Raw genomic sequence first — 144,179 nt, forward strand, 5'->3', positions numbered from 1 at the left:
ATGCCTCCTTCTTATAATTTTATTCTTCCTATTTCAAAGGTGATACACGTTAATTGTAGAATTTTTAATCTAGAGAGTTTAAAGAAAAAAAATCACCTGTGATCCCCTCAGTAGTTTTCATTGATAGTGTATTTTCCTTTGGGCCTTTAGGTTTCTCATATGCAGTGAAAATTCCTTTCTGTGTAAGATGTGCATTCATTTAAAAAAAATTGCAGAAACATCCTACATCTTCATATGATTTGACTTTATAAATTGTGACTGTCCTTGTTGGTAGGAGAGTACATTAAAAAGATGAATATGCTATTTTCCCTCCAAAATTCCATGAATTTAGCTAGCTTAAATAGAAAATTAACTTATGATGTATTTTACCATTTTTAGTCCTTGTTTTAAAAATAACTATAAAATGTTAGCCTTATGTTTTATAGTCGAATGGAAGACAAACCTCAGCAAAATCCTTTTTAAAAGGAAAGGCAATTTTTTTTTTTATTTTTTAAAGTTAATTTCAAAAGTAATATATGTTAATATTAAAATTCAAACAGAAAGATATAAAATGGATTCCATTATTCAAGCTATAAGTAATATAAATTGCCTCTTGAGCATCCTTCTAGAATTTTCTATACATTTAGAAGCTTTTTTATTAATTAAGCACTTCTATGTTCTTATAAGTTACCTGCAACTTGTTCTTTTCAGATAACAGGGTATTTTATTTTAACTATATCTACATATTAGTGTGTATAGATAGGTAGATAGATTGATTGATTGATAGATGATAGATGTCTTCTTTTTAATCCCTGTAGAGTATTCCGTGGTATGCCTGGGCTGAAATATATTTAACCTGACATGTAGGTTGTTTCCAAGATTTTTATATTTTAATAATATGGATTATTTGATTGTTTTTATTGTAGTTTGTTTTAAATCTAAGTTAAAAGTCCTTTTTTCTTTTAAAAAATAATTTTATTCTATTATAGACAACATATAACAAGTAATTGGGTCTTAAAACTATTTATATGCCATATGTATTTTTAAAATTTCTTGGTTATCTACTTTGCTTTTGATTTTATTCTTTCCTATGATAATTTTCTTAGTGATTATATTTACAATTTAATATTAAGTACTAAAGTTCTGTGTCTTGATTTTTTCAATGTTAGGCAGTATTTATGCTACATAATATTTCCAGCTATGGAATATAAGGAGATTTCACCACCTATATTTTCTTCCACCTCTCCTTTCCTACCTTGTCAGATATTTATGTACCATATTTCAATTTTACATTGTCAAGGTTTTATTTTTTTTTTTTTACATTCAGTTTGTTATTGTAATCCCACTGTTGTTCAAGCTAAGGCCCATATTTAAACTGAATCTGTGTTTATTGACAATTCTTAAAAGACATAGCTTCCCTTTTTCTTTAGTTGATGTATCTCTTCAGAGTCTGAATTTTAGCAAGGAAGTTTCTCTTTTTTTGGTTGTTTTTTGTTTTTTGTTTTTTGTAATCCAGGGAGGATTCATGAGTCCCTGCATGCTTGAGAATACCATTCACGGCATTTATACAAAACCAATCTCTTTACTAGGCACAGAATTATTGCATCATACATATATTTGTTGTCTCAGAACTCTGTTAAGGCAATGAGAAAGCTCTGAGACTAGATCACATTTTAAGTCAAACTGCCCTTTCTCTTTCTGTGTCTGCGGGGTTGATCTCTTACCCCCTCACCCTGGAAATCCTTGTCTTCCTTTATTTGTGGAGATTTTTGTTTCGTGTTTGACTATATTTCCATTTCTGTATGTTCTATACCTCAGATAAACTAATTACATGATTCTTTGATCTCCTTTAGCTTCCATATCTATCAGTTCTTTAATTATATTTTCTTTTGTGAAATTCCAAAGCCTAAACATCATGTCACTGACATGATATTTTTGAGTTTTGAAGTATTAGTACCATCAATTTTATTTTTTGCTGCTGCCTTTAATGTAGCTTCTATTTATGTAACTGTTATTTTTTTCTTCTTTTTTGAGCTTTGTCAGTGCCCCTTCTATCTCCTAATACTGTCTTATCTCTTTTTATTATTTTTATATCATTAATTTTTTTCCCAAATATCTCTGTGTCTCTCCAATTCTTTGAGGGTATAAAGAGTATTTGGCTAAAGTTTCCTTCTACTTCCTAGGAAGTTTATGATGTCCTAAAATGTACTTTCATCTGCCCTTTAATATCAATTCTATATCTTTCATCTTTTTGTTTTGTAGCGTTTATGCTGAGGTCCTATTTTGGATCCCTTCCACTTATTGCTCATTTTTGAGTATTAGCAGTTCTAACCTGGCCTACTTTCTCCTAAAAGAATAGTGTGGGAATGGGGAGGTGTTTGACCTGAGCCAACTGGTTTGTCATTTCTGCACTTTTTTTTTTTTTTAACCAGATTTGCTGTGTCTTCTGCTCTGGGGAACCAGATCTTTATGCAGCAGATCTCTCAGGTAAGTCTATGTGACTTACACTTATCACAAAGGCCTTCTATTTGATGATTTAGTGTTTATCTTTGGTCAGCAGTACATGTCCGACACTCATGTTCTTCACTTTTCCCATGACCCTTCACACCCGTACTCCTTATTGTTCCAAGTAACAAAATCATTAGACGGACACATCAGGACCCTTACTTACTTTGAGAGAAATCTACATTCTGCTTAAGGCTCAGAGAGGTGTATACTGGCTTTCAGTATCCTCCTTCTGTTTGTTCAAGTCCTACTATATTTGATGGGTGATTACGATTCATAGACTGTAATTGGGAATTTCAGTCATTTCCAAGCTTTAATACAAATAAGACTTTACATTTCCAATTTTAAGCTTTTGTGTTCATTAGGTTTCTGGCATGGGAAGTGGTAGGAATTAGAATAAATGTCTTTACTCCCCCACATTTTTTGCAGGAAATCCTCTTTCCTTTTTAAACTGTGTGACAGCAGTCTGTTCTAGGGAATTAATTCTCACATATGTCAATCACAAAGCTATTACTGAATTTAATTCAGAAAATGAGAATAGTACAAGTTACACTGATACTTACCATCTACATTATATATCTATATTCTGGGTTGTTAGGATGTTCTAAATATTTTCAGCAGTTAAAAAAAATTAACTTTTTTCAGCATAAAAGTAATAGTGTCAATTGCTGACATTTTAGAAAGATGCATATATTATAAAAAACAGAATTTAAACCATGTATAATTTCACTACCCTATAACTAGTAAATTTCATTCATTATAAGATGGACATTCTCTCACATTTTAACTTTTCTGAAATGGGGGTTGGTGGCATGTTCTAATTTAATTAGTGGTTTATTTTATTCCTTATTGGTGTATGAAATAATGCTGGATCATATTGCTGATGCCATCTTATATGTACTGTTTTAAATCAAAGTTCGGATCATATTTATGTAATTTTGTGGCCATCTTTGAATGAAATGCAACAATTTGAGCCTTTATAGGATAAAATAAAGCAATACTGTGATCCTCTAAAAATGTTACACAATTTTATAACTGGGTGATCTAAACACCTACATAATTTAAAATAAAGAGAAGAATGGTATCTGTTTCAAAATCCAAAGGTCACTTAACTTCTCTAAGTCTCAGTTTTACTTATCAATAAAATGAACTTACTAATAATATCTACCACCTAGAGAAGCCAGGATGATTCAGTGAAGTGCTTACTTCAATGGGGCACATGTTAAATACTCAATAAAGGTGAATCACCAGCATTATTATTACTACTATCATCCCTCAGGGATGCATCTACTTCAGAGACAGATGGCTGAGTCCGTTCTATTAAATTGACTTGCTTACCTCATGCCAGATACTAGCTAGACACTGTGAATACTGTGTATTCACACTGTGAATACAAAGAAACCACAACTCAATTTTCTCTGAGTATTCACTGCTCTCCACCAACCACAGGCCAGATCACTTTCATGCACGCTGCACTCACATACAACACTTGCCATTCTCCTCTCACACCTTTGTGCCCTATTTCTGCAACTCTCTTGTAGTTCCTTCTTCATCTGTAATGCTCTTCCCCTCACCTGTCTCCAGAAGCCAAATCTCTCCTAACTCAAAGAATATTTAGAATTTAAAGAGAGAAATTTAGAATTTAAATTTATCATTTGATTTCTGTTCAAACAAAAAAGAGGAACAAGAACTAGAAAGCAAACGAGCTCACCCAGGATGTTGGGCAATGGCATTCTCATGCAACCCCCCTTGCATCCTTCCCGAATCCAGCTACTCTGACGTCACTGCTCCTTCTTCCATACTCCCCAGAGCATTATTTGTAATATTTCTTATCACATTCTGCATCATAGTATTTGTGTGCGTGTCCTATTTGGCCTGGATTGTGAGGCCCTTATGGGCAGAAATGTTATTTGACTTTGTCCCCATAGCACCTGGCACACAGCACATGCTTAATACGTGGTTTTTGAATTGAATTACTTCAGTCACCTGACTCTTAAGACCATTATCAAGGTTGCATATCACTTGAAGTAAGTCACTCCATCCACTTATTTGAAAATAAAAACAATCAATATTTGACATTTATATGCATATATATATACATATATATAAAAATATATGCTTTGCAAGGCTTTCAACAAAACAGCCATCTCTGTGCTCTTTTTCACGTTTCACTCTCAGAGGCAAATATCTGCAACTCCCTTAGCTGTTCTTTTCCACTATTTCCTTCTTCATGTTTACACAGCACGTGTACAGTACTCTTTCTTAACTTTTCCCAGGTAATTGAGTGGAAGATGAGCATTGATCTGTTTACGTGTCTTCCCTTCCCCCAGACATATTTTGCCTCTCTCCAAACTCCGAATATAGTTCAACTTAATTTCCCCTCAGGTCTTCTATCCTCTTTTTCCAATCTACACTGTCATTCTTGAAGTCTATTTCACAGCTGTCATCCTAGGATCTCCCTTGATCATCATGTTGACTGTTTCTTTTAGTCTTCTCCTGTGTTGGTTTCCATGCTTTCTGGATCTCAGATATTTGTGGGTTTTTTGCTTATCCCTTATTTTGGTGCATCATATCTTCAGCAGTTTTTCAAGAAACTCTTTATCAGAAACAATATTTACTTTTTGGGGGGAAGGAGATTGGAAGTTTGACTTAGAACAGAATTCCAGGTTACGTATGAATATCCCTCAGAAATTTGAAGGCATCATCTGCCTTAAGAGGCTCTGACGACATGCAGATAAATGGTCTCTAAGGTTATGTGAAAGGTGAAATATTGTTTGTGAGTGGCAAGAGATAGTCAGGTAAGATAATTAGAGACCAACATTAGAGCGAGGTGGGAGGGGACAGGATGAACTGAAAGCCAGGCAGCTTTTCCAAACCATCAGTGATTCAAACATGAAAGAACATGATAGGAAAGCCTGCTGAGAGCAAAAGGATTGGAAGTAGAGATGGCTATATGGAGCCAGAAAAAGAAAATGTCCTGGGACAAAAAAAAAAACAAACCAACTACACTATTTCCAGTCACTTTCAATTGCTGGCTGAGACACACCCTTCAGGGGCTGACCAAAATCTTGACATGTGGACCCTCTCCCACCCCAATTTCATTTTCTTAGATGACATTAGCTCAGCTCTCATAAATTCATATATGACCCCAAAACAAAATGCAGGCACATCAGGCAGCAAAGCTATTTACGCTTTCTTACAATTGAGGATCTTTTCACTCCAGCAACTAAGGCCAAGAACAAAACGGCTCGAGTGCTCTTTCAAATCATCCTGCTGAAGAGGGCCCTTTAGTTCTGTATCATTAGGCAGCTGCTGTCTCTGAAATGGGAAGGTTAGGGCTGTTGGCCAGGCCTGCAGCAACTCCACTGGCTATTGAGAAGCCTGAACAGTAACCAGATGCAGAATTCTATGAAGATACGAAATTCCATCTGAATCAATACCAGTTAATGCACCGTGATACCTGTGTCTTCCATCCTGCACAGCCCTGTGCTGCTGGAAAGCTTCTCTTCAGTCTTGGTATTAATGCACTGTTCGGTCTTTTGTGGTAGTTGTGAACCTTGAGGATTCCCAAAATGGTACCTTAATGCGCCTCTCCCACACATGGTGCAACAAAGTTTCCTACTCATAGACACCAGACAATATTAACAGGTTGAGTCTTTCAACGACTACTTCTAAGCAAAGTATGCTTAAACCTCCTGCCTCTTCCAACACGATGGGCTACATATCTGCTCTAAGAAAGGAAAGCACTTGTCACGTGCAAATCCCTCACTTAAAGCATTTTGCTTAGAAATAATACATATTTGAACTTTAGATATTTATGATGCTAAAAGAGCACTGGAGACAGAAATCTCAATGTAAGGAAAAGTAAGGTAAAGGAAAATCTGGAGGAGGTTTACACAAGGGATGAGAACACTCTCCTGCCGCCCAACTCCCCCTTTGCTGACAAGTTTATAGGGTTTTCCTACAGGCCTTGATTTGCAAAGTGTGGTCCACTTGACATGAGCACCAGATCCCAGGGATATTCCAGGAAATTCAGGATTTCAGGCCCCATCTCTCTTCCATCAGAATCTTAATGTTTAACAAGATCCTTAGGTGATTCATGTAAATATTGAAACTTAAGGAGCACTGCCTATAGGCACCTTGCATCCTAAGAGGAGGCATAGATTGTCAACAAGTTTCATTACTGGTGTTGCCTTTGGATAAGGTGGTATCTGCCAGGTTTCTCTGCTATAAAGTTATTTATGTTCCCTTTGTAAATAATAAGCATTTTATGCTGAGATACTTTGAAACTACACAAATATCCTATTTCTCTTCATATTTTACCCACTAACTTTAACATCTATTGATGACATTTGACTGTAACAACTATTATAATGTTACATACCAAATGGTGATTTTTTAAAGTATGTCTTTTAATAAACTATTCTTGAATAGTTTTAAGATACACATACACCCCACACCTAGTTTCCCTCTTACCGACAGCTTACAATGTTTATTATAATTAATGAGCCAGTGTTGACCCATTATTATTAACTAAAAGTCCACAGTTAGTTCATATTTCCTTAGTTCTACCTACCATCCTTTATTATTCCAGAATCCCATCCAGAATGACACATTACGTTTTGTTGTCCTGTCTCCTTAGGCTCCCCTTGGTTTGACGGTTTCTCAGGCATTTATTTCCACCATGACTTCTTCATTTATTAATTGGAATTCAACTTAAAGAACTGTCCCTTCTCCACCACCTATTTGATTATTTATGTTTATATGGACTCATGGGCATTTTATTCTGCATATTTTAAGCTATTGCCATCATTATTTTTGTATTACACAAATTGTCTCAGTTTGGAATTCTTTCAAGTTGACTCCTTGAGATGATCCCATCAGTTTTCGAGTATTTCTTACTTTCTAGCATCATAAAATGTTCCAGCCTCATCATGTGCTTTCCCAAACCTAGCCTTGAATCAGATATTTCTCTGCGAAGTATGGATTCTTTAGTTGATGAGTTGTGTTTAGAGACCAAAATCTAGGGGGTAGGTGCTCTTCTTGGTACCGGGGTATCATTACTTCTAGGCTCTCACAGTGGCAGATCTAGAAAATATACAGATGTATTCCAATCCATACATACATATACCTCTGTATCTATTTCCCTGTATATTAAAAATCATGTTTATATTCAGATGTAACTGAGTTTATAATCAGATATCTGATTCCAATCCAGTAGCTCACGGTTCTCTTTAGCCCTCCTCTTTTTACTTATTTGCAAGTTCTTTCTCTGACAAGGAATGGATTTCAAAGTATCATTGTATTCACTTTTTTATTCAGTCCTAGAATCCAAATAAAGAAGTTATAGAATTGCTAATACATATTTCTGTGAATAACAAATTTACTAACTAAAGCACAAGAATGGTATATAGTTCTTTTTATAGTCAGCCTTACAGGATTCAGTTGAAATAGTGCTTTCCAAGATCACTTAGCTCTTTTCTCCCCTACCCTCTTTATTGTGGTTATGTGGTTGATTTGTAATATAGTTTAGTTCACTTGTTATCACTTACAGTCTATCTTGAGTTCTAGGAGAGGAGAATGTTTTAACTATTTGAAGATTCTCACTTTCAACAAATTGCTAAAATCAGAGAAGATAATATTCCAGTATATTTGACATTGTTAATTATTTGATAGGGAGCGAGGGATATTTAAACCTCTTTGACTAATATTAATATTAAAAGTTCCCATCTCAATACGATCCAAAGAAGCAAGTATAATCTAATCTAGTCCAGAAAAGAGAGGCATTCCTAATTTAGGCTTCCTCTAAAATAATGGTATGCCTCCTTCAGCAATTTAATGGAATTTCTAATCTGAATTCATAAGTCCAAATAAAACTCTAGGGTAAAGAGAGGAGAAAGTGACAAGTCAATAAGCCATCAGTGAGAAAACATGCTAGGCACTTACTGAAATGAGATTGGAGAGTCAAAAGGAGTGTTAGAAAGTTCACAAGGCACTTAATATTCTCAACAGCAGCCAAGGAATAAATAAGTGAAAAACTGATAGTTTATAGGAGTAAAACACACATCTTTTGGTCTGGATATGTAAGTCATTGTAATAGTCTGCATTTTTTAGTGAACTCAAGGGCAAAGTTTCAGGATGCTAAGCCCATCAAAATATTAATAGAGCGTTCTCTCCCTTTCTCCTCAAAGGAGGTTGAAAATCTTCCTTAATTTGGGGTCTAATAGATAATGAGCCAAGCCTTTGGATCTTATCCAATGTCTCTTTGGATAAGAAGCACTTTGAGGAGTGCCTCTTCTCTGTGTTCTTTCCTACTTGCTTCTAAATTCCAATATATCTCTTTTCTACAGGTAAAAATTATGGTACATGATCTCTCTGACTCTCCTTATAAATTGGGAGAAGATGGTTTAATAGCTCTCTAGAAACAAGTGAATACAGATTTGGAAAGACATTCTAATATAAATTCTAGTTGTTTCTGAAGGAGTCCAAGTGCATAACAGCCCTTCTCACAATTTGGTTGTTCTTTTTTATTTCCTATTATGCGACATACTGCAGTGAATCCAGTGGTTAACACCATTTCAAAATCTTAGTGGCTTAACATAAGATTTTTCTCTCTCACTCACACAGTCCTTACCTATTATGTAGCCCCATCAGGTAGCTTTTCTTTGAGCAGTGGCTCAGGGAGACTCAGGTGCCTTCCATCTCATGAACCCCTTCTCTCTGGTCTTGGGAGACTTCTCTACTCAAGGAACAAATGGGAAAAGCCAATGGAGTATTACAGGGGTGGGATTTATAGATCAAGCCTAGAAGTGGTCCACATCACTTCTGCCCACATCTCATGGCAGAACCCAGTCACAGGAGCATGCCCAACTGCAGGGAGGATGAGAAACGAATGCAGGTGAGTTCCCATAGAAGAGGAGCCATGCTTTGGTGAACAGCCAACCTATTTCTACTGTAGGCAGTAAATTCCCATCCAATAGATTCCTATTTTTGCTTAAACTCATTTGATTTGATATTTTTCTCACTTGCAACTAAAGATACAGACTAAGACTGGTCCTTGGTATTGTAACGTAAGTTTGGACAAGGATAAGTCCTACATTCCCCAGGTGAGCATTCAGATAATTGCAGTATCGATTTCATTATTTTTATTATAAAAAATAAGAACAAAGACTCAGACTATACAGTAAGACATGGAAGAGTGGTAAACATACTTTTAGAAAGGCCATAATGTCCAGCAAAATGTTAAGGAACTGTCATTTTGTTAAGAGTTGGAATTTTTCTCTAAGCATTGGCATGAAGTTCTATCTTTTGGAGCAACTGATTTATCACTTTCTAGCAAGGTCTAAACTTCGGCATTCAAACATGTTAAAATCCTTCTGAGTTATTCTCCCTAAATATCCTCACAGAGCAGTGGTTCTTAGATGTGGCCATGCATCAGAATAAAATGGATATCCAAGGGAAAATCCCAGAGACTGTCAATGACTGATACAGATTAGGGCCTGTATATCTGCATTTATTTCATTCCAACTGATCCTGATTCACAGCTAATTTGGAGAACCACTACCATAGGGTATAGCAATAGATGTGACTCATATTTCCCAGAGTTCCCCAAGGTAAATTCTGAAATTTAAATCATTACAATGTGTTATAAGGACCATATGGAAGTTATCCCAAAAAACCTATTAAAATAATTTCCATAGGATAGACGGTAGACACTATGAATTTAGAGATGTTCCTGGCTAACCTGGACTGTTCAGGCTTTGTGGGGCAAGGTTATTTGACCTAGATGCTGGCAAGTGGTAGAATTTGATATAAAGAGGGCAGGAGAGTCCATCCCAGAGACATGGAAGCAGCAAGAACAAAGTCACGGTTGGGAAAGCACCAGGCAGAGTCAAAGGATAATAAGCAAGCCCAGCGTGGCTGGAGCAGAAACAATAAAGGAAAAATACAAGGTAGCAGAACTGAATGTTAAACTGTGCCCTGTGAGCGCTAAGCACTATGGAAATTCCAAAAATAGAGTCATCTGGTTAGGACAGCCAAGAAGTCTTCATGAAGAAAGCAGAAATTGAGCTGGGTCATGAAGGACAAGCAGGATTAACAGAGAAAAAAGGGAGAAACATTATTTTTATTTTGATATTTCTGAAAACCAGCAACATGACTATCTTTTCAAGTAACTGTACTAGGGTCTTGTGGATACCATTTAACATTATTATAAATGTTTAGTAGTTGTATATTTATATAAATGTCTAAATATCACATAGGGCTTGAGTCAGCTTTTAGGAAATTAATGTCATAATATTTTAAAAACTAAAATAAGGAAAAATACAAATAAAAACAGGCATTAAGTAAAGGGAGGGATTGAACACAAATATATAAACATGTAAATACATATGTGTATATATGTGTGTGTGTGTGTGTGTGTATATATATATATATAAATTTTCTCAGAACTTTCCTGGAAATTAAAGCAAAAACAGAAACACAGAAACATGATCAGTTATACAATTCTCAATATCCATGAAAATATCCAAGAAATTATACTAATTTTTTATGGGAGGGAAAATTTTGCCTTCACCCAGCAGAGAAAATACCTCAACTGCATTTTAAACATTGAACAATGTTCAGTGAGGTTTTAGATGTGCTCTTCACACACACATGAGCAAATCTCAGGAGTTGCCCAATGGGTAGAATCATCACAGCCTCCCTAGTGAACTTCATGACACATCCACTGCTCACTATGAAAAGCCAAAGCAAACTTGGTTGTCAAAAAATTTTCCCTACTGCAGGCCCTTAAAACTTCGGAGGAACCAGGATCATCAGAAAGGAATGCTTCTGATGGGTCTATACAAGTTTGGTTCAGCTGCTTAGACGTAATTAACAACCAGTCAGTCCAATCAATTAACAATTTGAGTCCATGAAACACATTCCATCAAAATTCAGTAATATGAAAATGAAAGAGCCCACCAATACAGATGTTTATCTATTAAGATGGCTGTGTACACTATGTAGACCACGCAAAGACATAGCTTTTTTTCTTTCTTCTTTAAGTACGGTTCTGAGGATTTCTGGGAAGTAGCTAGCTGTCTGATGATAATGACATATGCATAATGTTTTCAGAACTTATTCACAAGTATAGCCAGCTTGTGAGGTCATATTCTTACCTATGAAACAGGAGATTCAATAACATGACCAAAGTCTAACATCAAGTTATTAATAGAAGAAGAGGAAGTTTGGTATTTTATGAAGAAATCTGGAGTCACAGTAAACAAAGGTTTGTTGTCCAAATCCTGCATTTACTAGTTAAGTGGTTTAATACCATCTTCCTAGCTCCAAATTCTTGACTTTATACTCTTAAGTTTGGTTTCCAACTTTGAGTCATCCAGATTTAGTGTTCATTTTCATTATCATTCAAAATTTGCTACTTAGTTCTATTCTTACAGTTTTTGACTGAGCCAACACCTCTGGCTTTAGCATCTTTTAGTCTTGAGTGAGATCCCTTGTCTAGCTCCAGCAATAAAGAACACAGCCCTTAAGTTGAGCTTTGGCTGGTCCAGCCCCAACTCTCGCCAAGGCATCCACACACAACACAGACAAATTCCCACAGGCAGCAAAAACTAAAACAGGACTAATTATCAAGTGTTGGGGCATTGGTGAATGCACGGACAGCAAAGAAGATGAAGCCCCGTATATATAATATACACTGATACATAGCAAAGGCAATACAGGTCCCTTACCCTGGGATAACAATATGTTTAGATGGGTTTCGAGTGAGATTCTATGGGTAATGTATCATCAGCAAAGATAAATGCAAAATCTTCTCCACTTCAGTTTACTTTCTCAAATTATTAACAAAAAAATATTTTCCACCAGAGGGAGGTACGTATTTAAAATCACGCTATCAATTTCACTGTATAAATAGAACCATATGGGATTCAGCCTCTTATCCCCAGTATTGCAGTCCCACCTCCTCCCTTAACCCCCATCCATTGACAAGATCAAATTTAGGGTATCTTTCATTAAAGTGTTATCAATGAATAAATGGGCTGAGTGATACTGGATGGTGGCAGAGACAATTAAAACAAAGTTACTTGGTTGTCCTACTTATCTGTCATATAGGCTGATTTACAAGCTTCCTATAAGAGGTAATTTAATGGCTCTTTAATAGAAGGAGGCTTGAAAAAGTACCAGCAGATGGTATTGTGGGTAATGACCCAGTCTATAATGATTTAAGCAATGATTTGTCTTATCTATTTACCTGTACTCAAAGGCTGAACTTGCATATATGCATACATACTGTCTTCTGGTGGACTGGGCTGCCTAAAAGCCTTTCAGAAGAGAGAATGTAAACACAATTAAATAATTAAAATACATGAAACTCAAGAAAGGAGCAAAACTAGAGAAAACAACAACAATAATAATTGATGATAATGACGATGGTGATGCAACCCAAACAGAAACTACACAGTACTTGCGCTCTAACTTGCCTTGGCTTCCCATTGAAAGATACATGGCGTCTTTCTAGAGTACCTGCTTTTTAACCTCTTCCAGCACGTCCCACAGAGATCCTGAGCTGTCGACTGCCAAAAAGGGTGAATAGAAGTGGCTTATTTCTTCCAAATAGCCCATTGGCATCCATACACAACAGAACCAACTCTCACAAGCAGTAAGGACCAGCACAGGACTCTTACCAAATGGCATCTCATCTACTGATTAACGTATCTCTTGGTCTCTATCATTTCAATTGCAAATCCTTCAGCTACAGCCCCATCCTGCACTGCTTCCACTAATGTTGTAGGAGCATAAATGAGAACTTGGCTTAGAGAAAATGACCAGGTTGAGCGCAGTGGCAGTCTATCTACTGTTTCATTTTAAGTATTGGTAGTATATGAGGGCCAGAAGTTTGGGTGCAAGCCAGGGGGTCAGTCAGGAGCAGGAAGCCAGGGCCTAAGAGGAAAGTCTACAGTGACTGGCTTCCTTGGCCATTCTAGACGAAAGGGATCCAGGAGCTTCGAGGACCTGCTCTGTCTATGCCTTGGCCACAGCCGACTTAGTTTGGGGGCACTGAATTGACTGGTCTCCGTGGTGGAAATGGCAGTACATTATTTCGGGGAAGTTGAGCTTGCCTCTGACCCCTGCTCCTGGTGCCCCAGACAGTACTCCTTGCCTCTGGCCATGAAGAGATGGTCCGTGAGGTCATTTCTGGGCAAGGTTTCCATGGAACAGAGACAGAGTCCATTGGGCTAGTATGTGAGGGAAATTTCAGGGCCCTGTTTCCTAAGAGAGCTGGAAAAGACATTATTAGGTACTGAGAAGAATGGCCTGTGGGCTTTCAAAATAAAATTTAAAAGGGAAAGCAAAATGAGAGTTTTCCCAGGAAAACTTGACTTGGACATACTTTCTGCGGGTGGAGCAGCAGACACCAGCGTTGACCTTGCGGGCTGGTTTTGGATAAAATCAGGAAGGAGGCAAAGCTGGTCATCGGGACCCCTGCTGAGCGCCCTCAGCCTCTGTACTCCCAGGCCTCTCCTGTGACTCATTCTAGGTTTGCCCTCCCTGGGGGCATCCCATCCTGCAAAGTTAACAGGCTGGTTTTCCAAGCTGTCCAGTACAGTAGCCATGAACCACATGTGTCTACGGAGTATCTGAAATGTAGTTAGCCTGAACTGAAATATGCTGTAAAGTATAAAACACAAAACAGATTTCAAAGATATAGAAATATACAGAAAAGGAATGTGAAATATCACCCAAATGTTTTTATATTGATTACATTTTGAAAGGAAAATATTTTGGATATATTAGGTTAAATAAAATAGATTATTAAAATAAAACAGCTCCCCTTTACTCTTATTTTTAATGTGGTTATTATAAATTTCAAGATTACATTTGTGGCTTTCATTTGTGGCTCACATTTTATTTCTTTTTGACCACACTGTTCTCCATCCTCGGGGCTTTTATTTCAAATATAATAAATTTACCCTTGACAAAGACAAGGGTGAGCTTTCTCAAATAACATGTTTGATTTTAACAGGAGGTAGTGGAGACAGGTATGTGAGGGAACAGGTAATTCCTTTGTCCTGGAATGTGCTTCTGTTTTCATCACTCTGGCAAACTCTTATTCACCCATCAAGAGCCAGATGAAATGTCTCCTCCACCGGGAAGCTTTCCCTAACTCTCCCAGGGAGAGACAGTTTGTCCCTTCTTTACTCTCTCAGCACGCCACGCAAATCTCTGCCAGAGCACTCTACATCATTACAATAAACCTTAATTTAAATGTCTTCTCTTCTAAGCTGTGAACTTCAAAGTAAGGACTGAGTCTTATTAGTTTTAATAAAATAATAATTTTGTAAGAGTCATTCTAAAAGTGTTTTCTGAAGCCTTAATGTATTCATTTATAAACAGATTCATTTACCCTGAGATCAAGCCTCCTGAGCCACTGAACCAGCAGCAGGGGTCTGACCACACCCCTTGTTCTTCAAATAGCCCCGTATTATGGACCTTGTAGTGAGTTTTTCCCTCATAAACTGCCATCCTAGCTACGTACAATGAATTCACTTAGAAATAGCTATCTCAGCGATGACTTAGCGCAGGGCTTTAACCATACTGCCGATGGAGGTGTCCTGGGTTTATCTCCTTGTGCATGTCATGTGGAATCAAGCCTCAGCCAGCTCATCTGGGTCCTGCTCTTTACACTGTTCTCTCCTCTCTTTCCTTCTAGTGCTGTTCTCAGTGTTCTATTGTAAACTATCTTCTTACCTCACCCCTGTGAATTCTTTCCTGCTTCCAAAGGCAATGTTTATTATGTTGCTTGGGGGCTGACTCTGCTCCAAGCCAGTGGAATATGGGATTCATTAGGAAGACGATGAAGACTTAATAATTCAGCAAGGATTCAATCCTTTCCTCTTTTCTGACAACTGCCAATCTGAGGGCTGACAACGTCAGCCTTCTAATGCATCCAAAGCAGGCTGTCCTGCCTGTGGCTTTGTTAGTCTTTGTTATGTAGAGGGCTGTCCTGTGTGTGGTTAAAGGAGCTGGGACTTTGCTTCACTGGTTAGAAGTGTTTCCTATCTGCACAAACACCCCACGGAATACCGAGGAACAGACCTTGCTCCTGCCGCCAGTAGCCCTCTTTCTAATGGTTGCTGTGTGAGCCACCTACACTACTTGGCTTTTGAAAAAGTAGGCCAGCCTTTGTAAAGGGTGGCCTCAAAAGAGGAGGCAGTTTCACAGTTCTTGTGAAACGGTCAAAGTTCTATCTTTAACTATCATTGAGATAGTGGAAACAAACCAGATTGCCAAAGAGTTTTCATTAAGCTAGTGAAAACAAATCAAAGGCCATTTTGAAAAGTGTTAAACTTTCTTTGGTCTTGAGCAGGTAGTGACAAGACACAATATTTTTCTTTGGTGTTATGGAGGTAGTGACAAGACAGTTAAAGGAAAAGGGAAATCTAACGGATGCATATCTTCATGTTTAAATATGAGATTACACAATTGTGGAAATTTATCTCTCAGCTTCCTTGACTAATTTCTCCTTTTCAGGTCCACTGGGAGAGGTTAGAGATAAAAATTTGGTCTGCCTGGAATGCTCCCAGCCCTCCCACTTTGCCTGAGTAACATCTACCACTTCTTCCCGCCTCAGCTTGGACTCCACTCCTACTGCAAAGTCTTTTCTGATCTCCCAAGATGCAGAGAGAAGTTCACTACTGTACGCTCAATTTCCAGCACAGCGCCCAACCCAGACAGGTACTCAAGAAATGTTTGTTGACTGAAGAAATGAATGGTAGCAGAGTACAGGGGAAAAAAAAACACTGATTTGCAGATCAAGTCTTAGCTTTGCCGTTTATCAAAGTCATTAACTTCCCAGATGTGTGTGCTCATCAGTAAAAAATGGAAATAATAGTATCTACTTCACAGAGATTTCTGAAAACAAGTAAACTTATGTGGTGAAAGCATTTTGTAAACTGAAAATGCATTATAAAATTTGAACCTATAACTTCCTTTTCCCTTTACCTACCTATTGGCTATGAGGGTCTAAATACAATGTAACACTTTGGAATGTGAGCCAAAATTATTTGCGAAGTAGGTTGGAGAAAACCTGCCAACCATATTCTCTGCTAAGTACAATTCCACAGTGGACTGCATTTAATCCGTGGCTGATATGCAGAGAATCCCTTCTGGGCAGTCCAAGCCGTGCAGGAAAGGGGTCCCTAGAAATCAGAGCAATAGAAGAGGAGGATCAGGAAAAAGGAGATGGTTTCAGGCTTCTCACTGCCTATGACTGTCCACAGTGAGGATCAACTGAGTTTTGAGACCAGAGGTCAGTGAAGGAGCTCTGGAATACTGTTCAAATGGCCAGTGTTTTAACAGCTTTGCCAAATGATTGGGTTGAGTATGAATTTAAGTTTATTATCTTGCCTTCCCAGGGAGCAGTTTCTAGCAAAGTCAGGAACATTGTTTGAACAATGTATAATCAGAAGGGTAAAAAGAACGTATACAGAAATTTTGCTCACTGGCCTCTTTACTCAGTATAGCATTTAGAATAAACCAAGAAAGGAGACTGCCTATAAGGAAAAGAGAGGAAACATTTGTTAACCAGGAAAGAATTGGATTTGCATACTGTACCAAGCAGCTTGTAGATATTTTTGATAAGTTGTTGATCCTATTTTGACTAACAGTATATATGAAGTAGGACTGAGTTGTAGAACAGAGTTTAATATGAGGACAGCCAAAGGAAGAAAACCAAGCCAAGATATGGCACTCAGATCTCCTATCAGTTATCAGAGTGATCTTGGCAATCTGTGTAACCTTTCCTGCCGCAGCATCCTTATATGACAGATAAATGGTCAACATGACCAAATCCAGTAGAGTCAACCAGTGAATCTTTAAGAGCAAAGGATTAAGTTCTCCCAGATGTAGCTGACATAAGGGTCTTTGTGATTATTTGTTACAAGGAATAGACATCTAGCTAGCTCATACAAAAGCCTACACATAAGAGATTTTGCATGCAGCTGAGAGAAGAGAAGGAAGAGCAGGGCTCCACAGGGATAAGAACTGGGCTGGAAGTCCAGGAGTGGGGAAGCTATTTCATTTCTCTTATCTGCCTTTTGGCCTCTCTCTGTCTTCTCTTTATCTCAATTGGCCTCCTTTGGTTGCATATTGTCCAACATAACATGTTAGGCAATCTACCATCACGACTTCCTAACACCTAGGAACATTAGCTCAAGTCCCTCTCCTTTGATCCAACCAGGTATGGCCATTAAACTCAGGGCTACATGATAAAAGAAGGCAGTAGGGCTCAGTGTAGAGAGGGTTTGTAAAAAGGGGATGGAAGCAGAGATGTACATCACTTAAGTGACTAAATCTACTCTACAAGAGCAATTTGGGGCTTATGCATGGTGTTAAGGACATGGAAGGAGGCATGGCTTAAGGAGGAATATGCGGGAAATGGTCTTTATTTAGGAACCAGGCCAATAAAGTAGACCAAAGTGTGATACATCTCCTCCTTTTTCATGTGTTCCCCTCAGTAGGAAACAGTGATTTCAGTCTTCTGTGAGTCACAAAGGGAAAGAAAACTCTTCAAGGGGGCCTCTAATTGTGGTTTAGAAAAAAATGCCTTATAAAAAAAATCTGTACCTAATTTTTCCCTTGCCAGCCAGTACACTCAGCATATTAGTACCAGTAACCAAAATATTAATATATTCCTAGACTTTAAATGCCCTTCAGTTGCCTTGTGTTTGTCTTCTCCCAGGTAGATTGCATGATTCACAGCAAAAGCACAAATGAAGGTCCCATCCTCTGGCCCACTCACCTTCTTTTCCACATCTGCCTCCATCTTTTACTACAAAAAGCCTGAGCCATGTGGAGTGGACACCCACCTCAGGATGGAATCCTCCTCCAAAACAGTTACCCCTTGGCTATCCAGTGGGGTCAAGAGAAAAAGAACAACAGTGTAGTTCACTCTTGGGAGAAGAACAGACAGGGGAAGAGGACTGCAAGTGCTGAGAAATGGATTTAGCATCTCAGGTTCCCAGAGCAGTATAGAAATGAGGGGAGGAGTATAAAGGAACACACCCTATTTGAGAGGTTGACCCTATAAAGTGCTGAGCCAAGGTCAGAGACCTCAGTAGCCATGGTCCAAGAGCAGTGATGGCTGGCTGGGACTACCAGGAATCACCTAGGCACACTTTGACCTATGTGGAGTCTCTGACATTGAGTTTAGAACTATGCTTCTAAACTCAAAGCTTGGAAGGAAGCAGGCACTTGTGTGGTTCACTGGCCAGAGCGGGCTGGGAGTGTCTGGATTTCTGCCCATGTGCATCAAGGAAGGGAAAGATCATTTAATGAGACCATTATAGCTCCAAGAGAGTATTTTAGGTGGAGTGCAGTCATTATCCCATAAAGTCCAAAGGTGTGATGTTTCTTCAACAGCAGGAATTTAACACGTTTGAAATCAAATTCACCATCCTTTTTCCTAAACCTTTCCCTCTTCATGCATCCCTTCACTGTCTTATCCCTCTTAAGAGCACCATTGTTTTCGCAACAACTTTGCCTCTCCGTCTCTTTGGTTCCTCTCTTTTCTGAACTCTCTAACACTAAATGCTGTCACCAAGTCCCCTTGACTGTTTCTTTATTACATCCAATGCCTCTCCTCTTTTCTATCCCTGCTGCAGAGATTTAGTTCTGGCCCTTATTGTTTCCTGTCTAGACCATTACAATAAATTCCAGTCAATTTTCTACTTGAATCCAATCTAAACAATAACAAGACTTCTGTCTTAATCTTCTCAAAATACAAATCTGTTTACATCACTTCCCTTCTTAAAAAGCTTCAGTGGCTCCCCATTGACCAAACCTCTTAGCCTGGTATTCAAGTTCTCCACAATGTAGCTCCAGCCAAGCTCTTGACAGCATTTGGTTGTTTGTTTTTGTTATTACAAAAATAATCTTGGGTAATTGTGGAAAACTCACGCAAAAATATGAAAAATGATATAAATTTTAATCCTAATTTCACCATTGGAAGATATTTCAGTCTATCTACACATGTCTATCTACTTATTTACAAAAGTGAAGGCATCTTTTATCATTTAATAGAGTATCAGTAGCATTTTTCTATACTTGAAAATAATTTTTAATTGTTAAAATAACATTTGCTGCACTAGCTCAAAATATAAATTCTTATTATGTAATCTGTGTTTATTACAAAAATATGTAAAATATTGACAAGCATTAACAAACAAGTAAACTTATTCCATATTTAGATAAGATAGAACTAACGATGGCTGACATTCAGTGTATACAGTTACTGCTTATTCAATTATTCTGTCATGACACTTATCTAAGGTTACCTTTTCTCCTTTTTCCTCCAATGGTTTAGAAGTTTCACATCATGTTTTCTTTCTGGAAATGATGAAAAGATTAATACTATTTTAAAAATATATTATAACCTAATTATTCTCTACTTACTAGCATCAAGAATGAAAAGTACCCATTTATTTTCCCAGTACATGGTAAGACATGATTTTATATCACTCTTTCATTTCCTCATCAGTTTCCCAGTTTTTGTTTATAGAATTTGAATTTTAAGACCAAATTATTATTATTACTTTTCTTATTATGATTGATAGCAAAAATGTTTCATCACCCAAGAAATAATTATCCATATTCAAAGAGTTTTATTGCTCAAAACCCAATCTTTTTTTTTTTTAACTGTAACTTACTTATTCTTAAGTTCACTGTTCTATTTCGTTTTAACTGTCAATTGTCTTCCTAGGATGTGTGTGTATGTGTAGTTTCTCTTTTCAGAAGGGTGCAGGAAATACATTTCCACTGCCCAAACACAATAATGGCAATTTTAATCAGTATAGAACTCTCATGTGACAATCTTTTAAAAACCAAAATCCTTTTGCTCATTTTCTATTCTTACTGTCTTCAGAATTTTGGAGAAGACAATGATGCCAACCCCATCTTAGTTCTTTTTAACTCAACCTGTTTCAAATACCTTTATCGTTAATTTTTAAAAATTTCAACAAGCTATATCTAGATGTTTGTATATTTGCATTAAATTTACCTGATAATTGGCAAGTCTTCTCAATCAAAGATTTGGATCTTTCTTCATTTTAGGACAATTTCTTCTTTTACTTCTTTACTTCTTTCTATTCTTTTGTTCCTTACTGATTTATGTTCTACTTTGCGTAGATTTTTTTCTAAATCTGTGTCCAATTTTCTCTTTTTTTCCTCTCAAGAATTCCATTTTTTAATCCCATAGGTTCTTGGAGATATTTTCAAAGTTTCAAACATTATTTTTCAGTTTTAAGAGTACTCCATCAAATTTTCATCACCTTCTTGTAATTAAGTCTTTTTAAAAATTCCCATGAAATCTTTCATGATTTCAGAATATAGCCTTTCACAACTGTTTGCTCAATTTTCATAGCTGGGACAACTTTTTGAATCATGTCAATAATAAGAATAAAAATACTTCTAATTTTTCTTCTTCCACCCAAGAAAATGTGGTCTTATCCTTTTGAATAGAGCACCATTTTTGTGGGTTTAGTGATATTCCCTATTTATAAGTCCTTATAAAAGAAGAAAGAAATTCAGTCACACTTGGCCTCTACTAACAGGAGAAGCCCAGTGTACTTCCTCCATTTCTCTGGGATAAAAACTTTTGGTCTTCTAGTTTTTGCTTCTTATGAATTCCTCTGAATTGGAGTCTCATCGATTCCATCCACTGGTCTCCTCTAATCTCTACTTTCCCAAGCAGAGAGCACTCGCTCGTCATAGGAGGAGAAGTTTTAGGTCACTGTTCTATTCTTTATTTAATCTGCTTTTTTTCGAGCTTCATTTCTTAATATTTTTAGGAGGTGGATTTCACAAATTTTTGTTTTCCCACATTTTTGCATGACCTCGGCCACTTCTGTTGGTATCTGGTGATAGGGGAGTTGCCTCTGCTATTATCACCGTCGTCCTAAAACCTGTTTCCATTACATTTTTCCTCAATGTCTTCACCATATGTCCTATGATTTCTGAAGAATATGATTTTTCTTGTGCTGTTTCATTTTCCTGGAAGATATTTCCCAGCATCTCTTCTCAATCCACCTCTTCCTTCTGAAATAATCAAGACAAAGGAGTTTTCAGTGAGGAGTATAATAAAAGTGTCCACAAAGGAGGCACAGAATATAGAACTCTCTCTTAAATGTGCTCTTATGCTTTCTGTTTGTTAATATACATTCGAATCTACCATAAGTGAAAGATATATGTGATTGTACTTTATTTCACCAATTAGAGCACTCAAGAGAGAGCAGGAACAGTGCTTGGCTCATGTTTATTTCCTCTATAAGGCACAAACAGAAACTGTCACATAGAAGGGACTCCAAAACGAAGCATGCTAAATTTAGTTTAAGTTTGGCTATTATGCATTATAGACTTCATATCTATACGTGTGTTATTTCTGTTCCCCACAACAAGCATCAGAGGCAAGTACTATTATTTCTTTTTGTAGAAAAGATGTCTGGGGCACAGACAAGATTAATAACTTTAAGGTCATGCAGTTACTCAGTGAAATTAGATTCACACCTAAGTATGACTCCAATATCCATGTGACTTTCTGCCATACCATTCTGATTCAATTAAATTTTAATTAAGTTTAGATGACTTCACCAGGCATAAAGCTTGTAGAAGGAATATAATCGGGTTAGGTATGAAACAGCGTTCCTCCCTCGCTGAGCCTACTTTATGTCATCTCTCTTTGATCAAAAAATGGGAAGTAGATCCTAAGGCTTCTACTGAATTGCTGACTGCAGTACTTCTGAAGCCCTTTGTAGATTTCCCTTTCCTCTTCCCAAATAATGTGACAATTTTCTGATTGAGACCTATGTGAAATAACTAGCCATATTACCTCTTGAAAATATTAAATGAAATTTAACCAAGAATATAGTTTTTCCTTATGTCATAACTACAGTATCATCTTAGGACACGAAACCTACTCATATCATGATCTGACTCTCCTGGGCTAGATCTATGCTTTGTGGAAGCAGCAGAAAAATAATATGCAGCAGCTGTTTTTCACTGACCAGAAAAGGAGTCATTGAAAATGGTAAGGGTAGAAAAAAAAATTCTTTAAAGCATAAACTGGAAGTGCATACGGCAAACCCAGCCCACTGTTGTGTTTTGTTTGGATTAAACAGTGTTTTAAAACTATTTGACTTTGTGGCCAAAATTTAAAAGTTTGAAATTTCACAGAAAAATCCAGATTTCTGGGTTTTCTTTTTTTTAAAGAGTATGAAGGTCTGATCATACCAGACTTGCATTCCTGCATGAAAACTACTCAGGTTGAGTAGCAGCAGGAATGGCTGGTACCTTCAACGGTAGTCCAGTCAGATTGGAACATGAAACACTTATGAAGTAGATAGAAAATACAGAATGTAAGAGCTGGAAGGAACGTAGGAAAATCAAATAAGGAAACTAGACCAGGAAGCTGATAGCCCCCTAGGTCACATAGCTGGTTGGCAACAGGGCTACAGGAAGTTAGGTATTCTGACCGCTCGAGTCATCGGTCTGCTTATGGACTATCTGCATTAGCACATTGCCTTATCGAATGACAAATAAATGCTTTGAGATTTGGGTGCAAAATTATTTGAGTGGCCATATAGCAACGTGGTTCTGAAAACAGGATGCTATACAAGGTCCAGCTTGTACAAACAAAAGTGCTGATGCTGTATTAACCTTATTATATACATTATTTTGTTCATTTATTCAACAAATATTTATCGAGCATCTACCATGTTCAAGGAATGGTATTGGGCATTCACTGGAGATGAAAAGAATGAACAATACAAATAAGATCTCTGCCTTCATAGTCATAAATTAGCAGTAGCATCTGTAACAGAATCTCCAACAGTGAATAATCTAAAGATGTTTCTCCAGATTTAAAAGCAGAATTTCTTCATAGTTCATAGAGTCCAGCAAATATACCACACATAATCCATGATGGGTTTTTGTTTTTCAAACTTATTATTATTAGTGGCAAATTAGAATCAGAGGCTCAAACAAGGCAGTAAATTAATGGGTCAAATGGTAGAACACATTTTTGGGGATTTAAGTAAAAATATTAACTTTTAATAATTCACATTTCTAGCCAATAATTTGACTTTTTTTGTTTGTTTGAAGCTGAATTTTAAGGCATGCCTATGATGCAAGAATATTTATATTGGAAGAAAATGTTCCTGACCACCCATCAAGTTACAGAGTAATTGTCTTCTAAATATGCGTGTTGAATCAGAGACTTCACTGCAGTTGGTAGCAGATGTAGGAGGAATAAACATTTTTTTCTTACTTCTCAGGGAACAGTCCTGTTGCCACAAGATTCAGTGCAAGAAATTAAATGTTCATTAAAGACAGAAATTAAGGGAGGTAGAAAATAGTTAATATTTAGCTACATGTTATTTTATTATTTTGTTCAAAAAGATTAAAAAATGAATATAATAGCTACCCCAAAAAAGCCAGAAAACTGTAAGAGGACCCCCTGCACACTTCAAAGGGTCAGTTAGTCTTGAGGAATAGGTAGTAACTATGGGGTCAAGGAGGTGGAGGGAATTTTGGGGCATTGCAAGATCAAAACCTCACTGAAGGTAGATAACTTGGATCCTTCTTATTACAGAAATTAAACCCCAGCCAGACCCCTAAAGGAGAGTGAAGGATAGCTAGAATTAAATAATAGTTTTGTTTTTAAAAGGTGACAAAGAGGTTAGCAAAAAGAAGCCAAAGGAAAAAGGAGGAAAGGAATTTATTGACTTACTTAGCTAGACTATAAGTATGGCTAAAGCAGGTACTGAAATGATGTCATCAGTAAACCATCTCTCTCAGCTCTGCTTTCCTTTATGTTGTCTTTAGTGTCATTTCTTAACTCCAGCAAGCATTGAAATCTCTTCCTTCTTGTTCCTGCCCATACATGTATTGACTGATCCAGACACTTACACAATTGTTTATATTTAGTCAGTACTTGATTAAATAATAACATATATGAATTTAGTAGATAACTTCTTTCTTATTAGTTGTTTGAAACCAAGAATCTTAAGAGCCAAACAGCGTGTCTTTTGTATCATCTGCAGCAGCTTGCATACTACCTTTCACAAAGCAGACAATCATGTATATTAGATGCATTAAATTATCAAATTAATCTTAAATGAGATGGTAAGGATCTTGTATTCTGCGTACGAATTTAAAATAATTTGTAATATAGATGTTGGGGCAAAGAGAGGAGAGAGTGGCAGGTTGCATAAAGGGTATGAAGGTGCAGTAATGATTTCTAGTATTTTCAAGTTTTACAGGCTAAACACTAGGAATAATGTTGACTTGTTAAAATAACAAAGTAGCAGTGTTTGATGGGAGAATCTATTTAAAGAAGATAAATTCCACTTTGGACACCTCAAGCTTTAACAGCTGATAAAATATTCAAGTTGCTAGTTCGTATTAGCAAATGCCTATAGGAAATAGAAAGCAGATGAGAGTTTGGGTCTGAAGATAAAGATTTGGGATTCACTGTCATTAGCATAGAATTGATGATAATAACCATGAGAATGAGTAACATCCCATAAAAATGAGTACCATCAAGTTCTTCTTTGAGCAATAGTATCAGCTGCATATTCCAGAAAAACCTACTAAAAAAACTAAGAAATTCTGGATAAAAGAAAACAAATAGACTTTACAGCATAGATTAGCAACAAAAAAGTAAGAGAAATTTACAGGTTAAAAAAAAAGAAGCCTAAAAGAGCCTGAAACTGAACATAAGCCAGTGTTACAAAGTCAGGCTGCCCATGGCATTTCCTGACAGCAGGAATTTAGATGCTCAGGTTTTAATGGCCAAGATCAGGAAAGGTGAGAAAGACCTCAGTCTGGGTCACAGTAATAAGTCAAATCTGAGACTCCTGCAGAAAGTTGGGTTACTTGAAGGGATAGTCCCTCAATAAAAATGTAAGCCAGAAAAAAATTCCTCCACTGGGAAAGGGACCAACAGAGGAACGCGTTTGCCTTAGGCTTTGGTAGAAAGGGAAAATGAGTCTCCACTGGAAATTCACAATGACAAGCCTGCCCTGACACGGGTGAGACAGAGACCTGAACACTTACCTTTGCATTCTAGAAACTGCAAGGAAAATTAATTTTTAAGGGATTCCAGGTTTTTAATGGCCCAGGACACCTGACAGAAGGAAACACAAATCCTGTCTAGAGAAACAATTACCATAACCTGGATTCCTCAGAACCTCCAAAAATTAGTATCTGCCAAAAGGAAGGATATAACTTAAAACTATCAAAAACACAAGTAAACAATGCCCTAACAACACGAATAAGAGAAAAACAGTCTAAGGTCTTAAGAGTTGGAATAATCAGACACAAATTACCTTAAAATATGTTTTTAAAATTCTGAGAGAAAAGAAAAAATTAACAGTAAGAATATTTAACATGGTACTTTCAAGAAATAACCAGGAAAACTTGAAAAAGAATTCAAAAGAACTTTCATACATTAGTAATATAAAGTTTGAACTTCAAAACTCAATGAATTGGTTAAACAAAGATTAGACACAACTGAAGAGAGAATTGAAGAACTCACAGGAGAAATTAGAAGAAACAAACAAAAAATGCAGTGCCCTTGAAATTAAAAAAAAAGGAACAAAAGACTTGGAGAATAAAATGACACACATACAACTATTTGGAGTTAACAGATGAGTAAAACAAATAAATAAAGGGGAATTGATATTCAAAGAATTAATGGCTTTGAATTTTTTAGACTCCTTGAAAAACATGTATCTTCAATTTAGGAAGAACAACAATACCAGTAAGAGTAAATAAAAGGAAATCGCGCTTTCGGTACATGGTAGTGAAATTTCTAAACACTAATGATGAAGAGAAAATCTAAAATGTACCCAGAGGAAGGGAAAAATGCAAACAAATTGGTAACAGATTGTCAACAGATTCTCAACAGCAATACTGGAAACACCAGTAAACTATCTCCAAAAGATTATCTGTAATTATATCCCTCCCTAATGAACAAGATAAGAAAGATACTTTTAGATAAGAAAAGAGGGAAAGAGGAAAAAGTCTACTACAAATGCATCCTCCCTAGGAGAATATTTAAAGAATAAATTTTAGGAAAAAAGAAACTCATCTCATGAGGTAGCCCTGACATTCAAGGACTGGCAAGCCAATAAATTGGCAAATATGAAAGTAAACATAAATGAACAATGTCTGTGTATGAAATGATAATAATTTGAGACAGATAGAACTAAAATATTGCACCAGAATAACATTTCAGAATATGGGTGAGACACTGAGAAAATTACAAAACTTCATTGAAAACGAGTAAAGAATACCTAAATAAATGGAAAGCTATATCACGTTCATGAACAGAAAGATGCAGTACCACATAAATGGCAATTATCCCACAAAATCACTGAAAATGCAACAAAATTTCAATTAAAGTGCTAAAAATTGTTCTTTCTTGGGACTTAGAAAACTGATTCTAAAATTTATCTGAAAGAACAAAGTGCCAAAAATAGCCAAGATGCTCTATAGCAAGACAAATATGTATAGGGAGAGTAAGGGAAGGAATTTGTAATAACAAAGCTGTTTGTGAAACTATAACATTAGTTTTGAATCATACGAAGCTGATATTTTTATAGGTCAAGAACAAATATTGGTAATTCCTCATGGTTCAACACAATAATAAAGATGTATTATAATACTGGTTTAGAGAAAAACACATAGACAAGAAAAATTCAGGATAGGGAGCCTGGGACAGAGTCATGTATATATGGAAACTTGTCAGAACTGGCATCATAGATCACTGGGAGAAAAGAGATAAAGATGCTGTAATAATTACATGTTAAGACAGTAAAGTCACATTAAATTTCTTACCTAATGCCATGCACAAAATTAGCTCCAGGTGGGTAAAACACATATTTATGAAAAGCAAATATTAAAACTGCTAGAAGAAAATATAGGAAAATATCTTTACAAACATGTTTTCCCTTTCGTCTACAGTAATAGAATTTTCAGGTGGTCACATGGCTGTCCAGAATAAAGGCAATATTTTCTAACCTTCTTTGAAGGTAGCATCCTCTGTGACAAAAGCTCTGGCCAGTGGGATATAAGTGGAAATGTCTATAAAACAGTTTCTAAGAATCTCCTTAAAAGATAGCTGGTAGATACATACCTTGACCCCTTTTTTTCTCTTCCTTTCTACCCTCTGCCTGGGACCATAAGGCATCTTGAGGGTGGAGCAGAAAACTAGAAGGAACCTAGATCATTAAGGACTTCATGGAACAGAGCTCCCATATCTGCTGCAGATCACCTACCTCAGGATTTTTACATGAGAGAGAAAAATACGCTTCTGTCTTGGTTAAGTCATTGTTATTTTAGGTCTCTGCTCCTCACAGGCAAACCTAATGCTACCTAGTGTAATTTGCAATGACATTTTCCTCTCTCCTTATTTCAGAAAGAATACAAGACAAAAACAGAATACATATAGAATATAATCCTATAGGAACATCCACTTTAAATAGACTAGGAGGAGAGAACAGCAAAAGAGAAAGTAGAAGAGTTAGAAGGGCCACATGAAAGAGCGTGAATACTGAAAAAAAAAAAAATACCTCCGGACTTGTCTAGATTAGAAGGAGGTCACTGGTGACTCTAGAAGACTGTTCCCAAAGAATAAGAAGTCAGTGAAGCAACACAGCACTCAAGGGATTACTGCCACTTGTATGTTACTTGGATGCCTTCCAGCGCCATGCAAAACCAGCAGACAAACATGTTTGGTGTTCCTGGGCTATGGGTGTAACCAGGTGTACCTCAGTCATCAAGAAGCAGATACAGCCTTTACCCTGGATAATTTCTTGATGTCTTTTCTATAATCATGGCACAACCAGTAGGAACATGCCTTGTCTGCTCCATCTGGTCACAACTGAACTGACAATTCAATTCAGTTGAGGTTCAACCTATCTCTCTTCTTCACTACATAAGGGGATTATTTTTTCTCTATGGCTTAGAAGGTAACCATTTTATACCATGGAGAGAACTACATAGATTACTATCAATAATACATTATAGAAGTGTAGATAAGTGTGTGCCTATAACAGATAATGACAAATCTTCTAAAGGTATAACTAAAACGTGGGCCTGATAGCACTCATCACCTGTATGGAAGCCCTGAGCACCAGAACAGAGAACGAAGACATCGATGCAAGCAAGAACTTAGAACTTAGAAAAATATGAGTGGGTACTCCTCAGTATACTCAAGGGAGATGCTTTTTTAAAATGTGCACAAACTGAGAATATATATGTCAAAAGAAATTTTTCCATAAGGAAGAATAAATTTAGGAGATTTCTGTCATTATAACATATAGCCTATATTTATACATCCTTAAAGTATAATAGGGAGCACATGTAAATGGGTAGAGTCGGTAGGGAAGTTCACCAAAAAAAAAAAAATTAGTGTTGGGTTTGATGAAGGAAAGTGCAGCCATTATAAAAGTGGAGGAGGTTTGGAAATGGAAGATTAGATTTCCCTGGTACCATCAGAGGATGGGAATTCCTAAATTTTCCCTTAGGATTTTCTTCACTTTAAAGAAATTTTCCTATGCCAAATATTTACAATGCACTCTTCCCAGTGGAATTGGTAGAGCACCTAAACCTCAAACAATTAAGGTAACAAAGGTAATCCATAAGGTATAAATGCACAGAAACATACAGAGCAATGAAATCTTGGTGGCGAAGTAGGAACACCTGATGAATAACCATCCTGCAACATTAAGTGGGGATGCCACCTCCTATGGGAGTGGCCTATAAGGACATCTATGCCTCTGGCCAGTACACATGTTAGTAAATTGCCTCACACATGTTGTCTAAAATGTATGAATCACTTATATATGTGGAATCAAAAAAAAAAAAGACAAATGAACTTATTTACAAAATGGAAACAGACTCAGAGACATAGAAAACAGATTTATGGTTACCAGGGAGGGAAGGGGGTGGGAAGGGAGAAATTCGGAGTTTGAGATTTGCAGATACTAATATATATAAAATAGATAAACAACAAATTTATACTGTACAGCACAGGGAATCATATTCAATATCTTGCAGTAACCTATGATGAAGAAGAATATGAGAACAAATGTATGTATGTTCCTTTGTGACTGAAGTATTGTGCTGTACACCAGAAACTGTACTTCAATAAAAATATATTTAAGAAATAAATAAAATGTATGAATCAAGATTTCTGCCTGAAGTACATAGACTAAATCAATAATACAATACACTCCACCGCATCCCATATTCATGCTCATGATTTCAGGCTAAAGTTCTTTATTTTCTGGAGGGAATGGGGAAATACAAAGTGGACAGCAAAGCCAGGAGAGGAAACAGAAGCTGTACTCCCTTTTTTGAAGCAGGAATGGGAATGGGTGGGTTCCTGGATCCCTAGCATTCTCTCAGTTCAATTTCCCTGATTTGGGCCAGTTACAGTGGCTACCATTTATCAAGAGGTACCTAGAATCTCTTCTGCTACTCCAAAAGACCTATGCAGCTACAAGACCCAGAACTGCTCCCCCTTGGATGTTTAACCTACAGGGTACAAAGAGTTTGGGCTGCAAGGGAAGCAGGGCTCTAGCCAGTCGGCTCCTGCAGGTAGACCCATGAATTCCCAATGGCTGGATGTGCAGGCTTACCCAGGACAGCTGGTTAATTTCACAACAACAAACCTTGCATTTGTCTTGATTAAGTTTTCAAACTTTTACACTAGTGTATGTTGGTAATTTATGCCTTTTACTCCAGCATATCTTCCTTTTGTCCATTGCACAAAATCTAGGCCACAGGGGTTGACGAAGATGACTAAGCCACAGTGAATCCTTACCCATGTGAAAACTGGGAAAGGATTGTGAATGCCTCTGCAAAACGCCCCAATACAACACATTATTATACTGAGGAATTTTATTACAAATTTTCCTGGAATGTCTTTCAGGGCTCAGTGTTGGCTGGAAGGCTTCTTTATTTTTACAAAACACCCTATTCTATGTTTTTCGATCCAGTTTACTCTAGAAGCCCTTCTAGACGAAGTTAAATGGCAAAACTTCAAGGTTTTAAGGCTCAGTGCATATGGAGATTCATATCTAGTACATGAGATAATATCATGTTTAGATTTTTCATTTACCAGCCAGACTATAAACACTTAACAGTGTGGGAAACCATAGTTTATACCATTTGTATGTACACCCACTGAAGGTAGTATTTTGATGACTAGTGCTTTATTTATACTAATAGGTGCTCAAACACTCAGTGATTTAATGTTAGTTATGTAACTGCTCACCCGAGAGCGGAAGAAACACAAAGAAATAGAAAATTTATCTCCTATCCTCAGTTTTCTCAACTTTTATGAATTAGACTGAATTCTCTCTTCTAAAAATGATCAACACATTTTAGTGTCTTAATTTTTTGACTGATTTGGCCTCCTTAGTCACAACTGACAGATACTTCGTAAATACATATTAGTAAATACATATTGACTTACTAAATGGAAGACAGTCCATCTTCTTCTCTAAATCTTGCCCAGCCTCTCAAGTCCTTTTAAACTCCACAAAGTCTAGTCTGAGAGCTCTACCCTTTCTTCGAATGTTTTTAATGATTGTACACACCCAGTCACTTATTGAGGTTCCCCTCACTTTTAGGGAAGTTAAGTAAGTATTCTTATTTAACCCTCATTCTAGGGTAAGTTGAAAATAACTGCCATTGAGTTAACTTCCGATACCTTTGTATAATCTCAGCATTTCTTACAGTCCTTCTGGTAACAGACCCTAGTCCCATGACAACAGAGTGGACATGTGACACAAGCTGGTCCAGTTCAAGTCCTTCTCTCGAGATAGTTTCAAACTCTACTTAAGCCAGCTGATAGAATGTCAGTGAGGAGCTTCCCCTAGCCGGGTTACCCAGAGTAAGGAGAGGCTGGTCTAGAAGAAAAAGCTGATACCCAAAAAAGAGAAGACACCGAAGACCTAGCAAGCACTGAAGGTTTCTAAGTCACTGGAGCCTGCTGTCCCTGAGGTAAGTTTCATCCCAGCCATTTCCACGGTTTTCTTTTATCAGCCAATATATTCACTTTTTTTGCAGACTAATTGGAGTTTGCCACCTGCAGTCTTGACGAATCCATGACAGGTTCCTCGAGGGAGTCATGTCTTTGTGAGTTTAGTTTTACTGCTTTTGCACATCACATTACACCTAGTGCAGATGCGCCCTGCAAGGAATAGAAACTCAATCAATAGGTGTCAAAGTAATGATTCTTTAAAATTCCACTGAAATTCTGGAATATTACATGACACTACAAATATTAATTAGATTACTATGTGTAGGAAATCATGAGCAAGAGTCTCAAGAGATAGTAATACTTTGGTTAAGTCACCTGTTTTCAGGAACAAAATGCACGTACTTAACCATGTTGCAATTACATCCTTGTCATTAACAGGTCACTGCCTTCGCAAACCATTCTCATCCTTTATACCTTATCATAGTGGGAAGTGCTTGATATAAATGTGTTCAGATGTTGATTTTTTTTAACTCCACATTATTGTACTGCCAATTATATAACAAATTATACATGTATACATATACACATATATATGTGTACACACATACATACATATATTCTATGTGTGTGATATGTATTTAACTTCCTGGAAAGTTTATTTATTGCACTTAGAAAACCTGAGATGTAAATACAACAAAGTAGAAATCTGTTCCACAGTCTCTTTAACAGGCCCCTTTCCATGAATTCCGTGTGCAACTTGTTCATGAATATGGAAAGTATCTTAAGATTTTCTTTTAACTTGTCTTGATTTCCTTGAAGACTCTGGCACACAGCACGAGATTAAAATAACCTGGCATTGCTGGTGATTTTGCCCACAAATACCAAGGAATAAATATTAGAATGATGGATTCTCTTTCCCTTGTCAACCATGAATGTGTTCCAGCCAAGGGCAAGGTCTAGAGAGTAATTTAAAAATAAACAAACAGAATCAAAGAGTAACTTTATTCTTTTATTCAAAGTTTACTAAAATACAAGAACAAATTTAAAAGCACACATACCACTCAGCACCAATATAATAACACTCTTTCTACGCATAATCTCCAAAGCATTTCTGTTTCTGCAACTGAGAAGCAGAGATACACACACACACATTCTCACCACATTTACCCAGTACTCATAGCATCATGCCCCGAGTATCCTCCTTGCTGGGGAGACAGAGATGGGCAGAAGCAAACAGATGTGACCACATCCAACCACTAACTGAGTCGAGGACTCTTTCATCAGTAGTTATCATTTGCACACTGGTAACTTCTGCACATCCCGATCTCCCTCTTCGGGTGCCCGATTACTTGGGCTAGTGATAGAGTCTGGTGATAATGTGATGCAAAATTAAATAGAACTGGCCAACGTTCCCTACCCAACATCTTTTAATTGCTTTGGTTATAAAGTACTGGATACTTATGTCTTCACATCTTCCAATCTTAACCCACACAAAAACCACACCAACCAGTGACATGGTCTGGATATGTCTTGAGAGAATTTTATTTCCCACTCCCTTCTGTGGGCTTCTTTCATTTATGTGTTTACCTATTTGCTTTTTTGGAGGAAGGGGGGAGTTTTGAGCCAAAATAGTGACTTCATTAAACATCTCCTGTGTCTTCGAAGTCTCCTAGGTAAATATTAAATAAACTCTCTGGAGCTCTGGTGCTGCTGCCCAAGATGGGCAGTGAGCCCCAGCTTGCGTGAACAGTATCATTTGGACATCTGTACCTGTTTGCTTTCTATTGGTTCAGACTCATCTTGGAACAGAACTGGATCTCTTAATTCTGAAACCTTACTTCTGGTGCTATCCAGAACATAAGGCATTAGGAAATGGCCCAAGTTTTGCTCATGTTTAAGAAAACATGTTAGTAATGTTTTGCTTAAGTCACTCAATGACAATCATCAGCTCTTCTCCAAAGGCGAGAAGAAATTTTCCCAGACCAGCAGATCAAGCCCTCAGGGCCTAGTTCTTCCCAGTTAGTAATTTCCTGAATCTCCCAGGCCCTATCCCCTTCTTTCACCGGGGACCTCAGGATACTACCAAGAGAATGCTGATCACCAAGCAGAGGTTGGTACTTATGCCCCATTCTGGACTTACATAAGAAGCATGGGCCTAGCTTCTATGTTTAAGATTAAGGAGGAAGTAGAGAGGAGGGTGGAATATAACTAAAAACACTTTAGTTCTGATTTTTGGCAATATCAATTCTTTAGAAAAAACTCCTGGAATTAAAAGCCTCACAGTTGATCTCCACTGCTCAGAGACATAACATTGGGCATGTTCTAAACAGTTTTAAATGCTGGTTAATGGTTTTTTTTTTTATCAATTCTTCAATGTAGCAGGCATTGGTGTCTACATTTTCCCCTTTGCAATGACCATGTGATTCTAATTAAGCTTATTTTCCAAACTATCAGAGATTAGGTAGAAAAAATGCCCGTGTTTATCTTCTTACGACTTACAGGATGGGAAGTCTTGCACATCAATGCATTCCTCTTGCCATGGACATAGCCCACTGGGCATGCTGAGGTCACCTTGTATCCAACGGGGAATTGTCCCAAAGGCATGGGCATTGTCTTTAACCTGCCCCTTGGTATCTGTTGCAGCAAGGCAGCACCCACACAGGACCTCACCGTATTTCTTAACTTTTATTCAAGACCCAAAAAGTGAAACACACTCAGGCAAAATGAAACACAGCAGACCTTTCTTCTTTCCTTCTTCACAGAACTGGCATTTCCTGATTAATGACAGGAGAATTAAACTAAATCAATAGACCTTTAGAAGTTGATATTACCAAAAACCAGGGGTACATTCTATAAACAAGGTGAAGACACAGGACCAGAGATCTGAAAACATGAATGTGAAAAGTCATATCAGTTAAATGACTGGCATGTTAGCTGTGCAAAGAATAGCATTAGTAACCTGCTTCGAAGGAGATCAGCTACATTTTAATATCTGTTATCAAATACTTACACCCCATTTGTGCAGGCTTTTCATTCATGTCCACTCAAGAAAGTCATTGTTGATTCCACTAATATTTTCTCTAAGCAATAAAATTAAGTCAGCTTTGAATAGTTCCAAGACACACGTCTTTCAAACATTAAATGAGTAAATCCAGATGCTGTGATAATATTTAACATTGCTTGGAAACTATTTCAATAATAGACAAGCTAATTCAGTTTAAAGGCTAAACTGGTAGCTCCACGTAAACATAGCCTTTGGGGTGGATGCTTAGGTACTAAGAAGAGGAAATCATATATTTATATATACTTTGCCTTGTGCGAATACAAACTACAAGTCTTCAAAGGAACGTAACTTGTAAAAGACAGGATAGGTGGGGTGGGTGTTAACAATCTAATAATTTCTCTGAGCATACTAGCTAAACATTGATTCTCCTCTATCTCAAATAATGAGTTCTTGTTAAGCTAATAAAGATACATCACAGGAAACCGTAAGAGTTTATGCTGAGATAAATAAGCTACGTAACGATACAGGCTTATCACAATTCTGAGAACACCGAGCCATTCTGCATCTCGTAGAGTTCCTGAGCTTTGTCGATTCACTTTCTCCGCCGGTGCCCCAACAGCCTTTCTTCCAGCAACTCTTCTATGTTCAGTTGAACCTTTTTCCCTGATATTCAGCCTGTGCCTTTGTATGTTTACTTCCTCTGCTTCGCTTCTCCATTGGTCTATCCTCAGGGAGAGGAATTGCATGCACACACCTTCTCTTTCTTTAAAAATAATATCACAACTGGGTAATTTTTCCATCATCCTTTTCCCCAGACAACTAGCACTGACTGCCTTACCCAAATCTCATCCCCCCACCAGCTTCTCTAACATCCTGTTCCATTACTGTACGTGCAGAACAAAGGGGAAGTTTAAGGACAACAGTGTGAGTGTGCTGCCACCAATTCTTCATTTTTTTTCTCCAGGGTACCACAGAAGTTTCAGCACCATTTTGAAGATAGAAATCAGTGGAGCCCACTGATAAGCCTTGAGTTACAGAGTTTAACAATTGAGGACTCTGAAATAATCTGTTCTCCACGTGATTTTTCCAGAAATTCCTTAGACATTTTCAAAATTTGCTTTCTTTCTCTGTGGGTATGTTTCTTAGAGTTTAGAACCCTAGGAATCTTAAATGTTGCAGTTAAAAAATAATTAGTTAAAATGGTGCTTTACTATCTAAGTAATCAACTATGTAGTGATATGACTATTCTGTTGCTCCATTTTTTTAAAAAAATAGACTTTTGGTTCTTGCACACTTAGTTTTCACTTTTTCTCATTTCAGGCAACTAGTTCAGGAAGATTTTCAAATTTAGATATCTTTCTCTATTAAGTTCATTTTATGATTCAATTATTAATAGAATGGTCATGAGAACCTTTGATTGTACATATAAATATAACCATATACTGTGATTTGATAACATCTTCAAATTTACAATAAAAATTGTATGATACAAAATTGGCTGGGCTATTCTTTTGGAGGTTAGGTTTACTTATAAGTAAAACTATAGTATCTTCACTTTAAAGAGAAATATGGTATATATATATTAAAATAGTATTATAATAACGTACTATAGAAGCCTTAGATTCCTTGCTCTCAGCTTAGAGAAACAAAGTTAGACCCAAGTTCAAATTTAAATATTGATGGGAGTTTCATTTTGCCAAATTCCACGATACTGAGGATTGCCTTATTATCAAAGCCTCCAAAATTACTGATGAGAATTATCTCAAAATTCTTCTTCCTCTATTATGCAACTGAAGAAACCTTGTTTGTTTTTACCTGTCATTCACTATAGTTTATCTACTTTGGGAGGAAAATAGTGCTGAAGCTGAATAGCCAGGGCATCTGCCTCCCACAGAAGCTGATCAACATTCAGAGAACACTGCCATAGACACTGAGACCAAGAATGAGTGGGGCCACATCAGAACTGCAGGGATGAAGAGGGACAGACCAGCACCCCTGGACACACTGGTTTGACCTTCCATCAGTACCCTGGGGAATAATTCACCGACTGAAAATACATATACCACAAACATGTTTCAAAAAGTAATACAAATACTAAAGTGCATCTTTCCCCACTCAATCCCCCTTTCTTCCTCAATCTAAGAACATATAAATACATCGATTTCATATGTATATTCTCTTTGCTATTTCAGTTGAGCTGCTTCTTGTGCTAGCCTTGTGCATGTTTCCATGTTTCTGTGGCTAACAGATGAGTCCCACTCTCCACAGTTCCAAGGCGATGCCCTATGATGCCTCCTAAACTTTCTGCCTCCTTTTCCTAGCCTGCCAATTTGATTTTCCTCTAGCACTTCCCCCTCCGCCCCACGCCTCTGCCTAGAAAGTAACCATCAGATTTCAGGTGGTCAGTCTCACCCTCTGGGGGGGGATCATTCGTGATATCTGCAAACATGCCTGTAAATTCTGGGATATTTAGACCAGCAGAGAGCAAGCGCTACGTGGCTAGAAACCAGAACCAAGGAAGCTACTCTAACGTGTAATCACCTAGCTCCTAACCACAAGGTCTGCGCTCAAGGCTTCATTATAAGTAAACACTTGGGAACTACCCAGGTGGACTCCGTCTGTGCTGAGTAAAGCCTAGGTGAGACCCCTCATACTAACAAGGACAGTAGCTTCCCTAACATAGTAATCATTCACGCGCGTCTCCTCAGGTCCCAGAGCCTGCGTCAGCTGCTCCACTTCTTTCTCAGGGCAGAATGAACGTATGCTGAAACAAGTTTTCTTCTTCTCCATCTTGGGATCTTTTTACTCAGAGCTTTTTACTTAGGAAGAGAAGTGATAGGCTACTATTTTGCCGAACGCCATTTGAGTGGTGAAAGTAGTACTGAGATGTTAGAAGTTTTTGTTCTTCCGACGTGTAAATTCCTGTCTTTCTGTGAGACAACAGGACTCAGTTGAAATAGTGGATTCAGTTCTTAGTTTCTTTTTCTTCTTACATAGTTTTTATTTAAAAAAAAAAAAAGCTCTATTACAATCATACCTTTAGCCAGCTAATCTAGATTTCATCTCTTGCTGAAATTCTTCTCCAGCCAACGCCGGACTTCTTGAAGGTTGTAGTGGAAGGGACCCTTTCCTCCCAGATAAGCAATTTTCTGTCTCTGCACAATACAGACACGTTCGAAGGCCACCCCATAGGCTACGTTGGCATTGTCGTCCATGCGGTCAGCCACAACTCGGCACTGGGGCGGCAAGGAGAAACGCTCCAGAAGCTGGTGGGCTGCTGCACATCGGTCTTCCTGGTTTCGGTGCTTCTTCACCTCAAAAGACAAAGAAGAATCCCCAGGCACCGCCCAACCATCTGAAGGATGAGCCTCATCAATGTAGACCAACAGGAAGTCTGCCACTGATGAGAATTCTTCCACCAGTTTGCTGAAGGCTGGCAGCTGGCTGGTAAAAGGAGGTCAAGTGGCTGAGCCGAAGTTGACAACCAGTGGGCGCTCAGGGTTGGCAAAGTCAAGAAGGTGGCACTCAGTTCCATCAACTGTCTTCTCCTGGGCACCATCCCCACTGTTGTCTCCTCCTTCAGAATTGGAGACATGCACCACACTGGAATTGGGGGCATCTTCACCTAATTTCACCTGGTGGTGAAAAAAAGAAAGAGGAAGAGACTACCACATTAAACACATTGCCACTTCAATTCACTCTATGTAGAAACAACTGGCTCTAATAAAATGTGGTGTATCTGTCAGAGGACACTGGAAACATATTGATTTGAATAGAAAGCCATCATGGCAGGTAATGAATGGCCTTAAAGGGAATAAAAATCGTTTGCATCCTGTTTAGTCACTAAATGTAATTATTTTCATCATTGAAGGCACTGATGTTGACTCTCTTCCTAATTAAGTCGAGGCTGGCATTCTTTACTATCCTCACTTTGTGTCAGTGCTTTGTACACAATGTGTAACAAATGATCAATTGACTTCATTTGAAAAGTCCCTTTAAGACAAATTATCAGAATTGTGGGACATAGTACCTCTTTCTGAATCCCCACTTCTGAATTCTAAAATACTCAGAAAAGACCTTTATTTTCTTGCCTGATGCTAAGGCATTTAATCTCAACCACTGGACAAGGATACTAGTGGGCTGCACAGAACTAGCAAACCTGGAGTGCACCATTTATAAGAAGGCCTGTTCCCACTTAATCTCTCCAGACTCCGGCTTTCCCATCTGTAGAGTGGTGACAATAATGCCTATCTCCCCTATAAGGAAAAGAGCTCTTGGTTACACAACAAAGCACCGCGGGGGTGGAGGTTGCCGTTATGGGTGCCATGCAAACATGTGAAACAGAACACCACTTTCCTGGGCAATTCTACATTTAAAAAAAATTATTCTTGGAAGTGATTTGAGCTCTCCTCAGTGTGACACCCATCCTGGAGGTTTGTTTCTATGGCTTCTGCATACTTTGGGGTTCTTTTGACTAGAATCTCATTTCCATTAAACAAGCAAACAAATGAATGAACAAAAACATACAATTTTACTTTTTGTAGAATTCTACTTTTAATTTCTCATTTGTCATGTGTTTTTTTTGTTTGTTCCCCCCCCCTTTTTTTTTAATCTAGGGAGTCACAAACCCTTTACTTTTCTACCATACATTTTATAAACAAGTTCCTCTGAATTATAAAATACTCAGGCAGAAGAGATATAGAAGAAAATTTTTCCATGTGCCCACTTTGCACATGGTTTAAATGGTTGAACACAGACTGAAAGAAAGCTTGCTGGTCTTTGAATATGTAAATTGATAATAAAAAGCAAGAAACATGAGAGAGCCAATTACTTCAGTTTAAATTAACACAATTGGATCTTCCCCTAGAATGGTTTTATCAAAGCCAATAACATTAGGGACAACTTACAACAGCACAATTGATTCTTATACACTATTCTTAATATTATAAAACACTTCCAACTGCATCGACTCCCCCCCACCCCCTCATATAAATACTACCACATATGACATTGCTGGTAATTGAAGTCACTTAGAAGTGAATTGTTAAAAACTCAATAATCCACACTGATATAAAATACTCAAGGGCTTCTATTCAGAAGCTTCTCTCTAATGTTAATGCATAACTCATTTTAACCATAGAGAAAGAATCGAAGTCCTTTCTTTCCCTCGTGAAATATCCTATCAGGGCTGGTTTGAAAAAAGTACCGCTCATTTTCTAAAAGAAATCTTGGAAGAACAATCCTCTTTTCTAGAAAATGAAACTGTTGGTGTGATTTAAATAAGTACACTTGTTTTCAGTCACTATCACAGAGAAAGTTATTTAATGTATATTAATTTTCTTGGTTATGTTGCAAGTGACACTAGATGGAGAAATCTAATAAGCCACTTTTAGGTGGATTGTTTTATATGAGCTACAATTGTCTCTGAGGTTTTAAACTATACTTGAAATTTAAAGGTATACATTTTAAAGGCACTGCAAGGGTTTTTTAATCTATGGCTTGTTTTTGTACTTCTTTGTGGATTTAGGTGGTAGGTAGCATCACTATCACCTTCTCGTGAGATCTTTCACACTTAAAACAGCAATAATGATTCTAGGAGGACTGCTTTTAATAATATTGTGCTGTGTTTCTCAACATACTGTGATATAAAGATCTGGATGCATTCAGATCAGTCTGAACCCATTAGCTGTTGTAGCAACTTCTCTTTAAGTGAGCAACACATATGGGAGGTCTGGACTACAGACCTGTAGGTTCTCGGTAGGTGAAAACAGCCATGTGCGTGTTGGAGTCGTTTTAAGGGCTCTGAGCAATCCTGTCGTCTTGTAAAAATGGGCCTCTGACGCTCTGACTCTCACCCAAGCAGAACTATTGATCCCTGCATTATTCCTGATTATTCAGCTGAATAATCTAATCTGACACTTCAGTCACAGGTGACTCTCTTGTTACCTGTAATTAATTTTCTTGGAAAGCTGGAACACCTTCTCCTTCTCTTTAGTGACAATGTATATAATCCAGCCACATAATTCTTTTTGAAATACAGACTACAAGGTAAAAAAACAAAAAAAACAAAACAAAAAACTTTACCTTAGAAAATTTAGAACAAGTACATCTTTGGTCTAAAATCAAAAATTAGTAAAGTTATCAAATATGTAACGATCTTTGTGTGTGTGTGTGTATGTGTGTTTAAGGTCCAGAGTGGGAGAGGGGGAGGTGGCATTTTGTTAAGCTGGGGAAAAAATTCATATATGTGTGTGTGTGTGTTTATATATATATATACTTTAAAATTTTTGTTGAATAAATTATTGAATGAGTTACAGTTGTTACGATCCTAGGCAGGGGTCAGTGAAGAACTTCACATGTAATAATAACCTTGACCTGCAATGAACAGAATCCTATTTGGGTGCTGGATGAGCTGACTGAGGCGAAGTGAGACCTGGACTCCCACTGTAGAGCAGTGTCTCAGTCAGCACCGAATGCTGTTGAGCTGTTCTTGTTTATCTCAGCTGGTCAGTGCATAAAATGAAAGGAGCCAGTTCTCTTTATTTTGCTGAGCAGCCATAGGACCTGGCTACAAATTAGAATGTCCATAAACAGATGTCCAGTTCATAAGGGTGACTAGGTCAGATAATATGTGCAGGTAAGAACAAGTCTACTGACAAAAACTATGGGGAAAACCCACAGCCATGATTTGGAAGTCCAAGTGTGAGCAGCCCAGTAGTCTGCTTTGGTAAGTATCATATACTAATCATAAAATTTGTCCATCTTTGCTAAAAACTGAGAATGGAGGACAATTTAGCAACAATAAAGAAATAAAGAAAAAATCTTTAACGAAAAGTCTGCTCTAAACTGAAAGAAATGAATCTTTTAGAAGGATACTACTGTTCATTTCTCATTTGATCACCACGAAAATTAAATTCCTATTATCACTGGTTTCAAATGGAGAATTTCTTGGTTTGCTCAGCTTTGCGCCCTGCTGAGATGGAATGGGAGAATCATCATTGTCTTCAATGATGGAGGATTCTTTGGTTTCCCCAGGAGCAAAGCATTCCTTGACAAAAAGCCAAAATGATGAAGAAAATAAAGTTGGTCCCATAATAACATTTAGGCTGCAGGAAAGAAGCTCAACAAAAACAAGTTATCCCCTGGTACTCCTGAACTTTGTTTTAATTTCCCACAGTGGCACAGAAAGTCTCCTGGCCACAAGTTATCTATCATCTTAATTTCTCCTTCTTAGAGGGTTTGTGTTTGGTTTTTGTCCTTAATGAGACATATTTGCCAAAGAGGCATTCAAAAGGCATTTTTTACTCTTGCGGAAGAGTAATTAGGTCGGTACCTCTTTCCCTGCCAGCATTAGCCGCTCTAAAGAGAACCCTGCCCAGTATTTAATGCCCAAACACAAGAAGCATCATTTCCACTAATTGGTCTTGAAGTTCCGATGTTCCCAAAGGGTCCCTTTATTTTGCAAGGATCAGAAAGGACATACGTAAAATGTAATATCGTCATCACTGACTTTAATTTCTTTCATCTGCACTATTACAGCTGTCCTTTCTTATGTTTTTGTAATCACCATCAATACAACACCAACAAGGGAGGTAAATAAATGGCTTGCATTTTTACAACAGAGGACATCTCTGGGCCAAGCTCAGATGTTGCAATAGCCATACTTATAAATATGAACAAGAGTGTAAATTTATGGCATGTATTCGATTCCCTTGATGATAAGATTCCCTTTATGGACACTTTCCAGCACACAGAGGAAAGGATAATGCTGCTTTAGCATGTGGACTGTGAAATGCAGGGCAAGGGGGAAAAAAAAAGAAAGAACCATTCATCAAGTAGAAGCTGGAAATAGATCATATACTACTAACCTTGTTTTCTCTTTTTCTTTTCCATAGCCTGAGAAAGGCTTCTGGACAAAATATCATCTAATCTCATGATAGAAAGAAAAGCAAATGAGAAAATTAGGGGGTGGGGGTGTTATGTGGCAGAATTATTTTTACATACCCTTCTTGCTGTCCAAAGCCCTGGGATAGCTTTATTATCAAGAAATTTCGAATTCTTTGACATAATGGCCAGGATACATCAGTGTCCTTACAAATATGCCAATTATCAAACAGCGATGTAACCATTTACATTCAAACTGGCCAAGTAAGTTGGAGTTGAAGGATAAGCCACCTACTCTTTCCTCTGAGCTCAGTTCCCTTTTGGCCATTCTCTTTCTGATCTGTAATTTGAAAACATAGCTCTAAGCTCTATCATTTCCCAGTGTTTTATCCAACTGATGGACAAGCTCTGGCTGCAGCCTTCTTTGTGTTCTTTTGGGAATGTTTCTTTTTTAAAAGGGCCATTTTCCATTGTAGAAACTGGTGTCAAAAGGCTGAGGTGAATGAAGAGGGGGAGGAGAATGTTAAAGAGACCCTTTCAAAACCAAAATTATATGTTCAAATGAATATGTTTTCTGTGCCACAGCAATATTGACCATGTAGAAGCTAAACTGCTTGTCAGCATCTATACCGTGTGTTTACTTTTACACTTCATTTAGGTAGAAGCCAGGCTCCCAGACAGAGTAACTTGCTTATTGGTTGTATTTTCGAGTCTTCGTGCACCAGCACAAGGATGCAGTGTTTGACGCAATGACACTGACTAGGAAAAACTTAAATAACAAACATCTGTTATGCACCTCCATCTCTCACAGATTTCTGTAGGCTTTCTTTTTCATCAGAATCATGCATGGCACTCCCTCTAACCAAACCCAAACTGTCTTTAAAGGCTTCTCTATAACATTAATTTTAAATCCCCTTCAACGTTCTAATGGATAAGGATTTTTTGTTTTGTTTTAATTTGTTTTAATTTCTTTGCTGCCTCTTGTAGGAGCCAAGGACAGGGACGACACTTTCAGTGCACTTTCTCTAAATATCTTCCCAGTTATCTGACATTCAACAGCAAGGAGAATTCGAAATGACATGCCTCGTATCACATCACATGAGCACCTACCCCTCATCCTGGAAACCTCCTCTTACAGGGTGGCAGCCTTGAACTAACACAAGTCAGGACTGTGAAACACTGGGATGCCCCCCTCAGGCAGAGCCTCCTTCAGTGTGTCTCTAGAAAAGGCTACACCCAAAGACAGTGGCAGAGATGACCATTGCACTCAGGGCAGTGATTCAACCTGTTTCAGGGATTCTGAGTGACCCTCAAATGCCACCACAGCCACCACCACCACCCTTGCCATACTAGGAGGCAGAAGGAGACACCTAGACTCGGTGCAAGCCGTGTTTCCATTCATCATGCACCCAGTCCAGTCTCATCACTGGCTGTATGGCTTCTTAGGGTGCTGCTTCTCATGGCAACTATTATATAAGTCTTTAAAGGCAAACATAGTAACAACAGTCATAAACTTGGCCACTAATCAAATCAGGAGACAGAAACAACACAGGAGAAGAGTACACAATCTGTGAGCGAAAACAGAAAACAAATCACTCTCCTCCTCAGTCTCCCGGAACCCAGGTAACAAAATACTGCAACACAATGAAACACTGTCCATGAATGAGGAAATAAATTATAAAGTTTATTAAAGAGGCATTTGTTTCCTTTTCAATTTTAGTAAGCTGCTTAATAGGAGAAACAACTTTACTGAATATTTGTGGGTAACATCACAACCCTCATGTTTAACATTTTTTTTATTTTTTAAATTTTATTTATTTTTGAAGGGGAGAAGAAATTAGGTTTCTTTATTTATTTACTTATTTTTTTAATGGAGGTCCTGGGGATTGAACCCAGGACCTCATGCATGCTGTGTGTGTGCTCTACAGCTGAACTATACCCTCCTCCCACAAACCTCATGTTTTATGTGAGAGTATATATATACATATAAGTAAAATTCTCCAAAGCAGTGGCTTTTCTTTTATAGGCAAAAGTCAACTGCCTTTCAAAAAAGGAAAAGTTTAATTTGCTGAGATCAAACAACTGGTATTGGCAAGTTATCACTTAGCAGCTACGAAATACAGATATAGATGAGGAAACTTCCTAATTAATAATATGCCTGGCATACCTGTGCACACTCCACTCTCCTCCAAATTCTCTACCCCTCAGAACAAAACATAAAAAATTCACCCTCACTGTATACATTTGTGGAAATGAAATGATCATCTCAGTATCTCCTTCCTGCATCTCCCATTCACCCCATGTACATCATAAGTTAGAACTTTGAACATCATTTCATATTATAAAGAAGTTTTCACTTACTAACAAGAGCTCTTACAATTCTCCTGTCTTTAAGGCAACAAATGCAAATCTTCTGCAGGTCACTCTCAAAGGTAAAGACATGTCATTATATAGTAAAACTTCCCTAATTCAGAATGAATATCTTCTTTTTGAATACTTGTTAGATTTTCAGTGGAAGGATTCTAGTCTGGAGTTCTTGTTACTAGAAGTTACTTCTTTTCCTTTCCTGGTGCATAGGTTTATTTTTCTAGCGTTTATTTACGGAGGACTCATTCCCTTCCCCCTCTTATCTGAGTTTTCCGGCTCCGTTTCTGAGGCTCAGCCTGCGTATAGCCTACCACTTCATTGGCTTCCATATTCCTCTCAAGCTCTCTTCCCTGGCATCTCAGGCAAGGTCCCTCAGTGCTGTTTGGGAAAACCGAGAATGCTTGCTTTGATAGTAGTTTTTGCCAAATGAGTCAATTCTTCCTAAACCCAGGGACCCTCAGGAGTCATATGGGTGGAGAGCGAGGGAGCAAACTGACAAAGAACCACTGCCTTTTCCTCTTTGCCCTTTAAGATCTGCGTTAAAGATGCTCCACCATCACCAAGCAGTATTCTTCACTTAGAAACAAAGATCACCAGCTCTGGTTTTGAGAGACCAGCCCCCCGGGACCTGACTTCCACAAGTAAGTGAGGTGACTGCTCCAGTGTTCCAGGCACGAATTATAACAGCTTTGAGGTTGTCATAAACCATAGACTTATCTGCTCTTTAAGACAACTTACTTAACTTTTGAGAAACAAAGCAAACGTGGTTTCCTTAACAAAGTCTGGATTTCTGACAGCCGGTTCTTAGATCTTTCTGTTGCAAACTGATAACTAGTAACAGGGACTTAGTGCCTAATAACTGCTTCAAAAGGTTCCGATTCGAATCAGGGTAGAGGATGACAGCGCACGCAGACTTGTTTTCATTAACTCTTACTTCTACCGGAAACAAGCAGCGATTATGCCAAATCACACCTGCTGTGACCGTTTTGTTAAATCTTGTGAACTCCCTGAGAGTTCTGAGTGGTGTTTTTATTTTTCCTTGCTTTTTTAGTGCCTAACCACTGAACTGTCTTTCCTAAAGCAGGCACCTCACATAGCCGCTCATCCAGCAAAACATCCAAATGCCAGCCTATGACAGGAGCAGGATACATGTAGCAGTCTGCCCTCCCCCAGCATTTTCTGACTTCTCCCAAAGTTGTTCTACAGACACAAACACCCTTCTCCTCCAAAACCAGAGCCAGACATTAATGACCCTTATTAGAAAGACTCCTTCTTCGGTCCCACAGAGTCATTATGGCTTAATACCTGTCATCCCCAAATCTAACTGGTATTGCAGGTGTAGAGAGTAAACACAGGAGCTCACTTGAGCATGACCACAGAACAGGGCTCCACAATGCTCCCCGCAGTGCCCCTGCTGGCCTCCGGCCCCAGACACCCCTGCCTCTGCCCCGCTGCCCTGCGGAGAAGCCCCTCTGGGTGCAGCTCACCTGTTTGTAGGCATCGAGGAGGAAGCTCTTCCAGATGCAGCGCATTCCCTCTGAGGTCAGCATGCGCCTCCACTCCCCGCGAGTGGACTTGGAGCGGCTCAGCAGCAGCACCACGTGCTTGAGGAGAATGACCGAGTCATAGAGCGCCAGGAAGAGGCAGTTGGAGAAAAAAACTGGCAGAATTTGCAGTGTGATCAGCAAGTCTACGCTGAGGATGCCCATCTTCTCTGCCTCCTGGGTCAGTTCCCTTGTGCGCTCTGGTTCCCCTTCACCCTCTTATTTAAAAGGGGGGTGGTGATAGAGGGGGTGGGGGGGTAAGGGGGAAGGCTGGGGGTGGGGGAGAAGGAGAAAAACTAAATTAAAAGGAAGCCCAAGTTGTCTCCTTTTTCAAAGAAGCAGAAATGGCAAGACCAAGTCCAGTCTCTCCAGCCCAGCAGTTGGAGTGTGCCCATCAATTCATTCAATTCCGAGCTGCTGCCTTTTTTTTTTCAGGATTTAAGATGTTTAAAAAAAAAAAAAAACTGGCGTACCCGTCCCTAATCCAGTTACCCCTCTCAGAGTCGGTTCAAGACAGGCAGCTCTACTTTCATTTCCAAGCACCTATGAGACTGTGGCAGAGATTGCAAAATTTTCTTTAGCTTTCCATTGTCTCTATGTTCAGAAACGTAGCCTGTTTCTTTCTGGAATTGCCAGAGTTTTTAAAATGTGCTTTTTAGGGTAGTTTTTTCCCTTCTTTACTCCGTTTCACACACACTTTCTGTTCTCCTTCTCCCAGCCTGTCTCCCTCTCTCCCTTCCCCAGGAGCGACTGACTCCTCTCTTTTCCCGCACTCCCTCTGGCTTTTCCTTCGTGCTATCAGTCTGTGGTGCAAAGTGCCTCTCTCCCTGCAGCCCAGTGAGTCTCCCTGAAGCCTTTTATACATTCCCTGGCTAATTGCTGCAATAGAGAAATGAAAGCCTAATCTTGGTAAAGATCTTGACGTCATTGAGAAAGAGGGCTTTACTTTGGCCAGGACTGCAGTGAATAGAAAAGCAAAACTCGACAACTTTTTTTTTAGAAGGGGGGGCTGAGGGACAGTGGAATTTTGCTTTGTGTTTTAAAGAGAGAGGGAAAAAAATTAATACCTTTGAGGGTTTTCAGGAAATGCTCCAAACTTTGGGAAAAGTTATTTAATATAATGTGTAGATTGATAGGGAAAGTTTCTCTCCTCTGATTATTTATGATTGTTATTGTTCATTTAGAAGGGGTTTTGGGAAGAAAGGATCCTGGAAGGCAGGTAGAAATAGAGGAAGAGTAATCATAGATTGTCCCTGCTCTGTTTCTTGGGAGATGTGAATCTTACCTTCCGTCTTTACGCTGATATACTATGACTGTCTCTCATCAGGTATGTGACCTAGGTTCTTTAAATATTTTTGAGTCACGATCTTATTTAAGAAAGTTCAGGGTGAGTTGTGAAGTGGAAAACTTTTAAACCCTTTGAGTACCATCACAGGATTTCTTTAAAGCTTCTAGCAGAAAATTGTAAAATACAAGTTTTCATTTTTTACTGGTTTCCACCAAAAAAAAAAAGAAAGAAAGAAAAGAAAAAATCTTCCAGACATGAAAGTAGCTAAATGACCAGACCTTCTTTTAGTTCCATTTTGCCTATATGCAGATTAATTAAAACTTTCCATCAAATGGCATTAAGATTCCATAAGGATAAGAAATAAATTATTTATAAGAAAGCTCTTTAAATTCTGCACTTGCCCTGTTTCTGTTAACATAACCCCTAGAGACAAGACACTTTAAGGAATCTTCCTTCTTGCTTGAAAAAGTTTAATTAAATTTGTAGGTAGTTAGGAGCAGACTTTGAATTGGTTCAGGAGCCACACTGACCATTGCTCAATGGCTTGCCTTTCCCACAGTCTCCAGAACTGACAGTACTTCGGCAGACAATGCCCTGGCAGAATGCCATGACCCCCATCTCGTTCTAGTTTTTCTTCCTCACTTACCTAACAGATCACCTCCAGGAATTAGTTTTCTTAGAAGAAGGAGTGGCAAGTACAGATACTGGGGTGGGGATATAGAATGTTACTTGAAAATTAATTAGCTGACTTCTATGTACACAGAGTTCTCATTAAGCAAGAGTTAAGCAGTGGGTGCAAATCTGTGGTTGGTGCCTTTCTGTTTTGTCCCTGTGGCTAAAACCTGCAAGATCACAGAAATCATTTAAAAGCCTAGAGCAAGGGTCATTAATTAATGATGGGTCCATGGGCCAAATTCTGCATGCATATACATTTTATTTGGTTGGCACAGTGCTTTTTTGCCTTTAAAGAAAATAACCAAATGAGAACGTCTTTAGCTTAGAAGAGACCAGAGCTTCCTGTCTCCTTAATTCATTGCTATCTCCCAGCAGTTAGAACCATGCCTGGCTCATCGTAAGTTCAAGGAGGGTGTCCTGAATGGATGAATGGGCCGGGCATGCATTGCTCCACACCAGGGGGCACCATTCACATACAATATGCTGTGACTGATGTGACTGGGTGCCCCAGAATTGTACACCCTTGTGGCCTTGGGTGTGGGTCTCCTCATTGACACAAACTTCACCACTCCCTATTATCCTAAAATCCCGATTCCTTCATTTTTATCATCAGTTTAGCCTCTAATGAGTTTTGGATTTTCACTCCATGGACTAAAATTTTAGAGAAGACTTTAGAGCTTAGAAAAATGAATATAAACCACATAGAAAAATATTTTTCCCTATGACCAGAATACATTGTTAGCAAAGAATATTATTTGTATACATAATATACATTTACTTCTTTCATTGTCTCAATCTTCTCAATGTCCTTTTGGAAGAAGGCACAAAGAAAGAGAGGTGACTACGTGGCATTTTAACTGGTGTAGTTGGGAAAGCTGTGGTGCCAGATGAAGTCCCAGCCAACAATGACAGAAGAAGGTGTGGACTCAGGAAATGACGCTTCCACTCACTGCCCAAGCCTTAAAATCTCACCCCTTCTCAGACACTCATTTTGCCCTGTTTGAATTAAACCAGTGCTCCTTTCAGGTAGAGACTTCTTGGCCACTATAAACTAATTCTCCCTCACTTGTCATTTGCTTTCAGTGAGGGGGGTATGTTTGAAAATGGCAAGCTAAGGAGGGAATTGGTAAAAAATTAGAAAAATGCCTTCTTTTTAAGTACAGAGTTCAAGGCACGTGCAGACCACAAATGGTTATAAATCAGAACAGCTTTTTTCTTTTTACTTTATTTTCTTTGATGTCAAAAGTGTTTGAGAGGGTTTTGTTTTAATAGAACAAATAGATAGCTAATCTGATTGTGACATTCCTCAGATTTATTCTATCACTTTTTCTAAATGAATGAATAAATAAATCACAAAACTGAGAGCCTTTCTTTTACCCGGTAGACTCGTCCAATCTAGAAATTACATTTCTCCAAAGTTATTTCTCTTTCTCTACATGGTTCATAGTTGCTTGTTCTAATTATTACTAATACTTAGCACTTTGAACTTCAAGTAATTTTATACCCATTAAGTGACAAAAACAACCCATCAGGTGACAGAATATGATTTGTCCCATCATGTAAATAAGAGAAAGCAGATCATCAAGGTAGTAGAATCAGAGCTGGTGTTGGAATATTTTCCCTGACTCTAACCATCACTTCTTTTCCTATATGATTATTTTATGGGTCCTGGTCTTTACTCTGAGAATGAAAACCTTAGCCCAAAGTGGTTGCACTAAGTAATTTTACCTTCTGAGTTGCAAAGGAGAAATGAGATTTCACATCTGTTTAATATTGTCCCAATTCAAGCTCCTGGTTTCATTTGAAAGGCTTGGATGTCTTCTCGGTCATGTTAAGTGTTCTTAGCAATCAACAATGTAATAGCTGAAAGATTGTGCTCTACACTGGAATTTGACACAACATTGTAAAGTGATTATAAATCAATAATGTTAAAAAAATAAAAATAAAAATGTAATGACTAAATGCAAAGCAATGTGCGGCATGTTGGTTGAATTTCCCCAAAGGATGTTGTACACAGGTTTTAAATTCCAAAAAGAGGCAGCCTAGAGAAAAATGCTTTAGGCTTTTTAGTAAGTACAGAACCACTATAAAATTGTTTACTTTTTTTCTCTTTTCATAGTGTGAGAGCATCATGTCCTACCATTGCCTCCTTCTGGTTGGAAAAATAAGCAAATGAATGATAAGGCTTCCTTTAGTCTCCTTTTTGACTCTGAAATTGAGATTAAGAAAATGAAGTTGGATAAGCTGAAAAAAGACTTGGAGATTTCAAGGATGGGAGCCACCACTACTCTCCCCTTCCTGTTATCTGAAGGTGTCAAAGAGCATTCAAGAACTCTGTGGAATTCATGCTGTGGATTTTCAAGCAGCCTTGGTTTTATAGAATTGTATTCCTTCTAATTCAAGTGATTTGTTAAATATAATTTTAAAATGGAGATTAAATTTTACTTTAATAAAAACTTACGAAATAAAAATGTTATAAATCCAACAATGTCTGGTGAGGACAAGTGTATTGATTCTGGGTTTAGGAATATGATTGTTATGCACATCCCCCCAAATAGTGCACCTCTTTGGTGCACAATCACAGATTGTGCAACCTTCCATCTCTAGTAACTCCTGGTTGCGCCTGAGAGGGAGTTACGATGAAGGGTTTGTAACCACAACTACTGAATCACTCAAAATTCCCTGTGGGCCCATCCGTTCTACAACACAATCGTGTTTCCTGCCTTGTGATGAAAAGAGAAGCTCAATGGATAAAGCAGACAATCCCAGAGTAAACTCTGACACACCTCGAGCAGAGCAACCCAGGGCTGGGGCCGAGAAGGCAGACGCTGTGGGAGGCGCGAGCCTTCTACCCCAGCAGCCCAGCCGCGTCGTAGGTCCCTCTGCGAGCCCGGCAGACAGCACAGTCGGAGGCGGTAACGCATTCTTCCCTCAGGAACTGCTGCTTTGCTTTTTCCTCCCAGGCCACCTACTGGTAAGACGGAGAAGGAAAGGAAAAGGGAAGACACAGGGGGAGGGAGAAAGCAGAAATGAAAAGAGGGAAGAGGAGGAGGGTAGAAAGGAGAGAGAGGAAGGTAGAAGAGAGAAGATTCAATGAATTGTCTGCAGAGGCTGCCAGCAAGAGAGCCAATTAATGCCAATTGTGGCAATGCTTTTTGTGAGGAAGACAGCTGTCCAGAAACTGGATGGATGCCACCACGTCGTTTCAGAGAGGCCACTGAACAGCTGTTAGGAGACGACAGCCTTCATCTGCTATTGACCTGCTCTAGGACTAATTTGATGGCTAGTCCCCACCCCACCTGCCCAAACTTCTCCAGGTGCTATGAGGCTCTCTGAGCGTTAGTTTTGAGAATGGTTTATTAACCTCTAGAGACATCCAAGTTTGGATGAAGGGTAGGGGAATAGATGAGAACATTCTGTAAAGTTATACTCGGTCAATTCCTTCAGAACAAAAAGCCCTCAGAAGGAACAGATTGAACTCATCCTCTCTCTCCCAAAAATTTGACTCAGTGTCTTCGTTCTCCCTAAATCCTTGACCCAATGCAATGGACCAAAAGAAACAAGGGAAAATGGTCAAAAGCAGTCATCATCTTGGAACAACTTTTTCTCTACTTTGTTTCATTCCACAGCTCAGAGGAAACTACCAGATGATGTTAAGTTTTAAAATAAAATAGGTCATTCTTTATAAATGGTTTTACAGTAGCTTTTTAAAAAATCACTTACACATCACCTCACTCATATGCTAAGTACATGAACACAGAGCATGACAAAATATATTAAGATACATGCTGGTTCATGCCATTCCAGAGGTAATAATGTAGCTTGTTCCCACCGAAAGCAAAGGATGCCACACCTCCTCTCTCCAGAATCAGTAGATAATAATGCATACAGAAAATAAGCTAGATATTCTATGTCAACCTCTGTGGATACGATGAAGCTAACAGAACTAACTGTAGCATGAAAAATCCATGTTTGATATGGGAATATAATACCTGCAATGAGGATGATTATACAACGAGATACGTGACCAAGGGAGGTTATGAAAATGTTATCAGTGGACCTATTCTCAAGATAGGGAGGAAGGCCAATAAGATAATCTCTCAAAACCTTTTTAAGCCTCTGGTGCTATTAAGATAATAGTTTGGAATAAGTTAATATAAAACACATACGTAAAACCATCCAACTGGGCTAACAGCAGAATACTATAATCATAAATTGCCACTCTGTATCCATTTCAATTTTGAAGACTAATTTTTTTATATGATTAAGTAAATCCTTATGCTTTTCTAAGAGGTAGTAGATGGGAAAGGATTAGCATGTCTTCTAAGGACAAAAATATAAGGCATGAAATTCAAATCTGTTTTAAAAATTCAGCCTCTTGTATTTGATGGACACTGGTAGTCTTTTATTAAGACACAATCACTTAGATAAATGATTATTTTAAAAATAGATGTACACAAATTCCTGTATAGTTTTATTTTGTTGTCTCAGGGGAATTTTCCATCATGTTTTAAGGACGCAAAATCTACCTTCCCAAAATAGAACCAATGCTCTTTATGCTTTTTGTATGAGTAATCAGCTAAATGATATACAAATCTAAGACCTCAAGCTCCTCAGAACAAGTAACTCTGTTGCTTCCTGGTAAATGCTAAAGAATACCAGCTCATTAGAAAACTGGCATTCACCTCTTAGTGAGAGATGTCTTGTTCTGACAGACTTCAATCATCAGACTCAATTCTATTTCTTAAGCCATACAGGCCCATATGACCAAAAGCAAACCTCTAAACTGATTTTTCTACCTGTAAAATGGAGCTAAAGAAGTCTTCCCATATTTATCTCATGTTGGTGGCTAATATATTCATGTTTTTAAGAAACTTAGTCTCTTTGTTAAAAAAAATTCTCAAAATAGAAGGCAATCTTGGCTAATAAGTTTATTCAGACCTGCCTAAGTCAATAGCTCCCCTCTAATAAAAACTTCTTTGGGGGGAAAAAAGTTCCTGGCAGGCCAGATCTGATTTTAGTATGAATTACCAACATGCTTTACCTGACTTTAAGGAAACTTTGGTCACTTACGGGAAATTAGGAAAGATGACCTGTAATTGGGAATCTTAGAGATGGGCAAATTTGGCCTAAAGAATAATAACAATCAACCTGAATCTTTTTCCAAACTCAACCCTGAACTGAACCTGTTTGAGAGCTCTCTAGAAAAGCATGACCTTAACTCTACATTATTCACCATGTTAACACTCCTGCATCTTCCATGATTCTAGGGAGAATAGAAAGAAAATCTACCCAAATGTTCCTGATCTGAGAAAACAGTTGTTTTCCTAAGTTTCCTAGACCAGAATGGGGTAGAAAAATGTTCAATAATGAAGGAGGAAAACCACTGACATCTTAATGGATAAAGCGCTTGTCAAACTTAAGTCTTAAATTCAGTGTCTATTAATATGTGTGGTACTACTCCATTTTATTCATCCTACACAGAAATATGACCCTACTATCCTGGGACCTCAGAACTATGGTCCCAAAAGAGCTATCAAAGCTATTTGTTTTCTTGGGTTGACAGAATGACTCTTCGAGAAGGAATTAGTAGGCTTTGTGGGTTGGGAGGAGACAAGACGCAAAACAAAAGGATGGAAGACAGGGCTGGATTTAGGAGAATGAACGTAATGAGGATTTGGGGGAGGTAGGCAGTGCATGATCATTAGCATTGGACTCCTTGATGATAACAGATGCTAAATATTAGAAAAAATGAGCATAAAGAATGTAGACATTAGTTCAATGAAAAGATGTGAAATTGGAAGTCAGAGGGTAAAATATTTTTTTTTCCTACATGCAGGCCTACTGAAAGAACATGGGAAATGTGAGAAAAGGGACTGGAAAAGCCAAAGATAGCTGCTTACATAGCAAATGTAACTCAAGTTCACTCAAAGAATTAGCCACTATAAACAAGACAGTATTCAGTTAGCCATCCTCTTAAAACAAACATTTACTGAAACCTACAGTCATTGTGCTGGGCATTGAAAAGGATCCCTGGTCTTAAACAAATTCAGGGTCCAGTAGGTGGAGACAGACCTATAAACTGAAGAAGGCAACTCAATGTTCTAGGTGTTGCAATAGACAGAATTGCTTCATACTGTGGCATAAAGGAAGAGGTGGCCGATTCTAAGTGGGATAAGAATCAGGAAAGAGTTAATGAAAAATATACACACAGGCCTCACTAAACGTAATACTGCAGTCAAATTCAGACATGTGGCGTTTGTTAATGGAACAAAGCTTAAACAATGCTTTCATATACATCCGTGCTTGTCATATTTTACCATTAATCTCTGTTAGAGAAATTCACACAGTATTTTTTGACATTGGAACATAGGTTATCCAGGAATCAATAACTTTCTCTTGATGAATAATAAAGTTGTTATAGCTACACCAAAGCTTAAAGCTTTGTTGTGACAGATCCTATGAGTAACATCAAGAAATAGGGACCTGGTTATATCCTTTCTCTGCTTTTCAACTGACAGAAAGTCACTATGAACAAGTTCAGTCTTAACATCACAGTGTTATATGAGTATACGTGGAAGCAAGCAAGCACTTCTTGGCAATGCTGACTACTAGCTAGAGAATATATCAGTGACAGGGACAGCAGTGACCAGATCCATTCTAATTTCCATGACCACACTTACATGATTTGAAACCACTCATTTCATTTTTTGGTTCTCCAGGTGTCTCACCAAGGCAAGGTCATAAGGCACATTGAGGTTCTAGCTTAGTGAGTGTCTAATATTGTAGCCTTGGGAATTCTCAACTGCTGTGGGGGAAAAAAATGGGTCTAATGACTCAGAATGGCTTTAACCCAAATTTTCATTCTTTGTGTTCTCTTGTCTATAGCTTAGGATATCACTCTTGCTTCTTATTTGTGAATTTTTTTTAATTTATTATCTTTGTCCTCTCATGACAAATCACTCTGGCATTGTGTAGAAAGCAGGGTTAGAAAACACTGAAGATTTTTTACCTGTTGGGAAAGTTTATGAACTACTTCAAGAATGATGTGGAAATAAAGATTTTATGGAAACAGAAAATATTTATGAAATGCAGAACCTGTGTTATAGATGCACAATGAACATTCTAGTTTTCATACTTAGAGTATAAACTCCTACTCGTTGGAAAACAGTTAAATCCTAGGATTTAAGAGAACTGTTTATTACGGAAAAAATTCAAACATATGCAAAAGTAGGGTGATGAGAATAAGAAACCCTCATGTACTCATCATCCAGCTTCAACAAATATGAACTCATGACCAATCTTATTCCATCATTACCACTTCCACCCACTTCCCATGTAATTTTGAAAGACGTTTCAGTCAAGTTTTTTGATTCTCCCAAACCATCTGCAATGTTTCTTTGCCTATAGAAAGCATCATATAAATTAGCTAGCGAATTGATTTATCCTCTTTTATCTATTTAATCACTCTAACACATCTGTCAAGCCACGAAGAAAGAAATGGAAAATAGACATGTCTCCCATCATTTCTGATCTTGAATCCAATTTTTCACTCGAGGACCCTTGTGCTATAGTGATAGGTACTGTAAAAAATGCATACCTAGATAATAAAACTATAACATTTTCATAAATTATTGAACCACAATCATTTCCTTTTTTACATTCATTTTTGATTGTATGCAGTATACATGATGACGCAGAGTGAGACTGCTTTTTAAATTACAAGGTGGCCTCAGTTTACTCACTTGCATCCATCCCAAAATGCAATGTATTACAAGGTATGACATGAAATTGCCAAGTAGGTCATAAGAATCTGATAATTCTGACAGAACAGAGGCTTGTGATAAAAATTCATGGAGGTGATCAATGACAAGCTAATGTTTCTTAATGTGAAATTTCTCATAGTGAAACTTCACTGATACAAGAAAATCATGAAATTTACTATAAAAACAAACATTACTTGAATATAAAATTTAGCTTCTTAGTGAGACCCATAATAATAGGTCTGTATGCCTAGTTACCTAAAGTCATTGTCCTTCCTCGCGGCCTCAAATATTCTCTAAAGGTAATAATCTCTTCTATTAGAGGTCTGATGTCTTCTCAACTGCATGCCATTCCAGAACAACCCCAAAACCTCAAAGGGATGAATGGATGTTTTGGAGGGTTTTATGGAAAAATAGAATACCTTTCCACATTATACCATATAAAACCGTATCACTGATCACTAAGAAAAGGGTGAAGGGTAGGAGGGAGAAGTATGTGCATCTAGTTGACTCTCTGCATTTTCTCCAACAGGAAACATAAAATTTTACCTGTGCTATGCCCGAATATTGTACTTGCATATGCATGTACATTAAATTTTGTAGGTGTGCTTTGCTGTACTGGAAAACATATTCAAATAATAAATCTCAATAAATGAAAATGACTTTCTTTTCCTACAGTACATAAAAATGCCAGGGCAATCTGCTTTCCATGTTCAGACACCAAAGAGCTAAACATTGAGTGGTATCCAACTTTATGAGATACATAAAAAATGAAATAAAAATGAGTAAGAAGATAAACATTTAAAGAGATAAACAGTGTCAAACAGAAATGATTACAAAGTTTTAACAATCTGCACTTTCATTGTTTTCTATTTACCTAGTTTCCCCATTTGAATTTCTTTTGCTCATTTCCCTTCTTTTAATAATGTATGTTCCCATAATCACTGACATTAAAGTAGAGGATGTGAAACAGGACATACTTTATATTTATTGGGAGCAACATAAGCAACTTGTAAATGCAAAATTTTCCTAATATACTTGAATGTTTCATCTAGCTACTTTCATTGAATAGCTCTAGAAAACTGAGCTCCATTTTCATAAAAGTCATTTACCTTACTATATGAAACCACCACATTCAACCTTTTTTGACCTACAAAAACAGCAATTTCATACTGTTTAACCTAATAGTATTTCAAATAGCAAAAGGTCTACAGAGTGCCATATAGTTATTTCTTGGTGAAATGCACAGAGAAGAGTGAAAATATTGTTTCCACTGGTGCATCATTGACATTATTGCTTAAATTTTATTTTTTATCATAGTATATTAATAATTTTAAAAATTAATGTTATTTTTTTTAATGTGCTTTGTCAATGACTCTGTCATGGCCTAATGTAGTCCCTGGAAGAAATTATATCCGCCGCCTATTAGTGTGTGGATCAGGCACAGTAGTTCCTTTTTCAAAATGATGACACCTAAAATCTATGTAAGAACATAGAATATCACCGTTTATAAGACCTAGTAAAACCTTCGGCTAAAAAATGTTTTGTAGACAGCATGTTGCTCTGTTCTTAACAAATGAGATACGTTAATTGTACAGTAATGATGACACGGGGGAAGGATGATCTAAAGTTTTAGAAGCAGAAAAGTCAAACTGGATGGGAGACATATTAAACAGGTCAAGTTATACAAGCATGGTACTCAATTCAGCAGGAAAGCACTTCTGTTACACTCTAAAAGTTTGAGATTTTATTTATGTCCATAAAAATCTGAAAAGGTGACTCATGTTTTTAGAGTACAAAATAATTTCTTCTCTGACTATACAGTTCATCTCTACTACTCCTAACACTGTTTTTTTTTTTTACATTTTTTAAAATGTAGTATAGTCAGTTTACAATGTTGTGTCAATTTCTGGTGTACAGCATAATGTTTCAGTCATACATATACATACATATATTCCTTTTCATCTTTTCATTATAGGTTACTATAAGATATTGAATATAATTCCCTGTGTTATACAGTAAAAATTTGTTGTTTATCTGTTTTATACATAGTAGTATTTACAAATCTTGAACTCCCAATTCATCCCTTCCTGCGCCCCTTCCCCTCTGGTGACCATAAGTTTGTTTTCTATGTCTGTGACTCTGCTTCCATTTTGTAAATAAGTTCATTTGTGCCTTTTTTTAGATTCCACATATATGTGATATCATATGGTAATTTTTCCTTCACTTTCTGGCTTACTTCACTTAGAATTACAATCTCCAGGTCCATCTGTGTTGCAGCAAGTGGCATTATTTTATTCTTTTTTATGGCTGAGTAGTATATTATATGAATGAATACACACACACACACACACACACACACACACATATATATATATATATATATACACCACAACTTCTTTATCCAGTCATCTGTTGATAGACATTTAGATTGTTTTCATATTAGATACTGTAAATGATGCTGCTATAAACATTGGGGTGCATGTGTCTTTTTGAATTAGTGTTCTCTCCAGGTATATGCCCAGGAGTGGGATTGCTGGATTATATGCTAAGTCTATTATTAGTTTTTTAAGGACTCTCCATACTGTTTTCCATAACGGTTGCACCAAACTACATTCCCACCAACAGTGTAGGAGGGTTCCCTTTTCTCCACACCCTCTCCAGTATTTATTATTTGTGGACTTTTGAATGATAGCCATTCTGACTGGTATGAAATGGCACCTCACTGTGGTTTTGATTTGCATTTCTCTGATAATTAGCAATATTGAGCATTTTTCAATGTGCCTACTGGTCATTTGCATGTCTTCACTGGAGAACTGCTTGTTTAGATCTTCTGCCCATTTTTGAACTGGGTCATTTTTCTGTTGTTGTTGTTGTTGTTGTTGTTGTTGTTAAGGCATATGAGATGTTTGTATATTCTGGAATGCTATTGTTATAAATGGAGACTTTCGTAAGACGATTTCTGAGTTGCCTTCTCAATTTGGGGCTTAGCTTAGTCTGTCCCTACTGTAGACAAAGTTCAAAGAACTCCACAAAGCAGATCAAATACATTCTTTAGACACCAAGTCACTACTTTAACTGCTTCTGTGACATACCTTCATTAAATCTGCCAAAACAAAATAGAGCAACAGTAAAGAAATGTGGATTATATAACAGGCCACCAAGCAAGTGCCCAATTATCTTCTCACCTAACCTTTTTCATTTACCCTTCTCATGTACCAGTCACTCTTCTAAATGCTTTAATTATATTGTCATCTAATCTTTACAACAATCTTATTGGCCTAAATACCATTACTAGGCTTACTTTTTAAGTGAGAAAACCAAGGCTCAGGGAGGGGTGAAGCAAATTATCAAAGGTCACAGTCCTTGAATTACAAAATACTAATGCTGGAAGTGCCCATTAAGCACTCAGTTTACCCTTCAATTTGTGTAGTAGGCTAACACACACACACACACACACACACACACACACAATCACACACAATCACACAGACAAAAACCTTCCCGTCCTTCAAAAATGATATTAAGTCCTAATCCCTGGACCCCATCAATGTTACCTTACTTGGAAAAAGGGTCTTGGCAGATGTGATTATGCTGAGGATTCTGAGTGGGGAAATTATCCTGTAGTATCCAGGTGAGACCTAAATGCCATCTCAGTGCATCCTTAAGAAAGGGGAGGCAGAGGGAGATTTTTCACACACACACGCAAACACACACATGCACACATGCACACAAAGGCAATGAGAAGACACGAACAAAAAGATATTTGAAGACGCTGGCCTTGAAGATTAGAATGATACAGTCCCAAGCCAAGGGACGTCAGCTGGAAAAGGCAAAGAGAAGATTCTCCCCTAGAGCCTCCGGCGGGAGCATGACCCTACTTACACCTTGATTTTGGCCAGTGATACTGATTTCATTTCTGGCTTCCAAAACCGTGAGAGAAGAAATTTCTATTGGCTAAAGCCAACCAGTTTGTAGTAATCCATTACAGCAGCCATAGGAAACGAATACAGGCTGCAACTAGAATATTTAAACTGCTAAACATAACTTTATTGTTCCTGTTTTTAACAGCTCTAAAGAGAAAAAGTTTTTCCTCCAGTAACACATGACAACATTTGACCATTTCACTCTCAGGAGACAATCCCTTCTAGTTTACAAATCAACCACTTCCTTTTGCTCTGCCTTCTACAGGAACAGACACTAGTGTATTTTTGCCCTTTATGATATTCCTCCATACTCTAAGTGACTTTATGTCACGGTTGAATTTCGTTAAGATGAATAATTCTCACTCATTTAGTCTCTTTATTACAGGACCAATTTCTAGTTATGATCATCTTTCTAGTTTTCCTCTGAAATCCCGCTATAGCTGCAAAACTCAGAAATAATTCCAGATTTCAAATAAACTGGTGTTTTTCAAGGTCTAAACAAAATGGAGAAATATATGGGTAAGTGCTGTGTGATTTTCAAAATTAACAATTAATCTTTAACTTAAAATACTTGTATGAATTTAGTCAAAATTCCTCTAACATTAGCAGTGATTATACATTCTACAGGTGTTCCGATCAATTCCACAAAGTTGCCTTGAGTCATCCAAATAGACTGTCAAAAAACTGATAATAACATTTGTAACTTTTATACTTAGAACTCAATCTACAAGGGAGTATAACAAATTGAAACAACAAGTATTTACTAAGAGATGGTAGACAAGATTTTTGCATAACAACAAATGCAGGGGACATAGGGACCTCTAGTCTATTTATGAAGATTATAAAAATTACAGATACACTTACCCTAAACTCTGGAAGGTTTTACGCCAACCTGATTGATTACTCTGAAACCACAACTAGATTACTTCATTACAGGATGGCCAACAGAGGTGATGCTATCCACCTACCTCCCAGATGACAGTTGCATCACCTCACCTGATTCCCCAGTTGAAAAATGTCTCCAATATTGTCAAATGCTCCCTGGGAAACAGAATCAACCCCAGCTGAAAACACTCCATTTAGAACAAGCACAAATTATAATTAATAAAACCAATTGTTGAAATGGGATGATTTAAGAAACATAGAATAGAGCTAATGCCTCTTTGACATTGGTCTTGCTTTAAAGGAAATCATGAACGTTGTAAGGCAGGCCAATGTGGACTCCTTTTAACAGAAGGGGAAAGACTTCTTTATACGAACTATTGAAAGGTTATTTTTAATCAGCCAATTTTATGACTCATCTCTAGCCTCTGTTTTGTATCTCTTCAACACTTCTTAATTTAGTCTTCTGAGGATGAGGATTTTAAAGCCAATCCTTGATTTATACGGATTACACTGACATTCAGGGCAGGTGTGCCTCTGCAGCAGTTCTATTCATATATGTATCTAGATCATACGGAGGCGATGTTTCTGCATTAGATATTAACGGTTTCATTAATTTAAGTGGCCAGCAGGCATATTTTTAATTCCCTGGGTGATTTAGAAGTGGAGGTAAGGAGAAAAGGACTTAAGAAAAAGCCAGCTGGGATATGGTTTCCCTGTTTCACCCTCAAATGGGATCTCTGTTCTTTCTACAGCAGAAAAAGTAAAACTAAGTGATATTGGTCAACAGACTCTCAACAGCAATAAGATAGCATGATCTTCAAGAGAAATAGAAACTTTGTGAAGCAGATTTTCAGCCCTTTACTTTCAAAACAATAAAGTATATAAGCACACACAAAAAATTGTAAATCCATCAATTGAATGGATTTTTGTGAATCTTTGTAGAAATGACACCATCTGAGCTCCTGGAATTCAAGAAGCTTCTACTTGCACTGTGATTTCTCTTCAAATCATATAATTTTTCAAAATAATACCAGGGGTTACATGATACCCTCTAGACATCTCTCCTATTTGTATGAGGATAAAAAATTTCAACTCTGCTTTCAGAACTAAAAAATCCTTACAACCCCGAAAGATAGTGCATTTCAGTCTTCCTCCTATTACCAAGTGAAGGTGAAACTTAACAGCTGGCTTTCCCTCCCAATACCTTCAGCCAGTAACTCATTTCTGCCCATCCTACCAAGATAATGCATGTACAAACAAATATGGGCATGTGTTTACTGTTATTATTTTTAATCAGGTATCATTTGTGAGAGTATGTAGGCAAAGTTGTGGTAACCTTCCTGTTCCTGGCATCATAACCACTCCTTCCAAGGCAAAGGATGCAAGCCCGGCCCCATCTCTTGTACCAGCAAGTCAAGGGTTTCTGCTAAGGATCTCTTTCATAGTCATGCAAAACTGACTGAGTACAAGAAACTCTGTAGACTGAAAGCAGAGGGGGCCAGGTCTTGTTGCCAGAGATGTGCATTCTTGCCCCTCCTGATTAAGCGTTTTGCTCTTTTGATTGAAGGAGATTCAGCAGGTGAGAAAAGCTACCCTTGAAATGTCATCTCTTAAGAGGAAGCTGACAATGCTAATAGTTCAAGCACAGGTTGATTGATGAGACTGTCCCAGCCTGAGAGGCTGGCAATCTTCGTCATTGTCAGGATCAGGTGAGCAGTTTCACCTGCCAAAATTTGCCTCTCCCTCCCCCTCCTCCTACCCCACCCAAAAAGAGAGAGGAGTTCTACTGTTACTGGAAATAGAAGTCTCACATGATTCGAGTTTTGTTGACTGCAGGTCCAAGGACTTTGGCTCACAAATTGGGAGAGTTCTCCACCAGTTTTTCTCAGTCAATAACGTAGCATAAAGGAGAATACAGGGGTAATTCCAGGTTTTATGAGTTCTGAATTTCTATAATTTGGGAAAGCCCTTTTTAAGAAAAAGAATACATAGTTACAAATACAAAAATTAGGTACAAAAGTTGAGTAGTTATTCAGAATGCTGAAAAGACAGCACCACAAATTACAACTTTTAAAAAGAGTGAGAAATACCATAAACATCACAAAATTCAGAAAACAGCACAGAACTCCTCTAATTGCCTGATACATTTCTTACATTTTGTGACACTGTATTTTTTATCATCTCTTCATAACAATATTGTCATATAATTTTCTGCAGAGAATAAAAGATAAGTCTTTTCTGTAAATCTGCAAATAGAAAAAAAAATTCTTATTATTGATTGTTCAGAAGATTTTTTTCAGGTTTACAATCCATTAAGGTTAATGTAAAGTTTTAGGAGGAATGTAAATTTTCTATCATAGAAAAGCTGTTAAGACTGGAATCTCCAGAAGTGAGCTTCTGATTTTATACATTTCCAGTCTTAATTTTCCTCCACAACCATATCTCTTAGTCCTCTGGTCCTCTACCTTCCTATCATAATACCAGCTGATTTCTCATGGAGGGCAGCATTCCTAGAAGCAATCCCATACCAGGACGGTTAGCAATAACTTAGTGATGCACAAGTGACTGCAAATAACAAATACATCCTATTAAACCTAACCTAAATGCATTTTTACTAAAAATGTCTGCTTCTGTCCAGCACACCAAACACAAGAAGTCTGAAAGAATAAAAGTCAGGATGTAAAGAGACAGTTGTTTTAACCAATTGTGGTTAATACATGTCACTTATGAAAATTTTGCAAAAATATATCACTGTGTAAACACATTGCAAGTGAAGAGCCTGAGGCTTAGCTTCATGAACATCCCACAAATCTGCCTTGCGGAGAACTCTAAAGGCTAGACCTTCTGTCTAGTTCTGTCCCATTCCCATTCCTTCCTTATTTTCCCCACGTACTTCACAACCACTTGCAGCACAAAATGACTGGCAAGAAAGTTAGTTATGTAGTTTCCATCAGGGAAATTTTTAATAGTAGAATGACTATATTAATTGTAAGTGGAAGATACTGTGAGGATGTAAGTACACACTCATTAAACACACAGGATCTCAGGAATAAGATAATGCAAAGACACAGACACAAAGTAGTTGAAAACAGAAGTACACAAAGACAACTTCATTCTGTACACATTTATTTAACTGCAGGTGTTATGCACTTGCTGATCCGAGTACTGTACTCTGTGTTAGAGATTAAAATATGATGGCAATCTGGACTTTGGGCCTCTGAGGGACTCTCATCTTAAAGATAATGTGCATAATCAAATTCCCATGTGTAAAAGATGGCAAGAGATAAGAATAGACAATGTAAGAAAAACTGTGACCAAAACAAATGTGTGAACATATATTTAAAAAACAGTAATTAACAAAATATAAATTAAATCAGTTCATGACATTATTTTTCACTTAGAAAATTACAAGTATTTTTTTAAAGGCAGAAGTTAATCCTGGTGAGGGTATACGAAGATGACAACTCTAACGTCATGTTAGTAAGAGTGTTAATTGATATAAATATTGTAGTAGATTGAATAATGGGCCAAAAGATACCTAGGTCTAAAATGAACAATTATTTCTACTTTTAAAACCATCCTAAGAAATAATCAAAGATGTAAAAAGAAAAAAAGTGGAGAAGTGCTGTTCATAGTAACTTTATTTCTAATGGTAAAACAGTAGATAAAAGCTGCATGTCCAACAATAAGGGGTAATAAATGATAGTATATAATACAAAAATATTTTATAGTCATGGATTTTGTTGAGGAATATTCATGCCATAGCATAAATGAAGATATTTTAAGTAGGTCATAAAACTTTATATGTATGAAAAATTTTACCAAATCAGGCTCCTCACAGTGTGCTGTGATAATAATAATGGAAAAGGTGGAAAAACATGACTGTGCAACAATAAATTATAGTCTACCACATGATGGGATATTTCAGAACTATACCAGGGACCATCACTTACATATTCTACCTTTATTCCTTAATAACATAACCCTATTCTACTCCCAAATAAAATACTACATTTCCCAACCTCCTTTTCAGCTAGGTGATCATGAGACTATATTCTGGCCAATGAGATAAACAGCAAATATTCATTGGGTGGAACTTCTGAGAACATTCTGTTAAAGGTCAGATAGCTGGTAGATTTTCTTTCTCCCATTCTTCTATTTATGCTTCAAATGAGGTCAAGATGGTTAGAGTTCTGGGAGCCACTTCAGACTCTGTGACAAACTTAAGGACAGAAAACAACACATGCCAAGTCTAACAGAACAGAAATATTAAAATGTCCTGGGTCCCTAATGACCATAGAAATACCAAACAAGCACTAGAGTGATTATTTCTGAATTTATTTAATATGATAGTGATATAAACCTCTCTCAGATTTAAGCCACTGGTCTGAGTTTGCTGTTACTGTTATATGCATCTAGACTTAAACTTAAGTAACATTATAGTTATTTTCAAATTGTATTTGGTGATATTGCCGAAATAGGTAATTCAAGCAAATCTCCCCATTGAAAATAACAGGAAAGTTAGACAAAATATTTTTAAAAGATTTCCTGAAGCTATGAGATCTAGGAAGATAGCAAAAAGTTACATAGCAAAGATTTAGGAGAAAATGTCTGAGAGAGCTGTATCTGGCATTTGGAGCCACTTTAATTGTAAAAGTGTTGGCAGAGTCTAAAAATGCAGCTAAGAGGTTAAGAACTTAAACAGAGTTTTTTGAAAAACTTTTAGGCTAGAGAGATAAAAGTTAAAATTCAAGACCCCGAAGTTTTATATGAAGACCTCAAAAAGCTTCATCGTAAGAGTAAGAATAAATCAGAAATATACCAACTCTCACAGGGAATAAAGATAAAACCCTATAATGAGATTAAGGTTATCCTAGATTGTTTGTGCCCCTGGCTACATGTCAAACAAATGTAAAGCCCTGCCTAGGAAAAGTTACATTATCCTAGTTTTTAATTTATTTCCACAGTTATTTATATACACTAACTTATGCTCAAACAAAAATAAGGAGACACACAAAAAAAGACCAGAACTGTGATTGGGTTAGGGGGCTGGAATGATCATCAATAAATACAGCAATCATATATCTAGATAATACTGTTATCAACAATAAATGTTGAATCAAATATTTAGATAACAGCCTTTAAAACTATGCTGAATATGTGCAAGGAAACAAAATTAAAGATGGGGAATATTTCCAAAGAAAAAAGGAACCTGAAATTGTAAAATAAATGAGTCGAATCAAAATTTCAGAAAGCAAAAATATAATAATTAAAATTAAGAATTCAATGGATAAACTTAAGAACAACTAAGTTGCAGTTGAGGAGAGAATTAGAGAATTCTAAGACAATTGGGTGGAAGCACACATTTTTAAAAGCATGAAAAATACCAAAAAAAAAATTAAGAGAATAAGAGACTTAGGAGATACATTAAGAAGTCCTAACATATCTTTGGGGTTACTAGAAGAAGAGAAGCTAAGAGCTGAGAATATTCCAAAATTGATGAAAATGTCACAGCTTGTTAAGTTCATCATTTCTCTTATATGTAACTTGCTTGGAGCTTGCTGAAATTCTTCAATCTCTGGAGTGACATTTTTCATATTTTGGAAACTTCTTGCCCATTGTATCTTTAAATATTGCTTAAGTCTCATTCTCTTGTTCTTTTTTATTGGAGACTCATATATTGGACAGTGACTTTTAAGTCTCTTAAACTCTTATACATTCATTTCCATTTCCATTGACTTGTCTTTGAGTTTACCAATCTTATCTAGCATGTACAATCTAATATTAAGCCATTCCACTAAGTTCTTTTCTTAAAATTTTTATATATATTTTATTGAGTTACAGTCAGTTTACAATGTTGTGTCAATTTCTGGTGTACAGCACAACTTTTCAGTTATACATGAATATGCATATATTCATTCTCATGTTCTTTTTCACCATGAGCTACTACAAGATCTTGAATATATTTCCCCGTGCTACACATTATGAACTTGTTTATGTATTCTATATATACCTGTCAGTATCTACAAATCTCGATCCACTGTGTTCTTAATTTCAGATACCATTTCTCTTTATTTCAGATCCATAATATCCACTTGGAAATTTTTAGATTATATTTATCTATTGAAACGCTCCATCTTTTCATCAAATTTACTAATTTTTTTCTATTTCCATAACAAACTTTAATAATCATTGTGAAGTCCTTGTCTCCTAATTCCAGCATCTAGATCATCTAGGGATCTGCGATATGTACTTCTCTTTGATTATAGGTCACATTTTCTTCCTTCTTCATAGGTTGTAGAATTGTTATATACGCCAGCGAGGACAATAGAGACTCGAGTCAACGCTGTGTTCCTTCAGAGAGGGCATGCCTTTTCCCTTTCTGACAGACAGGATGACTAGCAGATCATTTTGAGGTAACTAGGAATTGAGCTGGGTGGAAGTGGAGTTGCCACTTTAGTTAAACAATTTAGCCACAAAGGTGTGAGCTCTTCTCTGTTCAGACAAAACCTCTCCATCCTGCAGAACTTTGGCTTCTAAACATTGTGACATAGTTTTTACTGAGTATTTTAGCCCAATCTCCCTACTGCACAACCCTAGACAAGAGTCCTGTAGAGAAATATGGTAGGAGGAAAAAGCTATGCATTTAGCACTCATCCCATTTCCAGGTGGCTATGCCATGCCTCTGTTAAAAGTCCCTATTTCTCTTTCCCTCAGCAATGTCTGCCTGTCTGTATTAAACTTTAGCCTATGATTAGACTAAATAAAAGCCCCCAGAGAGAAAGATATTTGCCTAATTTTCCCATCTAGCAGGTCTCCTCAATTTCTGGAAATTGATTCCTCTAGACCTCTACACATTCACAATTTTCTGATGATTATTAAAGATGTATGTGTGTGTGTGTGTGTGTGTGTGTGTGTGTGTGTATAAAAGTTTTAATACATTCAGGTTTTTCTAGTTATTGCAGAAGAAACAGTGTTCTGCTACTACCTTATATATCTTAAAGGAAAGCAGAAGTTCTTATAACTATAAAATAACTTAGTTCAATTAAATTTTTTCCATTCAGAAAACTCCATACATAGTTGACTTTGTGGCATGTTTATTCAATGGACTATTGCACAACAGTGAAAATAAATAAACTGCTGTCCCACATACCAGGTAGATGCATCTCACAAACATAACCTAGAACAGAACAATTTGCCAGACCCAAAGGAATACATGTTATTTAATTTAAGCAAATGTTTAAAAAACAAGCAAAACAAAGTATAATATTCTAAGTCCAAATAGAAATGTTTGGAGAAGAGGAGAAGATAGCCATAGAAGAGAATTCGAGAGTCATATAGGTGTTTGCAATACTCTATTTGTTAACAGGTAATAATTACATAGGTGCTTTGTGATTACTCTTTTAGCTATATGCATTCCTATTACGTTAAGATGTTTGCCCATTCAGGTAAGTGAATAGTGACTGCGTTTCTCTAATGCAGTGACTAGAAGATAATCATCAACATAGCAATGCTCATTTCTGGGTGCTGAGGTTACAGATTATTTATTTTAATTTTTATTGCATCATTACACTATTAATCTCTTTTTTAAAAAATAAGATGTTACATTCATCTATACTAAGGAAAAAATCAACGTGACTTTTAAAACTAAAAAACAACTACTTCAGGACTGAATGTCTCAGAGGGTGTTGAAGCCATTAGTCAATATGGACAATAATAAATGGAAAGGGGAAGGTTTGAGCAAAGAAAATCCTGCATATAGCTTTGCTTTGTGGAGGTTGAGGTGGCAAAATAGGCAAGTCAATCAAAAAGGAAAATTCAGTCAAAGCTGAAGGTATAGATTTAGGTCTTGCCAAAAGAAACATGACAATTTACTGTGGAAACAGAGAAAAATTTAAAGGAAAATTATAGAGAACTATGAATTGTAAATCTATGTGCCAAATTTTCATTAAACAACAAAAGTTTTTGATTATGACTAGATTGACTATGCAGAGAGAAGTCTTCACTTTTGGATATCTCCATTTTAAATACTTTTATTAACTACCTGGGTAAATATACATTCCCTAGAACATTGCCTCATACATGGTAGTTTTAAGTTAGTAAATGTTTGATTAATCAAAAAAGTATTAACCAAATTTGCTGATGAGACAAATCCAGGAAGCAAAGTAAATACACAATTGCCAGAATCTGAAGTCAAAAGATCTCAAAAGGCTAGAATAATGTAAAAATGTGAAGTCCCACATATAGTTTTTAAAAATTTAACTTTTCACAAGTACAGGATGAGAAAAATCTTATTACATAGACCTTTATGTGAAAAAGACTTAAAGGTTTCAAATGACAAGTAGCCCAGTTTAAATTAATGAGGTGTACAAGGCTACAAAAACCCAGGTCAATTTCAGGCTATATCAATAAATGTCGTGGCCCAAACAAGAAAGTTAATAGTCCCATCAGACATTTTGCTGGCCAGAACAAATTGGAATGTTGTGCTCAGTTCTGGCTGCATGTCCAGGGGAAGGGAGCCAAAATGGTGAGGCATCTGGAAACCTGATTTAAGGATGGTTGACTTTTGGAAAAGAAGAAGCCTAAAAGAAGACAACTGTCTCTGAGTACTTAAAAAGCTGTCATGTGTAAGAAGGATTTGATTTTCTATGAAACTTTATAGACCAAATAAAGAGTAAGTGCTGAATACTACACAGCTTAATGTAAAGACATAGATTATAAAGTAGACATGCCCAAAATTAGAATGGGTTATTTGTGAGAATGCTCAGTCACTGAAACTTTCATTTTTGTATTATCATGTTGAAACATTTCATAAAATGGTACATTAAACAAATCTCAACAGTTTAAACAATGATAATATAAAATCCCATGTATTTAGCACTAAGGTTAAGGGGGAAAAAATAACAGTATTTTAAAAGTCCTTGTGGGATAGAAATATCTTGAACTTGTATAAATCATGTCTTTCTTTTTCTTGTAGTTTTATCATCTATGTAGGTTTTCCTAAATAAAATATATTCAGTATTAAACTTTATAGGAACTAATCCTGCTGTATACATTACTCTGTCTCATGTTTTTCTCCTTAACTTGAAGCTTTGCTGTTTCTCCACGCTGATGCTAAAGCTGATGCATGGAGATGGTTCATTTATTTTCACTACTGAATAGCACTCCATTTGTATGGATACATCAGAATGTACTGGTCTAAAACTTATGGTTACCAGGGGGTAACAGGGGTAGGAAGGGATAAATTGGGAATTTGAAAATTGCACCTCTTGGGGAGTGATGGAAATATTAGCTATCTTGATTGTGGTAGTGGTTTCATTGGTTTCATCTATCAAAATTCATCAAATTATACATTTGAAATATGTGTAGTTTACAGTACAGGAAACATACCACAATAAAGATGTTAAAATAAAATAACAAAATAAAATAAAATAAAATAAAATAAAATAAAATCAAGTTACTAAGTTCAACTTAGTTCAACAAGTCACACAGTTCACCGTTACTAGGTAACGCCAAATGGTTCCGATGTGATCATGCCAATTTACCTTCCTGTCAGGTAAGGATCAAGTTTCCATTGCTTCAAGTTATCACCATCCCTTGCTATTTTCAGACTTTTAAAGCTGTCCATCTAGTAGGTGTGAAATGTATCTAGTTGTGATTTTACTCTCTTATTCCCTTAATACAAATGAGGATAAGTGGCTTTCATATGTTTATAAACCATTTGTGTTTCATTTTGTAAGACCTCTTTATGGCTTTTTTCCCCTATTTTTTTCCCTTTGAGTTCTTATCATTTTGTTATTGATATCTGGGTATTAATCCCTCTGTGGTTGTTTGTTTTGTAATGATCCTTTCCTAAAATGTCTTGTCATTTTGCATTCTTTATGGAATTTTGTAATGTTAATTTAACATCTTTAAATATTTATTTCGTTCTATTTGTTAGTACTTTCCTTTATAGTTTACCTTTATGAAACTCTTTAAAGAACTCCTTTCTTACCCTAAGTTAATAATATCTTCTTCTTTATTGAATCGTAAAGTTTTCTCTAGCTTTGCCTGTGGCATTTTTTCTTTATTTCATCTGGAACGGGTGGTTGTTTATGGTGTATGTTTATTTTATCGTTTTCATGTAATAATCACCGATATAAAAGATCAACATTTAATAAATTGTTTCCATATATGCATGAGTGTGTGAGAACTCTCTGTTCCATTTGTAAATGGGTCTATCTCTGCATATATATCATTTTTCTTTATTATTACAGCCTTTTTATTAAAGACATGTGAGACAGGGCAAGATGTCCTCATGCACACACACACATGCTGGCTTTCTTCTTTAGGAGTATGGGGCCTTAGTTTCTTGGATATTTACTCTACTGCATAAATTTTATAACACACTTATCAAATTCCCTGAAAACAGAATGATATAATACAAGAAATCTTATTGAGGTTTTATAGATGACTCCTTTTAACCTATAAATCAACTTGGAAAGAAGTGACAACTTTATACCAATTCTTCCTATCCAAGAACATTATTTAAGGCTTTTTTTTCCACCATTTTTCAACTAAAAATTTTTATCATAGAAATTTTAAACACTTCTTGATAGATTTGTTCACAGTCACACCTTTTGCTATTGTTTTAATAGAGCATTTATATCCAACGCCTCTGGTGCATCATTTCATGACCTCTTGACCCCATCTCTTATTCCAATCCTGCTGCCATGATAATTTCTAAACAAATCTGACCAGTTTTATTACATGCAACACTACATACATACGGTGCCTTTCTTCATATTCCACACGGGCTAATGCCTCTCTGTGCCTCTCTAACGCGTAGAAGACACCCATGGAGACTCATCACACTCATCTGTAGGCATCTGGCTTTCTTTTTTTTTCTTATTTATTCCCCCCCGTCTCACAACTGCTACACGCAATCACATTCTCAATTTACCTAACTGCACATAAACCTTTGTTTCAGGAACTGCTTCTAAAAAAACTCATGCTAGGACAGTATTTTAAATTAAATTAGCTGGTTGTTGCTGATGTATAGGGATGCAATTGACCTTTTTTTTTTAACACTAGCAACAATTTCACCATTTGAGTTTCAAGTGATAGGTGCTTTATATGTATTATCCATTTTAATACACACAGACTCTATTATGTAGTTAAATTATTATAACTAATAAATTTTAGAATAAGACTTATGTACCTAGCAATGTTGCTAAATTCATATTAATTGTAATAATATTTCTATAGAATCTTCAGAATTTTCTCTATACACAGTTTTTGACTTTATCCTGATTTAAAAGGGAATGCTTTCAACATTTCACAGTTAAATATGATGCTTATTACTGTACGGTTTTTGTAGATTCTCACATTAAATTAAGGAAAGTTTCTTTTATTGCTAATTTAAGAGTTTTTATTTTAAATCAATATTTAGTTCCACCAAATACTTTTTTTTAAACCTGTTTAGTAATTTGACATTTGATTTTCTCTACTCTGTTAATGTGATCATGTGTTTGACTGATATTAGACTGTCACCAAGCTAAATCTACTCTGGTCATGATGATCTCTTTTATACATGACTTGATTTCACTCGTGTTATTCTGTGTCTAGGTTTAATAATAAGATTGGCCTAGTACTTTTTAATAGTTTTGCCTGGTATTCAGTATCAAGGTAATATTAGTCTCTTTAGATGAGCTGGAGAATGATCCTTTTCCTTCATAAGTTTGTAAAGTTTAGAATTATCTTTTCATTCAAAATTTAGTATAACTTGCTCAAAAAGCCATCTGATCATGGTGCTTCTTTTGTGAAAAGATTTTAAAACTCTGATTTATCTTTCTTAATAGTCATACAGTTAGTCATACATTGTGTTTCTTGGGTCAGTTTCAGAAGTTGTATTTTCCTATAATTCATTTACTTCACCTAGGATTTCAAATATGCCAGCATAGGTTACTTCTAATATTTTCTTAATGTGCATAACATCTGGCCCCTCTTTCATATATAATATTGTTTATTTGTAATTTCCACTAGATTTTTCTTAACTAATCTTATCAGAGTTCTATCTAATTTATTAGTATTTTTCAAACAACCAACTTCTGGTTTTGTTGATTTTTGATCTCTTTCCTCGTTTTTATTTTATTGTTATTATTTGATTCCTTCATTTTTTTCAGTATTATTTTGCTGTTCTAACTCTTTAAGGTCAATGCTTAAAATGCTTGTCTCATTAATTTTCAACCTTTCCACTTTAAGGCTAACAATTTCCCTCTAACACCACTTCAAATACATAACGAAGTTTTGCCAGTAGGATTTTTATTATTATTATATTTTCAGTATTTTCTAAATTTATTATTTATACTTTGATCCATGAGAATATTTAGTAATATATATTTTAATTTTCGATCTTTGTTTTCTATTTTTAAGAGGTTAATGATCTCTAACTTGATGGCATTGTGATCAGATGATGTGGTGTTTATGCTACCAACCCTTTGAAATTTGTCATGGCTAACTTTATGGTATAGCACATGGTCAGTTTTCATGTATGTGTCATGGTGCTTGAAAAGAATGTTTGCTCTCCAATCAATAGATGCAATGTTCTACATATATGAATTAGAACAAGTTTTCTGACTTTGCTGTTCAAATCTTCTATACACATAGATATAAAAGTATCCTAGCTGGCTTGTGCTATCAAAGACTAAGAGATCTATCACCAACGTTGATGGTATTTTGTGCACATTTCCTACAATTCTGTCAGTCTTTGATGTAAATATTCGAGGTAATGATGTACATACAAATTGAGAATATTTTCCCTTTTGATGAATTTAGCCTTTCATCATTTTCAGTGTTTCTCAAAATCACAAGTACTTTTTGCCTTCATACTTACTTCAGATGACATTGATATTAATATAGCAGCTTTCCTTTGGTTAGCATTTGATTTGAAGTCCAGGGAAGTTAAATGACAAGGCCAAGTTCACACAGACAATTCATAGAAGTAGAACTAGGACTTAGACTTCCTGACTCCTAGTCCAGTACTCTTGCTAAGTGTCCTAGTAGAGAGCATGATGTGGCACTGAGAGCAGAAGAGAGCCAGAGATGAAGGAATGAAAAGAGCCAAGGAGCAATGGGGAATAGCAGACACAGCCATAAAGGAACAATGGGGGGCAAATAAAGCCAGGCATGAGTTTGAATTTTTTTTTTGACAGTGATGTCATGACAAAACAGGATTTCAGGAAGCCTATAACTTTACAATATACAGGAGAGAGAGAGGAGGAAATGAGACTGTGTAGGAGGGTCTTTGCCTTTCACATCCCACATAATGTAAAAAGAGCTTGAGTCAAGACCATAGGAATGAAAAAGAAAAGGTAGATTCAAGAGCCAGTGTATGGAGGAAGTGACACACCAAAACGATGTTGTGGATTTTGGAGATGAAGGGAATTACAGAGTCAAAGATACTACACCTCATTTATGTCTGTGGTAACCTGACGGTTTCGTTATTCCTTAGGTTAGAAACCACAGAGTTAGGAAACAGTAGTTGGCCTAGAGGAGAGAAAATGATGAATTTGTGATTGACAGCTGGAAACAGGACTTAGTACAGACCTAGATATAAAGTTGTTTTTTTTTTAAATGATGATGGTGATGGTGATGATGAAGGGGACTACTTGTTAGAAATGTTAGCTGTATCTTTGGATTAGGCTCTGTGTTTCTTAAGCATATGTTTCTTAAACATTAAGTATCATTTATGGCCAAAATTTTTAAATTAAAAATTGCCATAATTTATAACTGTCATCTTTTAAAACTTGATATGGCTTAATGAATAAATTTCTGGACAATCCAGAAAGCCTTCTTGGACAACCACTGTACTCCAGGTCACTCTTGAGCACCACTGTATTAAAAAGTAAGGTTTATTTGAAAAAATAATAACAATAATAATGACACAAATGAACTAATTATTATTTTGATTTCTTGAACATGTGTAAGCACATTTGACTGTCCTTCATGATTGGACTTCCTCATTCTGTTGATTCTTATTTTGTAGTTGGCTTTATTTCTTTGGTAACTATGTAAGTTTAAAAAGCTAAAGATCTAATCTGTTCTTGGAAACAATAATTAGTACATATATGTAAACTTTACATATATGTAAAAAGTGCAGTATACTGTGTGTGTGTGTATATATATATATATATATTTACATGTACTATAATGTGTATGTGCAGTCAAACTGTAATAATTCTACCTAATAAAACTGAAAAAGGAAAAAAAATGTAAGGTTTATTGCTGCAGACTTTTAAAATTTCTTGCAGACCTCCCCTAAAAAGTATTGACAAAGCTCAACCCTATTTAATTCACAACCATGAAGATCAAAGCATTCAGTGGTACATCTGCTTATGTAATTATCAGTAATGCCAGAAAACAGCTTTGCGAATTTGGTCACAATGAACTCTGAGGGAATAAGCAGCTGGAAAGGCGAGGAGAGCTTTCTCCCCAGAAGTTAAAAAAATTGTACTCAACCCAGTGAATATTTTTTTTCAGTGAGTTTGGTTTTGTTTTTTGTTTTTCCAACTGGATATAATAAAAATGTCTGAGATTTTGCTACATAATATGATCTTTTTGGAAGGGTCAACACTAATGTTTTAGGCCAGTTCAGCAGGCTTGAGTTCAACGCTGGAAGTGTGGAAGTTCCAACAAGATTCTAACAAATCCATCTAAAAGAGCCAGCATTTGTCCATAGATTATTTATGTTGAGTTCCTACACTGATAGAACAGGGGAGCCCTGAAGGAATCATTTAGTTGTCTGAGCATCAGCTGAAATACCTAGAAGCTCTGAAATCACAAATTCAAATCCCCACAAGGTCCACCTAGTTTTCACACTGGAGGGTACAGTCAAGGAGTATAAAGCTGTCTGCTATAGGCTGCTTTAGGATGAAACTTTATATCTATACAGAGCACACAGAACTTTCGTTTTTAAAGATTCATGTTGTTTCTAATACTAGGAGAGGGTTGCCTTAGTGTTCTCAGCCAAAATTTCGGGATTCAGTTGAGATGTTGGGAGTCATTGAGAACTTGGCTATATATGTAATCTCAGATTAAAAATAAAACACACTTTTTAATTTCAAATCTCAAAATCTGTTATATATCTACAATAAAAAAAGTGCTCCCAAAAATGTCTCCCTACAAACCAGAAGAATCTATGTTGACCAAGTTTTCACTTCTATACTTCATACAGAACTACGAAGCAGGTCCAAAAATTTCCAAGGAATTCAATACATATAAAGTTCTCTAAAGCTTTTTGGGAAAAGATTTTCTTTTGATTGTTTCACCAAAAAACTTGCTACCTGTCTATATTCACCTGAAAGCACCATCTCCTGCCTCTCTCTCCCCTTTTTCATTCTCTAAAGTCAGTCATCCTGTCGCTCTGTCTGTCTGTCTGCTTGTCTCATTCTCACTCTCAGTCTCCCTCTCTCTCTTTCCCACTCTGCACTTTCATAGGTAGCTCCTCCCGCTCCTTCCATCAGCCTTTCCTATGCTCTCTTTTAGATAAATTCTTCTGATACTTTGGTAATCAGCTGAGCTGTCACTTCCTCCAGAAACCTCTAGAAATCCTAATTGTCTTTCTCCCACTTCAATCTTTTCCTCTCCTTTGACCAGATTAGGAACCTTCCCCAGACTTCCCCATTTACTCTTGCTTCTTTCTGTCATAACACTTTCCTATATGTCTCCTCCTCCAGTGAGAGTTCCTCAAATCCAAACTGCCTTATTTGTATATATTTGTCATCCTAGAAGCCAGTCTAAATTTTATGAATATTTATTAACAAGTACATAACAGAGCTCTGATAAACTACTTTTTCAATCATTGGCAAAGATACAAAACAAATGTGCATCTTTTCTTTTGAAGCTGTTAACAAATTACATTCATTCATTAATCCACTGAAGACATTTATTGTGAAACTGTTATATGTGGCACTTTAGCCACAGAAGACAGAATGATGAACAAGCCAAAAACTTGTCCCTCTTCTCTAGAGCTTATATTTCAGTAGGGGAGACATACAAAAAGCAAACTAAAATAAACAAACCAAAAAAGCAAATCTACAATATGATGTCAATTAGTGTTATGTGCTATAAAGAAAAATCATTCAGAGCCAGGGATAGAAAATGAATGTGTGTGTTAAGGTGAGCGAGGGTGGGAATGAGGATGGGTGGCGGGGGGTGGGGGTGTTAAGGGAATTTCTTCTGACCTGGAAAATGTGAGTGAACAACAACAAACCATGGGAGGAGGAGCATTCCAGTTAGGGGAACAGCAAATGCAAAGGTACTGACATGTAAGCACATTTGATGTATGTGGAGACTAGCAAGGAGGCAGTGTGGTTAGAGCAGTGAGAGGGCAGAGTGGTAAGAGATGGGTATAAAGGTGGGCAGAATTCTGATCGTTCAGAAGCTTGTAGGCTCTTAAAGACTTTGCATGGGATGCATATAATGCAAGTGTGAAGGTAGCTCCTTTGAGGGCTTTGTTAAGGGATGTGATGTGTCTAATTTATATTCTGGAGAGAGCACTCCAGCTGCTAGATAAAAACAGAATGTAGGAGGACATAGAAAATTGTTAGGAAGTTCTTAAAGTAATCCAGGCAAAAGACGATGGTAGCTTTAGCTAAGGTGGTAATAGCAGAGGTGGTAGGAAATAGATTTCAGATCAATTCTGAAGGCAGAGCCAATGGGATTTAGCACTGACTATCATGAAGTTATGTTTTAAGTTTATTTATTACAAAGTAAATTAGGATCAAGCTTATCCCATGATTAATCACAACACTAATAACACATACACATATATATAAACACATACACACCAAGCAGATATAGTTAATGACACAAAATATATGAAGCCTTGCTTTGGTCTGATCTGAGGCTGTAGGCACTATTTTTAGATTCTATGGGGACTCAGGATTCACCTCACAACTGCTCTAAGTAAGCCACCTGTGGCTGCCTCTACCAGCTCACTGGTCTACAGCTTTAGTTTGTCAGCATTCACTTTACAAATGTATTGCCCAATCTGATCCTGAATGTTAGTGTGCCCATGAGGAGTCACTTTTACCCTCTGCCATCAGAAAACCCTGATTTGGTATCCACCTGGAGAGGCTAGGCTACCCCAAGTTCCACTTCAGAGAGATAATAAAAAGAAGAAAGGCTTGGAGTTTAAATTGTGACTCTGCCACTTAACTGGTGACTGACTTAACCTCTCTGAACTTTTAGTTTACTCACTTGTGAAATGAAGATATTCAACCAACTTGAAAAGATGCAACAGATATTCTTCCCCATCCTGCTTCCTGTGCCTTTGAACCTCATTCAAAGTCTTGTCTGGAAAAGTATGGCATCAGGGTAAAATTGGTAAAACCACCAACAGGGACATCTGTGGCATGTTCAACATTCACGGCCACAACCAAGGTCAAAATCTGTCTCTGCTCCACAGACCTTTAGTTTGGAACAATTCCTGCCTACAGTGGCATCCCTGGAGCTGCTGGCTGTCTCTGTAACACAGTCCAAAGACAGCTTCTAGTCTCAAGTTTCCATTAAAATCCTTGGCACTCCTGAGGGTAATAATACTGTCAGCATAGCAATCCATAAATACAGATGATAATAATGTTTCAGAGAGGACGTGTCAAACTGAGACTTTTTAAAGACTTGGAAAGTCAGTCTCTTGCTGCTTCCCTTTTGGTCACTGAAGGGCTAAGGCCACTTTAGTTTCATTAATTTTGAAGTAGTGTTTTAGGATAAAAATTCCAGAGAGAGAGAGGGAAAGAAAGAGCACACAAGACCCAAGGGTTGAAAGCTAAGCAAGGTGTCAGTACAAACAGTGGAAATCATCAGCAGACACTGGGGGCAAACTGCTTCCATATATAGGAATTATGCTACAATGAAGAGACACTTACACAGCTGGGGCTGTGAGGGTGACCTAACAGTGTTTGTTCAGAGTAAATAATGGAGTAGCAGCAGGCTCAATATGACAGGCTTTCAGGCCTTCCCAACAACGGAGAAGCGACAAGTACCAGATAAGGTGATAAAATAATCACGGGAAAAAGGGTAAAGATTGAGTCCTGGATCAAGGTGCTGAAGTGGGTGTGATGTGAGGAGCGTTTTAACAAGGCTACTTTTCTGGTCTGTGAGGTTAATTCTAAATATCTAACAGGTCAACAGACGATTTTTCAGACAACTTCACAACCTGCGTGTAATTGGAGTGGTGTTTGTGAGTTACCGGTTTGTAACTGAAGTTTGGAATTTGGGTGTGTAATGACTGCTGCCAGAAGGGAGATGAAACAGGCAAAGAACTGGCCTTCTGTCCTCTAGAAGGAGATGTCCATGAGCCCTACAGATAACGTAACCTAAGAACTTCTTCCCCAGTGGTGCTTTAGTGTATCATTAAAAATGGTGGTAAAGAATGAACTCAACTGAGTTGGTATCTCTTCTGCTGACATCATCTTTTAATACAGTGCCTCAATTAAAATTAGGCTCTCTCTTCTCAGGAAATGATAAGTTTTCTCCCCTTTCTCGGACGAATTTTACCTGAGAAGTAACTTTTGGTTTTGATAAACATACCCTTTGATGTCTTAAGAGAGATGATCACTACCTTTATTTACATCTTGTCTCAACCTGAAATGTGGCTCTGGAATGTTACTTGTTAAAGGTGCCAAGGAGAAGAACAACTTTACCTGTTATGTAAAACTGAATTTATCATACAGTGATTGTTAGTCATTTTTACAAATTTGTAGTAAAAAGCAGAATCGGTAGCTACTGTTAAAAAGTTATTCATGTCATGAGCCAACCAACTCTAATTCAATGACTGTTGTAATTCACAGACCATAATCCCTTGATCATCTCTTCGGTAAACTATATTTCTTGGCCCTATGACTTAAAAATTTCTTCTCTCTTCTGAGCCTGAGAGCCCACTGGTTACAGAGGAGTTAATTGAGAGTTTGCACAGCTTAAAGGCTTCACAGTTTCACTTGCTTCTTTTTGTTCAACAGAAAGAGGCCTCAAAAAAGTTTGACTGACATTTATGATAATTACATTTGGAGATTAAAATAATTTAGGGTTTCGAAAGGTTTAAAATTTATACTCCATATTGGGCCTCATATGATTATGGCTTCCTTCGTATCATTTTATTCGGGTGTTGAAATCCATTTGATGTGAATGTAATAGTCATTTTAATGGATATTGTTAATTCCTTGTTTTCAGCACAATAGATAATGGGGATTTTAATTAATAATTCATTGTGTGAGCACTTATTGGGGGTAAAGAGGTTCACAGAATTATTTTTTCTGGCATGACATGTAAAGAACATTGTAAAAGACAGAGAAGAGAGCAAGATTGGAGTGTGGTTGGCATTAGAAGTCAGGCCAGCCTCATCTCCCCTGAAGATGATGTGACAGGCTTCAAATAACACTAAAAATGGTACCTTGAAACTATGATTTCCATAAGGGACCAGCACAGTGTAACAACACTGCTTTCTTTCTTCTTCAATCCTGGTGGAACTCTTTAAGGTGAGAGCTTGACTTCCCTGAGTCTCGACAGAGAGCCTAATTCTAGGCCCTAAAGCAGTGACCTAGAAATGTGGCAAGAAATGGCCAAAGTTTTTGTCACTTCCTGTGACAGCTCAGAAAGTCATGAGAACAGCCTCTACCTAGGGGTTTAGGACCCTTCTGGTTATAATCCTTGGATGACCAAAGAGCTCCAAAAGTCACTGCCTGCTTACAAAGGAGCCAAGACATCAAGAAGGGTAGCATTCAGGGAATGAGAAGTCCAGCAAGAACCATTGAGATGGTGAATTTATTTTGGTAGAAGAGGAAAGCCTGAATAAGTTATTCTGTAGAATTTTTACAACACATTATTGATTGACCATCTCTCTTTGAGTCATTAAGCCTAGAAACACTGCCCTTAGCCTGCTACTCACAACCTTTGTCATAAATTCCTCAGAGTTGTTAGACTACATTCAAACAGCACAATCGTTAAATGTAAAAACATAGTGGGAACTTCTACTGGAAAAAAAAAAGTGATGTGTGGTTCCAACCAGTTTAACAGCAAACGATCTCTATAATAAATGAATCCACTACACCACTACCTAATCTTTAAAACTTTGAGTTAGGATGCCAAAATTAAGTTATGCAATAGGTAGATTTATATACACTTACACAAAATATGAATGTGTTAATAGTGTCCTCTGGGCAGAGGAATCACATGTGATTTTTTTCCTATCATGTGACTATATTACAATGATAATGAATATTCATTACTTTTAAAGTCTGCACAAATGACTTGAAAAATTGAAAAACTAATTTATATACAGAGATATCTTTGTTTCTCTTTCTCCAACCAAACCCAGTTCCTTCCACACTCAATGCTTATCCTAACAATCTCTCCAAGATTTAGAAGTAGTGGGTAGGGAGAGGAATGTGTAAAATCTAACTACATCACATTTCTCAACTTTCCCACATTAAGTGAAAGGAGTAGTCTGAATGCACATCTTTGGAGAGAAAAGGAGACACCCAGCTGTAACATGAACTCCACGATACCAGTCTTCCTTCCATGATAAAATTCTCAAGGGTACTGTTTGCCTCGACCTCCTTGCCACAAATTTCTCAGTGTCTACCATGTGGCTTCTACCGCCTGCCCACTGATTCCTTAAAACTCCTCCCAAAAGTCACCAATAACTTCCTAATAACCCAATTAAAATATCTTTTCTCAGTCCTTCACTTTGCTCCTTCTTCCCTAATTCCAATGTCTTTTCTTGTCTCCTCTAATTTCAATGGCTATTCTTTCTTTGTTTTCAACACCCATTTTCACTCTTATCCTGTCTCTACTTTCTCCTCCCACTCCCCATGTGAAAGCCATTTCCAAGTTTTCAATCTTGCATGCCATTTTATTTCAATCCAACATTAATTAAAAACCTGCCGCCTATTTGGCATTGTGATAGGCACTAGGTATGGACAGAAAACAGTGATATACAAAAGAGAAAGTGGCAGATTCACTTAAAGAGAGTTTGGAATGTCCGCTCCTGGGAAGATGTAGAGGATAAACTTCTTAGACTTCATTCCATGGATGAAGGGAAACTAAGGAATTTTAAGCCAGGAAATGATACAGATTTTTATTTTAGAAAAATTGTTGAAAACAGTGAAAGAAATAAAAGAAAGTACTCAACTAGAGCTGAGAAGGCTTACTGGGACATGATTATTGTTGGCTAGGTGAGAACTGATGTAAGCAGGAACTAATGCAGTGTCAATAAGGATGGAGAAGAGTGAAGGAGGCAGGGACGAGTCAGGATTAACGAGGTAATATCTGTAGGGCTTGATGTTGATTCCACACAGGAGGGAAAGAGAGCAAGAGAGAATGGAATCTGAGATGACTCCCTGGATTCTGATTTGGGTTTCTGAATGGATGATGCTGATGCCGTATCTTACAGGTAGGCAGTATAGGAAGAGGTGGAGGTTGGTGAGGAAGACAGTGGGTTGGATTTTAGTTACATTGATATTGAGATTTCTCAGGGAAATCCAGGGAGTGTTGGCTAGATTCACTTGGAGCTGATTCTCTGAATTGGACTATAGATTCGACACTCATCAGTATAAAAGAGATAGGCCAATCATATGATTATAACAGGGAAACAGGTAAGACACTCAGGGAGAAAGAACAGAATAAGGAGAAAACAGCACTAAGCCAGAGTCCAGGAAGTATCAGCACTTAAGTGTAAGAAGAAAAAAATTAATAAAGGTAAAAGAAATGATCGCCAATTCTACAAACCTGCCTGCACTGGCAGTGATATTCTGTTTTCCTTCTTGTTGCAACTGAAGTGTCCCATTAGAATTTCCTACCCTCTCAAGCAAGCTTGCAAATAACTCCAAAATCCGTATAGCTGACTCAACTTCTAAACTCCTTAACAAGACTCTGCAAGTCAGATTCAAGTCTATTTTATCCAGGCTTTTCTACTATAACTCTTCATACAGCCCCCGAGTTTCAGCCAATCAATATAATTCTTTTTCTTCAAATTTTGCATTCACTTTTCTGCCTCTCTGCCTTTATTCATGCTGCTCTCTCTTCCTGGAATTCACACATCCATCCCCCACCCCCCAGCATCTTTACCAGCCATCATTTATCATCTTCACTGGTGGCTTCTTAAAAGCTAAAAAGAGCCCAAACAGGAGTCACTACCATCAAAGGGGAAAAAAGAAAGAATACTAATATTTATTCAGGATCTAATATGTCAGAACTATGCTAGACAAGAAGTGTGTATTTGTGAATAAATATCATTTAATCTTCACAGCAACCTTAGAAAGTCCCTTTTGTAGATGAAGACACAGGCTCATTCATTACTTAACAGATGTTTATCAACTGCCTATTATTACTAGGCACTGTGCTAGGTGCTAGATAAATAATGCAGAACCCAACAGAGCCTGTAGTTTCTCCTAAAAGAGCTAACAATAGTGGGAGAGACAAATATTAAAATACAATTATGTAAGTAATGTATAATGGCAAGTTGGAGTTAGGGCATAAAGTGAAAGGACAGGAAGGTCAATTAAGGAAGGAGGACTTTCCTCTAAGGCAGGAACATGTAAGCTAAGACCTTGAGGATGAGTAGCCAGGTAAAAGGAGTGGAAATAATGTGTCAAGCAAAGGGTAGAGCCGTTCTGAAGAATCAGGAACTTACGAAAGGCCAATGAGGCTAGAGAGGTGGGCGTAAACTGGAAAGAGGTGCCCTGTGAGACTGAAAAAGCAGGCAACAACAAGATTCTGCATGTTCTTCTAGGCCATGTTCAAAGGTTTAGATTTTACTCACCAAGGGTAAGAAGAGATTGAAGGGTTTTAAACAGCAGAATTGTATAAGACTGACATTTAAAATTAGAAAAGTTAAATAAATAAAGTCATCCCGTAAATGGTAGAGCAAAAGATTAAACACTGGGTCTGATGCCTACCATTTGCAGAAAGTTGTAATCTCAGTCTAAACCTGTTAGCATAATCTGAAAGGCACAGTCATCCCTGGGTTGGCTTGGGTGGTCTAAGTAGATACTAATTTTTTTTTTAACTCAAAGACAATCTCCTGAATAACATAAACTTTCTCTTTGCCATATGGAACTGTAGGGCTATCTTTAAGCAAAGGGTGCCTTTTATATCAGCCTTTAGCAAAGACAAATTTGTCCCCCTTTCAACTTAGTATCATCCCCTAGAATGACACCTGGGATTCAACAATGTATTTGAGAGGGTGCTGCTGCTGTTAAAATCAGGACCATCAGTATCAAGGCTTACTCGAAAGACATCTTAGCTAACCAAAGACAGCATAGGACGGTAGAACTGACCGCCTAGGTTCCAAATCTGGCTTCACCACTTACTAGCTGTGTAATCCTGGGATAAGAACTTGGAGCCTATTTTCTCATCTATAAAGTAGGGATGATGATAATAATAATAACAACAATAATTAATTCATAGAGTTGAGAGGATTAAATGAACTAACATACATAAAGCACTTGCAGAAGTACTTAGCACAAAGCAAGTGCTGTATGACTGAAATCTGTTATTATCAATAGTTATGAAAGCATTCAAAATTTAGGATATTTCTTAGAAAAAAATTGCATATATCCATTTGTAACCATTTTTTATAAACAGACTGGCCTTTTAAGATGAAGAATCCAAAGCAGAGATGCATCATTTCATATCCCATATTCCTACTTCATATTTAACAGCAGAGAGAAGTGGGTTCAAGTCCTAGCTCCCCATTTGAAAACCCTGCAATATGTAAAACTTGTGCTTGCCAGATATTTCATGACCACTTCTGTGCTTCTGTCCCTACATGAGAGTAGGAAAGCTCAGACAAGTGGGCTCTGTTCCCATCTGGAGCCTGGTAGAAGGTACACTCTCAAAATACCACCTCTGAAAACACAATGACTGGCAGGATCTGAAAGCCCCCTCAAGGCTGGTGCTTATCAAATCAACAGCCATTAATAAGATACAGAAACAAAGCTTAGAGACCATGTCTGATTGAACACTTCACTCCTCAAAGATTCTAGACTAGTTTCTAGACAAGTTACCGGAATAATATTACAGTTGGCCCCCCACACCTGACCACTGCAATGGATAATGCAAAGCAGCTGGGGGAGGCTTCCCTGATCCCTATTACTACACTGAAGAAAGACAAAGCTCTAAATCCACTGATCATTTGAACAGAATGAGCCCTCAGGCTTATTGCTGCTATATTTTGCCAAATGTTGAGATCTAGCTCAGGTGTCCAAGTTGACCTAGGGAGAGGAAAGAAAAAGGGACTTGAAAATGTTTACAAAACTAGGAGAAAAAAGTATGGAAGAGGGGAAAAGTGCATAAAATCAGGGTAATCTTAATGAGGGGGAGGCAGTGGCAAGGAAGGAAAGGTAAAATATAAGAGTAAATAAGCAGAAACACCATTTTCAGATATTCAGTTTAAAATTGATTTAAAGAGCAACAAGAAGGAAAAGATGCTAGGGAAGAAGAGAGTGGTGATTTCCCTTCCAACCTGACCGCACATTGTCTACAGGAGGACAAGATTATAATCTTCCATACTTCTACCTAGATAATCGTCATCAACCTTTTGGCATGTACACTTATTATATTCTTCATAGATATATTTACATAAACTTAAATAAAATTAGAGTTACACTTTACACATTGTTTTATAAACTAACCTTTCATTTTGTTAACTAATCATTCATTAGACTCCTAAATTATGATCTTTAATGGCTGCATAGAATCTCCTCTTTTGGCTAAACTCTAAATTATTCGATTAATAACCCACTGTTGGACATTTCAATTGTTTGCATTACAGTAATGTTGCAATAATCATCCTTGAAATAATCTTGAGACTATTTAAGAGTATTTTTTCAGACTAAGAGAAGGAGATTAGACTGAAGGATATAAACATTTTTAAGACACATGTAGTATATATATTGCTAAATGTACCCATTCAAGTTGCACCAACTTGTCTTTCCACCAGCAGTATACAATAAGACTACATTGATTAAAAAAAAAAACAAAATATAAGCACTTAAGTCAAAGCTACATAATAATTTCTACTTCTCTCTAAAACCAAGTAAGAGGATGGGAGCCATAGAGTCATAATACTTAAAAGAAGGAAGCATAGCTTTTCTTAAATTAGTGAGCATATGAAATTAATGTATTTATTCATAGACTCATTCTAACGCTCTCAAAACCTTTTTTAAAAAAAAAAAACCTCATATAGCTCTTTAAAAACATGGAAGAGAATAATTCAGACAGGCTTTGACGTGAGAGAAAAGTGGGTTCAAGACCTAGTTCCCCATTCGAAAACCCTGGGTGAACTACCTGAACGTTGTGAGGCTAAATTCATTCATGTATAAAATGAGCATAAGCACACGTCTCAGGATTGTTGGAAAGAGTACATGAGATGATGGATGGAAGTCCCCTAGCATAGTGCTTGATTCTCAGTAGGTCCTCACACCTAGAGAATCTTCCATCTACTTTAAACATGCTCTGTTTGTAGGTTATTTTTTTTCAACGTATCAGGATTATGCTGGTAAGTTGCTGAAATAAATCTAAAAACTGCTGTGCCCATTCTTCTTTTGTTAATTTTTTTTCAGCAGGAAATATTGAGATAGACCATAAATTCTGACATAAATATTTAAGAGAAAGTTTTTTTGTTCAATGTCTTAAAAGTTAAAATTACCAATCAAACTGGGAAAAGCAGTATCTGTCCAGCAAACATCAACTGTGTTGGCTAAACCCTTGTTCCTCCCTCTCCATTACATATCCATGGTTATAAATTCTATTCCTCAAGGGATCCACTCACTAAAACAGCCACTTTTAGTCTCTTTGTCCTCATTATTTTCTTAAATTTTTTAAGATCTTCTCTGATGATTAATCCCCCCATAAAGTCCATGCATCCTGATTTCTTTTCCTTTTTGCTCCATTTTGTGATTTAAATTCTATCAGGCAGTAGGGCTGGGGGGCCAAAAAGCTTCTAATGAGAGACACTGTAGGGTAAAGTGGTATGGACTTGTCTAATACACTGATGAATAGCTAACATAATTGACTCAAGCATAGAAACAAAAGAAAGTCATGAGAACTAAAAATGTGTGGGCACTGAAGTATGTCATAAACAGGGAGATTCGCCCAATGAGTCACAGAACCATGCTGTCTGAATATCAGAATATGGATTGAGAGGAAAATAGATGAATTTTTACCTATTGCTCCAGAATCTTCATTTTTTTTCCACTGTGATAAATTAAATGTGAATATTTTAAAAATCCTAAGTGTGAATGTATATGTTGATTCAAGTCATCTTGTCAGCGTTTAATGTTCACTGCAAAGTCACCCTTAGGAATCAGCATCCCATTCAAGAAAGCTACAAATAGATCAAATCTTCAGACTGGCCTCTGAAATGGCACAAAGATGAGTGCATTTCAAGGGAAGATACTGTCTGAGCTCTTTGTCCATTAGCTTTATATAAAATTAGGGAATCTTCTAAAAGATCTGATGAAGTGTTGCTATGTACTAAATGTTTGTGACCCCCCCCACAAATCTATATGTTGAAGTCTAACCCCCAATGTAATGGTATTTGGAAGTGGGGCCTTTGGGAGATAATTTGGTTTGCATAAGATTATGATGGTGGAGCCCCCATGATGGGATTGATGCCCTTATAAGTACATGAAAAGCACAGAGCAAGAAGACAGCCATCTATAACCAGGAAGCAGGTTCTCACCAGACACTGAATCTATGGGTGTCTTGATCGTGGACTTCCCAGCCTCTAGAACTGTGAGGAGTAAATATTTGTTGTTTAAGCCACCCAGTCTATGATATTTTTGTTGTAGCAGACTAAACTGGTTAAGACAGTTGTCAATATCAATGAAGTTTGCCACAGATCAATAAAGAAAAGAAAAAAAATAGGATAAGGGGTTTATCCAATGTGATTATTAGGAATAGGGGCAGGTCACATAACATTTTCCGAATGAAATCTATTTCAGTTTATCATATAAATCAGATCATACACTTGACAAACCTCTCTAAGGTTTTGAAGGCAATAGAAGAAGTCCACTACAACCCTGGACCCAACACTGTGTCTCTATGTTAACAACACATCCAGATAGTCTGCAAAAAAAATCTATTGGTCCCACAATTCAATGGCTTTTTTTTTAATTCTCACAATAATTTAATGTCAGGAATTATTCAAAGATATAGTTTATACAAATGCTTAAAGTCAAGATAATATTTGCTGAGATAGTCACTCATCCCAAATATTTAATCTTGAGTAGAAAACACAAATCTCCTATCTGTGCGTGGAAGATACCATTGAAGGCCTAAATGCCATAACTCTCTTATTTACTAAAAGAATCCTGATTTCATTCTTGTCTAGGAGAAATGTGTTCAGAGGAGTTCAGAACTTCCTTAGATTCATTCTTGCTCTAAATTAATCATGGTAATTCCATTCCTTTTTGCCAGTGATTAGATAGGAGTGAATAAGCTAGTTCTAGCCAATGCGACACAAGAGTTCATCTCTGAAAGGGGCTTCTGAAAAATATTTCCTAACCTGGTAAAAAGATGCCAAACGAGAAGCTTCCATCCTGCATTTAGATGCTGTTGAGCGAGGACACAATACTTTGAGCTACGAAAGTAAACAATGTGTGAACATAAGAGAGAGTTAAGCACAAAAGCCATCACACCAAGGGTGGAAGAATGGAAAGGTAAAATCCTAGGTCACTGAAGACATTCTTATAATGATGAATCTTGAAATTCACCACCTTAAGACTTCTTGTTTAGTGGTATAATACATGTTTTGTAATTTAAGCTACTTTTAATGAAATATTCTGTTACTTACAGCTGAAGTTGTCATAAATGTTACACCTAGTTAGATATGGAACATCACTTCCAGGAAGGGTCATAAACATCATACCTACTTTGCCTCTAGCCTACTCTGTTTCTGTCTTACTGTGTTGCTATGCACTGTTTGTCCATTATATTCTTCCACCTGGAACTACTTTTCTCCCTTTCTCTCCTGAACTAATGGCCCAGTATCTCCTCCTCTGTAATGCTGTCCCGCATCCCCCTGCAAAAATCAAATTTCTCAATTACCTGTGTTTCTATATAATTTAGCCCCTACCATTATTACTCCTGTTATTGTACAATTATAAACATCATACGCATACTGTGTGCCAGATGTGCTAAATGCTTTAACGTGTTATTTACACATATTACATCTTGGGCTAGGTTGTATTATTTGTTCTTAAATATGCCTCTCATTTGTGCCATGCTCCTAGAAGGGAAAGTATTCTTCCTTATCTGTCAATTTGGGGCTTGGCCATGTGTCTTGCTTTGGCCAAAATGTGGGTAAACCAGATGTACCCTATTTCTGAGCAGAAGTTTTACATGCCTACATATAGTCTAGCTCTGGCTCTGTTACTCATGTCTTCACCACAAGAACAGGATGTTCAAACATGCACCCTTAACATGACTCTCAGAATGAGAAGACACATGGAGCCCAACAAAGAACAATCAAGTCCAGCAAAATCACAGATAATATGCAGCCCTCACGTGAGAAGGGAAAGAAGCATGTTGGTTTTAGAAAGCCACTGAGATATGGGGCAAAATCTAATACAATACCATTTAATCTAAAACTGATAACGTATGAAATACCTACTATTATTATTACTATCCCATTTAACAGTGGAAGAAACCAACTCCAGCTGCAAGACTTAGATTCTTCCCTATAATATAATGCATATGTTTCTCTTCCATGAGAATCAGGAAAAGAACTATATATTTTTTATCCTTATTTCCCTAATATCTAGCACATTGTCTGCTTGATTAATAATGCTGCTGGAAAGAGGAAGCTACAGTTCTAGAACACATCCTCATTATTAACACTTCTTCGTTACTCATATTTTACATACTCTGATATCAACAGCAACATAATTTTACTGGTAAAGGTAGAGGTCGAAGGCAAATAGTCTTTCCATTATGTTGCACAATTTTACTCCTCCTCCTCAGTATTAGATTGTGAATCTCAATCCCAGAAGGAAAAAAAGTTAATCGATACACATACATACATAAGTCTTGTGTGGTGTTTGTCTTGCTACAGATACACACACACAAGCATTTATGAATGCAGGGAGAGATAAAAGCTTTATGATAGCTTTCAAGCAATAGTAAAACACATTTTAGATATATAAAACAAGATTCTCATAGATAAAAATGCATCCTTTCTAGTTTTTCATCCATTAGAGAGAAATACAATAAAACACCCAATTTCTATCCCCGAATGAAGCATTTCAGAAGTTTAATTTTTCTTGCTAACATCCAAGTAACTCAATGATGTTCATCTAAAAATGAGGGCAAAATGTATTAAATTCATCAGCATATAAGTGACTTTTCTAGAATGTAAAGGTGGATCACAGCAAAGGACATCCATGATTTCAAATGTTATTACTTACCAAGGAAAAATAAAGTCAGGTTTTTTACACTATCATTTACAAACTATTTCCCTGAACTGTTCTTGATATTATCACTTTCTGTTTTATGATTTTCCCCCAGAGAAACTAACTATAAAATAACGTTTGTACCAGGATCTGATCCTCATTCACTTAACATTAGATGTTTCTTGAGCAAATAGATGAATGAACAAATAAGCAATTGAACTCTGGTCAATTTATGAGAGATTTTTTTATTGGCCACATACTTTTATTAACAGTTTATAACAGATCATGATAGTCCAGAATTATCTGTGTATCTGTGGGCCTTACTTTCTTACCTGTATAAATGATTCAGATGGATACAATTTCTAAGATGACTTTGGTTTTAAAATTCTTTGTTGAAAGATGAAATTTTACTTAATACAGGGATGTTGACAAAGATTTAACACACTGAGTGCATATTTGTTAAATGAAGGAATCCTGTGTGATGGGTAATTGTATGTGCCAAATTGACTGGGCTACAAGGTGCCCAGACATTTGGCCAGACATTATTCTGTGTGGCTGTGAGGTTGTATCTGCATAAAATGAACATTTGAATCAGTAGGGATAGGGTTAGGGTTAGGGTTAGGGTTAAAAACAAAATTGACTCAGTAGAATGAGTAAAGCAAATGCTGTCCCTAATATGGGTGGACCTAATCCAATCAACTGAAGACCTCAATAGAACAAAAAGGCTAAATAAGCCTACTGACTCCTGACTGACTGCTTAAGTTAGACATTGGTCATTTCCAACCTGAAGTATCAGCTCTTCTTGAGTCGCAAGCTTGCCAACATTTGGACTGGAATATGTACCATTGTCTCTCCTGGTTCTCTAGCTTTTGGAGTCAGATTGGAATTATACATTGCCTCTCCTGGGTCTCAAGCTTGCCAACTGCAGACTGGGGGCTTCCTGCCTTCATAATCACATGAGGTAGTTCTATCTATCTATCTGTCTATTTATCTATCTATCTATCCACCCATCCATCCACCCACCCACCTATCCATTCATCTATCCATCCATTTGTCCTATTGGTTCTGTTTCTCAGGAGAACCCTAATATATCCTGTATGTATTCAACCCCTTAATCCCTCCTTCTACACCTGTATCATTAAGCTTTGTGAATTCTGCTTCCAAAATGTCTAGCATCTTTCCAAACTAGATTTTACTGAATTGAAGCTATTTCTTAAATTTTTTTTAAAACAACGCATACAATATCTTTTTTTAACCAATTTCTCTTCTTACAAACCTGTGTAACAAGTAGACTAACAATCCTCTAAAAATATATTTTATTATAAATAAGTAGTTTTTATCCAGATAAGTTTTTTTGAGATTTCCTTTTTTATGGCATGTGCTCTAATGAAATTAAGATATAAAAATACTGTACAGAGTATTTAATTTATTATAAAAAACATAAGGGATTGATTTTGTATTTAAAATAACAGGACATTTGGGAGTAAACAGCAAATAGCCAAAACTATTGGCATCAGAGTATGTAAAATGTAAGAGTAATGAAGATGTGTTAATAATGAGGATGTGCACTAAAACTAAAGCAACTAGAACAAAGAAGCATTTGCTGCATTTACTCCTAGTGTGACCTCTCTTCATGATTATATCATGTTTCCTGTGGAATGGGAACAAGATGACAGCCATTTTGAAATGCACTCTGAGCCATTGGGACTTGTATTTAGTTGGTGTGGGTCAATTACCAATGATTTTTTTGCTAACAGCATTGTTTAGGGTAACGAGAGAAGAAATTGTTAAGATTTTGAAGTAAACAATGGAAATGAAGAAGTGGGATTCAGACGTACAGTTGATCCTAAATACTCACAAAGTCTGCATTTGCAAAAATACCCACTCGTTAAAAAAATTTTGTAACCCCAAATCAATGCCATATCCCTTTTGTAGTCACTCACAGACACAAAGGGTGGTGAAAATTTGAGTCGCCCAGTGTGTGTATATATTCCCAGCTGAGGTCAAACAAGGTAATGCTCTGTTTTCCTGTTTCGGTTTTTCATACTGAAAACAAGTGTCTTTCTTATGGTCCATTTAGTGCCACGTTTTTCATATCTTTGAGCTTTTGTGTGTGTGTATGATTTCACTGTTTAAATGCCCCCCAAGAATAATGTTATTTAGTGTTCCTAAGTGCATGAAGGTTGTGATGTGCCTTATGGAGAAAACATGTATGTTAGATAATTTCATTCAGGCATGAGTTACAGTGCTATTTGTTGACTATGAGCTCAGTGTCCGTGAATCAATAATATATCTTAAGTAAGGTGTCCTTAAACAAAAACACACAAAATAAAGTATGTGTTTATCAGTTAACAAAAATATTGTGATCAGAGAGCCTCACAGGTACCTAATCCTTTATTTCCCCTATGGGCAATGATTCCGTATTTGTTAATTTATTGTCAAAGTGACCATAGAACATATTACTGTGAATAATGAAAATCAACTTTATTTTAGAATTTATAGGATTAAGTGCCTGGCTGGATGTGTGGAAGAAAGAAGTCAAGAATAAACATTACTCTTCTTGCTTGAGTATCTGAGAAGATGGTAATGTTATTACCTAAATTAAGGAAGACAGGAGATGGTACAAATTTTAGGAATTGGCATTAACTTAAATTTTGAATAAGCTGAACTTGAGTATGTTCACTCTGAGGTAGACAGAGGTACAGAAGTGTAGAAATTTTTTGAGCATAAAGGTATGAGACTCAAGAGTGAGGTTAGAGCTGGTGATATAGACTAGAAAGTCAACAGCAAAGAGAGGAAGGGTGTAGTCAAGAAAATGAATGGACTCACAGAAGGAAAGATGCATAGTAAGAAGAGAAGAGGGGCAGAGGAAGACCTAGTCTCCCTGCAAGAGTAAGCAAAAAGAAGTCAGAAAGGGAGCCCATAAATAAGCAGTAATTTAGGAGGAGAACCAGAAGAAAGGGAGAAACCGAAGCCAAGGAAAGAGTTTCACAGAAACGAATAAGCTGTGAGGATCAAACCACCAGAAGAGTCAAATGGGAGGGAGTCTCGGAAGAGACCACTGGATCTTTGGTGACATTAGTGAGAGGAACTCCAGGAAAATGACAGCGGAGAAGCCAGACTGCAATGGGAGGAGGAGCAGGTAAGGAGGTTGGCCTATCAGCAAAGAAGAAAAGACAACTTGTGTTTTCAAAGATTTTGGCAGTGAAGGAACTAAGAAAAACTAGGCAACTTTCTGCAACTTCCTATAACAAAAGAGGAGAGGAGTTCATGATGTTCACCTTCTTTGAACATCTGAAAGTTTTACATAAGATAAATGTGTTCTTCTACCAATGATATCTAAATAAAAAAATGGATTTAAGTTACAATTTCAATTCTAATTTTTTAAATTGCTACCATTTACCTGAAGCTAAAATTGCCATTTATCACTCATTAGCCCAATAAAATTTTACTGGGAACTACTGTGTGCCCAGCAGTATTCTAGACACTGGGGATGGAGCAGTGAACAAAACAGACAAAAACTAGAAGAGTATATTCTAGCATACCAGTGTGTACCAGGAAGATAACTGACATTATCCAAGTCTAATGTAAGCCAACGGGTGATATAGGGCAGTCAGAAATTTAACAGAAAGTGAAATAAAAAATTAAGAAAGGGTTTGCTAGAATCAAGTTAGGGATGGGACTGTAGTCTCCCCAAAATCACACTAAACAATAGAAATGACTTTACTACAACAACAAATGAAAATAACAACTGAAGAACACTTCTGGCAGTTTTGTGGTGAAGGAAATGGTGTTGGAACTCTCCTTGCTCATTTGAAAACTATAAAGTATAATTTTTCAACTGGCACAGAAGCCTTTCGAAGGAGCAACTAAGTATTGTAAACCCTGGGCAAACCCCCAACAACCCTAGGATAGGGATGATTCCATCTAATTAAATACCTCAAGGACATCCTTATATGCCCCTCCAGGACAGCTAAATAAGAAGACTCATGATGGTCCTTGTTTCAAAATCACAGAGATTCAGCCATCCTAGAGTGGTGTGGACCTGGGGCTGAACTCTAAAGTGAATTTGAAAATGTTTTCAACCATTCAGCTGCCTGCACCTTGAGTGATAGCTGAGGATAGACACAAGACTGACAGAACTACGAATATATTCTGTAACATGATTGAACATCTAGAAACACATTATTAATAGTATAATGCTGTTTGGAAGTTATAGCAAGGCATAATGATGGCTAATTGATTTGGAAACTTATATGCACATATTATCAACCCATATAAATAATTTGATACGCAAATAATCGCTCTGTTTGGATGCATGTAATTTTAATTTTGGGAATCCCTGAAGATTAAAGTGTTACAGAAACACTTTATTAGTTAATTCATAATCTACTCATTTTGAATTTGTGATAGATCAGAGAAAGGTTTAAAAAAGGAGTAATTATATATCAATCAAATCACTAATATATATGGTACTGCAAAGTTTATGTTTAACTGACAACATGAATTTTATTACATTATTGTTATCAATCCTTAATCAGGTAATGTATTATAAATTCTAATCCATTCACTTTTTAGGAATTCAGCAAATTCCTAAATGACCTCTGAAACACTTTAGTTACCAATTTTATAGCATATACTTGCAATATATAAAACTAAACTTTGTTGGGGAGCCTATAGCTCAATGGTAGAGTGTGTGATTAACATGCACAAGGTCCTGCGTTCAATCCCCAGTACTTCCATTTAAATAAATAAATAAACCTAATTTCCCCTCTCCCCCCAAAAATAAAAATTTTAAAAAACCAAATTTTTATATAACTGAAATTGAATACTTATATGACTGTCTCAATTAATCTGAATCAGTAAGATTTTATGTCATTTATATTTAGCTGCCAGTCAACAGCCTAATTTTTCTACATATCCTGGATACTAGTAGATAAATAATTAACTTTTATTAGCATATATCAATAATTTTACCCATCTGAGATTTCAAACTGTTTTGATTTTCCTTCTCCATAAAAGCAGGCCATCTAAATTACTTACATCAGTAAAAGAGTTGTCAAAATATTTCAGAAGCATTAAGCTAAACTTTTAACTTTGCAGACAATAGTTAATTTATTCATATCAGGACACTGGAATCTTGATGCTAACAGTTACCTTTTGAAGTGTCTGCCAGGAAAACAAAAGTGGAACCCAGACCAAAAATCCACTGTTTTATTTATGAATAAATCATTGAAATAAGAATTTAGATGTAAGGTTTTAAAAAAAGGGATTTTTTAAAAAATTTGAGTATTAACCTAACCAAAAGCAGAGATACCTAGGTATGTGTGATAGAGGCAATTGAGAAGTCATTTCAAAAATGCTATGAGCTGATATGCAGAATAGCTAAAATTTTTAAAAAAGGAAAAAATTGGTGAGGATAGTGAAGACACAGAGCTAACGCGACTCACATGCACTGCTGGTGGTATGTAAACTGGTACATCTCCTTTGGAAAGCTGCTTGACCGTATCTACCTAGTTGAATATATGCATACCCTACGGCTTAGCAATTCTATTCCCAGGTATAAACTCAAAAGAAATCCATCCATCTGCTCACAAAAAAAAAAAATGCACAATGCACTATATTCATAGAAGCATGCTTCATAATTGCTCAAAACAGGATACTCCTCAAATGCCCCTCAGCAGTGGAGTGGATATATAAATTAAGGATATTCACACAATGAAAGTATACAACAATACAAATGAACAATCTACAGTTACAGACAAAAATATTAATGACTCTTACAAACAAAACGGGCAAGTGAAAGAAGCCAGATACAAAAGAATATATACCTTATTATTCCAATTTTATCAAGTTAAAAAAAAATACAGGAAAATCTGATCTATGTTTTTAGAAGCCAGGATAGTGGTTACTTATGGCAAGGCGATAATGGATCAAAAGAGTTACACAGGGTCGGGGCAGGAGGCTGGGGGTGTTCTGGTATTTCTATTTCTTGACCTGAGTGTTATAAAATGACTTCAGTTTGTGAAAATCCACCTTTTGTGCACTTTTTAAAAATAGACTATTTTTAGAACAATTTTAGACTCACAGAAAAATTGAGGGGAAAGTACAGTGATTTCCCATACACAAACTCCATATATGCATAACTTCCCCTAATATCAATATCCTCCACCAGAGTAGTACATTTGTTATACTTGATCAACCTACCCATCATTATCATCCAAAGTCCATCGTTTACAACAGGGTTCACACTTGGTACTTCCTATGAGTTTTGACAAATGTATAATGGCAAATATTCACCATTACAATATCTACAAAATAGTTTCACTGCCTTAAAAATCCTCACTGCTCTGCCTGTTCATTTCTCGCCCCTCAAACCACTGGTTATCACTAATCTTTTTAAGTCTCCATAATTTTGTTTTTTTCTAGAATTTCATAGAGTTAAAATCACATAGTACGTAGCCTTTTCAGATTGCCTTCTTTCATTTAGTAATATGCTTTTAAGTTTTCCTCATGTTTTTTACAGGTTAATAGCTTATTTCTTTTTACTGCTGAATAAAATTTCATTATCTGGATGTACCACTTTATTTATCTACCCACCTACTGAAGGATGTCTTGGTTGCTTCCAAATGTTGGCAATTACGAACAAAACTGCTATAAACGTCTACATCCAGGATTTTGCGTAGACCTAAGTTTCAACTCCTTTGAGTAAATACCAAGGAGCATGATTGCTGGATCATTATGTTAAAAGTATGTTTACTTTTGTAAGAAACAGCCAAACTGTCTTCCAAAGTGGCGGTACCATTTTATATACCCACCAACAATGAATGAGAGTTCCTGTCCAGCTTTTGATATCTGAATTCCGGATTTTGGCCATTCTAATAGGTGTCTAGTGATATCTCACCTTTGTTCTAATTTGCATGCCCCTAATGACATAATGACGTGGAACAGATTCTCAAAGACTATTATTATCTGTTTATCCTTTTTTAGTGAGGTATCTGTTCAGGTCTTTGACCCATTTTTTAATCAAGTTGTTCATTTTCTTATTGTTGAGTTTTAAGGGTTCTTTGTATATTTTGGGTAATAGTCCTTTATCAGACATGTCTTTTACAAATATTTTCTCTCAATCTGTCAATTGTGTTCTCAAGCCCTTGAATCTATGCAGCTTCTACTGTTTATATTATATCACTTATTCTGTATTCAACAGTTTACCTTTGTTATTGTGGCATATATACATAATATAAAATATAAGATTTCAAATAATGTAAGTGTATAGTTCAGCCAGCAGCACTAAGTACATTCACATTATTGTGTCACTTCACCCCATTCATCTCTAGAGCTTTTTCATCATCGCAAACTGAAACTCTATACCCATTGAACAACTCCCCATTCCTCCTTCCTCCAGCCTCTTGTAACAACTATTCTATTCTCTGTCTCTATGAATCTGACTATTGCAGGTATCTTGTATAAGTGGAATACCATATTTATCTTTTTATGTCTGACTTATTTCCCTTAGCATAACATTTTCAAGGTTCATCCATTAGCAAGTGTCAGAATTTTATCCCTTTATAAGGCTGAATAATATTTCATTGTATGTCATCATTTTAAAATGTCTCATAAATCCTCATTACATCAAAGCCATCAAGCCAAACATCCTTGGCCAGCTAGCTGATAACCTGTATAACCACATGAGCAAACTGACCAGAATCAATAAATGATGTGCATGATCTCGTCCACAATACTATTTAAGAGAACTCAGTGTTCTTTGTGTCCTCAAACGTCTCCCTTCCATACCTCTGACGCTGTTTAAAATTCTACAGGCTAAACTCAAATGTTCCTAATAAACAGTAACTTAATAAGACAATAACATCTTAAAATGGTTTAAATTTACTGCTATCTTTTGTGACAGGAGACCTTGAGAGGAAAAGAAAGGAAACTTTTTTTGGTTTTTTTGCTTCTTAGTACAATATGACACTGTGTCATTTAATGCTCATATCAGCTCCATAAACTAGGACTGATAATCCTCCTCTTGAATATGAGGAAAGAGACACTCAGACGGGTTCAGCAACTGGGACCAGATGAACCACTTGCATGGATGTGGGGAACTGGATTTCATTTTCAGGCCTGAAGGATTTTTTTACTACACCGTGCTGCCTACCAGGAAGACATATAATTCAAGAAAGAAAAAGAAAAGAAAGAGCATACCAAAGAACAGCTCCATCAACTGCCTAATTTTGTCCAAAGCTAGCCTGGGTTGTCAATTCAACTGATCTATGTCACTAGAAGTTGTTCTTAATCATGAATGACTGATGTAAAACACATCAAAACTAAGATAAATATTTGGTCCATACTGAACCTTCCCAACTGAAACTACAGATTTACCAGGAAAAATAAAATGCTTGATTGGCTTACTTAAGGAAGTAATCTGTCTCTAAGCCATTATGCCCAAGGTGGCTCCTGTAAATTGATTTTTTCCCTATGGATGAGAGAAAAAATGCCAGGCTTACATTTTGTAAGTCGTTTAAGTGTTTGAAATCCCTGCTCTTAGAAGTTTCCTCCTGAGACAGTAACGAAATTATTCTTTCTGGTCTTCAAGAATATTTCTCAGAGTATATGGAGGTATAAACTGGTCACTATACTTCAAATACTAAAACATTCTCAACGAGCTGTCTTCCCCCAGGTAATTCTAGTGTCTTTCAGCCTATTTTCTAAATTAGTCAGAATTTTCTTGGACTTTAATAAGAACGGCAAGACTGAGAAAGAGACAACTCATCTGAGGCTGCTTAGTATTAGCTATGATCCATAATTGCCAAGTGCATCTGCTAATATCAAGCATAAACATCAAAGCGGTTTTATTAGCTCAGTGCACATTAAACTAAACTAACCTAAAGTGATATTTATTAAAACATGGGAAGACAGTGCTGTATTACCCAGATTTTAAAATGTATCTTACTATAGTGCTTTAATTTTATAAACTAAATTATATAGAGATACAGATAGAGACAGGAAGGACAGGTAAACACAGATAGAGAAACAGAGATGAGTACATGAAATGGATATAGTCAGACTATTTCTAGAGGAAATATAAGCACAGCTGTTAAAAGTGTTATAAATAACTATTATAAGACATATTCCTATGCCGCTTAGTTTATCACAATTTGGAGGTTACCTCATTTTTTAAGCAACTTTACTGATATTTAATTTACATACCATAAAGCTCATTCATTTAAAGCATACAACGGATTTTAGTATATTTAAGATTTGTACAACTATCATCATGATCTTAACTTGTGAACATTTTCATCACTCCATAAAGAAACTTAATCCCCATTTAGCAGTCACTCCCATTTCCTCCCTCAGCCCTTCTCCCATTCATGGGCAACTACTGATCTACTTTCTGTCTCTGTGGATTAGCTTATTCTAAGCATTTCATATAAGCAGAATCCTAGCACATGTGATCTTCTTTGACTGGCTTCTTTAAATTAGCATACCGTTTTTGAGGTTCTTCAATGTTACAGCATGTAGCAGTGCTTCATTGCTCTTTATAATGGAATAACACTCCATTGTATGGCTATCACATTTTGTTTTTCCATTTATCAACTGGTGGATATTTGGATTGTTTCAAATGTTTTGGCTATTAGTAAGTAATGCTGCTATGAATATTTGTATAAGCATTTCTGTGTGAACATATGTTTTCATTTCTCTGATTCTGAGAATCAGCTGAGTCATATGGTAAATCTATCCTTAACCTTTTGGGGAACTACTAAACTGTTTTCCAGAGTAGTTCTAACTTTTACAATCCCACCAGCAATGTGTGAGAGTTCCAATTTCTCACATCTCTACTAACAATTGTTATTTTCTCTCTTTTTTATTAAGCCATTCCATAGGTATAAAGTGGTATCTCATTGTGGTTCTGATTTGCATTTCCCTAATAACAAACAATTTTGAGCATCTTTTTAAGTGCTTATTCAACATTCTTGTATCTTCTTTAGGGAACTGCCTGTTTAAACCCCTTGTCCATTTTTTAATTAGGTTGTTTGTCTTACTGAGTTGTAAAACTGTTCTAGATTAAATTGCCTAAGCAGATATATGATTGCAAATATTTTCTCCCATTCTGTGGGTTATCTTTTCACCTTCTTCTTGGTGTCCTTTGAAGCACCAAAGTCTTTACTTTTCATGAAGTGTAACTTACCAATCTTCTCTTTTATTATGTTTTGATGTCATTCCTAAGAAATCACCCAACATAACAGAGAATCACTACTGCTTTCTTCTAAGAACTTACTAGTTTTAAGTCTAGAATCTACCTTGAGTTCATTTTTTGTACATCATATTAGGTAGAAGTCTAAATCCATCCTTATGCATATGAATATTTAGTTATCCCAACACTTTTGTTGAAAAAAAACCATTCTTGCCTCTACTGAATTGACTTGGTCCCTTTGTCAGAAATCAATTGACCAAAATGCTAGGGTTTATTTCTAGATTCTTAATTCTGTTCCACCAATCTATATGTTTATCCTCATGCCGGTACCACAATGTGTTGATTACTTATAGCTCTGTAGTAGGTTTTGAAATGGGGAAGTGTGAGTCTTCCAACTTTGTTCTTCTTTTTCAAGATTGTTTTGGCTAGTCTATGCAGTTCCATGTGAATTTTAGAATCTGTTTGTCAATTTCTCCCAGAAAGCCAGTTGGGATTCTGATAGGGAAGTACATTGAAACTGTAAGAGGTTAAATCTTGAATATCTTTCATTAGGTACAAACTATTATGATTAATTATGCAATAAAAGGCTGTATAATTACTTCACATTTGATGAAAAGTTAAAAATATGGTTGCACTTTATAAGCAGTTGTCAGCAATAACAAACATGTTAGGTAGTAAAACAATCAATTGTGACACATAGGAGGGACAGAAGGAAATAACCTGGGATTTTTTTAAAATGTTTTTATCTATGGGAGCAAGATTCAAGAACTACAAAAATACTAAAGATATAAAAAAATATATTGGCCCCAAAATACAAAAACTAAAAAATTTAAATGTCTATCAGCAGATGATTGGATAAAGAAGTTGTGGTATATTTATACAATGGAATACTACTCAGCCATAAAAATAATAAAATAATGCCTTTTGCAGCAACATGGATGAAACTGGAGATTGTCATTCAAAGTGAACTAAGCCAGAAAGAGAAAGAAAAATACCATGTGATATCACTTATATGTGGAATCTAAAAAAAAAAAAAAGACAAATGAACTTATTTATTAAACAGAAAGAGACTCACAGACATAGAAGACAAACTTGTGGGTACCAGAGAGGGGAAGGGGCTAGGAAGGGATAAATTGGGAGTTCGAGATTTGCAAATACTACATAATGTATATAAAATAAACAACAAGTTCATACTGTATAGCACAGGGAACTATATTCAATATCTTGTAGTAACTTAAGGTGAAAAACATATGAAACGAATATATTTATGTTCATGTATGACTGAAGCATTATGCTATACACCAGAAATTGACACAATATTGTAAACTGACTATATGTCAATAAAATATATATATATATACAAAAAAAGGTATCAACAAAAAAAATTAAATTCATAGATGTTCAATTTAATGTCTACAAATGTAATTTTATATCAACTAGCCCATTGCAGCCTAACTCTTAAAATTATTATATATCAATATAACATTGAAGTCATAGGAATATACAAGTTCACACATGACAAACCAAAATCACAAAACTAAAAAGTTACAGCAAAGATTTTTACATATTTGATTAAATAAAAATTGATAATGTTTGTGATCATTCTAATTTTATACATCAAACATTGCTTAGTGTAAGACCTGAAAAAAACCAGAAAACCTATTGTCATTAAAGTTCTTTAAAAAAATGTCCTGGAATCAACTATAAAGGAATCACATAAATTCTCAACTCTGCAGAATGAAAGTCTTTTATGTGTTTCTTTGAAATGTAAACAAATCACATAATATCTTTGTTGTGGTCTCTTACTCTACAATATAGAAGTTAAGCAATATTAGATCATACAATAGTCTAAGAAAAACCACTTCTCCCTTTGACCTAGTTTCAAAAGCATTTTGCCTTGGCTTTCAAGATGAATAAATATGCTTGTTAAAGTACTGGATCAGGCAATCCACCCTTAGTAATGCATTCTATTAATTAGCATCTGGTCCCTGTTAATTTTTAAATTCTACTTGGAAAAAAAATGCTTTATTGTATAAGCCTTCTAATTTCTCTTTTACTAAATGATTGTATATTGGTTGCCCAGAGGATCTCTAGTTATATCTAGCCTTTGATTATCCCTTTTAATAGGAACACAAACTTACAAAGATATTCCCACAGCTAAACGAGTACCATGAATCAAGAAACTTGAAAGTAACTTCCCTTGTAACCACCTTAGTTATTCCATAAATGTTTAAATATTAGAATGATCACTTTCTTCAATGAAGACATTTCTACAAAACAGCCATTATTATCTATTGTATTTCTGAAGTGTGACTATTTTTGGTATGTAGGAAAGATTTACAGACAGTAAATACATTTTTGCCCAGAAACAGCTAAAGGAAAAATGTTATTCATAATTCTTAGCTTTATTAAGACAGAAAATATTGGCAACGAGATTGTGACTATTTCCTTTTCAAACTAGTTGGCATTTCCTAGCTCCAGATGCACTCGAAATCTGAAGCTCACTGAGAAGAGTGAGTGATTTCATGTTCTTTGTCTAATAAACGATTCAGTAGTCCTCCCTTTAGTACTTGAACTATACCTTAAGCTAAGGTGCTAATTGAACAATAAAAATCTAAAGATAAGAGTGTATTTGCAAATGTAGCATATTTCTATTGCTATTTGTGATGTATATAATTGGTTCCGGAAATGCTCAATGTACCAGTATCTAAAAGGTTGTGCCAAAAGAAACTGACAAATTGTTTAACCTCTTGGTAACTTAATATCATAATTTTAAAAAATTGAGTCTCATACATAGGTAGGCAATACTACCTGCTACTATGAATATCTGAATCTTATATAAACTTACCAGATTATTCACAGCTAAAATAAAAGATCAGAATATCTAAAGACTTAATTGACTATTATAATTAATTTCTTATGAAATAGAATAAACAAACATATATCAAAGTACACCTTTCCAAGGGTGGGAAGGGATAAATTATAGGAGTTTGAGATTTGCATATGTTAAGCCACTGTATATAAAAATAGATTTAAAAAATTCTTCTGTATGGAAGAGAAAACTATATTCAGTATCTTACAGTAACCTTTAATGAAAAAGAATTTGAAAACAAATATATGTGTGTATATGCCTGACTGGAATATTGTACGGTGCACCAGAAATTGACACATTGCAACTGACTATACTTCAAGGGAAAAAAAGTACATCTTTCCTTTGATATATTGTAGAACTAACCATGTTCTACAACATATTCAGCCAGAAGAATATTACTTCTTTAAAATCAAGAAAAAAATTATCTTTAGCTTCAACAGGCAGTACTGAATTCTACTGAATTCTTTCAGACTGTTGGCTCTCCACCATTGTTCCCTTTATCTGTGAGTCTTTCACAGTTCTGTGAGGAGACGGTTTATGGATGAGAACACCTAAATTTGAGAGAAGTTGATTGAGGTCACACTGCAAATAAAGACGGAATCTTGACCTAACTTTTCCCCTTTAGAATGCTGAAAATTTCAGCTCTGCCTCAGGAACTACCCTCAGATTGTACCCAAACTCCATGACTCTCAGAAACATAAAGACCTTCTTATTTACATCACCCATTCTCCATAGCAGGCAACAAGAAAAGTATAGTTTTGTTTTTTTTTTTATAAAAGCTTGGCTGTGAATCACCATCCATGAAAATTATGTGGACTAATGCCATTCCCTATGTATACTATGCCTGCTTCTGTGTTAATTCTGTCTTCACCTCACCCTCTCTCTCACCACCACTTACTGCAAATCTTGAACCTTGAATTTGGTGTTGGCCAAAAACTGGAATGTACCCTGCTTCCAAAGATTTTTATCAATAACAATCAACATGGCCCCATTTATTAAGCATTTCCTAATAATAAGTGTTTCCACACTTGTCTGTATGGTGAGTACTTTACGAATAATTGCATTTAAACCTTTCAACAAGTCTATGAAGTGGGTATTATTTTTCATATCTGCCCCTTGTCCCTCCCCTTGAAATGAAACAAGACGTTCTTCTTGGAGCTCACACACTGGTGAGAAAAAGACAGTGTGCTCACTAAGCAGCCAGGAACCAGTTGCTGAATAGCAGTGGATAGGGAGGTAACAATTATTAAGTATGGACCTTGATTTCACATCTAAATGGTTTAATGAAACTAAGAAAGTATGTCACTTTTAAATTTAATTCACTGAAGTTATGCAGTGCATAATAACTTCTCTTTGGTGTTGCCTGCATAATCTTCCCTAATCTTCACAGCAACCCTGATGAGAAAATATTGTTATGACCCAATTTTCAGGAGAGGAGACTCATATATGTTGAGAAACCTATGTAAAAATCTGCTAGCAAATGGCAGATGTGACAGCTGTCTTTATCTTTTCTCTCCAGACTTTATATACTTTGAAATGTGCCATGACTATATATTTAAAACTATATATATGTATATACCAGTATGTGTACACACATGCGATTGTATCTCAAAGAAATGCAACTGGCTTACAAGACTGAATTACTTAACACAGAAACTAAAAACAGCTCAACAGTGGCCCCTGTAAGAAAGTTAAAAGTTCAAATACAGTGAATTGATTCAGAAATTTATGAACATAAAATTAAAAATCTATTTTAATCTCATCTTTTAAAGCTCATATTTTTCATCTGTAAACTAGAGGTAGTTATTACGGGATTTTGTGTTATTTTAAAAATGCAACTTTATTTTGATTTATAAATGGGTAGATATTAGGGACAACGGCACCACAATCTTTTCAGATCTGAAGGCCTCTAAAACTCTGAACTCAAAGCTGACAATACAGAACACTCCTTAAAGCTCTGTAATATTGAAGGCAGAGAAATAGGGTTGTAGCTTGAAGAGGAAAATGTAAGTAAAGAGTCATTGGTATGGATGGGAAAAATGAAATTAAGACAAAATAACATACTACATTTGTTACCAAGTGATCATGAACTACAAAGCACAGATCATGTTTCAAATACAAAAGAACTGAGATGGTGACAATCATAACAATACTTAACATTTCCTTAATGTGTATAATATGCCAAGAACTTAAATGCATCCTCTCACTTAATCCTCACATCAACTCCATGGGGTGTTATTATTATCAGTTGCATTTTGTAGATAAGAAACTAAGATGTAGATAAGTTATGAAAGAGCCAAGGTCACCTAGCTCATGAGTGGTCTGAGCCATGGTTCCTGGAGTGTGGGCCACCAGCAGCATTCTCTTAAGCATAAGGGGAAGGGAGAAAGTGAAGAGAAGCATAAAACATGGAGCTGCCAACCCATGCAAATTTACAAAACAGAGCAATTAGGGCAATTTCAAACTCAAAAGTTAAAAAATGTATAGTACCTTTATGGCAGCTCATACATTAAAAATGGAGGAAGTTCTATAGCAACAGGGGCTTAATAGAAAGAATAAAATTGACCCTAGGAAGTAGAAAAAATGTGTAATTAAACAAATCCGTTTAAGCTGATTCTTCCTGTGGAGCAGCCATATGATGGAAGTGGGGAGGGGAAAGTTAAGAGGGAGGGTGCTGAAAGGGAGGAGAGGAGAGGAGATGAGAAATAATGACTGAAAAGAAGCCAGAGACTCATCCTAAGAGAGATGCAAGGAATTCTCATCTAAAGCCACGAAAAGAGAACAACAAGTTTAGTTGTCACGAAAATCTAAAACATTTGGGCAACTATTTGAGTTAATTGCTCTAAGTAAGCTTTGGAAAATTATTTCCTAGCTAATCTCCTCTTAGAAAGAACAGAGGAACATTAAGTAATTTGATCACAATCATTACGAGAGAGGTTTATATAAAGTTCCCTGTTTCTCAGAGCCTCACCTTAACTCTTGATATCCATATCACCATTTCTCATCCCAGAGTACTGAAGCCAAAACTGTGCAATCATGAATAAAGGGTAAACATGCTGCTGTGGGTTTGTTTTCCCTTACTCAGGGCTTTCTGTGGGGTGTATATGGGAGGAGTTACATCATGCATAGACAACTGTATTCATTTCATCAGCTGATTATAGACATCCTTCCCAGCAAAGCTTCTATCCCTGATAATGCTCAACTCTATTACCCAACCCTGAGACACAATGAAAGATTCATGAGGACAATGACAGTACAGAGGTGTGAAATGAGAAATGAAATTATTTTAATTTGTTGCTCAGTCACAATGTGTTCTCTATAAAACAGTGGGGCAAGCTGCCTCCATGATCAAAAATAAATCTTTATAAACTATGGCAACTCATACTTCAGTTATCATCGCTGCAGAATGCTGATGAGAAGCAGAAGCTAGGCATGCCTCCGAATGACTAGTACGCGTTCACTCTCAAAGCGAGTATCTAAAGCTTCAATAATTCATTCAGTAAAAACCTTTGGACTCTCACTCAAAAGCATTTTACTTTTATTTTATATACGATTCTAAAAAATTTGGTATAGCATAGTATTCATCTAAATCACAGTCACAGGCTCTCCCGTATGTTACGTTTCACACATTATTTGGTAAGAGATTTAGTCTTTTGAAGCCTCCATTTCCCCACCTGTAAAATGAGCATAAAATATTCACATTTCATAGGATTGGCATGAGGATATAATAAGCACATTCACATAAAGTATAAACACAGAGCAAGTGCCTTAGAGTTTAAATACAGATTTCTTCCCCCATAGAACCTAGTAACACATAGTGAACCAATTACCTTATCAGATGCTCAATCAGAGAAACAGCTATTCCTTCCAATGCCAAAAAAGAAACTATTCTGGAGTTCTTGAGAGATTGTACATTGATCTCCACAGTGGAAACTTCCTAGGGGATTTTCAAGGGTAATTTTAATTTATATAATTGTCTTTTATTGCCAGCATTAACATCTCCCTAAGAATTCAAAATGCACAGCAATCTGAACTTAACCACTACAGGGGTAAACGGCCCTTTTAACCTCATTGCCCGGCATTATAGCCGAGTACCATATTCAGTGTTCTTAATTGTTACGTCCATAAGGAAGGGTTTAGTGTGTGTTCTCTAAAGCTCTGGAAAATGTATTATCCTTTTTCTAATTCTGTTTTCTGAATTTCTGGATTGAAAGTTGGTAAAAAGGTGACAGGTAATCCATAGAAATTCTAGCCAGTTGGGAGATCTTGTACTTCTAGGTATAGCTCCCTGCCTTCATATACTCATGCAGAATGATTAGAACCTAGAAATGAACTACTTTATGAAATAAAATAACGTAAGTAGAGAATGAAGTCAGCTCTGTTCATTGTTTTCATGTATAGCTCAACATAAATACTTCTGTTAACTTTATACATACTAATTTTCCTATTATTGCTATCGCAATACAAAAAGCTTATCACAATTTATTGCATAAAAAGCATACATTATCACAATTGATTTCCACAATCGTCACATAAGAGGAAAACAGGGCAGGTATTATTTCCCCTGTTTTTTCAGTGTGGCCAAAGTTACCTATATCCCAAGGCAGAGAAATGAGTGAGTGAATGGATTCAATTTTTCCCACCATGCTGTACTCCCTTAAAAGACAGAGAGAGAAGGAAGAAGAGGAAGGAGGGAGGAAGGAAGGAAAGGAAGAAAAAAGAAATAGAAAGCAGGGAGGAAGGGAAAGAGAAAACTGCTTTAATTTTTAAATGCAGTGAAAATCTAATGAAATAGAATTTTTTTAATGTTTTAGTTTATTAACATTTACTTTCAGATCTACCCTCTTATAAAAAGAGATGTTATCATCTCTGTTCCCAGAATTATTTGAGAAGTTAAAGGGACAAGTATCTGTCCTTGAGGACTGAAAAAGTAACAGGTAGACCAGAAAGTCTGCTGGAGTCCATTCTAAGCCAATAGTTAATATTCAAAAAGAATTTACAACTACTTTTATCTCTTTTTGGAAAAAGTTCAGTTCCTTAAATATGGAGTACACCTACTATTCCAAAGAATGCTAAGGAGATACAGCGGTAGATGAGATGCCTGTAAAAACCAACATGTACTGTGGCTGTCTCTGAGAGTGTGTGAGGTTAAGGGAGTTCCTCTGGCATATCTCTATTTCCAAATTTGTGTGTAATTAGCATACATTTGTTTTGGAATAAGAAATCAATAACAGAGAAATGTAAGGGAAAGGATATAGTATGGCATTGTCTTACTTTCCACTAGAATAGACACCGCCCATGTTAAATTCCTTTGGAAATGCCATGCTGAAAGAGAGGGGAAGCCCACAGTGGTTGAGCAGTTGCTGTGTCCAGGCATTTGCCATTTCCTTTTTTTTTTTTTTTTAAGAAAAACTTCACATTAACCATAGCTTATAAAAATTTCAACTACAACCACTGGTTAACTTAAAACCTTAGTGCATGAAGAACTGAACCACATGTTCTTTATAAACAGGTTATAAACATTCTTATTTACCTATCACCCCAACTTTGCAAAGAAAATTTTTATTGCTCTCTTTTTACAGATTTGGAAACTGATTCTTGGTGAGGTTATATGACTTGCCTTTGCTCACACAACAAGGTTTCAGACCCCAAGTACAGTGTTCTTTTCACATTGTCATGACACCTTTCTTTCAATCCTGCAGACAATAATGGGTTTGCCCCTTGCTGAGTCTTGATGTATGACTAAAATAGAAAAACATGTGAAGTCCCTCATAGTTGCATATTTCTTTTTATCTGTAACTCTCAAATACATCAAATATCGATTCCTATTGAATTATCCCTAGTCCCAATAAACTATTGCACCAAGTCCCTTATATCCAATAAATTGGTTTGCTTGCTGACCAAGTTTTCCCACTGGAGAAAATGGAACAGTCAGCCATTTGTTTTAAATCAACGTAGCTCAAACAATTGCCCTCAGTGTTCTGTAGTTAATATTGGCTACATACGTAATACCATCCTGAAATTTTAATTTGTTCATTTCAGATTAGAAGCAAAATGTGGAATAAACAGAAAAGATTCATGTTAAACCTAGAGAATTTCATTCAGTGAAAGAAAAATTCTAGAATTATAAACTAGTGAAAGGAAAGGGGTTTTAAAAAGTCAGCATGTGGTCAGAAAGGTTCAGACTGAAGTAATACTGATTATCAAGATATTAAAGATTCCAATATCTGGAGAAAGACTAATATTTAAGGGAAAAAATCAGAAAAGTGATTAGATATTCACTGGAAATAAACTGACTTCTAGTCATCAGGAAAATATTTTTTCTTAGGAAAGTTTAGTGACCAGAATTAAGGACAAGAGAGACTTTTGGGATGCCCATGAGGTTTTGTTTCTTAATCTCAGTACTGGTTATGATGAAACTTAATTTGTATATTTTCTCTTTGTATATTGCAGTTCAATAAATGTTACTAAGAAATGGGTTCTAACTGGGAAGACTAAAAACACCCTCAATGGTCTTTAAATGATGGTTTTGCATTTCTGTCCTACAGATTTAAAAAAAAAAAGAGTCATGAGAAGCACTTAGGTATAGTGGATATCTATTCTTTTGCAAAAGAGAAAAGAAAATATTTCTTAAAATCATTCCACTAAGGGGAAAAAAAAGACAAATTCCTCCTGGTTCTTGTATTCCATAAGTATTTGACCTGGGATAAGGAGGAGTCTGAAGTCCTCATACACAACAGGCCCCCAATTAACTCCCCTTTCTTCTACACGCACGTGCACACACGCCCAAACAGACGCACCCACATACACATGTTCCAAACCGTGTAAACCATGCCTGAAAATAAAGCTTCATCCTATAAAGAATCACCTTTGTGTACATGATTCATATACTCACATTTCTAAGGGCTAACTATAAGATAATCTTCATTAGCCAACAAGCCAAAAGTGGGTCATACGGATATTGCTGATCCATGAAATCCTTACTTTTAAAGTTGATCATTTTAACCCCCAATTCTATTTAAAGCCTATTAGAAAATAATTAAAAATAGAAAACTTAACTTCAACAGAAGCTAGTAATTCTCAGAATTTAGAATTCATAAGGATCATGTGGAACATTTGATGGAAACATACATTTTTAAACCTTATGTCAGAGACACTGATTCAGTAGATCTGTAGGGATAGCCCCGGGGATGTATGCTTTCTACAATCATGCCAGGTAATTCTGAAGCAGATAATCAGCACACCACACACCTTGATAAACACTGTTAGAACCTCAAATATTAACAAGTTCCAGCCAAACTCTGCACGGGATTCAAAGTGATCACAATCCAAGCAGTGTACATGGACCTGAATAACCAGATGGTTTCCATCCTGGAAATCTAACAATCAATGATTTAATTCCATGAGAAAGTAAAGCAAGGTACAAAAGTGTAACAAGGCAGGTGATTTCACCATGTTCTCTTAGTAAGTGAGTTTTTACAAGATGTAGTCTGACTAAAGTTTATACTTTTGTAAACTTTTTTCCAGTACTTTACAAATCTTTGCCCTGTGAGACATAGAGGCTTACGTGACGAGAAGGGTACAATTCAGCAAACTTTTATGACACCCCGACCCATGGTTGGCTACGACCTAACAAAGAGTTAACTAGCAGGCAAACCCTCCATTCGGAGACAATCCCTGGAAGTCATGATTCAACCTGTCACAACAAGTATACCAGCCTCACATCTGGACTGTCATGAGATGTCAGTCACAGGGTGGATTACTAATTTTCTGAAACCCACAGCCTCATCATGCCAGAAGCAGCAGCTACCTTGTTTATCTTTTTTCTTAGGCAATCTTTCTCTGCATTATCATTTTGATCATTAACGTGCTTGGGTTGACAGGAGCCAAAGAAAATTCGAATGCAACCCAGAAACAACAGAAATGTGTCATCCTGGAATAGACATGTGATCTGTCCAACCTAGGCACCTGCTTTTCATGATGAGTAATGCCAGATGTTTCGGGGCAAGATATAAGCCTCTGTTACACATCTGCTTTATGCAATTGTGCAACGACACATCACAAGGGAGTTTTCTTTTTCTGACCCTGGGTTAGCCATCAGTTGCAGCCTAATATTTCAAGACATCATCCCTTGAGCTCACCCCTGCATCCTTTACTGCAGTCTTTCTTTAAAAAAGGAAAAATAAAGCCAAAAGAATATTTGTCCAATATGTTCAACCATCAACTTTAGACCAAAGTGACTGTACTTGTAGAAAACACTTTCTGGTTTCCATTATGGAGATGGCTGGACACTTGATATAAGAGCAATATTTTTTGGTTATAGTAGGTAAATGAGAACTAGCTCACATTTGTAAATAGCTTGGAAATGAAAATCACTCTCCTGGTAATGCTGAAAGCCAGTATTAGGATATCTTTACAAAATGTGTATAGCTAACTGAACATAATTCAGATAAAAGTACAAAGAACTAGTAACAATTGCAAGAACTATAAACACTAACAAATTTTCTTAAATTATATACTCCTGAGAAATTCAATAAGCAAGCAGTATAAGCATAATATGTTTACTCACTTGTTTACAAACATTTATAGAGAAACTTCTCTGTGCTAATCACTGTGTTATGTGCTAGTGAAACACTTACCCCCACATAGTCCAAGCAGGGTGAATGAGCAATTGTTAGAGAAGTGGATAATAGTAGGACAAAGTCCTAAAGCAAAACAGCATGGTTATGATACAGAAAAACTAGATGGACATACTTACAGTGGTCAGGTGAACTTTCCTCAAGATCTGACATTTAAACAGAGACTAGAGGTTGAGAAAACTAAGATCATGCCAAAAGCACAAGAGGAGTGTTCTGGGTGGAAGAAATAATGAGGGTAACTCTTGTGGATAGAAGCTTGGTGCATTTTAGAGACTGAAAGGAACTCAGTGTACTTGGGAGTAGGTAAGAATCAGATGTTAAAGGACTTTATAGGTCATTGTAAAGAGTTTGGGGTTTGTAACAAGTGAGATGGGAAGACATTAAGGACTTAGAGTGGAGAAATGATAAGAACATATACATTTTTTTAAAGCTCATCCTGGATGCAAATGAGAGAGTGTAATGGAGGAGGCAGAGTGAGTGTGGGGAAGTCTGTTAGAACAGTAATTCTCTAACATTAAAGTGCACACAAAGATTTGGGGATCTTGTTAAAAGGCAGATTCTGATTCTCTAAAGTGGGGCATGACATTCTGCATTTCTTAAAAGCTCCCAGGTGATGGTCTGATCTGGAAGCTACTGGTTCTCAGACCACACTCTGAAGAGCAAACTAGGAGAATATTTTTACAGTAGTCCAGACTCTTACCTCTTTCAAGATGGTGGCTTGAGCTGGGACGGAAAATGTGATGAGGGAGGAAATTTGACCAATTTAAGATATATTTGGGAGTTAAAACTAACAGATTCCCTTAAGCACACCTCTGAACATTACAGCAGAGTAAGTATTAAGGAGACCTCTGAAACCAAAATTTCTGAAAGTTAAAAGGGATCCTGAAGTTCTTGTTTCAATACTGTTTATGGATGGAGATAAGAGTTGAGGAATTGAAGGAGGGGTGGACACTTTCAATGAGTAGGTGAGAACTTAGCTTGGGGGCTGGGGAGAGGATTAAAGGTGGTTGTGAGTGGGATAAGATATTGCCTGGGGCTCAGCCTGTTTGCCTGACAGCTAGGGAATTATCACCAGCATATCAGTGAGAGCAGAAGACCACAGATGCACAGGAAAGAAATTTGAACCTCAAAGTCAGAGCTTCAAGTCTGAGCCCTGCCACATTTTAGCTCTGTGTCTCTAAAAAAAAAGGTTACTAGTCACTTGTACCTGTTTCCTCATTTAATAAAATATGATGTAATGAGATCATGCATATGAAAACATTTAGCATAATGCCTACCATAAGAAGATATTAATAAATATCAATTGAATTACACTTATGCACCTTAATGGAGGACCATTTTCTGTTTCTCCAGAAGATGTAAAAATCATCTATGTAACTACAGAAGGGAGTGGTTTCACAACCTGGAGTGTGCAACCCATATTATTTCTGCGTCTCGTAAAGATGTTTTCTGACAATGAAGTTTTCTTACTTAGAGGCAATAAATGACTATCACCTTTAAATCCAACAATGATCCAGGTAGTGAATGCTACAAGGTAATTTCCAAGTAAATATAACATTATGCTAATGCAGAATTTATAGAACTTATCCAGTCCATTCACCGTACTGAAAAGGATACCTAAAAGGTAGAAGACTTCTAATATTATCGAAACTATTAGGTCAAAAAAGAGTTTGGCAAAACCAAGGTAGGCTATTTCAAGGTCTCGTTAAAATGACCATTTGATATCAGTCTTCTGCTGTTTGCTGTATTACTTGTACTAAGAAAGAGGCTTACTGGTTTTATCTTTGCCAGTTCAATTTAAAGCCACTCCTCTTTTCCATACTCACAGAGCTAACAGGAAAACAGCTAGCCCCGTACTCCATCACTCAGGTCGGATGTGAAGTCAGGCAACTTCACTTAAGCCTCTTTTGTAATTAACAGCAAATATCTGCATACAAACAAGTTGCAGAAGTTCTCCAAGGCTGTTTAATCCCGGAGTGGGTAACACAATACCCCTGTAAATATACTTCATAGTGGTCCTAGTCTTCTCAGTGACACAGACTCGGCCTTTCAAAGTTATAAATTCCAAACAGTGAGCTTCTGTATAATCTTAACAGTCGTGGGCTTGTAGCTTTCTCAAGACAGGGGAGGATTCATAGAGTATATTTCTTATAGTCCTATGAGTTTTACTTGTTGAACCCTCTGCCTGAAATGGACAACTAGGGTCTTCTCCCAAAACACACTGTATCCACCCGTCAAGGCAGTTGCAGTCTCTCCGTTTTAGCCTCTCTGTCTCAGTCAGTCTCTCTCTCTCTCTTTCTCTCTCCCCTGCTCTCCCTCCCCCACCCTCAGAATAATTCTCAAATCCCAAAAGAAGGTCTCTGAAATTTCTCTAAGCAATCCACTCTCGTATAAAAAAGGTAGCAATTTGGGTCATTATCACTGTGCACACTCTCTTAGGCAACATGTGGGCTATATCCAAAACGTGACACGCAACTCTAGCCTTCTGTAATAACTTTGCACAAAACATTTCTGATTAAGTCAAGTCCTCAACTGCACAGAATCTCTCAAACTCAGAGGAAACGCCCAGGCATTTTCCACTCCTGCAGAATGATCACTGTCCTTTCTCACTCACAGCCAGGCCACACCATCAGGGAACTGAATGTTCCAACCACACAAATTATTCGAATCCAACAAACCAGCCCTCTCCTCCACTTGCTCTCATGAATAATGCCAAGTACTTGGGTTTCAGAGAAGAAAAATCTTTCAAAACACATGAGAGTGAGGCATTTATCTTTTTCACCTATACTTCTGCCATGGCCTTGATCAGTCTTTCCTTGCTTCCACTTCTACTCATGTAAATCCCGCCTACTCAGTGACCCCCGAGGGAGACATCTCAGGTGTAAATTTGATCATGACTTGGGCAAGGGGAGAGCTTGATTTTAACACATCAAAGCCACTGAGATTCTTGTCTAACTCCCTTACTAACCAGTAAAGCCTTTAAAGCAGGGAACAAATCATACTCATCTCATTAATCCTACAAGCTAACACTAGGAATGGCATTTAATAGATACTGCATAAATGCTTGCTGAATGAGTAAATATTAGTTTTTCAAAATCACAAATTCCCAAAAATGAAGATACAGAAATAAAGTGGGGGAAACATAATAAATGACAAAGAAGCCCAACAGTACCCCTTCTGTCACCCCTTCTTGTCCCCCAGAGCAGTTAGAGTAATATCTGAAATAAACACTTTATGTCACAAACCCCTGCTGCATTCAGAGCTTCTGAGATCACGATCACATCCCAAGTGACATGCAGCAAAATCATATTTCACACCAACATATCATTACTGAAACAAAGCAAAACTGTGCTCTAGCCCCTAAGTAGAATGGAATGGAATGTTTCCTGAACACAGTTTCACTAAAATGGTCTTGAGTATTTATCTTCCAATAATGAGATCTCGATACCCACATCTGCCTCCCTGTGCCCAGAACACACACACACACACACACACACACACACACGAGTTTTTGATAGTGCAAATCTTAGATATACAGGGGCAAAGCTTACTCACCCTCAACTGCCATTGCTCCTCGGCTCCCCCTAACTGCATTATAATCATAGTCATTACTGCCATAATGATAGTAATAATGCTTTGTGCTTCTACAGCACTTCTCAGATGATCTCAAAGCATGACTGCATCGTGACTGTAAAAATTAAGAACGTTCGCCTCCTCTGGAGATGGTGTTTATAATAAGGGCGGGAGCTCACAGACTTGCCTGACACCCACAAGTCAAAATTATGAGGAGGAGGCTTGCACAGCTTTGCCTCTTTTACTCAGTTAGAAAAGGATGATTTTCTGATACAGGTCAAGACACGTCTCCAGAAGGGCCCATCAAAGAAGAAAGACCTATTTCTTATCCAACATTTTACTGGCCTCAAGGAATACATTTTATACTGACAAGGGGGGACACATTTTAATGCTTGCATGGTCTAAATCTACAGTGTTTTTGAAATCAACACATTGACCAGCTGCCCCATCTAATCTTGATCTTTAGTCATAAGACACATTTTCTGTATGACTCAAACTTCTTATCCCCATTTCACATGATGTTTCTATAGCTCCACTAATATGTCCCTGAAAGTACTCTATGGCCATTGTTGTAATTATCTTCTCATAATCCCAGGGAATCACTTAGGAGATGCTAGAAAACAGAAGAAACCATCGTGGAGGGCAGACTCACCTGCGAGAAGTGTCTTAAGTTGTGAGGCTGAGATATTTCTGCCCCAATCTAAATTAGAAATTTCCTTTACCCACCCTTCTAGAATATATTCAGTACCTACCAAATAACCAGATATTTATAAAGTTACAGGGTAAGGCAAACCACTGGAAACAATAATATGCAGAGATGTATTCTCTGCCTTTGAGGAACTTACACGCTTTTTAAGCTAGGGCTCATGAGAGGGGATAACTGGTCTCCTTACTTCTAAGCTGTGTCTACCTCTAGGAAGTTTAGTCTTTATATGGCAGTAGGAAGATGAATTTAAAAAACAAATCTGATCATATGGCTCACCTGCTCAAAACCCTTTGATAGCTTCTCATCACACTTAGAATAATATCAAATCCTAACCATGATTTAAATGGGGGTCTCTCATTCTCTTGTCTCCAGTCTCATTCTCTTCCTTGTGATCCTTCTACTCAAGGCACACTGCCTTCCTTTCTGCTTCTCTAAGAACCCAAGCTTGGTCTCATCTCAAGGCTTCTGCACATGCTGCTTCATCTTCTTCCCACACCGTCCCCCTTCCCACCTCTCATTTCACTTAGCTCTCTCCTCCAACATCAATTCCTCAGAGAAGCTGCTTTAACTACTTCCTTCAAAACAGTGACCTCAATCTGTGAAACTTCTTATCTCTGTCTTTCTTCACCATATTTTTCTTGATCTGACATTATAATATATGTTTATCTGGTTGATTGATCGTTGTTGATCTTCTCCACCAGAATGTAAGCTTCATACAGGCAGAGATTCTGTTGTGTTCATCACTGTAACCCAAACACCTGGTATAATAGTTGGCAAATAGCATCTGGTCAATAAATGTCTGTTGACAAATAAATAAATAATGAAGAGATTTTCCCACAGGATCACTTTTCTGCTTTCAGTAACCTAGGGATTCTTTAATGTCTTGAAGGTGGAGAAAATGGAAGGGAATGAGTTTTACCTGTTAAGCCTAGACACACTCATGTGGGATGCAAGTCATATCTGTGTGCTTGTAGCCAACCTGGACTGCCCATAATCCCACATCTTTCTCTCTTTTACACACTAGGCATTATACTTATGATTTTATGACTGAAGATTGGCTGTCCAGTCACCAGTAAGCATCATTCACTGACACGTATTAACCCACGGACATGGATATATCCAGTAACTGTGCCTCTTTGTCTGTATCTGCTCCTTCTAATTCTCTGGTGTAGGCTTCAACTTGATGCACTCTCATATCCCAAGAAATTTTCCCCACGGGAGCAATAACAGGAACTGAATTGTTTTCACAGAGCTTCATGTCTATCTTGTTAGCCTCCAGGGGTCAAATGTTTGTGTCTTGCTTCCTTACAGGGGATTTCAAACTATCGAAACAAGTTTGTGCAACCGAACAGCTACTTGGTTGAATTCACCAATAGTTTGGATGCATATCTACAAACACACACAATTCTTCTCTGTGAAAAATGTTAATGGGCAAAACTTAAGGGCACAAAAGCTCAAGTCTACCAAAATGAACACACAAATCATGAGATATGCCAAACTGGTGCTTTTGAAACTCTGATAGGTTCAAATGAATCTTGGAACTTAAAGTAAACGTCTCATTCATAATTGTCTCTAATTCTGTAAGAAGCCGCCTCCCCAACAGAGATCAAGCCCTTCTTCCCACCCCAGTGCCTAATAAGGATATTGGTTCCCATTGCCAGCAGGCACCACTGTGCACACTCTGGCATGAGAGACAAAAGGCTGATGGCACAGTCTTTGTACCTCTTTTCTGCTTTAACAATCATTTAACAGTTGGCTGAGTCTCATCAGTTGACTATAATACTAATTCAGAAAATGTGGCTTCTAGTCACACAGAACAAGCCTTGTTCTCTCAGCAGTATTTCATGCCATCATCTGTTTTTCTAAAAAAAAAATTAGGTAAAACATTGCATGTCTTACCAAAATGTTGTGATGTTGGTTTTCTTTCAAAACTGTTCTGCACTGAGTTCAGGAGAATATCAAAAACTGCTTTTTCCATTTCTGAACCTAAAAATGACTACAGTGCTATGTAGCCACACAACCATCTGTTCACTCATCCATCTGTCCCTCAAACATACACTGAACATCTACTTCCAGTTCCCTGCTGGAACTGGAACTCTAACTATTAATAAGAGACGATCCTTGCCCTGAATTAATTATCTACCTTAAACCAGAGTTTTTGTCTTCAACAAGAGCAGAAGCTTTTAGGTTCACAGATGTAGTCTATATAACTTTACCCCTATTCTCTTTCATGACTCTCTACCCAAACTTTAGTTAAATCCACTGGTCAGGGTTCTCCTATTTTCTTGACTGATTATTCATAGACAGTAATTTAAAAAGTACTTTCACATACAGCGTTTCATTTAATCCTCACAACAGCCTGTGAGATAGATCTTACAACAGCCCTCATTTTGTAGAAGAGGGAAAAAAACCTCAGGGAAGCTCTGTCTCTTGCCTAAGGTCACACATGGTCATAAGGGCGGAAATGGACCTTTCTGACTCCACATCACTGCACTGTGGCTTCCAGTTATCAACTGTAACAATCTCCTTCTAGTCTTCTTTGGTTACATGCTCAGTTAGCAAATATTTATTGAGCATTAACTTTATGCAATATATTTGCTAGGCAGGAGTATTCAATCCTTGTCAACTTGGTCAATTTCTTCAGTTCTGAAATTGATTAAGAGAAGTTGTTCATCTCTGGGTTTCCTGAATCTAGAATTAGTCTTCTCTACAACTTCTAGCCAAACACTATAAAATATCACAGGGAGTCTGACTTCTCGAGTATGTGCCCAACTCAAGCCCACAGAAAGGGTCAAGCTTTTCTCCATAACTCATCAATTTTTAAATTCTCTCCTTATTTTTCATAGTAGTTTTAAGCCATAGCCTTTTTCCTCCATGCCACCAACCTCGAGAAAAAAATAAGTGGATCAGAGGAGAAAAGGATAAGCAATGCTGCATTTCTTTGGCCATGTCGACAACTGGATGAGAAGCTAGATGCAGTGGGGCCCATGGCAGTTACAGATAGGAGGTCATGAGTGGGAGGCCATCTTTATGACTCTACCAAAGCCCAGATTACAGAGCTCTTCAATATCCCAGGGAGATGATTCTGTCGTTTCTACCACTTTTTAACCAAAGCCACTGGCCTCATTACCTTTACCTCACATTTGTAGTTTGTTGAACTACAGTAAACCCTACTTCAGAAAGATGACCCGTAAGATAGAAAATATATAAAATTAAAAGCAGATGCTTCAATGTACTGGGGTCATGTCTGGGTCTGGAAATGGAAACAGGGACAGCAGGTTTTTATATTCTCTTGAGCAAATCCCAGGACATTCTTTAAATGAAGCAGTCAAAAAATATAAATATTTCCATTAGTCAAAGGATACCAAACCACTGTTTGTCAAATCAGTGACTGTGAGAACTTCTCCAAGTGGAAATATTTACAAGACTGAGGCAATCATTGTTACCAAGGACTTTTGTAAGATGTATGTACCCTTCTCTCTCATTTTCCAGACAGACATATTATGGCATGGAAAAGTAAAGAAAACAAAAGAATTAAAGGGAACAGGAGCTGAGAAGAAAAGGTAGGAAAGGCAAAAAGAAATGAGGAGAGAGGATGCATGATATTTAAAAAAAAACAAGTTTTGAAATCAGATAGGCGTTAATTTAAATTCTGGCTTTTGCCATGGGTCTTTGCTCAAATTATCTCATTTATACAATGGACATGATTATATTTACTTTGTATGATAAATGTGAAAATTAAACGAGATATTGAATAAAAAGAGGTAGTCTGGTGTTTGACAAAGCAGACTCTCAATAAAGAGAGGTAGTAATGATTATTGCTATTTGTTTTAGAGAAAAAGATTGAAGAAAAAGGAAAGATGTTCTCTCTGAATAAAATTTTCAAAACCTCTAATTGAAAAAATCTACCTGGATATTCTAGAATCTTTTAAATTGATTACTAATTGAACTACTCTGATAACTCTATGATGTATGGATAAAAAGGTGGAGCTGCCCAAAATAAAAATGAAAAAATATTTTGAGTGTACTGTGTAATTCTCAATCCAGGATTTATTTCAGAATCACTTATGGAGCTTTGAAAAAAAAAATCAAATTCCCAGGCCTCACCTCCAAAAATTTGTTTTCAGTAGGTTTTGGATAGGGCTCAGACACCTATATATATATATATATATTTATTGAAATACATATATATTTCAAGCTCAACATGTATTCTAGCACCCAAACAAAGTTGAGAATTGCTGTTATAAATGCTAAATAAAGCTGGGCATTCTGGCAATGTTAGGCTCCATCTCACCACTATCATAATTCAATGTAGAACACCAGTGGGGAAATGGAAATAAATACACATCCAACATAGCAACTTTCTTTATCAGGTTAAAACCTGCAATTATAAGATTTTTATTTTCTGCATCTATTTACTCAAACTTCCTCAGCATTTATACCTATCTATAAAACCAAGATGTGCCCTGTAAGAAAGACTATAGAAACACCATAAACCCTCTCTCTAGAATGTTTTGTGGGTTTTAACCAATCCTTCCTGAGTCTATATAATGACTTTTATAATTTAATGACTTCTTGAAATGTGTGGAGAAGCACAGCCCTGAGAGTGGCGTGGTGACTGTATGCAGAACGTCACGTTCTCAGGAATCACGTGGGGTGAGGTTATGAAACTTGCTGTTTTACTTCAATTTGCTTGGCTGCCTCCATCTGCGCAAGCTTTGATTGGTGTATGAAGAATGAGTGACTTCATTTCAGAATGGATCCCCGGAAAAGTAAAACAATCAAATGAGAATTTCTTTGTGAATCAAGCCTAAATGGCAAAAGCTGTACCAAGTTCCAACAAAAGACCCTTCACTGTCCAACGACGCTTCTGGAGTGCACTTTTCATTGAAGATAACAACTTTTATTGTTTAAAATACCATCACCTCCACCACTGCAAAAGGAAAATAATTTAGACAACCAAAACCTTCATTCTTACATCACAAACTTAACCATTTTGTAAAGCTTTGTCTGCAAAACCCCAGAGAGCTCATAATGCATTTGTTTTCAGATACGCAACAGAATAATTGTTCCAAATAAACTTTAAAATAAAATGCCAGAAACTTGAGAAAATGTACTCAGTGGGCCAAGAAAACAAGAAGAGTGGATGGTGATGAGAGTCTTCCTTCTCTTTCATCAGGTTTCACTTAGCTAAGGTTAGTCATGCAACTGCAGATAAACAAACAAAGGAACTTACACTCAACCATGGGACATTCCCAACAGGACTTCCCAGCACAGAGGAGAGAGGCCATCTCAGTGCCTCCCCACCTCACTGAAGCACCAGCTGCTCCTCTTCGCTTGGGGAGCAAGTTGTGAAGAACACTGGTGACTTACAATTAAAGTGAAGGAATTCCATTCAGATGTAATCACAAAGGGAAATGACAGAGACACAAAAGAAATGAAGAAATTTTTTTAAATAATAATTTAAACCTACTAATCCCTTGACGGCCTGAATTGACCCCAGATTATAAGAAAAACAAATTGGCCTTAAAAAAAAAAAGTATCCTTTTGATAGGAAAGTCACATCAGTTGAGACGAATTCTGAGAAAAGAAGGCCATGTTGGTAAGAAAAGGACTGATGGTCATTTTAAGAGCTTAACAATGTTAGATGAGCTGGTGGAAAAGGAAGGGAAGCAGCTCATCAGTCCCCTAATTATTTACCTTCTTTAGGACCCTGGGGCCTTTATAAAAGTTTCCAACATTGGGTTTACCAGATAGCCTTATTAAATAATTTAAAGTAAAATCACTTTGAGGTACCCTGAATATTTTATGTTTCTTATAAATAGTTAGATATGATGGAAGTTTCCATTTGGTTATTTCTTTTCATTCCGTGGCTGGCTTGCTTACTCGCCAGCTTGCACTAGCTCTCATTCTCCCTACCTTCCCCTACCTTCCCTCTCTTTCTCTCTCTTCTTTGAATAAAAAGAAAAGGCCCAATTTTTTTCACAATATTCTCAAGATATGTAACTAGAAACACACCTCCTGAAAGAGATTAATCTTCCATTAAAATAGTCCTTCCCAGATTTTTGAACCTGAAAGGAAATTACAGAAGCAGCCCAGCTCCCATGGGCATTGTGATTCAGGCAGGCAGGAGTGCCATCCAAAATATTTGCATGGGCTGTGAGCTGATTTGACTTGAACTTGTACTATGTGAGTATATGGCAAAAAGAGTGGCCTTGGAGAAATGGAGAAGGAGAGAAAAAGTGATGTACCAAAGATATTTGTACCATTTGTTTGCAAATTTACCAAAGTTTTGGCCTCCTGTAGGCAGCAGAGACACCTTGGATGCTTCAGCTTCAGTTCCTATAATCCCAGACCTAAGTCACTGCCCGTAAATTGACTATGTCACTGGGGGGTAGCCCTCCATCATAAACAGCTAGTTCTATGGTTTGAATACTTGGAAACCCAAAGCAATACATTTAACATATATATGCTAACAAAAGATTATTAAGAGTTTTTTTAACAGATTCCATCAGTTAAGACTTGAGAACAGAATGTTCATAAGCCTCACTATTTCAGGACCAGCCTTAAATAAAGAAAAGTACATAAATTGAAGAGCTACAGAGATGCCATTTTAGACCCTGCTTCACCTCAGACTTTGTAAATAACAATAACTAACATTTACTGAGAATTTAGTATCCGCCAGGCACTATTCTGAGCACCTTACATGCATTAAGCCACACAGTCTACACAATAGCTCTATGAATAAGATATTACTATTACTAATGTTGAAATAGAAATATAGAGTGGTCAAATGGCTTATTAGTGAAGAAGCCAATATTTGAATCCATGGTGCCAGCTATTCAGCCATGCTCTTAACCTCTGTGCTAAAACATTCCTCAACATCATTCATGTTTTTCTCTGAGCCTTAGTTTTCTAGTCTATTTGAATGGAAAGCTTGTGATGAGAATTAAATAATACATAAAATGGCCTTATCTTTTAAATAGTACTACCTTTAAGGAGACTTTTAATTCTAGTCATGTTACAGTAGTGTAGACTAGGTTTCTTTCTATCTTAAACAACAAGAAAATTGGGGAGGTGGTAAATGTGAAACAATGATGTTCAAATATTTGACAACTGACAGTATAGTCCAGAGATCCATGAAAGAAATGAAACAAATAAAATGAGCCCTATGACTACCCCAGCTTACTTCTCTGAGAGTTTTCAGGCTGCGGTACAACAGAAAAAGAAACCCAAAGAGAACCAGAGGTCTTTCTCAATTAAGGAGACAGAGTTTGGAATTTGAGGAGGTGAAAGCAGACAGAATTAGTGAGACAGAGTATAGATCAGAAAGTTACACAGAGTAAGACGTCCAGAGATCTGAAGAGGGAGAGTCCTTGACATTTCAGCTGAGTACTGGTGTGCATGTATGTGAGAATAAACTATCCCAAGCCAGGGAAAGGGGAAGGTGAATATTGCCCAAAGATCACACAGGTCTGAGAATAATCCTGTTCTAGCCAGCCTAAGTGGAAAGATCTACTAATACATCAGGAATGAGGAAAAGTTTTCAGTATGGCATTGCCATAGAAGTGGGGTTAAATTAGTCCGGACTAAAGACTAAATTTGTGTCTGCCCTAATGAAACTTAAAAGCAAGACTCAATAGGATCAGACTGACTCCAAATAATTTAACTGCAACTCAGAACAAAGCCAAAGAGTATGTAAAAGGTAAAACAAAATTCAACACCCAAGTACATAAAGTTCACAATGTTGGCATCCTGTCAAAAATTATCAGGCATGCACAAATGGTTTCAAACAAGATGAACCCAAATGGAACCACACCAAGATATAGCATAATTAAAACGGCAAAAGTCAAAGATCAAGAGAGAATTCTAAAGGCAGCAAGAGAAAAACAGAGTCACATATAAGGAATCCTCCATAAGACTATCAGCTGATTTTTCTGCAGAAACTTGTAGGGTATACGGGGGTGCCATGATATACTTAAAGAGAAAATAATGAAAGGGACAAATCTGCAACCTAGGATGTGCTACCCAGCAAGATTATTTCGAACAGAAGGACAGATAAAGACCATTTCAGACAAGCAAAACTAAGAGTTCATCAATACTAAGGCCATCTTAAAAGAAATGTTAAAAGCTCTTCTATAAGTGCAAAAGAAAAGTCTGTAAGAAGTATTTATAGGAAAGGAAAAATTCCACTAGGAAAGGCAAATATATAGTAAAAACTAAGGACCAACCACTTAAATAAGTGAGGATGAAGATTAAAAGATAAAAAATTTGAAAGACCAATTACAATAATCAGTAAGGGGATAAATATGCAGATGTAAAATATGACATCAAAAATACAAAATGGGGGGGAGGCAGTGTTTTAACTTAAAGGACTACCTGTTTTTTATATTTTATATATATATATATATATATATATATATATATATATATATATATATATATATATATATATATAATTGTAGGTCAACATATATGAAACCCATGGTTATCACAAATCAAAAACATAATAGATACAAAAATAAGAGAGAAAGGAACACAAGAATACCATTGAAGAAAATAATCAAAACACAAGGGCAGACATTAAAAGAAGAAAAGAACAGCGAAAAACTACAAAAACAAGTGGGAAACAAGTAATAAAATGGCAATAAGTACACACCTATCAATAATTACTTTAAATGCCAATGGCCTAAATGCCCCAATCAAAAGATATAGAGTTGCTGGTTGGATAAAAAAAAAAGACCTATTTATGCTGCTTTTAAGAGACTCAATTCAGAAATAAAGACACACACAGACTGAAAATGAGGGGATGAAAAAAGATATGTCATACAAATGGAATTGACAAGAAAGTGGGGTACCAATACTCATACTAGACCAAAAATACTTTAAAACAAAGTCTATAACAAATGACAAAGAAGGGCATTATATAATGACAAAAGGATCAATACAGTAAGAGGATATTATACTCTTTAACATATATAACCCCAATACAGAAGCACTAATATATAAAACAAATATTAACCGACATAAGGGGGAATACAATAATACAATAACAGTAGGAAACCTTTAACACCCCACTTACATCAATGGACAGATCACCCAGACAGAAAAGCAATAAGGCAACAGTAATCTTAATTGACACAATATGTCAGGACTTAACATATATCTACAGGACATTCCATCCAAAAAGAGCAGACTACACAATTTTCCAAGTGTACATGGACTATTCTCCAAGATAGATCATATGTTAGGCCACAAAACAAGTCTCAACAGATTTAAAGGGATAAAAATTGTATCAAGCATTTCCCCCCACCACCACAATGAAACTACAAATCAGTTACAGAAAGAAAAATGGTAAAGGCACAAACACATGGAAACTAAACAAAATGCTACCAAAAAAGTGGATCAATGAATAAATCATAGAGAAAATCAGAAAATACCTCAAGAAATAGAAAAATGGAAACATAACTTTCCAAAATCCATGGGATTTAGCAAAAGCAGTTCTAAGAGGGAACTTTATGGCAATACAAACTTATCTCAAGAAATTAGAAAAATCTCAAACAAACTACCCTACTATTACAAAAAGAATAACAAAGCCAAAAGTCAGCAGAAGGAAGGAAATGATGAAGATCAGAGAGGAAATAAATAAAACACAGATTAAAAAATAGAAAAGATCAATAAAGTCAAGAGCAGTTCTTTGAAAAGATAAAAAAAAAAAACTGATAAAACTTTAGCCAGGCTCAGCAAGAGGAAAAGAGAGAGATGACCCAAATAAACAAAATAAAAGAAGAGAAGTAACAATCAATAACATGGAGATAAAAAAATCATAATAGAATACTATGAACAGTTATATGTCAATAAATTAGACAACCTAGAAGAATTAGACAAATTCCTAGAAACAATCTGCAAAGACTGAATCAAGAAGAAATTGACAATTTGAACAGACTCATCAATAACAGTAAAATTGAATTTGTAATTTTAAAAACTCCCTTCAAACAAAAGTCCACTACCAAACAACCTTAGAGGAGAATTCTACCAAACACATAAAGAAAAGCTAATACATATCCTTCTGAAACTATTTCAAAAAACTGAAAGCACGGAACACTCTCAAATCCATTCTACAAGGCCTCCATTACCATGATACCCAAACCAGACAAAGACCCTACGGAAAAGGAAACTACAGGCCAATACCTCTAATGAATATAGATGAAAAATCCTCAACAAAATATTAGCAAATCAAATTCAACAATATATAAAAATGATCATACAACATGATCAACTGGGACTTATTCCAGGGGTACCAGGATGGTTCAATATTCACAAACCAAGCAATATAATACATCACATTAACAAAAGGAAGGATAAAGATCCCATAATCATCTCAATAGATGCAGAAAGAGCATTTGACAAAATTCAACATCCAATCAGGAAAATAAACTATCATCAAACTGGTATACAGGGAACATATTTCAACAAATAAAGGTCATTTATGACAAACCCACAGCTAACTTTATAGTGAATTGTGAAAAGGTGGAAGCTTTTCTTCTAAAATCAGAAACAAGACAAGGATGCTCACTCTTGTCACTTCTATTTAACATAGCATTATAAGTCCTCACCACAGCAATTAGACAAGAAAAAGAAATAAAAGGCACTCAGATTGGAAGGGAAGAAGTAAAACTGTCGCTATTTGTAGATGACGTGATAACATATATAACACCTAGAAATAAAATTAACCAAGAAAGTGAAATAGCTATACTTTAAAAACTATAAAATACTGATGAAGGAAATTGAAGATGATACAAACAAATGGAAAGATATCCCATGTTCTTGGATTGGAAGAATTAATACTGTTAAATGTCCATACTACCAAAAGCAATCTACAGATTTAATGCAAGCAAAAATAAATGGGACCTACTTAAATTTAATAGCTTTTGTACAGCAAAGGAAAACATCAACCAAATGAAAAGACAACCTACCAAATGGTAGAAAATATTTGCAAATAATATGATCAATGAGGGATTAAAATCCAAAAAATATAAACAGCTCATACAATTCAATTATCAGAAAAAAAAAAGATAAACAGATGGCCAACAGGAGTATGAAAAAAATGTTCTTGGGCAGAAGGCCTAAAAAGATACTTCTAAAAAGAAGATTTACAGATGGTCAACAGGCACATGAAAAGGTGCTCAACATCATTAATTGTTAGAGAAAAGCAAATCAAAACTACAATGAGGTATCACTTCAAACTGTTCAGAATGGCCATCATTAAAAGCCTACAAATAAAGAATGCTAGAAAGGGTGTGGAGAAAAGAGAATCCTCCTATATTGTTGGTGGGAATGTAATTTGGTGCAGCCATTGTGGAGAATAGTATGGAAGGTCCTTAAAAAACTAAAAATGGCTTTTAAATTTGCATCCAAAAAATAAAATACTTAGGAATAAATCCAACCAAGGAGGTGAAAGTCTTATACTTGGAGAACTACAAATCATTGACTAAGGAAGTTAAAGCTGACTTAAAGAAATGGAAAGATAATCCACGTTCTTGGATTTGAAGAATTTGTATTGTTAAAATGACCAAACTACCAAAAGCAATCTACAGATTAAATGGAATCCCTGTTGAATTACTCAGGACATTTTTCACAGAATTAGAACAAATAATCCTAAAATTTATATGGAATCAAAAAAGAGGCAGAATTGCCAAGCAGTACTGAAGAAAAGAATTAAGCTGGAGGAAAAACCCTCCCAGACTTCAGACAATACTACACAGCTACAGTAATCAAAATAGCATCTCTGCTTCCGATTTCAAAAAAAAACAAACAAAAAAACAGCATGGTGTTGGTACAAAAATAGGCATATGGATCAATGGAACAGAATAGAGAGCCCAGAAATAAACCCACAATTTTTTGTCAATTAATCTTTACAAAGGAGGCAAGAATATACAATGGACTAAAGACAGTCTCTTCAGCAAATGGTGTTGGGATAATTGGACAGCTGCATGTAAATCAATGAAGTTAGAATTCTCCCTCACATCATACACAAAAATAAAGACTTAAACATATGGCAAGACACTATAAACCTCTTAGAATTAAACATAGGTAAAACATTATCTGACATAAATCTTAGCAATTCTCTCTAAGGGCAGTCTACCCAGGCAATAGAAATAAGAGCAAAAATAAACAAATGGAACCCAATTAAATATATAAGCCTTTGCACAGCAAAGGAAACCATAAGCAAAACAAAATGCCAGCCTACAGAATGGGAGAAAATATTTGCAAAAGATGAGACTGACAAGGGCTTAATTTACAGAATATATAAACAGCTCATACAACTTAATAACCAAAAAATAAACAACCCAAGCCAAATATGGGCAGGAGACCTAAACAAGCAGCTCTCCAATGAAAATACACAAATGGCCAATAGGCACATGAAAAAATGCTCAATATCAATAATTATCAGAAAAATGCAAATCAAAACTACAGTGAGGTATTACCTCACACCAGTTAGAATGGCCACCATTCCAAAGTCCATAAACCATAAATGCTAGAGAGGATGTGGAGAAAAAAGAACCCTCCTACACTGTTGGTGGAAATGTAGTTTGGTGCAGCCATTATGGAAAACAGTATGGAGATTCCTCAAAAGACTAAAAATAGACTTACCATATGATCCAGCAAACCCACTCCTGGGCATATATCCAGAGGGAATTTTAATTCAAAAAGATATATGCACCCTAATGCTCATAGCACACTATTTACAATAGGCAAGACATGAAAACAAACTAAATTTCCATTGACAGATGACTAAATAAGAAGTTGTGATATATGTGTACAATGGAATACTACTCAGCCATAAAAAATAATAAAATAACGCCATTTGCAGCAACATGGATGGACCTGGAGATCGTCATTCTAAGTGAAGTAAGCCAGAAAGACAAAGAAAAATACCATATAATATCACTCATATGTGGAGTCTTAAAAAAAAAAAAGACACGCTAACTTATTTAGAAAACAAACAGACTCACAGACATAGAAAACAAACTTATGGTTACCAGAGGGGAAGGCGGTGGGAAGGGATAAATTAGGGGCCTGAGATTTGCAGATACTAAGACATATAAAATAGATAAACAACAAATTCATTCTGTACAGCACAGGCAACTATATTCAATATCTTACAGTAACCTTAAAGTGAAAAAGAAAATGAAAATGAATATATGTTTGTTCATGTATGACTGAAGCATTATGCTGTACACCAGAAATTGACACAATATTGTAAACTGACTATACTTCATTAAAATATATATATATATAAAAGAGGGTATGCTGTACAGCACAGAGAATTATAAGATTAATTAAAGACATTCTTAAACAAACAAAATTATTTTGTCATAAATTTAATTGGAATGTAATCTATAAAAATATTGAATCACTAAGTTGTACACTTGAAACTAATATTTAAGTTATCTATGCTTCTATTTTTAAAATTACTAGTCATGCAAAGAAAGGAAAATATGATGCATTTTTAAGGCAAAATTTGATCAACAGAAGTAGATTCAAAAATGAGAAGATAACAGAATTAGTAGGCAAGGATATTAAAACAGTTACTATAAAGATGCTCAATATGTTCAAAAGGATAGAGAGAAAAAAACACGAGCAGGTTAAAGAGGAAATGGAATATGCAGAAAAGAACCAAATCAAACAATCTCTAACATGAAAAATGCACTGAATGAGACTGATAACAGATTGGATAAGGAAGAAAAAGACACATTAGTGAACTGAAGACATAGCAATTTAAAAAAATCCAAAATAAAACAGAGAGAAAAAGATTAAAATAAGAACAAAACTTAAATGAATGTCAGATAATATCAAGTGATTAAAACATGCAAGAAAGGGGAGATGACATATTTGGAAAAATGGCAAAAAAATTCCAAATTTAACAAAAAACATCTATAAACCCACATATCACAGAAACTCAACAGACTTCAATCAAAATAATCACGAAGAAAATCAGTTCAATTCACATCATTTAAAAATAGTTGAAAACCAGTAATAAAGAGAAAGTTTTAAAAACAGTCAGTGAAAAAGATATTTCAAAGAGAAGATTCAAGGTAATCATGACAGTAGACTTCCTTTGAGAAACCATCCAAGAAAGAAGACAATAAAGTGACATCTTTAAAGTATTAAAACCAAAACACTTTCAGTTAAGAATTCTACACCCAGGAAAAATATATAACAAAAGGAAGATTAATTAAAGACATTCTTAAACAAACAAAATCTTTAACAATTTATCACCAGAATTTCTTCACATGGAAGGAAAGTAATACCTGATGGAAATTTGAATCTGCACAAAAACATGAAGATCACCAGATACGGTAATATGTGAGTAAACATAAAAACATTTGTTTGTATCTTAAAAATCTCTTTGAAAGAGAGTTCCTTGTTTAAAATAAAGTTAATAATAATGTGATATAGACTTTATAATAAATGCAGAATTAAAATGTATGATAATAATATAAAGTTCATAGAGATGGATGCATATTAGAATAAGGTTCTTAAATATAATGTGTAGTTGTATGATACTGTTTGAAGGAAGACTGTGATAAGTTAAAGATATATATTTTAAACCCTAGGAACAACCACGTTAAAAAAAGCATAGATAATAAATCAATAGTGGAGATAAAATGGAATCATAAAATTTAATTAATCCAAAAGAATATAGAAAAAAGAAACAGAGAAGATAGAAACTGTTCCCTATCATTTCCTGTAGAAAACAAATAGAAAGATGATGGATTTGAATCCAATCATATCAATAACTATGTTAATTATAAATGGTCATACTACTACCCTTGAGAAAGAATAAGAAAACATTTGCCAAAAATTTGTGTTTTAGTAAGAAAGGATACACGAATGACAACTGTAAAATAAAAGTGCATTGAGACATGGTGTTAACATTGACTCCTCTTTGAATCAAAGATAATCATAAGGCATTATATTTATAGACTTTCTCCCCTAAAATAAGAACATACAAATAGAAATCTATCAAGGTTAGTATAGAGATAAAGGTCAAGAGAATATACAAACTATTAACAATGGTTAAGTCTAGGAAGATATGGGAGGAGAGGAGGTGAACTAGAGTAAAGGGAAGAGGGAGCTTGATGAATGTAGATTTCCAAGTTTCACCGCGAGTGATGGATTCAGTAGATACGGGACTGTGCCTAGAAGTCTGCATCTTTAGCAGTCAGCCACAAGTAATTAGGTTGTGAACAGTCCCTGGATCAAACTTTAATGGACACTGGTGGAGTAATTTGGAGAATGGGACAGTAAGAGTATGGTCAGACCGCCTGGGTTTGAATCTAAGCTTCACCAATAACTTGCTGGCAAAAGTCACTTGATTTAGTTTAAAGATGTGCAAATAGGAGCATCTGTATTAACTGTGTCACTTCATTTAAAATATTTAGCATAGTGCCTCGCAATACGGCCACAACAGTGGCTAATGTTAACTACTGCTGCTGTATCTATTTCTGAATAATTTGGATTTTTATATGGATAGTGTTAGTGTGTTACTCAGTGCCATGACAGGCCATATTGGAGGCTGAGTCAAAAGGGAAAACCAGTAATGTTGATCCTGTCTTTACTTAAAATGTTGATATTCTACTCATCATAAATTTTTGCATTAATTTTGATTTTTAAAATATTATATTAAAATATTATTTATTTGGGGTTTTTTGGTGCTATATCTAGTGCCTCACCCTAGGCCCACCCTATATCGTTTGTGTAAACAAAAGAAGTAGGGAAGAGGCTTACTCCTATGATCACATAGCCTATTTGTCAAACATTGTGGAGACACAGGTGTGGCCTTACCTGCTGAAAGAATGAGAGGTAGTGCCCTGAGAATGAGGTGCTTCTTCACTATTCAAGGCACTTCCTATTCTACCTTGTTTCAAATACCTAGCTCTCCTAACAGTATTTCTGAAAAGAACTTAGTTTACTAAAAAGTTATTTGCACAACTCTGTATCAAAACGTTTCACCTGCAAAATGACCTCAAACAGAAATAGTAATATGGTACGACTCTGTGCTCAGTTTGTGTCAGTACTGTTCCAAGCATTCCACATATGTTAAATGATTTAATTCTCTCAGCAGTCCTATGATATAGGTACCATTTTTGTTCCCAATCTATAGATGAAGAAACTGAAGACCTTAAGGATATGTGACTTTTTCAACCTCACACAATTGGAAAGTGGCAGAGTCAGGATTTAAAACTAGGTATTTTATTCAAGACTTTACTCTTAACTACCACACTGCATGGCCTTTCACAGCTCTAAACTTAGGAAGCAGAAATCCGGGAAACTATAGGATGTCAGTAGGCAGTAAAGATATCTGAGACCCTTCCATTCCTGCTTTTTGTATTTCCAGAGCTAAATCTCTGCATTTATATTGACTAGGGTCATAGGTGGGTAACCACATCAACAGCTAGTTTCACTGCCTAAATACTCAGGAATACAAAAGAACACTTTCAGTGATTTATAGTTAAACTGGTTATTCACTGGCAGAAAGAGAGACATACAGCGCACACCACACACCACACACACACACACACACACCCCCTTGGAGTGCACATGGGAATTCATTCCACTTGTCAAGAGAGATCTGCATAAAAAGCAAGAACACTTGGCTCACTGGGTATGTGTCCCCCTTTTCTCATTATGACATCTTTGCAGGCATGAAGTCTTCTGATGGCATGTCAGCTTGGAAAATGGTATCTCTGTTAGAAGCTTGATGAGTACATCTTATTTTTAACGCTAATTCCTGCTTGTGGATAGTCCTCTTCAAGCGATGCTTACATAAGATACAGAGAAATGACAGGATAAAAATAGTTACTATGAAATCCTTCACAGGCTCTAAACAGTTTTAACTTTTGGCAAAAGGACTTCGTTATTTATATACTCGGACAAATATAGGTCACACACTCCTCAGATTATTAATGTTCTTCTGCAAATAACTGACATACAGAGTGTGTAAATATACCAACTGTGCCCCTTCCTGTGTCTTAATTAAATTCTAGCAATCTTGTTCAGAGTCATGTGTATTTGATTTATCTTAGGATCATCATTAATATATATCAATAATATTGCAGTGACAGAATCTTTTCTTGCCTCTTTTTTAAAAACAAATACAGTCATAAGTGATTTAGTTTCAACAGATAATGTCCAATTCCAAAATCTTAAGATTTCAATTCCCCACTGTCCAAATGTCCATAAACTTCAAATAACATCAACTCACATGCCATAACCCTAGAAGAGAACGAGGTGGCAGATTCTGTAAATGAAGTAAGAAGCACACTGGTTTACATTAAAACAGTTATTTCTCTGTCAAATCCTCATAGCAAGAACAGAATCTCAGTTCAACGTTTTTAGGCCAAATGAAGCACCATGTTTATAAATAAAGCCTTCAGTCCTTTTCCTCTCTAAGTAGTAAATTTTTGCAACCTCTGGCATTTGCAGTATGAACATTTGTCTGATTTAGTTGCAGGACAAAGGCACTCTGTTATGGAAAAAGAAGCATTTCTGCACTCACCGATATCCCAAAACATTCTTAAAATGTAGGTGTCCTATAGGGTCTGTGGTCCGTGGAATAATGGCTCCCAACATATGTCTATGTCCTCATCCCTAGAACCTGTGAACATGTTATCTTACATGCAAAAGGGACTTTGCAGATGTGATTAAGGTTAAGGACCTTCAGATGGTGAAATCAAGCTAGATTATTATCCAGGTGGACCCAACCTAATCACATGGGAATTTAAAATGGGAGAAACGTTCTCAACTGGATTTAGAGTCAGAAAGAGATATGTGAGTACAGAAGAATGGCCACAGACATGCAGTCTTGCTGGCTTTGAAGATGGAAGAAGGGGCCATAAGCTAACAAACATGGTTACCCTCTTCAAGCTGTAAAAGGAAAGAATGTTCTCTAGAGCCTCCAGAAAGGAACGCAGTCAACACCTGGATTTTAGCCCCGAAACACCTGTGTCGCACTTCCAACCTACAAAACTGTGAGATTCTAAATTTGTGTTTTAAGCCACTAAGTTTTTAGTAATTTGTTACAGCAATAATAGGAAACTAACACAAAAATATTTTTAAGCTAATAGGCAACTCAATCAATTTCACAAGGAAAATTATTCCACTTTTACAACAGGTATACTTTAGCATTTATTCCTACCAAAGGAAATGTGTGATGGCTAAGTTTATATGTCAAATTCACTAGCCATGGAGTGCCCAGATTAAACATTTTGTCTGGGTGCACTGTGATGGTGTTTCCAGACAAAATTAGCATTTGAATAGATAGACTCAGTAAGGTAGACTGTCCTCTGCAATGTGGGTGGGTTATCACCCAACCCACTGAGGACCTGAAGAGAACAAAAGGTGGAGGATGGAGTAATTTGCTCCTTTTGGTTCCTGCCTGCCTGCTTGAGTTGGGACATCTCATCTCATCTTCTCTGGTCCTCAGACTGGGATTCACATCAATAGCTTCCCCCATTCTTTGGTCTTCAGATTTAGAATGAATTATACGGTGGGCTTTCCTGTGTCTCCAGCTTACAGATGATACACTGTGGGACTTCTTAGGCTCCATAACCTTGTGAGGTAAGACAATTTCTCGTAATAAATACATATGATTTGTATATACATACATATATACATGTAACTTACTTCTGTTTCTCTGGAGAGCCCTAATACATGAACTTTCTTCTCTTTACACAGGATCACATTGCTATTAGGACATAAAGAGTGCATTAATCTTCTATTTTCCAGGAAATAAACTAAAAGAATGTTTTTAGGTACTGAAACCAAAACCACTGAACTCCAGACCTCAAGCTTCAACAATTTCTCATGTCTCTAAAACACAAGATGCCCAGAATTTCCTAACAGTTAACAACTTCTAATTTCTCTGAAATCTTGGGTTCACCATCAGGTTATGGGGATAGGAGGTGTGGTCATAGGAGAGAGGTAAATGACCCAAGGCCTGGCTCCCAGGTGATTTCCTTAGAGCACTGGTGTTTCGCACACACCTAGCAGATCAATTTATCATTTACTCATTCCTGAAGCAAATATTGACTGTGCATCTATAATGGTCCAGACACTGTGCTAGGTGCTGGGGATACAGTGGAGAACATGACAAGCAACGTTTCGATCCCAGAAGCCAGAATTCACAGAGTTTTCACAGAACAACAGGAGCTGACAGAACAATGAGAACTCCTCTCCAGATCATGAGCACCTGGTCAAGTCTTTTGCTCTGCAAGTATAAAGAGAAGTGACTTGGCAACTATTGAGACTCACTTCACCCACCTGGTGACTTTCAGCTTTGCATCTGAACATATTCCTGACCAGTAAGAGCAGGAACCCAGAGGTCCTACAACTTTATCCTATTTATTCTCCGTTCTACAGAATGGCTTCCTTGGAAACAAGCTGAGCAAGCCCTTTCCCCTGGTGGTTCTCCAATTTTAGTGTGCACAAGAACCACCAGAGTACTTGTTTAAAGTGCTTGTCCCTAGGCTCTCAGCAAGATAGTCTGACTTAATGGGTATGACATGAGATCCAGCAGTTAGAATTTTTAAACAAATACTCCAGGTGAAGTCTGTGGAAATGACTGCACACTGCACACTGATGAACACCAATTTAATTGTTACAATTTTCAGAGACATAGGCTAAGAATGTTACTTTAAAAAAATTTTTTTTTGATTTATTCTGAATTTTTGAAATTTTTATTCATATTGAGGAAAAAATCATACAAATAATAAATCACTTAGAATTCTACTATATAGAGATAATCACTGTTAATATTGGGTAAGGTTTTCTCCAACCTTTTCTTAAGTAAATTAACAAATATTTGAAGTCATAGTGTATATAAAACTCTGGAACTTGCCAACTTCAAGCAAATAGTATAAACAATTACCCATATAATTAAATTCTTCAGAAATGGAATAGCTTTTCACTAGTCTTCTTTTAGGTTGCTTAGCAAAGTTTATGAATTTTCTTTATATATATATATACACTTCATGATAACCTTTTCTGTAGATATTTTCAAATTTTGTAACTATTAAGAAAAAAAGTTTCTATTATGTTTTCACATTTTTAAATACAAGCATGTAGGAAATCCACCAATTCTTGTGTATTCAAGTTTTAAATGGTTATCTTATTTCACTCTCTTATAATAGCTTTTAAGTTGATTCTTTTTAGCATTCTATATTATCTGAAAAGAATGATAACTGTGTCTCCTCCTTTCTAGTATGTTTAACTCATTTATTTTTCATTTCTTATTGCATCTATTACAACTCTCAAGCCAATAGTAAACAATTAGTAATAACTGATGTAATTAATTTATTCCTAACTTTGAAATTTTTCTAGTCTTTCACTATTAAATATCACATTTTCCATTTATTTCAGACTGATAATTTTAGTAAACAATTTTTCCCTATTATAGGTCACTAAGGCTTTTATTTATTGTAAAACAAGTTGAGATGTTACATTTTCCTAAATAATTCCTTTTGTTACTATGCATGTGAAAAATAGGCTGACTGAGCATAAAATTCTTAAATCATATTTTTCTTACAAAATCAAAAGACTCTCTCTTATCATTCAATACTGTGAAAAAGGAGTGATTCATAAATAAAATAAATTATTCCTTCTGCCTAAATGTTTGTGGGAATTTTTTCCAAAATTAAAATATCCTGTAGGTTAAGTCTAGATGCCATTTTTTTTTCACCTGTATTTGACTTAACAAGTGCTTGCAAGGTGAAGACTCAAGCATTCATCTGAGAAAAATTTTCTCCTCTTTTCACTTTATTTATTTTATTATTATTTATCTGACTTTTTTCTTGATATTTATAGGTTGAATAGCCTGGGATTGTTCTTCATATTTCTTATAGTCTCTCTTATATTGATTATTTACATTTTCCCATGAGTTTTGTGATCATTTCTCAAATATAGCTGAAGATAGTCACTTTTTTCTTTTCATTCTTTTAGTTTTGTCTCATGTATTTGGAAGCTTTGCTTTTGGGTGCAATCACATTTACAGTTGTTGTTTCATTGTGAAGTGTTCCTACATATGCCTGGTAATATACTTTGTGCTTAAGTCTTTCAAATATTGTAGCCACTCTAACTTTCTTTTCATTAGTGTCTTTGTGGTATGTGTTTCCTCAACCTTTTACTATCTTTTACAATTTTTCTGTCTATGAATTTATAGGCACAGTGGTTTCTTATAGATAAAATATAGTTGTGTCTTGAGTTAAAAAAAAAATCCAATCTAGCAATCTCTGCCTTTTAATTGGGGAGTTTAGACCACTTATATTTAATGTAATTACTGATATGCTTGCATCTGAATCTACTCTATTGCTACTTCTTGTCTACTTGCCCCATCTATTTTCAGTTTCTCTTGTCTTCTTTTTTGCCTTCTTTTGATTCAATTTTATGTTCACTATGGGCTTGTTATACCTCAAATTTATTCAAGATTGCTCTAGGGTTTAATATATATCTTTAATAGTCTAAATTGAAATTATCTTACATTATTTCATATATAGTGTAAGATACTTTCAAGAATATATTTTCATTTTTTTCCTCCCATAATTGGGATATTGTTTTTGTACATTTTACTTCTACATTTTATAAATCTTTTAAGACTTTATTTTTACTTTAGATGATGAATTATTGTTAAAGAAATTAAAATAAGAACAATGTATCTTTTGTATATAGCACCTTTTGAAAAAACAGTTCTGCTACTCTTAATTTTTCTGTGTAAGATCCACATTTCTAACTAGTATACTTCTTTTGATGGAAAAACTTCATTTAAACTTTTAGAGTGTACATCTGTTAACAATTATTTCAGCTTTGGTTTGTATGATGAAGGCTTCACTGTACCTTCATTATCAAAAGATATTTTTGCTGAATATAGACTTCTGGGTCAGCAGATTGTTATTTCATTATTGTTTGCGTTCCTTTCATCCTTTAAATATCTAAGTCTAATTATTTGACTGCATCATTTCTGATAAAATATCTGTTATAATTCTTATTTTTTGTTTCTCTGTATGTATGTTTCTTTTTTCCCTGTCTTCAAGGTTTTTTTCTTTATTTTTGCTTTTAATCAGTTTGACCATGATGTGTCTAGGTATGTCTTTTCATATCGATCTACTGTGGAATTCTCTGAGCTTCTGTATATTATTATGTTTCATTAATTTTAGAAAATTGTTAGCAATCATCTCTAAAGATTTTTAATGTTCTGTTTTCTCTCAGTTATTCTCATTAGATGTCAGTAATGCATATAACAGACCATTTACTATTGTCCACCAACTTCTGAATCTTTTATTTTTATCCTCCACTATTTTTTTGTCTTTGTGTTGAGACTGATGGTGCTCTTCTCATATAATGACATGATCTGAGTCTTTATTCACTTTATTCCCTGTTACACATTCCAATTTGACAGAGTCCCAATAAGAAGGGAAATCCCTTATTACAACTGAAAATAGGTCTAAGTGCCATAAATCTTAAAGAGCCTTTATAGGGTATGATAAAGGAAAGACTGAGTTAGCAAGTATTAAAGGGAATTTGCCAAGCAGTCTTTTCTTTGCTTATGGTGACTCACAGGCCGGTTGGCCCTTCCTTTAGAGTGACATGGGCTTGAAACAACTGGACTAAGTGGTAGTCAGCAGGCACAGGGAGTGGTACACTAATCTTAGTCTCAGTAAAATCTCTGAGAAGTATAACTCAAGCTACTGCTATAGTTCTCATAGCCTGTACCTGACTGTAGTAGCCGAATGAATGAAGCAGGGGCCCATCTGAAGCTGGCGCCTTGTAGGATAAGTCACCTTATTTAAGGAAGTATTACATTCGTAGTTTACTGACAGCTGTCAAAACAAACATAAAAATACCTTGAACACACATGGATGAAACTCACTTAGTAATTGCTAGAACAAGTAAACAGAAAACCAGTAAGGCTACAGAAGAACTGAGCAACACCATCAGTCAACTTTATCAAACTGATATTTACAGGATCCTCCATCCAACAACAGAAGAACACACTTTATTTTCTGGTCAGGGAGCATTCTCTATAATAGGCTCTTCTCTAAAATAAATTTCAACAAATGTAAAAGAATTTAAATCCTACAGAATGTAGTTTATGACCATAATGAAGTTAAACTGTCCTACTAATAGAAAGATATTTGAGATATACCCAAATATTTAGAAATTATACAAAACTGATTTTTTTGGTGAGTCTCTCAAATTTATCCCTTTCCTCCTCAAACCTAAATTTTGGGGGGGGTTATTTCTCAGAGGATATTACCATCTTAACATCCTCTCATACATTAAAATCTTCTACTCTTTACTTTTCATAAGACTCCAACTCCCTCTACCAAACACAGCCTAATCCCTTTACAAATCTTGTGATCCAACTCCTGAAAAGTCCCCATTTCACAGTCCTGCTATATCCCCAGTTCAGTTCCTTCTTACCTCCCCGTGGCTATCATATCAATTTCCAAACAATCTTCCTTTTTTCATCCACTCCTTTAATTCAGTCTTACAACAAGTGTTATCTTCCTGAAACAGGGTCTCAAGGGAAATGTGCAATGATCTATTACTCCTTTTAGATATCACTATCATAAAAGTATTTCTGTGGCCAGAAATATTAGGGAAACATAGTATATTACATTTATCTCTTTGATTGTTATAATATATATTTGACATGTTGATTTATTTGAATTACTGCATAAAACACCTGTTTACTTAACCTAGCATGCACCAAATGTTTGAAAATTTAGTTGTTGTTTTTTTTCATATAATACCTACAAATACACTAAGAATAACTGTTTAAAGAATGTCCTTTAGCAAATACTTTCCTAAATCACAACATAGCTTCACTTTCCCCCTCCATTAAAAACTGTGGTATAGAATTGCTTGTGAAATGATACCCAAGCTCTATGGCCTAGATGCAAAGGCCTTTCATGGTCTGGCTTCAAGCTTCCTTTTGAATCTCATTTTCCTTATACTCCCCATCCCCAGTTTACCAAACTGTTCATGACTCAACCACTCTGGACTAGTGTCCATGAGCCAAACAATACCTTTACTTTCCTTCTCATCTTGCTCTTTCCCCTGTGTCCACTGTTTAATTTCTGCCCATCTTTCCATATCAAGCTGAAATACAGCTTCATCTGTAATGAGGTATCGTTTGTTTATTCAGAAAATACTTGGGCCTATTCCAGGAAGGAATAGCTGGACAGACTATTATTAATAGCTTTCTTTTCATAATAATCCAATAGCAAGTTTTGCATATGTTACATTTTTGCTTATATTGTATTTTACATATTTTTAAGCGCTTATCAAAAGCTGATCCTCAAATACACTAGGCACCCTCATGCCTAAGATTTACATTTGCTGTTTCCTCTCCTAAGCTACTCTTTTCCCAGATGTCTCTATCATGGCCACTCCCTTATCTCTTTAAGGTCTAGGCTCAAATGACAACTTCTCAAGGAGGTCTTCTCTGACCATACTTTAGAATTATATCTCCCCTTCTCCCTTTTAAATCTTATTTTTCTCCATAATATTTACCACATATTAAAATGTAAATGTTACATATATGTGTGGTATAAACTCCATAGTCACCAGGATTTTCATCTATCTCATTCAGTGATATGTGCACAGTGCTCAGAACATGGCCCACCATGTAGTAGGTATGATGGCTCATTCCAGGTGCCAACTTTGCTAGGCCACAGTAATCAGATACTTGGTCAAACATGAGTCTAGGTGGCACTATGAAGGTTTTTTTTTTTAGATAAGATGAACATTTAATTCAGTGGACTTTGAGCAAAACCAATGACCCTCCACAATATGAGTGGGCCTCACTCAATCAGTTGAAGGCCTTAAGAGAAAAAAACTGAGATTCCCCCAGGGAAGAGGGAACTCTGCCTTCAGACTGCATTCAAGCTGCAGCATCAGCTCTTCTGGGGGTTTCCAGGCTGCCGACTTGCCCTGCAAATTTCAGACTTTCCAGGCCTCACAATCTTGGGAGCCAATTCGTCCCTCTATCTAGATGCTTCTCTGTATATATGGGTATAGACATAGGTATAAGTATCTATGTTTACATCCATATCTAGCTAGCTATATCTAGAGAGAAAGAGAGACATCCTACTGGTGCTCTTCTTCTGGAGAACCCTGACTAAATACTGTAGGCATTCAGTAGCACTTGCTGAATGAATAGCTAAATGATTTATTATTAGTTACGTACAGATCCAATCCCCTTACTATACTCTAAGGTCCCTGAAAAGGCTGTAACTTACTTATTTTTCTATTTTTTCAGTGCCTAACACCATTATTCATTCATTTATTCAACATATATTGGTTGATTCCCTACCTAGTTGGGCCCATACTGCACACACGCCTCGTACTTTCCTACCTCTCTGGCTTTACTCTCCCCTCCCCCTGTTCACTTATTTAATTCCACCTATCCTTCAAAATCCAGTTCAAATATAACATCGCCTATGAATAAGAAGCCATTCATCTATTCAGCAAACATGAATTAAATGTCTACTATGTACACCAAGTACTGGGTTATGTTTGTTGAATAAACATATGAGTTTCTAAAAAGAAAGAGTTACATAAAGAGAAAGCTAGCATAATTAAGAGAAACATGCTCATTAAGGTTGGACTTATTAGAGAGTCTATACGTTAATAGCATCCCAAACACCAAAAGTACACAGATTGATTGACTGGAATGGCTTTAGTCATCTCTGAAATGCAGTCACCAATCAGCCGAAGGACCACAGCACTGGAGCTTTCAGTACAGAAAAACAGCACATTCATATGAAATCAAAAGGTCAAGTAAATGCAGGCAGTGAAAAGGGGACAAGTTCAAATGTGAGTGCAGCAGGTTGGGGGTAATGAAGAAGGATTTTCAAAGGAACATCATTTTTGCACCTCATCCATATTTTCATCATCCATCAAAGGTGATTAGTCCAGAGTAAGTGTCAGCGCTACATGCTAAAGCTTTATATATGAGGTGAAAAGTAGTCTTCTTGGCTCCTGCCTTGCACTGAAATGATTTATGAAGATAACTGAGACTGACAGATTGAAAAGGTCGCTTGTCCAGTCCGCCCACCACACCTCATCTTGCTTCCATGTCATAATAAACTTCACTTGCAGACTCTGTCTGAGAGCATGTCCATATGCCTTGGATGCTCCAGAAGCTAAAAGGTCATTTTGGATCTGAGTGCCTCTCGGTTATGTGTGGGTGCGCCTGGTCTCCCCTCACCTGCATACTTTTGTACTGAAAGCCTCAAGCAGGTAAGTTTCCATCTCTTTTTCAGCCTGTAAGCTTGGGTCTGAATCATAAATTATATTTTTCTATTTTACAGTCAGAAAAATCTCCTCTTGAATGATAATAAAATCAGTAGACCAGACGCTGCCCTTCGTTACTAATGTACAAATCCTGCTAAAGTCAGCAGAACTTAAGGGCATGCAACTTTGGGCAGAATGTATTCCAACTTTTTCTTTCCTTGCTGGATTTTTATTACCTGACATCTTTCTGATTCCTCTGGATTGCACAATAAGGGAAGGGTGGCCCAGTTTGGGTAAAATAAAAAATGACCCAAACCACTGACCTAAATCCTGCCTTTGAAATTTAAAATTACATTTACTAGGAAGGAAAATAGTTTTTTGAGTGTGGGTGGTTTTCTTTTTCAAAACCCATTTTCAAATGTTGACCTCCTGAATGTTATCATACCAGTTTGGATTGGAAAACAGAAGGGTAGGTAAACATTTTTTTAAAGCTTGGTTGGGGGAGGTCATCCTTTCTGAATTCATTATCTGAAAAGAAGCAAGAAATACCAAGAACTTTCCTTTTTCAAAAGATTTCCTGGTCATACTGCCAGATTTTCCAAAAGTAAATTGTCCAATTTTTGTGAAATATTGAAACTTTTTTGTTTTCCCTTCTTGCAAAGGTAAACAAATGTGGTGAAGAAGCAAAGGAAGGAAAGCTTTGCTTGGGGCAGGGAATGGGGGATGGACGTGCGGAAGGCTCATCCTTTGCACAAATAAATGACAATCTACATGGCTTGATGTGATGACTCAAAAACTATCCCACTATAAATCTCACAGCTCTTCCCTTGCACCTGAGATGCCTACTAAAGTCAGTCTTTTCAGATAAGATGCTACCTCCAGAAGCAGTCTGTAAAATTACCTGGACTCTAACACATTGTAACCACACATCCAGTTATTTATCAATTCCTTATCTGAGATAGGAGCCCGGAACAAATGAAACATGAAAGAGGCAAATTTTGATGAGAAAGAGGAAGGATAGCTTTGATAAAGGAGGAAGGAAAGATTGGGAGCAAGCTCTCTGTACATTACATTAAAACTTCTCTCACTGTGTTGCCATTCTTTGTGTATACAACTTGTCCCTGACTTAAATTGATCTTGAAATCGGGGTCTCTTCCTCACTTATTTTTGTTTCACTGGCACCTAACACAGGGCCTAATAACATGGATAGAGTTTACCATAGTGCTTGGACTTCACAGTCTTTGTATGAGTTCAAATTCTGCCAGTTATAAGCCACGTGACTTTGAGTAAGATATTACGTCTCATTGAGCCTAAAATGTAAACTGGGCATAATAATTCCTTTCTTCAAATGTTCTTCTGAGGATTAAGTAAGATAGACTTTTAAGTACTTCTCACAGTGCTTGGCACAGAGCTTATATTTAATGAAAATTATAATTATTATTATTATACATTCAAAAATTGTTGAATGAATCAGTCAAGCAACTAATGAGAATTAACAATGGAGTAACAGGCATATAGAGTTCTGGATCGATGTAGATACTTAAGGGTGGAGGTGGGGAGTATGTCAAGAAAGCAT

At 36.5% G+C, this 144,179-nt stretch overlaps 1 protein-coding gene and 1 long non-coding RNA gene across 2 annotated transcripts; both read right to left on the minus strand.

Moving 5' to 3' along the window:
- Positions 1-12,740: 12,740 nt before the first annotated feature.
- LOC116280870 (uncharacterized) lies at positions 12,741-20,848 on the minus strand. The gene is made up of 3 exons (XR_004190259.2): positions 20,546-20,848; positions 19,824-19,875; positions 12,741-12,809 (listed from the first exon to the last, which is right to left on the minus strand). It is a non-coding gene; the product is annotated as an uncharacterized lncRNA (long non-coding RNA).
- Positions 20,849-32,528: 11,680 nt separating this feature from the next.
- Positions 32,529-115,685, minus strand: DIO2 (iodothyronine deiodinase 2). The gene is made up of 3 exons (XM_031679298.2): positions 115,576-115,685; positions 46,283-46,609; positions 32,529-38,179 (listed from the first exon to the last, which is right to left on the minus strand). The coding sequence occupies exons 2-3, from the start codon at positions 46,502-46,504 to the stop codon at positions 37,592-37,594; spliced, it is 810 nt and encodes a 269-aa protein (XP_031535158.1). The 5' UTR covers positions 46,505-46,609; positions 115,576-115,685; the 3' UTR covers positions 32,529-37,591.
- Between the last annotated feature and the right edge of the window lie 28,494 nt (positions 115,686-144,179).

Source organism: Vicugna pacos, chromosome 6, assembly GCF_048564905.1.
Source record: "Vicugna pacos chromosome 6, VicPac4, whole genome shotgun sequence".
Lineage (NCBI taxonomy): Eukaryota > Metazoa > Chordata > Mammalia > Artiodactyla > Camelidae > Vicugna > Vicugna pacos.